At 36.8% G+C, this 138,595-nt stretch overlaps 18 protein-coding genes, 1 long non-coding RNA gene and 3 other non-coding genes across 31 annotated transcripts; 10 read left to right on the top strand and 12 right to left on the bottom strand.

The window, feature by feature from the left end:
* Positions 1 to 6,340: 6,340 nt before the first annotated feature.
* Positions 6,341 to 10,847, bottom strand: LOC113736660 (prefoldin subunit 3-like). Its single transcript, XM_027263728.2, has 6 exons — positions 10,485 to 10,847; positions 8,970 to 9,027; positions 8,066 to 8,137; positions 7,180 to 7,299; positions 6,970 to 7,071; positions 6,341 to 6,775 (listed from the first exon to the last, which is right to left on the bottom strand). Exons 1-6 carry the CDS (start codon positions 10,628 to 10,630, stop codon positions 6,698 to 6,700), a joined length of 576 nt encoding a protein of 191 aa, XP_027119529.1. The 5' UTR covers positions 10,631 to 10,847; the 3' UTR covers positions 6,341 to 6,697.
* A 5,204-nt stretch (positions 10,848 to 16,051) lies between these two features.
* LOC113738036 (transcription factor bHLH148-like) lies at positions 16,052 to 16,865 on the bottom strand. The gene has a single exon (XM_027265190.2). The coding sequence runs from the start codon at positions 16,863 to 16,865 to the stop codon at positions 16,167 to 16,169; it is 699 nt and encodes a 232-aa protein (XP_027120991.1). The 3' UTR covers positions 16,052 to 16,166.
* Positions 16,866 to 21,302: 4,437 nt separating this feature from the next.
* On the bottom strand, positions 21,303 to 24,425 carry LOC113736381 (uncharacterized). 2 transcript variants are annotated; one of them, XR_003459689.2, is made up of 4 exons: positions 24,172 to 24,425; positions 23,933 to 24,040; positions 21,816 to 21,886; positions 21,303 to 21,727 (listed from the first exon to the last, which is right to left on the bottom strand). It is a non-coding gene; the product is annotated as an uncharacterized lncRNA (long non-coding RNA). The 2 variants fall into 2 exon arrangements; XR_003459690.2 differs by having other exon boundaries at positions 23,933 to 24,052.
* Positions 24,426 to 28,204: 3,779 nt separating this feature from the next.
* LOC113737038 (calcium-binding protein CP1-like) lies at positions 28,205 to 29,336 on the bottom strand. The gene has a single exon (XM_027264290.2). It carries the CDS (start codon positions 29,190 to 29,192, stop codon positions 28,671 to 28,673), a length of 522 nt encoding a protein of 173 aa, XP_027120091.1. The 5' UTR covers positions 29,193 to 29,336; the 3' UTR covers positions 28,205 to 28,670.
* Positions 29,337 to 34,329: 4,993 nt separating this feature from the next.
* On the top strand, positions 34,330 to 34,404 carry LOC113738283 (small nucleolar RNA R66). Its single transcript, XR_003460070.1, has one exon. It is a non-coding gene; the product is annotated as a small nucleolar RNA R66 (small nucleolar RNA).
* Positions 34,405 to 34,524: 120 nt separating this feature from the next.
* LOC113738293 (small nucleolar RNA snoR118) lies at positions 34,525 to 34,610 on the top strand. Its single transcript, XR_003460079.1, has one exon. It is a non-coding gene; the product is annotated as a small nucleolar RNA snoR118 (small nucleolar RNA).
* A 788-nt stretch (positions 34,611 to 35,398) lies between these two features.
* LOC113738037 (uncharacterized) lies at positions 35,399 to 43,144 on the bottom strand. Its single transcript, XM_027265192.2, has 16 exons — positions 42,757 to 43,144; positions 41,905 to 42,099; positions 40,930 to 41,004; positions 40,671 to 40,838; positions 40,301 to 40,464; positions 39,817 to 40,035; positions 39,537 to 39,663; positions 38,465 to 38,653; positions 38,051 to 38,137; positions 37,667 to 37,824; positions 37,113 to 37,232; positions 36,569 to 36,794; positions 36,290 to 36,349; positions 36,034 to 36,207; positions 35,836 to 35,945; positions 35,399 to 35,732 (listed from the first exon to the last, which is right to left on the bottom strand). The coding sequence occupies exons 1-16, from the start codon at positions 43,012 to 43,014 to the stop codon at positions 35,567 to 35,569; spliced, it is 2,496 nt and encodes an 831-aa protein (XP_027120993.1). The 5' UTR covers positions 43,015 to 43,144; the 3' UTR covers positions 35,399 to 35,566.
* Positions 43,145 to 44,744: 1,600 nt separating this feature from the next.
* Positions 44,745 to 47,449, bottom strand: LOC113736668 (putative ubiquitin-conjugating enzyme E2 38). 2 transcript variants are annotated; one of them, XM_027263735.2, is made up of 2 exons: positions 47,172 to 47,449; positions 44,745 to 46,122 (listed from the first exon to the last, which is right to left on the bottom strand). In XM_027263735.2, exons 1-2 carry the CDS (start codon positions 47,392 to 47,394, stop codon positions 45,104 to 45,106), a joined length of 1,242 nt encoding a protein of 413 aa, XP_027119536.1. In that variant the 5' UTR covers positions 47,395 to 47,449; the 3' UTR covers positions 44,745 to 45,103. The 2 variants fall into 2 exon arrangements, with proteins under 2 accessions (XP_027119536.1, XP_027119537.1); XM_027263736.2 differs by having other exon boundaries at positions 47,119 to 47,302.
* Positions 47,450 to 48,149: 700 nt separating this feature from the next.
* LOC113738038 (probable enoyl-CoA hydratase 1, peroxisomal) lies at positions 48,150 to 51,270 on the bottom strand. 2 transcript variants are annotated; one of them, XM_027265193.2, is made up of 3 exons: positions 50,789 to 51,270; positions 49,675 to 49,957; positions 48,150 to 48,653 (listed from the first exon to the last, which is right to left on the bottom strand). In XM_027265193.2, the coding sequence occupies exons 1-3, from the start codon at positions 51,196 to 51,198 to the stop codon at positions 48,429 to 48,431; spliced, it is 918 nt and encodes a 305-aa protein (XP_027120994.1). In that variant the 5' UTR covers positions 51,199 to 51,270; the 3' UTR covers positions 48,150 to 48,428. The 2 variants fall into 2 exon arrangements, with proteins under 2 accessions (XP_027120994.1, XP_027120995.1); XM_027265194.2 differs by having other exon boundaries at positions 48,150 to 48,533; positions 50,789 to 51,265.
* Positions 51,271 to 52,706: 1,436 nt separating this feature from the next.
* LOC113736271 (GDSL esterase/lipase At4g16230-like) lies at positions 52,707 to 54,440 on the bottom strand. The gene is made up of 5 exons (XM_027263164.2): positions 54,188 to 54,440; positions 53,870 to 54,000; positions 53,463 to 53,708; positions 53,109 to 53,364; positions 52,707 to 52,989 (listed from the first exon to the last, which is right to left on the bottom strand). Exons 1-5 carry the CDS (start codon positions 54,438 to 54,440, stop codon positions 52,763 to 52,765), a joined length of 1,113 nt encoding a protein of 370 aa, XP_027118965.1. The 3' UTR covers positions 52,707 to 52,762.
* A 2,063-nt stretch (positions 54,441 to 56,503) lies between these two features.
* LOC113737028 (probable pectinesterase 67) lies at positions 56,504 to 59,075 on the top strand. The gene is made up of 5 exons (XM_027264274.2): positions 56,504 to 56,838; positions 57,461 to 57,623; positions 57,785 to 57,991; positions 58,108 to 58,355; positions 58,744 to 59,075. The coding sequence occupies exons 1-5, from the start codon at positions 56,564 to 56,566 to the stop codon at positions 58,895 to 58,897; spliced, it is 1,047 nt and encodes a 348-aa protein (XP_027120075.2). The 5' UTR covers positions 56,504 to 56,563; the 3' UTR covers positions 58,898 to 59,075.
* A 1,410-nt stretch (positions 59,076 to 60,485) lies between these two features.
* On the top strand, positions 60,486 to 62,566 carry LOC113738040 (uncharacterized). The gene is made up of 4 exons (XM_027265196.2): positions 60,486 to 60,736; positions 60,837 to 60,892; positions 61,798 to 61,864; positions 61,958 to 62,566. Exons 1-4 carry the CDS (start codon positions 60,602 to 60,604, stop codon positions 62,036 to 62,038), a joined length of 339 nt encoding a protein of 112 aa, XP_027120997.1. The 5' UTR covers positions 60,486 to 60,601; the 3' UTR covers positions 62,039 to 62,566.
* A 138-nt stretch (positions 62,567 to 62,704) lies between these two features.
* Positions 62,705 to 69,067, bottom strand: LOC113738039 (uncharacterized). The gene is made up of 13 exons (XM_027265195.2): positions 67,839 to 69,067; positions 67,090 to 67,504; positions 66,342 to 67,017; positions 65,897 to 65,937; positions 65,497 to 65,565; positions 65,002 to 65,102; positions 64,756 to 64,834; positions 64,437 to 64,535; positions 64,268 to 64,336; positions 64,119 to 64,168; positions 63,942 to 64,023; positions 63,747 to 63,841; positions 62,705 to 63,321 (listed from the first exon to the last, which is right to left on the bottom strand). The coding sequence occupies exons 1-13, from the start codon at positions 68,306 to 68,308 to the stop codon at positions 63,195 to 63,197; spliced, it is 2,373 nt and encodes a 790-aa protein (XP_027120996.1). The 5' UTR covers positions 68,309 to 69,067; the 3' UTR covers positions 62,705 to 63,194.
* A 3,288-nt stretch (positions 69,068 to 72,355) lies between these two features.
* On the bottom strand, positions 72,356 to 78,504 carry LOC113738041 (phytochrome B-like). Its single transcript, XM_027265197.2, has 4 exons — positions 75,914 to 78,504; positions 74,827 to 75,634; positions 73,650 to 73,943; positions 72,356 to 73,176 (listed from the first exon to the last, which is right to left on the bottom strand). The coding sequence occupies exons 1-4, from the start codon at positions 78,000 to 78,002 to the stop codon at positions 72,957 to 72,959; spliced, it is 3,411 nt and encodes a 1,136-aa protein (XP_027120998.1). The 5' UTR covers positions 78,003 to 78,504; the 3' UTR covers positions 72,356 to 72,956.
* An 11,994-nt stretch (positions 78,505 to 90,498) lies between these two features.
* LOC113738042 (ATP-citrate synthase beta chain protein 2) lies at positions 90,499 to 97,557 on the bottom strand. Its single transcript, XM_027265199.2, has 17 exons — positions 97,416 to 97,557; positions 96,181 to 96,301; positions 95,953 to 96,055; positions 95,325 to 95,390; positions 95,119 to 95,242; positions 94,902 to 95,036; positions 94,633 to 94,693; positions 93,140 to 93,216; positions 92,796 to 92,951; positions 92,477 to 92,605; positions 92,250 to 92,382; positions 92,032 to 92,159; positions 91,817 to 91,922; positions 91,598 to 91,674; positions 91,443 to 91,513; positions 90,956 to 91,240; positions 90,499 to 90,848 (listed from the first exon to the last, which is right to left on the bottom strand). Exons 2-17 carry the CDS (start codon positions 96,278 to 96,280, stop codon positions 90,773 to 90,775), a joined length of 1,827 nt encoding a protein of 608 aa, XP_027121000.1. The 5' UTR covers positions 96,281 to 96,301; positions 97,416 to 97,557; the 3' UTR covers positions 90,499 to 90,772.
* A 5,759-nt stretch (positions 97,558 to 103,316) lies between these two features.
* Positions 103,317 to 108,120, bottom strand: LOC113738043 (uncharacterized). 5 transcript variants are annotated; one of them, XM_027265201.2, is made up of 13 exons: positions 107,983 to 108,120; positions 107,254 to 107,379; positions 106,942 to 107,139; positions 106,644 to 106,790; positions 106,175 to 106,275; positions 105,990 to 106,059; positions 105,714 to 105,804; positions 105,304 to 105,373; positions 105,102 to 105,197; positions 104,884 to 104,983; positions 104,703 to 104,789; positions 104,518 to 104,609; positions 103,317 to 104,402 (listed from the first exon to the last, which is right to left on the bottom strand). In XM_027265201.2, exons 1-13 carry the CDS (start codon positions 108,008 to 108,010, stop codon positions 104,265 to 104,267), a joined length of 1,344 nt encoding a protein of 447 aa, XP_027121002.1. In that variant the 5' UTR covers positions 108,011 to 108,120; the 3' UTR covers positions 103,317 to 104,264. The 5 variants fall into 5 exon arrangements, with proteins under 5 accessions (XP_027121002.1, XP_071940243.1, XP_027121001.1 ...); XM_072084142.1 differs by having other exon boundaries at positions 104,703 to 104,774; positions 107,242 to 107,379; XM_027265200.2 differs by having other exon boundaries at positions 107,242 to 107,379.
* On the top strand, positions 103,731 to 103,925 carry LOC113738303 (U2 spliceosomal RNA). The gene has a single exon (XR_003460089.1). It is a non-coding gene; the product is annotated as a U2 spliceosomal RNA (small nuclear RNA).
* Positions 108,016 to 108,840, top strand: LOC113738046 (dirigent protein 1-like). Its single transcript, XM_027265207.2, has 2 exons — positions 108,016 to 108,051; positions 108,113 to 108,840. Exons 1-2 carry the CDS (start codon positions 108,016 to 108,018, stop codon positions 108,662 to 108,664), a joined length of 588 nt encoding a protein of 195 aa, XP_027121008.2. The 3' UTR covers positions 108,665 to 108,840.
* Positions 108,841 to 109,027: 187 nt separating this feature from the next.
* LOC113737869 (receptor-like protein kinase ANXUR1) lies at positions 109,028 to 113,125 on the top strand. Its single transcript, XM_027265013.2, has one exon. The coding sequence runs from the start codon at positions 110,154 to 110,156 to the stop codon at positions 112,731 to 112,733; it is 2,580 nt and encodes an 859-aa protein (XP_027120814.1). The 5' UTR covers positions 109,028 to 110,153; the 3' UTR covers positions 112,734 to 113,125.
* A 7,373-nt stretch (positions 113,126 to 120,498) lies between these two features.
* LOC113733879 (uncharacterized) lies at positions 120,499 to 128,575 on the top strand. 2 transcript variants are annotated; one of them, XM_027260095.2, is made up of 9 exons: positions 120,499 to 121,300; positions 122,164 to 122,345; positions 122,547 to 122,673; positions 122,870 to 122,932; positions 123,078 to 123,125; positions 123,254 to 123,355; positions 123,428 to 123,639; positions 123,858 to 125,637; positions 127,898 to 128,575. In XM_027260095.2, exons 1-9 carry the CDS (start codon positions 120,761 to 120,763, stop codon positions 128,405 to 128,407), a joined length of 3,564 nt encoding a protein of 1,187 aa, XP_027115896.2. In that variant the 5' UTR covers positions 120,499 to 120,760; the 3' UTR covers positions 128,408 to 128,575. The 2 variants fall into 2 exon arrangements, with proteins under 2 accessions (XP_027115896.2, XP_027115897.2); XM_027260096.2 differs by lacking the exon at positions 123,078 to 123,125 and having other exon boundaries at positions 120,500 to 121,300.
* Positions 128,576 to 129,609: 1,034 nt separating this feature from the next.
* On the top strand, positions 129,610 to 134,439 carry LOC140038802 (protein high chlorophyll fluorescent 107-like). Its single transcript, XM_072084144.1, has 8 exons — positions 129,610 to 130,937; positions 131,048 to 131,191; positions 131,946 to 132,251; positions 132,385 to 132,444; positions 132,612 to 132,857; positions 132,951 to 133,061; positions 133,539 to 133,715; positions 133,800 to 134,439. The coding sequence occupies exons 1-8, from the start codon at positions 130,332 to 130,334 to the stop codon at positions 134,181 to 134,183; spliced, it is 2,034 nt and encodes a 677-aa protein (XP_071940245.1). The 5' UTR covers positions 129,610 to 130,331; the 3' UTR covers positions 134,184 to 134,439.
* Positions 134,440 to 134,587: 148 nt separating this feature from the next.
* LOC140038803 (uncharacterized) lies at positions 134,588 to 135,944 on the top strand. Of its 2 annotated transcripts, none has more exons than XM_072084145.1 (3): positions 134,588 to 135,002; positions 135,337 to 135,484; positions 135,697 to 135,944. In XM_072084145.1, the coding sequence occupies exons 1-3, from the start codon at positions 134,944 to 134,946 to the stop codon at positions 135,808 to 135,810; spliced, it is 321 nt and encodes a 106-aa protein (XP_071940246.1). In that variant the 5' UTR covers positions 134,588 to 134,943; the 3' UTR covers positions 135,811 to 135,944. The 2 variants fall into 2 exon arrangements, with proteins under 2 accessions (XP_071940246.1, XP_071940247.1); XM_072084146.1 differs by having other exon boundaries at positions 135,337 to 135,439.
* The last annotated feature ends 2,651 nt before the right edge of the window (positions 135,945 to 138,595 follow it).

Here is a 138,595-nt window from a genome sequence, read left to right on the forward strand (position 1 = left end):
AGTTCGGCATCTGACCTAATCTTAATTAAGTGCTCAATTGATCTAGCTCGGATCCAAATCTTGGCTCCTTCAAACCCCATGATGCCTTTTGCCATCCATGAATATTGTAAAATCGACGACTAAAAAAAATTCTAAGACTACTGCATGATGGATGAAAGTTTTGCACAGACTTCACCCCCCTGTAATGACTGTTGCCATCCATGAATATTTGCAAGTCTGCAAAATCTGAATGTAGGTGAGAACGAAGAGAAAATTTTTATAGTCACCAAAAAAATGTAGGTGAGAACCGAAACAACTCTAGATGCTAATTAATTAAGATAGTCACCAAAAAAATGTTCTTTCTTAATATTAATTCTTAGTGGGAAACAATTGTTGGAAGAAAGAGACTGAAGGGAAGCAACAATCAAACGATTGGACGGCCAACATCTATACATAGAAGCAGTTAATTATGTCAAATAGTCCACCAATTTCAATTTGCTGCACCCTTTGTGCTGCTGGTGACTACACTACACGGTTGGGAAAGCAAGAGCCTGATCAACTCAACTAAGACAGACATGTACACAACAGCAGTCAACTACTTGTGTGGCATAAGATACGTATACTATACGCCTGTCAATTTTTTTTTTCCGACTCAAAGCAATTGACTTTTGTCGAATGAAATAAACCTAATCCCAGAGTTAATACCAAAAGCCGGCCTATACGCCTGTCAATTGGATATATCATATGATGGTTTCTTGATCTTCATGCTTTTTAGTTATCTAGTCTAGTTACATCCATATTCAACAAATGAAAAATATTCCAACTTAGCCATTAGTATTATATGATGGGACAAGAAGTTCTTTGACATCAGAATTGTTCCCTACACATTTCTTGTCATACCTACACATTCATACATTGAATCAATTTCGACCGTATATATATATATGGCTCGATCTTCATAAGTCGGATTTTCTCTACAGAAGCCCGCCCTTGTTGGAAGATCATAATACTTGATCCAAATCAGAATTTTCAACAACCGACGTCTAATTTCATGAAAAGTTTGATTAATTTTTCCAATCAACTGGTCAATGCGCAGTTTTTCTTTTCTAAATATTTTATGTTCTTTCCGCGTAAACACAACACCGCGTCATGTAGAGTCGGTAGCATTCTATCCTCTCTTTTAATTTGATGTCGCCGATCTATAGTCTTTTTCTCTTGTAAGCTACAAACAAGTACAAGATGCAAGATTCTCATCATCTCTACAGAATATTTCTTATATAAACCTTCACCTAAATTTTGAACCAATAATGTAAGAATCGTCAATCATTCCAGCATAAGATATGGAGAGGGCTATAGCTTTGGTTAAAAAGTTGCTTTCTACAGGCAAAAGGCCATGCACCCTTGTGCTATAAAGAACCCTTTACCCTAGCTACCTATCATGGTAGTATATATAATCCAATCAACAGAACCGGCCTTTTTTATTTTACTCATCCATGGTGGTTAGTGTGCGGAGTTTAATTATGAAGGTACGTATATATCTAACCCATTATGCCTATGATCGATGTTTAATTAAAAGAACGTACACACGCAAGTTTTCTTTTCAAGCTCATCAGGATAGAGATCAAGACTGCAGACCTCCTTGGTTCGTTGAATATAAACAGATTGAAATTCCATGATTACCTGCTTCAATAGTATTGCTACGAAATTGCAGTTAGGATTCCTTTTCTAGATGACTGTTAATTGGAATCATCCGTCCATGGCGGTTACTAAACAATTTGCTGCGAGAAAAAAAAAAAAAAAAAAAAAACTTTTCTTATCAGTGGAATTCATGAATAAGGGATACTTGGATTCTAGACACTAACTACTTATTCCTTCCCATCATTAACAAACTAATGGAGGATCTCTTGCAAGATTTTACACGTAAGTCCTCTTGGTTCAACTTTTTATGGCTGCTTTGAACTTATCAGTTCACAAGAGTGATTGACTACAAGGACTACGCTTGCTTTCTTTCTTTCCAGGAGAAGACAACTGCAGTCAACATGGGGTAACTAGTGAGAATAATCGGGCATTATTTAAGTTGGGAGTGGATTTCAGAGTTCATGATTCTCTTCTATTGCTACCAAAAGAAAATCGGTGCTTCTCAAAAAATAATATAATAAAAAGCTTTTTGTCCGCATAATATTTTTCTGAGTTCTTTGGAATTGTCACAACGAAAAATGCATATATATATATATATATATATATATTTCTGTGCTAATGCAGCTCTTATTAACAGTAGTTACCACCAGGACTTTAAAAAAAAAAAAAAAAAAGAAGCTAGTTTCTTAGAGAGAAGAATATGGGACTAAAAAGTCTCTTCCCTTGAATTGGAGAGAAATTCTCTCTATTACACCACAATAAAATTAATTTTTGAAAATTAGCAACGGCCATGATATATTTCATCATTTTCGTTAGCTATACACAAAATGTAGTAAGAAATTGACTAAATTTTACCATCTGATTGATCATTACAAATTTTCTTACAGTTCAAACCTTTTTTTTTTTAGTATGTATGTTGATCTAGAAATTTTTTTCTCAAAAAAAAAAAAGAAAAAGTAAATAGCCGAAGGGGTTTAATCAGAAAAGGTGAGATGAACCATCTAAATCCGTGCTAGTAAAAAATATTCGAAACTGATACTACTACCATCTTCCCCTAACACCTACCAAGATAGTAATAATAAGTACCTGCCAACCGGAAAGATTTGGAAGCATCCCTTAGCCGTAGCCTTAATCAACGGTCCATTAATAATAGTGTAGTAATTGGCACGGGTCCGGGACGCACGAAACATGAAACAAATGACTAGCGCCTAGTACTACTTAGTATATTTAGAGAACCACAATCAAAAGGTATAATCATCATCATATTCATGAATGACCCATGATTGGTTAAGAGTACCGGGGCTGTGGATCCGAATCGAACCCGTTGACTCTGTCTGTCTCCTCTCTTCTCTTGCTACGAGTTGCACATGACCGATGATTGCGGGCCATTTGTTTATCCCTCAAAATTTTCAGGTTATTATTATATTAAACAAAAATTTTAAAAGCTCAGTGATGTCATCCCATCGTCACTTTAGTTATAAATAATATGAGTAGTATATATATATATATATTTTTTGAATGTGGGACTGGCGACTCATCTTTGGATTTCGGAATCAAAACGCTGCCTGCTACTAGTGGACAAAGTATTATATAGTAGTAGCAGTAGCAGAGTGAGTACTGTTGCATATACTGTATAAAAGCAGCGAGCGTAGCAAGATCAAGAAAACCAAAGCAGCATCCTCCGCATTGAGGTAGAAGAAGATCTGGGGTGGGCACATGATGATGAAGGTCAAGGTCAACAGCTTTAATGTTTGTGGTTGCCTTGACTGGAATCGATGGGGGGTGGGGGGCACCGTTTGATTTGAGAGCTTACCGCGTCAAACACCAGAAGCTGACAAATGCAGGTCTGGACAATATCGGCTTCGTTTTTCGTGCACGTCTCTATAAACAACACATTTCGACTCAGAGTTCTCTTCTTGGCTCTTTTACTCATTCTTTTGCCAGAATAAAACTCTTCTTTATCCGCCCATCTTGTCACCCACATCCCAAAATTTTTTTTTTTTTTAAAAAAAAAATATATATATATATTAAAAAGAAAAAGAAACTGAAGGAGCGTAATTCTTCAATTTGACGTAGCTGTTTCAAGTAGTTCTTTGTTCAAGTTCCCCGGGTGCATGAATTGCATTTGTGATCATCGTGTTACAACAATCAATACTAGAAGATGACCAGAGAAAATAGGTCTATTTGTTTGCGCGTTGCATGTGGAAATTTCATTTATTTTCTTTTCGCTAGTCCGATAGCTCATTATTAATGTTGTTTTGGAGCAAGTTTGGTCTGAAAGGGCGATTGAAAGCAAGAGGAATAGCTGCTTCTTTTCTCACAGACCAAGTGTACCACTAAAATATGGTGGTCACTGATAAATAGCGGGTATCTGGTAATTTATCCAATTGCCCTCCAGAAAATACAATTCTGGGAGAGCATGATTGAGAAAACTCTGGGTAAAACATACAACTACGGGAGAGAGAGAGCTAGATTTTTTAAGTGACTTTGAAACCCCAAAAGGTCTCTCAGATCATGGGCGCGCCGGTGGACCTTTCTTGTTTGAGCAAATTATTCGGATGGTAACTAAACGTTTAGAATCGTTGAATTTTGATCACTGCAACTATTAAAAGCCTGATTTTGACCCTTGAATTATCTAAAGTTTAGATTTCGTACCATTCCGTCAAATTTGATCGTTAACTATGTCAGATCTAAGTATTTGCACAATTCACGAAACAAGAGAAAGAGGGACAGTTAAATCTGACCCGAAATCTAAACTTTATATAGTTTAGTGATCAAAATCAAATTTTTAATAATTTAATAACCAAAATTTTGATGACATCAAAAGTTTAGTGATCATCCGGATAATTTTGGCTGAACTTGTTTAGTGTAGTATTTTTAAGAGGAATTATTATTTCATGGAGAATCACGTAGTCCAGAGAATGGCCCATAACTTTCGAGAGGCATTATTGACGTTAACAGTTGGTTTCCTCTGGGTTCAATTTCAACTGTCAACACGGAGTTTGAAGTCCCACAAAGATTCCCAGGCATAAGACACGTCCCCCGAGGTCAAACATATCATCACATCTCATCTCAGACTATAGATATATATACACACACACATATGGGCTACAGGCGCCCTAGGCCCCTCCCCTTTTGTATGATTCTGAGTGCTTAAAAGAGTTGAGCCAAGCCAACCCTGAACTTTTGTTTCCGCTTCCCCACCAGGTGTGAATGCTCAGCTCATTCTGCTTTGGATACTCGGGCCAATTTCAACTAAAACTCGTCTGCAAGAATACAATAATGAAGCAAGAACTTGGTCCCAGCCCTTGTTAGCATGCAAATACGACACAACTAGAAGCATTGGCTTGGTCAGAAGCACGTCATATTAGGTCAAAATCCTTTTAGACAACAAAAAAACTAGGCTTTTTTTTTTTTTGGGTGGAACAAGTTAAAAGGAAGCAAATAAATATATGCAAGGATTAAAAGGAACACACATGAACGATCTGTCTGACCGCTTTCGAGGCAAAGAAAACTTGAAGGAAAAAAAAAATGCTATGTTGACTTTTAATGCTGAACAGGTCCTGCCCGGATCGCAGAAGCGGATGTGACCCAAAGGAATCTTCAGAAATGTTTCAAAAGGTCAATCATTAAATATAGCAACTTATGGTACACTGCCACGCCTTGAAGAAACCGAAATTGAAAGGAAGGGCTTTTTCTGAACTTTAACAGTCTTGTATCGGTGAATCTTTCATTGACAAACAGGACGAATCAATGCTGAAAACTATACTATATGCTCAGATTGTAGATGGCATTGAGAGCCGTGAGTTTCTCCATGAGAAAATGGAGCGACAGCCAAGTTTAATGAAGCATGCATGCACCAAGGTCCGCACTTTGGTATCACGATCATGTTCTCTGGGCTACTTTATGGATAGGTAAAAGGGCAAATACAAAATGGACCGATAAAACTAAACCAATTTTGACAACACTACAGTACCATCCACGATGATGTAAACAGCGCCTAAGACTCGAGACTGGCATCATCTGAGTCCTCAAAAATCTTACCCCAAAAAAAAAAAAAAAGGCTGCTTCTAACTACTCCTTCCTAGGACCTAGTCGGAATTAGCTTAAGATCAAAGATTCAATTCCAAACCGGATGTCTCCTGAGCCAAATGTGTTTAAAATTAGAGATGGATCCTCTTAAGGTAAAATCCAGTGCCAGCTGGGGCAGGGGTACTTTTCAGAGACCGTCAAACAAGATGGATTTCTGCTTTGGCTAAAAGCTGGGACATCCTACCAACGTCCTTGCCGAATTATGGAGGATACAAGATGGATTGACACCGTCCAAATCTCTCAACATACAATATGTAGAAGTACAAATAGATGCTACTGCTGCAATTGTATTTGATTAAATAAGCAGACTCTTCCGCTCGTGAATTTGTATCAATCGTCTCTGATTTTAGGTACCTGATCTGTCACTGCAGAAAGCAAGACTTGCACATGTTTATTGACAAGCCAATAGGTGTGCAGATTGGCTTGCCAAGTTTGGAGCAGATCAGACTGAACCTTTCTCTTATTTGAGGCAATGTCTCCTGCGATGTCTAGTTTAATTTTGGATGACATCAAATGGATATGTTTCCCTCATTTTGTAACTAACTCTTAATCAATATCTGCATCTTTTTTACCCCAAAAAAAAAAAAAAAGCTAATGGACTGCTCTTAATCGAAAACTTCAAGCCAGGGGAGAAGGGCATCCCATGTAGGGCCAAAGTCATTTAATCCAACAACAAAAACAAGCACTGCTAACTTTATCGAGCCATCAAGCAGTTCAAGAAAACAAAAAGCATCAAAGAAGCAGATATTTCTACCCAATATTACAGCTCTAAACTCACACTTCAAAGCTGATGCAGTCTAATTTTCTCACAACACGTCTCTTGATCGCAAACAAGATTCAGAATCAGGAATTTAAAGGATGACCAAAGCATCCTCGCTGATGATATCAGGCAACGAAATCGTGACTGCTAACCTTAATGACAAATTCGTTAACCTGACTTGAAATATGGATTGCCACCAACTGTAAATTGGAAGGTACAATATGTTCCTTATGATTCTGTGGTCACGATAGCTTGTCGTGTTCTTCGTTGATGTACGTCCCAGTTATATACACGAGCAATTGTTACCTGAACAAATCACATAATGCACTACCTTAAGCAATGACAATTAGATAAAAAGGCTAGGTCTAGTTGTTCTAGTACATCAGAGGTGTCCAATCATTTTCGTGATCAAACTCAAGGAGACTGGACAGCTTGTTGATCTATTTGTAAAGAAGAAGACTTAGACTTTAACAAATGAGGAAATTTAATGGTCATAGTACCTGCGTAATGGTAACTTGATCCCTTAGAAACTGTAGATCGGCCACAAGAACTTCTAAACTTGCTTTAGCATTCTCTAAATTTTTTTGAAGAAGAGCAGTAGCCTGCATTACAAAGTTATTTAGAACTCTTAAATGTATACTCTACATATGTCAAATGTGAAAGAGCAAATATAAGGAGATCCAAATATATGTAGATCCTAATATATGTACCTCTTCACATGAATAGTCAAGCATGACATTGGCTCCAAGCCATAGGCAAACAGAATCAGCATCTTCAATGCGAGCACGGGAATAAATGCCCTCTGACACTTCAAAATCAGCTAGTAGAGCCTGCATTCAACATGTAATATATATACACATATAAGAACCATAACTTGATTTGTCCACATGGTTGTAGTTCAGAAAATGAAACTGAAAAACTTGGCAAATGCGAATGCAAACAGTGTAGTTCATGGGGAAATACTTATTCTCTCTTGAAGAAGCACCAGGAGACAATCTTAACACACATACAAATTAAATACTCCGCACACCACCAGGCCAATGATCTTGCTGGGTAATCAGTCAAAGTTTATCCAGAGACATGACAATCAAAGTTGGGTAAGCATAATGTGGAAAAAAGTAAAAGGAAGAAGAATTACCATCATACTTGCATGTTTGGCTAGCATTATCACACTATGGCATTCATAAATTTTACACTCAAAAAATGTTGGATCCCTATCTTCATCTATATTTATGGAGATACATATACTGGAAACAATAATTACGATCCCTTGTTAATTTATTGTCTCAGTATCTATCAAGATAATAATTCTAAATCAATTGCTGATCCCCCAATTTGGAAACTGAAGGCAGTGACACCACACAGGCTATCTAATTCAAAAATTTTCTGAATAATTGCAACTTAAAATTCTGAATGACCAATCAAATTGGCACAAGCATCAGGACCAACTTCTTTGCCATGATAACAAAAAGCTATCAACAAAAGAACATGAAAGCTACAACCTGACTGACATAATTACATCATAGGCGAAAAGCACCAGCTAATGTTTCAGATGCATAAGAGGACAAAACAATAATACACACTACCAAAACGAACCTCACCAGTACCCTTCTTAGCTTGCAGGGCCGCAACTACATCTAAGCACTTCTCAATGTCGGGAATTTTTGCCTGGTATATGAAAGGCAACAGGAAGTGTAAGTAAACCCTACGCATAAGAGGAAAAGATTGATATGCAGCAAGAAAGTAAAATATTTGTTCTGAATAATGGCTTAATATAGTTAGGAAGAAAAGGTCAAAAGGAGCCATGCAAGTCTTAATTTCTATCATAGAAACTTTCAGCGCCAAAAGATTCGAATAACTGATTTCACAAAACTTTAGTTACTAAGGATTTTGTAAAATTATATGAATAAGATTCAAAACATGCAAAAGAATTTCAATTTTGTTTGCCTGAGGGCTTAAAAACACAAAATATAGTATTATTGATTACTCAGGTACCTATGTCACATGCAACTCAATTTCTTTTGGAAGCTTTGCACTTGAGCAAAAGATAACGTACTTTACAAGTTCTAGCCTACTGTTGGGGTTTATGTAGCAATGCTTGGGCCAACTGTACTTCTTTGTACAAGCCACCTATAAGATGCATCCCAGAGAACAACATGCAATCTATCTATCTCCAAAGCTACATAGTTTAGCAAAAACAATCACATTTTAACCATTGTTAGCTTCAAAATTGTGAGTTTATGTATCACTACCTACATAAGATGCGTATGAGGCACTTAGAGGGTGCATCACTAAGAAGAAAAGTGCATCGTGATCTGCCTATATAGTTAAGTGCCTTGGAAAAAAATTGCTTTTACAAATTCATAGCATAAAATTTGTGCTCATGGAGAACTATTTCAAGTTTCCAACCCTCAATATTCACTCCCTTCAGTGTGAAAACCATACATCTATAAGTATGTATTATCTGCATATACGCGCGCGCACACAGACACACAAGTACCTGAAGGTCTCTCTGCTGAGCCAGAAGTTTCATCTCAACTACCCTGTACTGCTGAAGTCTGCAAAAATAAAAAGCAAGTTCAAAGCTTATAAACAAGAAGATACTATACAAGCAGCAAAAATGTCTATCAAGGATATGCAAAGCTCAAGATGAAGCTAGAAAAGGTGTGGAAATGAAGCATAGATGATTAAATATAGTTGATAAGCAACATTAGGACAAGTAAAGAAAAATATGTTACCAGGCATGTATTTATCCCAGAAGTTACATGACAAGGCAGCCAACTAAGGCTAGAAGTTATTACAGCAATGGCAAAGTAAAAGCGAAGAAACTGATAGATGTAATAGAAACACCAGATGAAGGAGAGAACTCAGAGCATCATCTAACAGCAAATGTGACCAGAATTTGTAAATGCACAAGCTTATGAAAACATAAGATTAGATGGTTCAGAAAGATATTATAAATACTTGATGACCTTGGAGTGATTGCAAGACTAGTAAAGCAGCACACATAAAATCTACCATACAGCTAAGTTACGGCTACAAAGCTATGTGATCATGATCTAACAAATTACACCACCATTACCAGCCGAGGTAAAAATCATCCAGTTTCTTGAATTCAAACACAGATTCAAGCTTCTCATTCATCCTTGTATCTCATACTTGTTACACAGAACAGAACCTCAATCCAGAGGTTATAGATCTTGGATCTGTCAGTTATGTTATGGCCGGATTCCTATATGTGATTAAAATTCAGTAGCGTGCCCAGTCGGTGGACATACTATTCATTTTACAGTAACAGTAAAATACAATAAGCAGAGGAAGACAGAATGATAATCCAGACAAAAACCAGAGACACATTAACAAGAAACAAAGAAAGTTTCAATCTTTCACAAAAACAGTCTCCAAGTCATTCAAAACCAAATATATTACCCAAACTTCTAAGCCCAGCTTTAGCTCAAACATTGCCCTATCACCAGTTTAGGTAGATACTACTACAGAACTTCTGTTACAAAGAAACAAAGTTAAACTTGGAACCTTGCTTTATCCTGCCAACTACAATTTAAGTAACAGACAACCACAAGGACTCAAACTTGAGTCCAACAATTACTCGCACTAACATCTCATAAATAAGCTTTTCAACATGGTCAAGTCTACAAACTAGCTTACTACAAAGACTCAAAACTTTAGTCCAACAATGGCTCACAATAACGCCTCATAAATAAGCTTTTCAACATTGTCAAGTCTACAAACTAGCTTACTATGATCATGGGTTCTACCCAAAAATCAAAGTTAAAAACCATTAAGTCCAACACCAGGCTCTACCAATCGGACAGCAAAGAATAATAATGTATTAAATACTAATAAATATGAACATTAAACACTAAAACCACAAATAAACCCACCAAAATATACATTGATCTGAACTAATAAAAAACCAAGCGTAACATAAATTATACATAAAGAAACAGATAGCAAGAAGAGTAGATATGTGAAAAGAAGGGGCAAAAGGGATGACCTTTCTTGGAAGAAGGCGAGAGCGGAATTGGCATCCAGGCCCGATTGGGATAAATATGTTTGGACATCCTCTACGAAGGCGGCCGCTGGTATTCCTCTTCTCTCCGTCACAGTTCCTTCGATTGCTGATGCTGATGTTGACGCCATTTGCTTCTTCTTTCCGGAAGTGGGAAAGTAAAAAAGAGAATAGAAAGACCGAGGAACAGAGAAAGACCGATTCGCTCAGTTGAACTTGGAGCTGGATGGACTCAGCACAGAGACTGTCGTTTCATCAGGGAAAACGTAAAAATTTTCTTTAGAAAATTCTTTGATCAAAACATTTGATGGTCTTTTTCCTGATTTCCTTTTAATTGTTATGTGATTCGCTACCAAACTTTTGTTGGGTCGATGCTTGCTAACTTTTCTTCATGTCTTCAGCATATGGTTAACTCGAATTGCTCCGGTCCGCTGAAGCAATGTGGGCTTTTGTATAACAATTCATGTCTCGAGCAGGAGGGGCCTAGGAGACGGGCAACGGTGTGAAAGTCAGGGATACAAAAGTCCACTTGGCTCAAGCAATTGAGCAAAACAGATAGCGTCTGATCAAGAGGACAGACAACAGCCTGCTCCCGTCTGAGTATATGCTATCTGGGCTGGGTTTTGGTGTTGTTGGCCCATAAAATTCCAGAGAGTCAAAAGTCCATTTATCTATAGTTGCTACAAGGATGACTTGCAAAAAGCCAAAAAAAAAAAAAAAGAAGGTAGCGAGAGAAGAGAAAAAGAAACTGAAAAAAGAAAATAAATAAAGAATATGGAAGGAACCTTTTCACTTTTCACTATGATGATTGGCTCGGAATCAGATACATATTGTGTTAAGTATACAATTAGCGTCTTTGATTAATGTGAGCGCTGCAGCGCGAGGCGCAAAGCTCCATGTCATGTCGGAGCCAATTCTTCAAAAAAAAAAAAGGAAAAAAAAAAGAGCCTACTTCCTACTAGTACTTAACTAGTCCCTAAGAGAGCCATTTAAGGACAAGAAACAGCTTGGATTTGTCAAATCAAACAGCTTTGGTTGCCGTCGGTCTAATGATAATCTCCAATAATCCATAATTGCAGTTAAGTTGGTCGTGTAGGGACTCGCTCACGTCCCTTTGATTGAAACTTGTTCATGCCTGCATCTCTCTATTATAGCTCAGATTCTCCATTACAGATTATATGCTAGCACACCGTACATGTCATTTTTTACTGTCACATCTGACATATTATATAACTTCCTCTCTGGCGATGAAGTTTTTGGAGAAAAGATTGGGCGTGAATTGGAATGGTGTTATGACTATGGGGTAGAAATACTACACCTGATCCATAGCTTCTTCTAATGTGATCATATTCTTTTGAGAAGTCCTGTAACAATGGACCCCGTTAATTTTATAGATGTCGATGTAGATATATGTTTTTGGTCAGTATATAATATATATATACTACTACTATGATTCTATGAACTATGAAGTGAAGTGACGAGTAGATTAACCAACTCCCAATTTAATTAGCAGGAATACAAATTAGTAGATTGTAATTAATGAAGTTTAAAGCTTCAAAAACATATTAATTCCCAACATTTTGGTGGTGACCTGCACCATTCATCATCTGCGTGAAATCCCAGATCATACGTATCTTATCTATAAAAGCTAGCGCATTGTAGTACTTATATATGATGGAGCCTAATCACACATGACATGGTAATACCAGTACTTATTAGGAGTTAATGGCCGGCCGGCCGGATATCAAATAGAGTAGTAGATGCAACAGGCGTGCAGTGTGGATCACCAGTTTTTCATAGGCCACATCTGTATATTGATCCACATGCTTGCCACTAATGATTTTGATGCTAAGTGGAACCCACCATTAATTCCCTTTTCTTTCTTTCTTTTTTTTGGGTCAATTTTGGGTGGTAGTTTCTTTCTGCACATCCCGGATTAAGCAGTACTTTATTGAAACCCTCAACCTTTTTTCCAAATCGTTGTTTATTAGTAGTAATTTCTGGGACCTCCTAACCTCTTAGGTGAGGTTGAGTCCATGACCGCCCCCATGTGCCTGGGCTTATATTATACTATATGTTACTTTTTGATTCATCAACCTGTATAGACATCTATTGTGCTTTCCACTTAGGTGTGCGATGGGATCAATTAGAATGAGACCTGATGATGTGATGATTAAACTAATGCTGTGTTAAGATGTCAAGTGGATGCTTACTAATGACTTGCCTGCTTATTTTTATCTCTTCCATCTAACTTCTGTGTTAAGCAAGTCGCTTGCCAATTTTGGATGCCATTTTCCTGTCCCTCCCACTCCCCCCACCACATCACAGGATCATCTGCAAGATGCATTACTATTATGTTTATATGGAGGAGTCATCAGCATTCGGATATATAATTAAGACATAAAACAAGCCATGAGTTTGGTGGATTTTAATACTCCATCCGTCCCACTTTGATAGTCTTGTTTTCCTTTTTCGTCTGTACCAAATTGTAGTCCACTTTCCAATTGAAAAATGTAGTTGTATTTTAATTTTCCTAAAATACCCTTATTCAATGTAAGTTGTTGTTACTATAAACCTACCTCATTTAACGAGAGTTAATTCTTTTTTTACCATCAATTCAAGTTCCCATAAAGTTGTACTCTAATTAATGCGAGGGCATTTTAGGAAAATAGCTACCTAAATTGATTATTCCAATAAAGTTAACTACTTTTTCTTAAACAGTGCGGAAAAAAAAAACCAGAACTATTAAAGTGGGACGGAGGGAGTAATAGTTGATATTTTGTGTCCCTCCAACAACATATATATTTTTTATTTTTGTATTCAAGCAAATTTCCCAAATAAGTAGATATGATGAAGAAAGGGCTTAGGACAACCGCCTTTATGTGTTGTTCTTTCTTCCGCAGTTGAGTTAAGCCTAGTAGGATGTACTTGTTGTGGAAGAGAGAACAGTACGTACAGAAATGGTGGCTGTCTGTGATTGTAAAAATGATGAAGACGTGGCCCCTAAAACAACCTTGTTTCCTCATCATGATACCTAAATTCAGGCAAATATATGAGAATGATTACCGTCTACATCTCCAGCAAAACATACAGGATGCATATATACATATATATATATTATATATAGACATCGATCTTGATATTTTTAGTAGAGTTGCAAACATAACAAAAAAAAAAAAAAGGTATACAGCAAGAAGTTGCTGGCACCTACGATGACCACTGAAAACCGAAATCTTACACTTACATAGGCACGCCATGTATCCAAGCCAATTAGAATGTGGGTTGACAAACTCTTGTCACGACACACAACGTTTCTAATCTCCCATGGTGCTGGTGTCAAACAACAATGGCAAGTGTCCAAAACGTAATCCAATCCCTGACGGTCTCACCGGGGCAACTTGTGCGCTACAATGCGGTGATGACACGAATGAGTGCCGTCATGACTTGTCATTTGCAAAGATAAAAAGGAGTAAAAAGGGCGGCCATGTTCATTTTTTTTCTTTTCTTTTTTTTTTTTGGTTGAAAATGCCATCTTCATTATCTTGATCATTACTAGTGTTTGGATACCAAAATTATTCCAAATAATATTTCACTTGCATCACAAACACATTTCTCAACCTACCTTTTTATATTTCCAATCACCTTTTTATATCACATACATCATATCATAAAAAGTGCTACAATAATTATTTCAAATAATATTTCAAATAATACACTATCCAAACAAACCAGTTTGGTAGATGGTAGATGGTAGATGGTAGTAATTGATGGAAGAAGAACATGGTGTACATTTTATTTTATGATATATTGTATGAATATGAAAATTTTATTATTTAAAAAATGAGAAATTGAAACGAGCCTTTGATTTTGAAATCCAATTAGAAACATGCATCTGATCTGATCTGATGTAGGTTATCAGGCCCCACATTAGGATAATGATTGTGCATACATCTACCAAAAAAAATTTTTTTTTTGGGGGTGAACATGTTTCACAAGACAAAATAAAAGGACTGGATGTCTCACTTTTCTTCTTCTTTTGAAATTTTTAGTGGGCTAGCTGTGGACGAGGATCGATGAAGAACGATCTAGTTTTATAGGATGCATATGATACTACTATTACGCTGTAGTTGATTCTTCAAGAATAATACGCGCACAAAACACATTTTTCTTGTTAAAAGCTAGTACAGTACTATTTTATGCACCAAAAAAGGAAAGAAAAAAAGAAAAAGAAAAGGAAAGAAGGTGCATTTAGTTATTGGCATCGAAAAAACAAATAATGTATGGTGGTTCATCCACGCGCAGTGTAATAATATCGACAAGTCCAACCACTTGCTGCGGCGTAACCAACCCACCCTGATGTATGCTAATTCTGCCTCTGCCAGATGATCGAAGACGTGTGTTTCATCAGAAACTTAACGCCAAACCTTAAGACAGATTCACCTCATTCCGTTCTGTTGGAGAAGTAGAAACTATCATCACGTGCAACCGCAACAGCCACTGCGTCTTGTGGGCCGTACCATAAAACAATTCCAACTATTCCTATGCATTGCAAGCGGTGCTTTGTCATTAATTTGCTGCCTACCTGCAAATTGCAATATGGCTTGTGCCTCCTCCATACTTCATTCAATCATCTTCACGATTTGATTTAAGGCTCTTCGCCGACCAAAAATTTCTCTATCTGCAGCATGCCCAAAACCTAATAAAACACTAAAAGTTTAGATCATATAAGTTTTAGCCTAGGTGTTAAAAAGCATATAAGTTTAGATCACGTTTTTTATTCCCTTAGTCATGTCCAAATGTTTGGACAACTATATAGAGTTAAAAACCATTTAAGCAAATAGTAGCAGACGTTTCGATTAAGTGGCTTCTTAAATTCACACGGGTGCGTAGTGTACTCGTTTGATTCGATGATGGTTCAGTCCCTACCTACCGATCTTCCTAAATCCAGTTGAGTTAGCTTCTTATATCAGAATAGTATAAAATTCTATAGATAAAGTCACGGTTGACAAAAAAAAATAAAATAGCAGTAGACGTTTCATCCCACCAGTTTAGACACACCTTATTTGCAGTTTGAATGGTTAAATCCATATACCATCTGGCATACATCTCGATTCCACAAATGAAAAGCCTGTGTGCCGATTCCTTTTCTTTCTTTTTCTGGGCCAATCTATCCATCCTTCGCAAATTACATACTACGACTTCAGATTCAGGAGGAGATGGCTTGAGTTCGAAGGCATTATTTATTATTATTCCCTTCATTAATGCACTCCCAAATCAAAACATAATTGGTAATATTTGGGATGACTGCAAAAATAGGAATATATTTTAAATAAATAAATAAATAAAATACAACTACTCCCTCTCCAATAAAGAAGATAACGATAACGACTATTATTCCTTTGCACCCAAACGCCCACTCATTCTTCAGTTATTATCTCTCCGTTTCTTTTTGTTTGATTTTTTCTGATGAACCGATAGCAACGTTACAATTGAGAGAACTAACCGGAAAAAGAAAAAAAAAGAGAAGAATGTACTGAATATTAGACAATTAGTTGTTGGAGCAGTACTAGTATTTGACAGGCGAATATTCATAAGCGATGGAGACAGGGAGAAGAGAAACTGAAAAGGAAAAATTAAAATAAAAAAGAACGAGAATTAATAATGCTATCAGCTAGCCGGAGGATGCCGGCTTGAGCCGAGCTGATTAAGAGCATTAACAGAGCTGGAAGAGGAAGAAGAAGCAGAAGAAGAGGAGGAGGAGGAGGAGGCTCCAGAAAGCAATTGAGTCAAGGCAGTCATGGCCCGAACTTGCATCTCCAGAGCTGCTATATAATCGGTCGCCTCTTCCAAAATTACCGGCAGAGGCTGCTTCCTGCAACCGGGAACTAACCGGCCGAGAACACTCGCCTTCCTCTGAAACGCCGGTAAGTTCTTCGTCTTCAACCTCAATATCGACACTCTCGGCTTCTTCTGCCTCCGGCTGTTCCCGGTGGTCACCGTCACTCTCTGCCTCTTGTGACTGGCGCTATTCTTCATAAATTTCAGCTTTATCCTGTTGGTCAGAATCGCTCTGCTCCATCGCGTCCGACCTTTCGCCGCCACCGCCAGCACTCTATCCGCAGCTTCCCGCACTGCTCTGCCGCCCTTCGGAGCAGCGCCGCCGGTGATTCGGACTCGGCGGAGAGCTTGGAGAAGCTTGGAAGAGTAAGCTTGCTGTTGAGTATCTGATTTCCATTCAGTTTGAGCGGCTTGAGCTTGATTTCTGAGGTTTTGGTTCTGATTCGGAATTTTCTTCTTCTTTTTTCTCCTCAGAAGTGATCTGTCGGAGTTATTTACTGCCGGATTGGACACCGCCGTTGACGCCATCGAGGTAGGTAGACGTGTATTTCCAACGCCGATAGAAATAGGAATGATCGGTTGAGTTTTGATTCACCTATGCAAACACAACGCACGCAACATATTCCATGGACCTGCTGTAGATTCAACGAATCGGATTAGAGTAAATTCACATATCGAATGGAGTCAGAATTGGAGGTAAAGAATGAGAGTAAATTCACAGAGCCAAATTCAGGAGATTAATTAGTGATTAATAAAAGTAAAATTAATCTAAGAATTAGCGATTAACTAACCAGATAATGATCGTGATTAATAAGACATTAACAGGTGAGATTATGAATAGAATAGTTATAAAGGAAGTGATCCTTTTTTTAAGTTTTTAACCTGGCAAGAAGAGATATGAGTTTCTTCAAAATATCAGCTTCGGAAACACTTTTATGATTGATTGATTGATCGGAAAATTGAAGAGCCGCTGGAGAGAGAGAGAGAGGGATAAGAGTTTTTTGTTTTTTTGGGCTGTGTGGTGGTGGAGAGGGAATCACGGGAAAGGAAAGCAGCACAGAGAGCATGCGTCTGCTATTTGTGAATTGAGTCGAGTTGTGGTTTGGGAAGGTTTCTTTTAAATGTGCAGTGCAGTGCAGAGTCCATGTGTGTGGGTTGTGCTGCCCATCAGCATATGCAGATATTGGCAGGGCGAGCTGGGGAGTCTTATTCTTAATTTCTGGCCCCCACCCAACAATTTAAAAATAGAAGTGCAGCATCTGTTGTTTTAGTTACGAATTAATCCTCCGTATGGTAGGTAGGAGTGTATGCATTATTACTGTGTTTGGACGCCTAACAATTAATTCGAATCTGAATTTAAAATTCAAATATTGCGAACGCTGATAGGATTAAAATCCATCTTGAGTCGGTCTGTTTGAATTGTTATTTTCTAGAGTTCCTATCTATATAAATGTGTTTATGAATAGTGTATATTTTTTTAAAAAAAAAATATACAATGTAAACTAAACGGGGATATTTGGGAAAAAGCGTAAAAATTCTTTTTTTTTTTTTTTGGGTAGAAATGTGTTTCTGCTGGTGTGTCTGCCTTTTCGTACGGACCATGTGGCAGTGTGGGCCCTCTGAGGTCCACGTTCTTGTGACTTCCTTTCTCTGTCTCCGTTAACCCTTACACCGTTGTACATAAGTGTTTTTCGGTTCTTCAATTTTTATCTGTGTTTCGTTTCTCCCGTTATCGTTATCTTAGTAAGAGCGGGAGGCCCGACCTCGACCTGGGAAAAGATGTTAGAGATTGTAGTAGTGATACTTAGTTACCTCTCCTTTGTAATGATGATATGTTTACTCAACCATAATTTCTCTAAGAATCATCCCTTGCCCAACCAAAAAAGGAGGAGTATATGGATATGGTTAGTTTTTCATACAAAAGTAGGATTTCCATGACCATATTTACCTAATTTATCACAAAAATGGAAGTAACATTTGGACAGTTAAGCTCTTATCCAGCATTGGATGTGAAGCTGTTCTTATGGTTGTTGTCAAGATGAACGAGTCACTTTTGGATGCCATTAAAACACCTTTCTTAGCTAGCACAGAACCTTTCGTCCTAAAAAGTAAAGCTCAAACGTCCAATGCACCATGTTGATGTTCCTTGGGGGGCTTCAAACGTGTTAGGTAACATGATGGTTTCATCCAATTCCCATGTGTTACCCTGACTAGATTATGTTTGTTGCTTCCTTCTCCAAAGATAAACAAGAAATGGAAATTTTGATTGGCTGAAATGCTTCTTAACTTGTAAAAGAATGAACTGGCGAACTTACGGATAACCATTAGAAGTTGAGACGGATATTGCACCAACCCCTGACTACTTTTAATATGTTTCTCGTCTTTTGGTACTATGAGAAGGACTACCTGAAGTTATGCATCTAACTGAAATTGATTGACAAGGAAATGATTGTGTTCATCAGAATTCATGGCTGCTGTTTCTCATAAAAGTGACTGCTGCAGCGTAAGAAACTGTATTAGGAATGAAAATCGATGGTGCTCTAGCTTATTATACTTTATGCCTGAATTTGAATTATGTGTTTATATGGCAAATGGAAACCTCCAGCAAATCCGAGCCCTATTCACTTAGGTTTGTTTGTTCGTATGTATGTGTGTATGTATGTTTTTTTTTTTTTTTCCTGTTTAAGGTCCACCATTAGGCGAGGAATATCTTTATGCTCCTTGCTAACCAAGTTTAGCACAAGTGCTTATTTTCAACCAAATAATTATGCTTTTAGCTCTTTGCACGTCATGCAGTTGCATCTTATGTAACTCAAAAGCTTCTAATATTGAAGCACGTCTTTTTGTCTTTCTTCTACATAAAAGCGATTTCCATGTGTGCCTTTACTATGCCGCTAAATGTACTTTTGTTCTACTCGTCTAGAAGGCTCGTTATTGGTATTTAATTTAGGGAAATGTTATTTGCACTCTCATTTTTGTTAATCACACTTCCATTATCATTTTAATCATTTACTAAATTATGTGATAAAACAAATAATATTTTCCTTCAATTATGACATTAAAGATAGTGGCTCCACTGTTGATTCTCTTTAAAAAAGATTAATTGCGAAATCTGATTAAGGCTGTGAGCTTCGGATTTTTGTAGTTGGTCAATCGCTTTCCATCTGGATTACCCTATTTATATTCGTTTTAGATGCTTCTGGGAAAGTGATATACATCCTAACTACACATTATTGCATAAGCCGTTGCGAAAATGATCTTATTGCTCGAATAGTTTTCTTGAGATACCTGTTTCTTAAATGAAAGGCTGTGCTGTTAGGACCCCCAAAGTAACACTTGGTACCAGTTGATATATGCCAAATTTGGCATCAAAAAATTGTACTCCTCTTTCTTAGTACAACTGTACAATTGCAAAATAAGTTTGAGAGTGTTTCGGGTAAAATGACAAACATCTGTATAACATGTCAAATTGAATAAATTATTGAGTGTCAAATTGAGTATCTTTGAAGATGCTGTATTCAAGTAATTTTTGACTGAGAAGAAGGTTGGGTTGGAAGGTAAGGTAGAAAAAATTGTAAGTAGATAATCCTCTGAATTCAAGATCTTTCACTTATAAAAAAAAAAAAAAAGTAATCTTTGACTTCCGTCTTAAGTATGAGCCCTACATTAGTTGAAGACCCAAGAAGCGCATAATTCATGATCAGAGCAATGCTGGAAGCGCATCTGATTGAGCATGACCAAAGTAAGAGTGCTAGTGTGGATGTATTAGTGCAGAAGGATTCGTATTTTCATAGTTACAAATAAATGTAAACTATGTTTCTTTACAATTGGATACCGCACACAATTGTTCTGCATGTGAAAAGTAAAAGACATATTCCCTACATAAAGCCATAAAGTTGAAAACCAATTATGTGCTGCAAAACTCAGTAGTCAGCAACATTTTCGATAAACTATATATGATTACATCAAATCATGCTTTCAAGCGAAAAGAGGCAAAAATATACTGCAGATTTTGGGAAAAAAAATGTGAAAAGAGGCAAAACACGGTCATCCCTGCCCCTGCGGCCCAGGCCTAGCCTTTTCCTTGCCATTTTTTTTCTTCTCTGTAGAGTGTATTAGTGGGCGCCTAGAACTCAAGCAACTCCCTTTGGTGATCAGAGGATCCATTTAACTACTATTAATTAAAATATTCTAAGGGAAGATTTGTAGGTGGAATTTTGAACTGAGTTCCTACCTGCTCCTATGCGCAACGGGCTGCTAAACGAAACTTAGAAAGGTTTGTGTAGTCAAATTATCAAAACAGACTCTTACTCATCTAGCCTTGCGGGGCAATTAAGAACTCTTGAAGAGAATATCGAACATTTTTTACAACGATTATCTTACAGGAGGATAAATTAGTTAATCACTAAAGTTGCAACCAAATGAGAAGACAGTCAACGATGCTCTCTCAGGCTATTGATTGCTGATCGAAACGAGAAGCCTTTTCAATTGTCTTGCTGCATTATATCTTAACATGTGTCCCGATTCAACAAGCCAATCCTTCCTTGCAATTTTTTATTGCAAGACTGCTACAAAGTCTATTTTAATCCCCTTATCACCACTAATCAACACTCACCTAATTTCTTTATGGGAATTTTGTACTTTTATCTTAGTAATCTCGGGCTAATGAAATATGCTTTTGATAGAACTTATTCTTTCATTTACACTTGGGGTCGAAAGAACAGAGATAATTGGTTTAATTAGCAGCCACTCAAAGAAGTTTTTCCTTTTCCTCAGCTACCCACTTCCCTATCCTACAGATGCAACAAAGTCAATCTCGTCGGTTCAGACGGTTGGCGATTATGCCTAAAATTTTTCCTAGCCATTTCGTTAGGTCCTACTGCTTGTTTTTAGGCTGCATACCAAGTGAGGAAGAACTTGAATTCACGAGGCCTATTCTACCAGACGGGATGTCCACGCAGAACACACTGCATAATCGATTTGGATAAGTACTAGTAATTGATTAGAGATGGTCTAATAGGACCTCAACATGAAAACCACCTAAAACATGGGCTTACAGACAATTCATCGATCCCATTGAACAGGAAACAGCAAGTTGAACCTCCATATCTTTGCGCTTTATTGTGTCCATCCAAGTTTAGATATAGTAATCTTCAGGATGAAATGATGCAAGTCTATATAGGACGAAGGACCGGGTGGAACACCTCCGAAGTACAAACCAGCCCATTTGCAATGACTACGAAATTCAGAAGCTTAGAACTTCAATTCTGACCCGAATGCCAGAAGTTACATACCTTTCATGACAGGATCTTTATTTACACGAACTTGAGAATACTTGGCCAATTGAAGCGTGATCGCTTGGCCGTAGCTTTTGATGGGGTTGCCAGTTCCTGCAAAATACATAATGAAAGAGTGAGAGCGAAATTCAGTCTCCAAAGAAGTGCTTTTCCAAGTTCAAGACGAATCCATGGGAAATACCTCAGTGGGAGAAATGAAGTTGTCGTAAAGGATGAGTTGGTGAACCTCTCAATCAACTTGCTGCGTATTATCTGATTGGAAGAGTGAACAGTAATTAGCTTAAAAAATACCACAAGGACACAAATTTCCGCCAAGTGAAATCATAACAAGACAGTATTTCCTTTCGTCACAATAGGCTGGATAACAGGACAGTATTTCCTTTGGCACAAGCACAATACTGTGTGATAATCTCCTCTTATTAGTTAACACAGGAATCCAGTATCAAGTGATAACAGCAAAGATAAACAATAGGAAAAGGATACCAAATTATTTAGCTACAGATTGTTGTTGGAAGTGCTCATGCGGACAACAAGGGTGAATTCAACCAAAGTAACATTAGTTCATGGTGTACTATCTTCTTCTGCATAAGACCTATATTTACGGCTTTTCTGCAAGGAAGCATATATAGATTCAAGAATAACCACGTCAAATTCTTAAGCCTGAAACAAGTCCCATTCGCTGCACAAGAGAAATGTGTTTCATCTAGTGTAATTCAACCAACAACACAATAACCAACTTAAATCCAGGAATATGCTTGACCTGATCATTCCACAGCTATTAAATCCCTCAATTATCATGGTTGTTGAGCACAAACTAAAGCCTATAGCATGTCCAGGCCAAAGAACATTCAGTTGTCAGCAGCATCCACTCAGAGAAATAAGGACAGAAGAAATAGGAGGAGCTAAAGTTCATCTGTTAATCAACTAGAAGGCAATATTCAGATTGGTATAGCTCCACTGAATGAGCGTTGGCTGCCAGAGAAGAAGAAGAAAGATGCACCGACAACACGGATCCATAGCAAGAAGCTCAGAACTGCAAAATTATCTTTTGTGGTCATAAATTCATTGAACCGGTCCTCCTTAGGCAATCGAATCAACAATGAGATTCAACAAAGCATCCAAAACACTCTTAGATGGAAAATCCTATCCTCTTGCATTTACGATCTGAAGTTGAGATCCCCTCAGATGTTTCGCTACTTGCTCTGCCTCAACAAAACTCAACTTCATAGTTTCTGATTCCATAATTCTAGAATGATTAGTTGATGCTATGGGATCTTTGCGCTCTTCAGAAACAGTCATTGATGACAGAGGGGAGAGGTCAGATGAAGCAACAATATCCAATGCAAGTGAGGTTGCCGGACTCTGTTGAATCACTTCTATTCGGTACCAGTCAAATATCTAAAATCAGCTAGCTGAGTCTAAACAAGTAAAATAGTTCAATCAACAATCGTGCAAGCTCTCTAAAATAAGAATGATTCTTTCACAGGTCTGCTATCGCAAGTTATACCAAGAAATCCCTATGCAAGAGAACCTAATAGACAAGACAGAATCAAGGGGAGAAAAAACTTACTAACTAAAGAAAGCACTAGTCAACGAATGCAATGTTTGGAGAAGTTCTGCACAACGTACTAATTATTTAACTATACGAATTCCAAAACCCATCAAGTCATAAGAGCAAATTACTAGAACTTTATTACCATAACTTTCCTCTGAAAATAGCAGAAATAACTTTACTTTTCAACAGCAAGATCATCAGCACAAATTCAAAAAACAAATATAGAATTAAGGCATACAAATTGTGAATCAAACGAATGCACAAATATTTTTTACGTGCTGTATTACTGTCGTCAAGGCGCTTCTCGGAAAAAAATAATCTAGAGGCTCTACTGGTAGACCTTTCCAGATCACAAATAAAAAGAAAGTGTTTTTACCACTGAAATTAATATTATTGAACGGTACATAATTTCAGAAACAATCCACAAAATTAGTGCCAGAACTTTTCTCCAAAAGTGCATAAACATATTACTTCCAATCACCAAGAAGTAAAAAATAAAAATAAAAAAGAGCGAGAGCGTATTGCAAAGCAGAATCAAACAATCTTCTTTTCTGTTCAATTTTTATCTCTCTGTTTTTTTTTCCCGTTTTCATTTAATAGAGAGAATTAGTCTCGATGTCAAAGTATAGCACTTGAAAGGTCAAAACAAAATGTTCAAAAACTGCAATTGAACCAAAGCTATAACATATTGGAGAGACAATTGGAAAAAATTCATAGCTCGAACAGTGAGAGTTTCAAATCACCTCAGCTGATTCAGCGAGAAGATCCTCGTCGGAAGCGACATCGTTCGTGTCTCTCATCAATTCAAAAAGGAAGGCCGGAAATTCAGAAATCAAGCTCTACTTCCCATTCTGCGAGAAAATCTAATAATAATTTAAAAGAATTCGGTAAATGAATCAATCATTCCACCTCTGTGAACGGAGACAACGTTTAGCTCGAGAGAGATTATAGTTTTTTATTAGCAATTGGAAACATTCGGTACCTTGTTTTGATCGCAGACATTTTGGATCGGCGAGTTGAGTGATCCTTCTGAGGCGTTAGAAGTTGATACTGATAGCCTTTCGTCTTCGCGCGTTTGATCAGGAGCTGTTTCGGCGGTAAAGAGTTGAATTTTCAAATGTGGGGATGGGAATTTATAGGCGCCGAAGGTGCGGGCTATAATGGGCCAACCTCCACAAAGGCCGCCGATCTAGTAATTTAAGTAGGCCAGATTAGCATTTGTTCAAGTGCGCTCAGTTTCATCCCCATCGGCCTTCGTGTGTAATACCTGAACAATTGTTAATGAAGTTTCTAGGTAAATATTAAAAAAGAGTAAAAAAACACAAGAGAAATTCAAAAATGCCAGATGGCCTAAATCTTTTAAAATTATAATTCTATGTGATTGTATACCAAATAATGCAACAAGTAAAATAACTATAGTAACTCTTCAAGTGAAGCCTGTAATGATCCCTGGTGAGAATAAGGGTCCTCGCAACAACTTATAGAAAGCCGTCTCACATGTGGTGTGGCAGGCAAAGATATTGGCGCAGAATTAAATTGGAATAGTGCATCAACAAACAGCGGTGCTATAACAGCACAGAAAGAAGGTTGTTTTGCTTCACATTGCAGGAAAAAAGTATGGTGCAGACTTAATTAGTAAAATGTTCGAGATGTTTTCCAAGTTAAGAGCCATAATATCTCGTACTTCATGGTTAATTAATTAAAAAAACATGTATAACCCAGATAAGCTCTAAAGTTTACTTTATCACCAGAATATCTTTCAAATGCTAAAGTTAATTAACCCCAATGATCAATGATTAATTAGAGTGGTCAGCGGTTTAACTGTTAGGCAAAAAGGGACATTTCTTTGTTGAGCAAGCACTAAAGTTTTAACCCTGATGAGGGAGCACATGTGAGATTAGTCATCATATTAAAGGAAAATCAGCTTCAAAAGTTCTTGAAATAGGAATTGTAATCATGATTACTTCTTCGGTGGCTGCAGCCTCCTCCAATCGAGTTAAAGCATTGTGAATCCTCCAATGAATCCTTTTTCACTAGTGCTTGCACTTTAATTTTACGCTCCAACCAGTTAACCCTAAGCACAGTGAATTATACCACTATATAATCCAACCTTTCAAGTTTGAAGAATAAAAGTAGCTAGGTCTCCTTAATTACTTTAAGCACCAAAATTTCGCCAAATCTTACAATTTTGCTGGGATTGTTAGTATTACTAAAACCTTTTTTGTGTCTTTCTTCCTCAGGTTGATCAATCATGAAGATCTCAATCAGTCTCTTTGTTGCCTCAGTATTGATCTTGGGATCTTTTCAAGGCAGTGCCAAAAGGGTTTTTCCCCTGCTATTGAATGATGCAACTCTTCTTGGCAGAAAGGTCACGAGTATTGGTCCTAATGACAAGGTTGCTACAGCTGCTTATAGTGAATTAAATGAAAATGACGATGGAGAAGATTCAGGCACATCCTCCCACCGCTATTTCCCAGATGATAAACACCAACCCTCCACCTCGAACAACAACGTTAACACACCTCACCGCAACCTCTAAGACGCTATAGATGCATATATGGTGATACTATATATGGTCGTCAACAGCCGTGAAGACCAAAAAAAAAAAAATATATATATATATATATATATATATATATATATATATATATATAATGGTGCTCGGCCTTATAATTATAAACGTGAGATATAATGCATGCATGTTTGGCAGTTATACCATGCGTCGTAGCTCAGTAAGTTGTGGCCTGTACATGGACATGATCTTTTGATCATGTTAAGATCGAGTTTTAGATTTGTGTTTCATCTGTGATTGATTGTCTTGTGTTTTCATGATCTTGGCTTTTATACATGATGCATGCGTGTCATATATATGTAATCTACCCAAGTTGATTTGAGTAGTATTTGTGGCATGTTTATATAGACTGCTTATATATTGTATGTTGTATTTCCTAATTAATTATTCACTCGAGTTTTGTGGAGATCATCAATTTAACTTTCTGTTGATAGTCGCCTCACTCCTTGTATTTTTCAGTTGCAGATTTACGTCTTTACAAACCTTGTGAATTCAAGAATTATGTATCTTAATAACATGCTAGGTTTTAAGTAAGTTCAGCAATTCCAACATATTTTAACCACTAGTATTTTTTTTTTTTTTACGATCTGGAGGGGTATCCCGGAATCACCCGGACTAATCCCTCCAAGCTAGGCAGAGCTCGCCCCAAAGATGTCCAGCAACGGTAGCAAGTGAGTGTCGACCCTGGGACCTTACTGTAAAGACAGGCGACCGGAACCAGTCGAGCTACCTACTAGTACTTGCTATTGGGTATACATAACTGTTCTTTGGCGTGGCTTCAAGAAACATTAACCTTTCATTGAATCTGCTAAACACAGGTAGAGCGAAAGAAGCTGCCACATACGTAGTGCTTAATTAAGAAGGCATGCATGCATTTTAACCCCTTATTGTTGTGCCCAAACACGGCATTGAAATGTTGTACCAATCTCTGAGCAAATAATTAAGAACAATTACAGGCATTTACTTTAGATGGATTTCCTTCTACTATGCATTCATCTGATGGATTATCTTGCCATGTAAAAACAAGTTAATCTTTTCACACATGGCACCGGCGGGAGACATGCCCCATCAGTTTCCGAACAGCAAGATCATCGCAGGCAGACAATATTCTGAAGTACAACACTATTATATTTTCTCCCAGCAGTTTTAATTTCATTTTAGCTGTATAATTGCACTTTCAAGTAGGGGCGAGGAACAATTCGGTTAACCGAATTTCCCCGAATTTAATTAAAATTGGTGAATCGATTTTGGTGAAATTGATTTCAAAGCGGTTAATTAGTCAGATGTGATTCTGAGTTGTCGATTTTGATTTTGACCGAAAATTAAATTCAATTTTTCCTTCTTTTTTTTTTAAAAAAAAAAAAACTATCTTATATATATACATATATTCTATATGACATAGTGGAAAGCTCTTACTTTTTTTTGTGTTGTGCCGAACCATCATCATATTCATATGCTATCTTTTTCCTTTTTCATTTCTTGAATTTCATTCAATGAATTGTATTCTTATTTCTTTTCAATTAATTAAAGAGGATGGTGATGGAAATTGTTGCCTTGTTGGAAACTGGTGGCTTGTAAATTTGTAAAGCTGACTTCTTATGTAAAACAGGAGGGTTTATTGGTTTTTGAAGTTCGTGGTGAAAATTGATATTTTTAATCAAATTTTGAAATTGACTAAATCGATTAACCGATTTCAAAACTGATTTCTGATTTCAATTCAGCGAATATTGTTGATTCCGGTGGGAAGTACAAAATGGCAATAACCATTTTTAACCAATTTAGTTTTAACTGAATTACCGATTAACCGATCAATGTTCACTCCTACTTTCAAGTCATTACTTAAATAGTGACTGGCTGTAAACTCCTACTTAATACTGTATTCCCATAATTTCACTCTGAATGGCACGAATTATATCGCTTTTCCACGAAGGAAAGGGGGGGGGGGGGGGGGGGGGGGGGGGGGGGAAAATACAGAGCAATGAGGAGCAGAATTACTTCGATCAAAGCGCTTGTCAATTGTATAGTAGCAATAGTCAATGTCGATAGATATGCTATTTATAAGGGCTTTGCATCCGAAAATTAAAAGAAAGCATTCAAAACGCTGCAATTAAGCCAAATCGTACCTAATTAAAGCCAGAAGAGGAAATATGAAAATGATTTTAAGTTAGTTTCATCTCGGAAATCTAAACATGAGCATCTTCGGAAACAGTAGTATATTAACATTTTCCTTTTCCTTTAGATCTTCCTGACATTTTACTCTTCAGTGTGTGGCAATAACTGTTGTTATCCTATTGAGACAGCGACTGAGCGATCCCCTCCACGATTAAAACATTTGTTGGCATATTCTAATTTGTATGCATGGTCAAAAGGTTTGATGCTTCATGTCTCAAGGATATGGAAGACTGGAATTTGCGTTCAAGCAAAACAGAAATGGACATAATAATTCATGAACCACCACATAAAAATACTCAGTTGTTAAAAGATAAGAAGTACGAGCAGCAGCCAGAAGCCAGAATCAATTGCAGCTTCAGCAAATGTAAAGCCAAAACAAAATATGGGAAGAGAGGTGATACTCTTCCAACACAGCTGTAATCACTAATCAGCAGCAGCATTCAACTGGAATGGAACAACGGGATTCTTGAATTCTTGAAAAAGAGCGTCCCAACCGATCCAATTGAGATTAACACCTGCTAGAACTTGAATAAGCAGCAAACGATTTTTCCTTTAATATTTTTATAAGTACAGGACCCAAGAAATTTTTTTTTTTTTTTTTTTTTTTAAAGGAAATCAAGAGACATTGGCTTGGCTAATAGCTAGTTGTCCTGGACTCCTAATTTTATCTAACGTTGTCGTCATCGTCAAAACTCTTCTTTCTTGCACATTTGAACTTTTTCTTTCTTGCATATGATTCAGATGGCCAAAATCTTGAGAAGACCTTCATAAGAAACGCCGCCGCCGCCATTTTCATGGCCTCCGCCCAATCTGATCATGGCCTTTACATCGTCATCATTAACGCCAAAGCCAGCCCAAGTTAGATAATCCTTCAAATCTTGATGCCCCACCTTCCCATCTCCATCTCTGTCCATCGCCCTGAACACATCCGCCATCAAACTCCACTCTCTTCCATTCTCCTCCTCCTGCCTCTTGCTGCTGCTGCTGCTGTTGTTGTTGTTTCTGGACCCCAAAACCTTCTCGAATTCATCGTACTCCACGAAACCGTCCTTGTTTGCGTCGGCCACGGAGATCATGGATCCTATGACATCATCTTCAATATCCGACGTCCCGGCAGCCAAATACCCACCGTAGAAAGCCTGGAGATCATCGCGGCTGATCTTTCCGTCGTGGTCCACGTCTAAAACATCGAATGCTGAACGTAAATTTGATCTTCTTCCCCTCTCCTGAGCAGCCAAAACACTTCCTGTTGGACACATTTTGGTGGAATGGAATTCTTTAGCCCCACGAAACAAGGAGAGAACTAACTAATTGGATTCGATTCGTATGCTTGCTGGGAGGATCGCAACGTTGTGTCAATCGATTCTTGGTAGGCTGGGTGGACTTGGTTCCCTTCCCCACCCCCACCCCACCCTCCTATTTATAGCGGGACTTCCGGTGCTTTGGGGGCCCATATCCAGCCCCATGGGCCGTGTCAAACAAGCTAGGACGCCCGCTGCTACTACTTACAAAATGATTGGATCAGATGCGTATGTGATGACGTCATGAATCTTTTGGCCTTGAAAGCTTGTGGTTATTGATTGACTCATTGTTCTAGGTTCTTCCAAGGTAGCGCGTTTTGTGTTGCAAAATTGGCAAGTACTTTTCGAAGGGGGCAAGGGGCCTTCAGCCTCTCCTTCGTGAGTTGTAAGCCAGAGAGAGAGCTTTCTAAATACCTATATGATTGTGATTTTTCAATACCTATGGTAGTGATTCTCGATAATTTCAAATAGGGTCACTAGTTAAGATTAGTTCGATCTCAAATTTTTGAAAAGAAGTAAGGTTAATCGGAATAAGTATATAACAATTATGAGCGTGTACATTTATATGATACGCTAAATATGATGTATGTATATTAAAAGTACACTCATTCGAGAAACCCTTTCATATAAATGTTATAAACTAATGTGACACTCCTTAAGAAAATGAAAAACTAAATGTGACACGCCCTTTTTCAAATTAACAGATAATTCTTTTTTCTCCAATTGGTAACGTCTATTCTATCACAGAGGCGATGCAATCCTATTGAGACTAAATGAGTGCTCTGATATTTACTTTCAAATCTTTTTAATAGTAGGGGGTGAGGTTTGAAACAGATTTTTAATTCTCCTTGAGTAGCCAATTTGCCAAAGACAAGTCAATTAACAACCGAGAGGACTTGATAGGCCCAAAAAATCTCCGATTGTTTCTGATAGAGGTCTAGAATCACAACTTTTTGCTTTTGGAATTATTACTAGATGGTAGCTGTAGAACACAAGCCAGCAATTGGCTGGTCGGATTTGTACTTTTGTTCTAGGAACCTAATTGGAGGAACTTCCGTTTCTACTCTATCCTATTTAGAGGGTGAGTGGCAAAATGATAGAAGGCAATATTTGAACTTTGACCTCCCACTCTACAAAATTTAAATTATTTGAGGTGACCAATGCCCCAAGTGGCCATAGTTTTGAAATTTTACAGTTTTTTTTTTTGTTTTGTCTGTAATGACAACTATCTAACTCATTCATATCTATATCTATATAAATTTGAAAAGGGGTTTTTAGCAACAAGTTTCCACGTACCTTCCCTCTCTCAATTCCATTTTTTTAGCATTTTATATTTTATTTATTTCATAAAATACATCATGTCTATGTTTTCATCAAATAAGAATACCTCTCCAATTAATACTCCTCCCGTCACATAACTTCTCACTCCAATTAATACCTCTCCAATTACCAATTTCATTCCAATTAAAACTCCTCTAACCCAATAATAATAGATAACAACATAATTTCACAAAAAAAAACTGCAATTTATCATCTCTTTCAACTTCCTTTTAGAGTGAATAAGGAATAGATACTGAATTGTGGAGATATGGAGAAGGAACGAGTCCAATGTGAGACTGCCCATTTGGGCTTGTATTCCATTTCTTGGGCTCTGATTTAAATAAATAATTAAGATAACAACATTACAAGGAAAATAAGGAATAGGGAATGCAATTTTGTCTAACCTGAGAAATAGGGTAAAACACATAATACTACAAAAATCTATATCTACAGGTATTGTATGGAGGGTTTTTTTATGATTAAATCAGAATGCTTATAACTCCTCGTTATTTATTTTTTTATAGAATTTTAAACTTTTTTTAATTGTTATATATATTTTTCATGTCTTTTGAATTCAAAAGTAAGGAGTGGCTTACTTATATAAGAATTTGATTTGAAATCTATTAATGTGAGACTAAATAAAGAGGAAAACCACCAACCTTAATAAAAGTAAAAAAGTAAATAACAATATTTTACTCTCAAACTCAGTAATCCTAAGTAAAAGAACAAATTATATAGAAAAAAAAGAAAATAATATTCACTGGTCATGGATTTAAAATATCAATAATAGTACTATTTGTGAATCCTAAATTATGAAATTACTAAATAGAAGGCAGCGGTAGGAAAATAGTGGTGGGAAAAGTCAAAATATAAAGGTAAATTACTACAAGATTGGACGGAGAGAGAAGAGAAGAAAAAAATGGGATTATAGGAATATGATAGGAAAAATGGCACCGTGGTAAGAGGTCTGAAAGTCATAGAAGGTAGCGGATAGATAATTAGCAGGTAAGAGAGGATAGAAAAGTGATAGTTTTTAATAATTTTGAAAATTTTGAAACACATCTTACAAAGATTATTTTAAATATATATTAAAATTTATAAAGAGCATTATTCTATAGGCACTCAACAATTTTAGGATTACAAAATGAGAGAAATTTTGTTTTAAATTGAGGAAAATGAATTAGTTATACTTTATATTTTTAATGTTAAAAATTTTGGTATATGAGTATAACATGATATATTGATAAATAAGTTTACAATTGCTCTATCATATAAATCGTTATAAATTAAATTGTTTTATTAAAATTGTTATCATATATTGACAAACAATAGGTTAACAAAATTTGGTTTCAACTTATTTAAGATATTAAAATTAAGAAAGTCCATTCTATACTTATGAAATAAATTTTTTTAACATATTAAGCATACACTTCTTTAAATTTTTTTATCTTTTTTTCATATACTTTGTCTTATACTATAATATATAAGTATTGTTTTAAATTAAAATATAAATCCGTGCATAGCACGGGTCAGAATGCTAGTTTTTAAAAAGGAGAGGAGTCTAAAAAGACTTTGAATGGGAGTTAGGAGATGAACCATTAGACCGGATAAAGTGTACTACTGCACTTTCTACATTTTTTAAGATTGAAAAGCAATGAGTATTTTAAAAACAAAAAAGCAATGCATTAGATGGGGTTTAAACTCCCTTATACACGGAAGCGTTTTAAAGGTACTCTTCTGACTACTAAATTAGGACCCAATGATTTTGAGATTTTTCACACATACGAGACTTTATGGGTTTGGAGCCCATAAAGGCAACTTATTGATGCACAAATCATGCCCTTCACTTTGTACTTGCTTTCCTTCTGGTCACCGGCAGCCAGCAAGGACTTTAGTCAAAACAAATACGCCGAAAGAAATCCAGTTTCTGTCCCCAAGTCGGTATGCCGTCAAACTATCACATGCCCCCAACATATCTGTACGCACGTTGTTGGCTTAATTAATGGAACGAGGTCAAAAATTTTTTTGATAAAACAAAAGAGAACTCCATAAGATTTTGAGGGGGAATGGAAGGGGAAGCAAACGTAGCCGTCAAATGTGAGAGGCGACTGCGTAGTTTGTCAGAATAAATTTGGGTTTGTTTGGATTGAGGATTATTTGTCAAAATTTATTTGTTTATATCATCATTATAATTTTTAACACATATTTTTTATCTTTTCAATTACCTTTTTATCTCACATACATCAAATCACAAAAAGTGTTACAGTAAAAATATTTCAAATAATTTACAATGCAAACAGAGCCTTTGTCAACTAGCTTAGCATGATGTGAACTCCAATCTTAGCAATATATTTCTTGAGATTGAGAATCTTTAACGACTTGGATTTTCTTGTCCACCAAGCATATCATTTTGGTAGATATCCTTCCACTTTGGATGCCCTTAACTCTTACACATATCATACTGGTTGAAGTTCAGTTCGAGTTTCGAGAAATTTGCCGTTGACTGATTTATGTGAATATTTCTCGTTCATACGAGGGAAAATCCTCGTAAAGATCATGCCATTCTACATCTATGAAAATCTTTTTTAGCTTTTCGATGGTTTGATCATTAAGGACTGCTGCAAATTCAGTTGATATTACTCTCCCGCTTGTCTGAGAAAAACATAATGCTTGGATTGAATATATATATTATTTTTTTATATTATCGTGTGTTATATGTAAAATCAATAGATTGTAAAATTAATACATAAATTCTGCATAATATATTTCTTTTTTCAATTCAAAGTATACACCCATTAACCAAACGAGGGTATACATAATTGAATGATTTAGAGCAGAGCTCATAATTTCAGTTGGACAAATTTCTCACGCATCCCTTTACGCTTTTTAAATGTACACCTCTCATGTTTTTAAAATGTATACTTATATCTTCTACACTTTAAATTTAAGTAAAAAAAAAAAACATATGAAAATGGACTTCACTAACAGAGATTTTACCATACATGCACCAATACATATGATTAGTTACTTGATTACAATAATGTGAAATATTGGGTCCTTTTTTATAGAGTGCAAACATTCATTTAGAGGCATTTTCGGAAGAAAAACGTTACCAAAATTTAACATCATTAGAAATAAGTAATCAGTAGCACTGTTAGATTATTGTATGGTTAAATTTTCACTAGTCTTGCAACCTTGTACTTTCTCGTCAACGCAAGTTGGGCCCTAAAAGATATGACTGGCGGTCCAGTCATTACGACAATGGGCCTAGTCTACATCCATTTCTGCACTTGACTGGCCCAAGGAGCTTTTGGTCATTCAACAAATCTAGTTAAAACCCTAACCCCATGACCCTTCACTATATATCTGTGTCCAATCGTATCGTTCTTCTTCCACAATCGCTTCGGAGGCAAACACGAATGACACACACACTGAAAATATTGGTGGGTTTTTTGTCTTTTAATATTTATTTTGTGGTGTTCCATGATATTGCCTCCTACTGGAAACCTTTGCTCAAGCCTAATCAATGGTAAGGGTTTCTCAGGTTGTGTGTATATGCACAAGATTTGGGGGGGCAGAGAGTGGGTGAGCAGGAGAGTTGAGTCACTTCGCCCGTTGCCGCTAGGTGCAGTGAATAACACCCTGCCAAATTATTCCTTTTTTTTTTCTTGTTACTAATACTCGTCTTTTTTGTGATTTTTTTTTTTAAATTTATGTTATTCCGGGGAAATTAGCCCCCAATTATCTTTTGAAAATTTTGAAATTTGGGGGGGATTCCTATGATGGCATGGAATCTTTGAGACCTGATTGTCTATTTTGATGACAATTATAAGCATCTTTTTCTGAGGGCTCCTATCCCAAATTCAGAAACTTTTTCTTTTCAATTTCGATGCAATTTCATTTATGACTAGTAGGTGTCGCCCTATTGTCATTCACCCATTTTTTTATTTTTATCTTTATTTTTTAAATTAGAGATGATGATTGCACTGGGCTCTGAGCAGCTAAGTTGCTGCAAATTTTGATGGACAATGCAGCCTAGAAAGCTATTTCTGATCTTTTGCCTGTTTTTAATATTGATTGGACTAGCAAATTCTTTGATTTTTTCCCCGTTATAAATATGACTAGCTTAAATAGAAAATCATTCGTTAAGCTTGATACATGCCGGGAAGAGGGATGCAGGAAGTTTCACATGTTACCCTTTCTGTAATAAAATGGGGAAACATGTAGAGTCCAATAATAATTCGAGAGTTTGCTTGGATAGGGTATTATTTGAAATATTATTTGGAATAATTACTGTAGCAGATAAAAAAGGTAAGTGAGAAGATAAAAAGCTGTATTGAAAATTGTAATGGTGATGTCAGTAGATATATTTGGTCAAATAATCTACTGTCCAAACAAACCCAAAATCAAAAGATGTGAGGAAGATAAATTAAGAAAAGGGGGAATTAAGGGGTGATATTAACAATTTACAACTAGTCATGAAGTTAATATCACCATGATGGAAAATGACAGCTTGTTTAAGCTCCAAAGAAAAAAAAAAGGTACGAGGCAGACGCTCAATTAAATGCTTCTTGACCATGGTCACTGACGAGTTTTAATTTGGCTAAATAATTTCAAGCTTATAAGGTTTAAGCCTTAAAGGTGAACTTTAATCGTGAAAGAGCGAGCGTAAGTTTTTGGTGGTTGTCGTGCGGTCGTGCCCCAATTTTTTATTTCTGGTGTCTAACTGATCTAATTATAACCTAATCAAAGTGCCTGAAGTGACACAGATTTTGTCGTAAAGGTGAACTTCAATTTCATAAGAGATGTACCAAAAAGCATATAAAAATTTCAAATCCTAAAACTTTTGCAGAAAAGGAGCATATTCTTTTTGATTGCCGCCACTTGACATCGCAAGCATGCACACATGTTCTCTATGGGGCAAGAAAGGGAACAGCTTCCTTCTCTTCCTCAAAATTGTGTTCGTTGTTTTACATAGCAGAAGTGCTTCTGCCATCGGTATAAAATTGTTTTTAACGAACTGGTGCTGAAAAGAAGATTACAACAAAGTATACAACAAAACCAGCTAAGAGAATTCCAGCATAAATGAAGTTTTGTGAAGACTGCACCGGAAGTCTGTACTCAACGCTGCAACATTTCATTTGCTCTCTCTCACGGGCCAAAATATGGTCCACATACCTACGCGTAAAGCATGCAAACAATCACACATAGGTTGTTTAAACAGGAAGATGTAACTGAAAAAAAACCACTCGATCAAGCTGAAACTCGCAGGGTAACTTACTGCTCGGTGAATATGGAGCTCTGGAAAATCTGGGTACTATTCAAGTGTGCATCTTGTAGCCGATGATCATAAAGTAGGGAAGACAGATCAACAAGCTGTTCTTCAAGGTTCTGTTATCCAAAGATGTGAAATTATTCTCGTAAAATTGCTTGTTACTTTCTAAGCTGAATGCAGTTAATTTCCTCGAGATAAACTTACATCCAGGTACTTTTCCAACCGCTCAACCAATTCATGCGGGAACGGTTCAGGCAAGGTGGTAGTTTTCTTATAAAACTTTTCCAGCCAGAGCTCAGTGCTTGACTTGTTCTTTTTACCCTTCACCGGTTCACCAAGAGGAGTTTTCAAGTACTCTGCAGCGAAAGCTTGGATAGCCTAGGAAAACACACGATTTGTGATAACAAGAACATTAAACCTTCTAACTTTGACCTTGCAAAGATCATATTAATCATGTTACCTCTGATGTATCCCTTATTCGGTGAAGGGCAGAATCAACACGTGCATAGATTGTGTTCCTCTGTGTACAATAAGTAATGAGGATAGATGGTCTTAAACAAATGTAAGCACGGTAGAGATGAAAAGGAACAAAATCACCAACTCCAAGAGGGACAAAAATACGAACAATATGCTGTTTCACTAATAATCTTAAAGAAATTCATCAATTTTCAAGGTAAATGGATGTTTTTCTTCATGCTAAACAAAGTATCAGCCAATGAAACAGTAAGATAGGACGTACCAGTGCAACATCCTGCAGCATTTGACTAATTCCTGAAGTATTAGAAAATGGTCCAAATGGATGACAACCAGCAGCCCAGAGCCAATTTACGATGGGCCTTTCATGCACATGAGACGCCTTTTCATATGGTGCACTCAATCCGCCTACAACAGAAGCCAGCCCCGCCAATATATGTCGCTGTGCTTGTGATGGAATAGCTTGCCTTCTTTCCAATTCCGAAACATAACTGCCAGAACATGCAAGGAGCCAAGCGAGATCTCATACAATTTTGTTGTAGGATTGGACAAGACAAATTCAAATAGACTCTCATCACAGTAACAAAATAGTTAGAGACATGTTTGCCAAATTATCTGGTTTTGGGTGAAGTTTCGAGAGGATTTCAATTGGCTATAAAACATTGACAATGCAAAACAGGAATCTTTTTCGCATAAAATGTGTTGCAGCAAGAATGAGCTGAATCTGAAGATGCTAGCAATTCAACAACAATAAATGTTTGCAACAATTAGCATGTCACTGACTAAATGAGGAATACATGATGACTAACCTCAACTGTATCTTTTCGCTTTGATGCTGAAGGACAATAATTACTTCATTACTTGTCCATACAAAACTTTCATCCTCCATCATAAGATTTTCATCAACATCGGCTAGTGATAGAACAAAGCTGCATAGAATAAATTAAAAGATTATAAAAATGCTTCAGTAGGGTAACCAGGAGTCTTTTAGTACATTAACCAAACAATACTCAAACAGTACTACCAAAAGACAATTGAAGGCAAAGCTCATTTATTTCCTGCTTTGAACAAAGAACATTAAAACCTGATCATTACCAATCATGAAGTGAATTTATTATGCAGCTTTATTCTGTTGGGATAGTATACATATGGCTAATTAAGGTGTACATGCATTCAAGAATGCCAAATCCAAAGCATACAAGTTATGCTTTAGTAGTTACTCCATGATTGAATTGAAAAACGGCCACTTTAACATTCATTCACAAAAAATACCAACCATGCCTTTAATAAAACTTGTATCGCATGAAACTACTTTGAGACGACATTGATCAAGACTATTTGAAGAGATGGATTTTGTGCTCACACTGGAATAACTCTAGTTCCATAGGTCCGGTACAAATCCCCTTGTTTCTTCATCTCTTTTCTCCGTTTCTTGTCCTTTCCCCATTGGCCATAAGTAGCCCAGATAGGTTTGTGTTTTAGTAGGGAATCACTTGAGCTATCACTTTGATCCACCCAGTTCTGGAGCAAAATATTTGACAATGAAACTTTAGCAAAAAAGGTTGGTTTTCTTTTGTTGGTTTTTTTTTGGGGAGTGGGGGGGGGGGGGGGAAGGGTGTACGACCCAACAAAACAGACATCATATATAAAAAACTGTCTAGAAGCTACTTTCCAACATAAAGATGAAGCTTCACAAAGATCATATTTTTCAACACAACTTGTATATGTTTGATTATTCGGTGCCAACCTGTCTGAGGAAAAATTTGCTTGAAAGGGATGGATCAGACACCTCGAGTAGGCCAGCAGCAAGGACATCAGCTGACCGCTCCATTTCCTACAGATAGGACTTTCAACATAGGTCATTGTGTGGAAACCAAGCAGGTAAATTTGGATGATCTGCTGATAAGCTCTAATAGACAAATATGAAGTGTGAATAATGTTTCGCATACGGTGCAGAAAGGACATAGGAGAAATTAGGATGTCATGGAATAAATCAGATGAAAAGCAGAAATGCATGTTTGTTAGTTCAAATTTGAAGTATGTCATGACAACAAACATATATGCGACATAAAACTTAGAATCCTATCCAAAGAAAACTTGCATGCATCATAAAATGGTGTTGCCATTCAATTAGGATAAATTTGAAGAGAACAAATTAAACCTCTTTCAGAATAGCACCATCCAGATATGTCTTTGTATGCACATGGAAGCGTCCATCCTTCTTGGTTTCTTGAAGGGAATGCCCTCTCATTGCTTTTGAAACAGCAATAGCCAACTTTTCATGGTGATGCAGCGGATGTACACCTCCTACTATTACTACTTCCTCACCCCGGTGAACCATTTTCTTAACCTGAAAAGAGCATCACACAATGCTCAATTAGGCTATACACTTATCAAGATTTCTCTAAACATAGAGCACAAAGAGGAATGAAGAAATTTCATATCTTAAAATCTTGTATCTACCAATTTAATATAGACATAAATCTCTAGTTATGGTCACAAACATTTCAAGGCATGCAGCTCTAAACTTTCTAACACAAAAACTAAGAGAACTCAACTCCTGGATAGACATCGACATCTCTCAATCACTTCTGCAAAGAGAATTAATGATTCTGTTCATCATGGTCAAAGTATTTCAACAAATAAATGGTAACCACCTTTTTCAACAAAAATCAGCACTAAATATTGGTTTTTGCATACTTGTAACAGGTGACAGTGTGCAGAATCCAAGCTGGGAACAAGCGGAGAGAAATGTTGAAACAGTTCTAGGATGCAAAGAATACCAATGAAAGAGGGTTTGCTATAATCAAAAGACATAGCAAAGACTGGCAGAGAATTTGGTCTGCAGGGCAAAAAGCACGAACTCTTAAATTAATGTTTACCCATGACAGTACCAGATGTATTTAACACCTAAAGAACAACTAGATCTACAGATGGATAAATATAACTTTCTGCCAAAGCAGCCTGATTCATGGGCAATTAAAGAGGGTAAGGAAGTTTTAGCCAATAGAAAATCTCAAAAATGGAGTATCAAAAGGCCTACATCTATGCATTCAATACTCTAAATAGCTAGCTCAAATGATATTGAAATTTGCACATTATCAAAACAGTCCCCCAGAGGACTTAAGTTCGAACCATCAATCTTCATGTTACAGCCTCAAAATCCATAAACACTATGAAAGAGAACTTCCAACAGATAAAAATCAAATACTCTCTCAAAGAAAATATCTCACCTCAGCCTCAATAGCTTCAATATTAATACTGTAATTGTGGCCTTTCTCCATGATATTGTAACGATTATGATTTTGGAGGACAATTATTGGTATAAGCAACCTCGTTGCCATATCAACAGTTTCAAACCTGGTCCAGGATCATAAGTGAGTGTTTTAAGTATAGAAATGTTGCAACTATTCCTTTATCTATCACACAAAGCTCATTAAAGTGAACAAAAAAACGTGAGATTATTGAGATGTTCTGAATATTAATGCCCATTCAAATATCAACAGATTATACCTAACATCCGGAGCAATAACATGCTCAACTGTGGTAGCAATCAGAGCACCAAGCTGCCCAACAAATATATCATGTGCAGAATGCTCACTCACTAAATTTGATCCTCTTGGAAATATGACGTTTTTCAATCGAGGTAGTGTTTTAGAGCTAACACTTCCTTCTTCAGTTTCAATTTTTCCATATGTGCAAGGGCCAGCTGAGAGGTCAATCACAACAAACCTGCAATTATGACAATGTTGTCAAGTTTGCACCAATGATGAATCAAGCAACTTGCTAATGCATGGCTTATGTCCAACACATCAAAGTTATTACAGAAGACACAGTCTTATTCTTGCAAAACAGCCCCTCAGATAAACAAGTCTAAAAACAACTCCCATGAATTGTCAATTGCAGATTGAAGCACACAGGACAATTTTTCTTGTGCACAAATAGATAGGTCTTTGACAGGTAAATACTTCCATTATGAAGCTTATATGAATTATACCTGCCAGAACTCAGCCAAACCTGAGTTGCTCCCCCTCCATTATAACGATATCGATAGATGTAATCACCCTCTTGCTTTTGCAGCTCTTCCTCATTTAGCTGTGCAATTCTTCCATACATCAAACTGTCAAGATCGATATCCTTGTTCCTTGGATCAACTCTTACCTATACAGAAGAAAACCAAGATTCAAAAGAAAGAAACAATTCTTAGAGCCCCATCAATTGCTATGATGAAGATTGAAATGTTATTTTATGAAACAATTCAAGGAAAGCATTACACAGTTCTGAGTTAACAGAAGCAATAATAAAAAAAAAACTAATTCCTTGGCAATGATATATTATCTCAACATTTTAGGGTGGATAAACAATACCTTATCAAAATTGACAACAAAAATTGCAGTTGGCCAAGGTCTGTCCATTTCTTCCACAGAATGTCCTCCATTTTCCATGTCAAACAGGAAGGAATACAGATTCTGAAACTCTGCCTCAACAACTGTTGCATCCACCTCAAACAAAGGAACTTCCCTTCCAAAATCAGCCTGCGCACCAAATAGCTAAGTTGGAATTATCGCCTAAAAAACTGCAAAAGTAGAAATTGATACTTAAGACTAGGTAAATAGATGTTGTGACCTCTCTGGCTGTGCCAGCAGGAAGCATTGCTTCTTTTAATGCTCTCTCAAGGGCGATAAGTTCTGGCTGCCCAACCTGTTGAAAAAGTGAGTGTTAAAGCTAAAAAGGAAAGAGCAAAAAAACATAAAGTGAAATAACTATTTGTCTTGTTAACATCTAACTTGACAGAGATTTCAACTACATGTCCTGTTGAAGTTCATTACATGTTTTAAGGTGTGAAGCAGTCATCAGCATTGGTAAAACATGGATAGAAATGGCAATTCGGGTGGGTGCCCATGGGGGGTTGATGGGGCGGGGGTCAAATTCTCCCCCCATTAAAAAACGGGGCGTGGGAGCATACCCCTGCCCCATCACCCACCTGAAAAAAATAAATGTATATTATAATTACATATATAATATATTTAATATTGTTAGTTATAATAATTATGTTATTAGTTATAAGTGTCAGATTATGTATATGTAATATAATTAATACTAATAATTATACATTTCTACTAATACAAATTACTGATCAGTTGTAGATTTATACTAAATTACTATTACATATACACTTATTCTATTAGCCCCTGTGGGAGGCAGAACAGGGGTGGGAGGGACGGGGAATGTTTGGGCAACGGGGTGAGGGGCGGGGGATCACCCCATTGCCATTCCTAAACATAGAAACTCAATTGGAGCTAAAGTTAAAGCCTTTGAACAGGAAACAGTTGAATTTTGTTGTGCTGCTTCCATTGTAGCTCTGATAATCGTTGCAGTCTTTGAAGAGCCAAGCAAGTTATTTTATGGCTAATGGGAGCTCTTTTTGCATCTGCTGTCTGTATAAAACTTATTCACCATACCTCACAACTACACATAGCTGGAGCAGTGGAAAGCAACAAGACCAAGATATATGTATAGCTAGTAATCTTGTCTGCGCTATTACAATTCTTCAAAAAAAAGCATATAAAATTTTGAAAATTTAAGTTAAATGATTCTTACAGGGAATACATTATACACGATGTGATGCTCTATATCAAGAGGCTGGCCTGTCTCAAGGCATGACAGCCTATGAGATGCGAAACTGACTCTCATAAAATCCTCTAACTTTTGAGAATCAATGGTATACCTATAGCCTCCGTCACCATTAAAACCAATGAGGACAATATTTACTTCAAGGGGTACTTGAAACGGAACCTGCATGATCCAGAGAATAAAGTTAAGTCCCGGATTCAAATAAAATTGTTCTCAACAAGAATAAAGCAGATGTTAGTTTTGGATACAAAGAAGAAAGTTAAAATTCAATGCCTTTTCACTTTGAGATGCAAAGGGAATGGAAAAAAAAAAGGAAAAATATAGAAATTTATTTCCTAAATTAAAGACAAAATGCTTGTAAAACAGAATTCATCCCTTGTGATTATGAAATGAAAAAGAGAAATAAGTGTGAAGCTTAATCACAACCACGAGGTTGAACAATGAAAAAGCAGCACAGAAAAAAGCTGCTTAACTGCAGACTGCACTTTCTTGAGAACATTAAGTACAAGTCAAAATTAATCACACTGCCGTTTAACAAAGCCTAAAACCATAGAATTGAAATGATCATAATTCTACTACCCTGAAAGAAATTATAGTTCAAAGCTAAGCGAATAAAAGTTGCAAACAATCAAATCACTCACATAAAAAATTCCAGCTAGCAAGCTGTATTATCTAGTAGAAAGGCCGAAGTTCCAAGCAATTAACCAAAGGAAGCTAAAAAGAAAAATATCTAAAAAGAAAGAATCACTGAAGAATGAATAGAAGACATCTCCAAGCAGAAAAAAACACGGAAACAAACATAGAACAAAAACAGTATACCTCGGCGCGAGAATGCAGCATTTGACGGACTTCAGATCGGACGGAATCTTTGACATCCTGAAAGGCTCCATGATGCCACTGCAGATGCCCTGCTTCTCTTCTCACATAAGCTTTGGGCGTTGCCGCTTCAACCCCGATACAACTAGTCTCCTCCTTCACTACCATCGCTATTAATATCAAAATCCCCAATATCAAACATTTGTTGCTCCACCTTGCTCCTCCTCCTCCTCCTCCTGCTGCTGCTCCTCCTATTAGCATCTTTGTCTTTTATTTTATTCCAAATACTGATAACAAAATTACAATCGCTCTTTTGATTTTTCTTCTTCTGTGTTTATACTAGACTGGTGTCTCTCTTCGCTCTGCGTTTCAATGGGGCTTCTGTCCAAGCCAAGGAAGTCAAAAACCCGTTTATTTATTTATTTTAATAAAATTTTAAACCGGGTCTAAGCCGTGGTTAACTCCGATCTGGTCTAACCGAAATATCCCCAATTATTGTTTTGTTATCGCATGTCGGATGAAAGATTCCAGGCTTTAGTGTAGCAGAGTTTTTAGATTATATTTTGAAGTATTTTCAAAAAATATTTTGGGATATTTAAGAGTAGAAGAGTTTCTAAAATATATTTTGAAATATTTTTTAAAATTTTAAACTAATTTTTAGATTATCTTTTAGAGTACTTTTTAAAAATTTATATTGTATTTGAAAAATTAATTTTTGAAAAACACTCCCATCCAAACAGAGCATCAGACTTTATGAAATTTGTCAATGAGAAATGAGTTACGGCTCATAAATTGTAAAGAACGAATATTGTCAATAAAAATAATGAAATTATCCTTATTTGCATATTCAAGAACTTATTATATGGGCATACATCATATATACACATTCTCAGGTTATGTATATTAATTTAGATATGCATATTTTGATATACACAAACATTTATTGAAATCCACATTTATAAAAGTCGTTGTTCAAAAATTTATTTTGTGTTTCTTTTTTGAGGTTGATATGTTCATAGTCATCATATTGAGTCGGTTTGGATAGTAAATTATTTATATAAATTTATCTGAGTGCATCGATACACATATGCATTTTTCAAACATGGTAAAAACTATGTAAAATGACAAGGAGAAAAAATGGTGAGACAAAATTTAAGTTAGAGGACCAATTTCTCTCCCTTCTCAAAAAAAAAAAAAAAAAAAACAGAGGCTGTCATTACAGTTTCAAGTACTACGCCACACCCCCACTAGAATAAAATTTTGATATTTAGCTCCATTACGTTTATTAATGCTTTCACTTGTAAGTGTACATTCCACATTCACTAAATATTCAAACCACGCATGAAGACCAAATTCGATTTCAATCTCGTATGCATAAACTCACAAAGCAGTTCAAGAATTCAATCAAAAGATACTGAGGAGTCCAATTGGCAATGATAGTGCACTTAGGTCAACAATGCGATTCAAGTGAAGAAACACAGGAGACACCGAGGAGTGTTCATTTTAAATGGACTAAACCGGCTTTTTGACTAAGACTATTCTGATCTTGGGTTGTGTTTGGATTGCATTTTCTAGGATTTTTTTAGAAAAATTACTGTAGCGATTTGATGTATGTGAGGAAAAAAGGTAATAGAAAAATATATTCACGGAAAACGACGTAATTTTTTCATGGAAAACGGCTGTCCAAACAAGGCTACTGTAGTATTCGGCTTTGGATAAAACTCATCTCCAAAAAGCCATCTCTTCATCAATTGGTCTACTGTAAAAAAATACTAGTATATGCTACGGATGAAGGCTCTTTGCCATGGAGAGTAAGGGTAACCAAACAGAGCCGAAGAGCTAGAACTGGCGGACTGCCGAGGAACATCAATCAAAGGAGGAATCTTCCCGGAGACAGCACTACTTGGAATATTTTCTGACTTGTTGAAGTTCTTGCAATACGGACAAATTTGAAACCTATTCAAAGCTGATTGGTAGAAATTAAAATTGGCTTAAAATGAGAAGCTGCCATGCATTATAGTTAAACTGACGACTGAAATCAAGAAAGGCTTTCACTCTACATCACGAGCAGGAACTACAATTCTACCGAATTAAGACCATCAAAAGCGATGCAATGTCAAGCAATTTGAATACCACCTGATCATTCGACCATATCTGCAAAAGAGCAATTAGATCTGACCGTTATATTCTGCCATGTAAGAATTGAGTTAAGACCATCATCAGTTTCTGGCCCCGTGATCTTGGAAACAAATCTATCTAGTCAAACAGAAGATTATAACTGTTCTACTCCCGTCTACTTCCTCCTCTACACCATTAAAACGAATTTTGATGTCAACAACGTTACCAGTCTTCATTCAAAAATCTTCTTCAGGACCTTCAAAATTGTGCTTGATATTCCTTGTTTGGATTCTTTCGCACTTGACCGAGACTTCACTGCATCTGACGTCGCTTCTTTTTCTTCTCTCCTGCCTTCCAATGGTAATTTCTTCATTTTTGGTGGAGAAGTGTCAATCCCATGGAAGGCCGACCTAAGATCCAAATGCATCTTCTCCAAATTTGCCTTAAATTTGCTTGACACTGGAACAGAGGACAATGAAGCTGATACGCACTCTTGATATTGGCCAACGGTAGCATCACCATTTATATAAGCCCTGATAGCCGCCAATATAAAATCTCCACGTGCTCGAAAATGTTCCACAACAAAACTCTCAAAACCCTTTGGTGCCTTTCGCATATTGTACAGCATTGTCTTACAAGACAAGATAAAAACCTCTTCATTATAAGCCGTTGATTTTTTGGTCCAACGTTCAGCCTTGCTGTACAGTCCAACTTCACGTCCAGGCTCATTGAAGTATGGCTTACTGTTAAGCACAAGTCCTTGAATGGAGACCAACAGCTGAAGAATGGTGGACTTAGCAGGAGTCCATAACTCCACACCTCGACCGGTCCAAGTATGGATCAAACTCAAGCAAACCGTCCCGTTTGAATATAGATTGGGATTTAAACGCAGGCCATGGGCATGATAATACACTTTAGGAGGTTGGTTTGGATAATCAGAAGGCAGAACAATGTCAAGGAAGAAAAGACCATCATGATAAGGAGTTCCAGCAGCACCAATGATCACAGCTCGAAGCAAGTCAATTCTCTGCTCATAAACGCGTACATAAATGGAGTCAGGAAGATCTTTCTCAAGGATTTTCCACTCTTTTGCAATTTTCTTCGACACGGCACTTGTTGAATCGTTGAAGCAGCCTTGAGCCTTTTTGGACTTGTTAGAATGAATGAAGTAGTGATCTGAATGAGCTGAATCACCTGATAAAATGTCGAACTGTGGAAATTCGATGGTGTTGGCAGCAACTTTGTTGTCACCTGATCAACAGAGAAATAAATAGCAAGTACTGATGAAGATTGTAATATGCAGAGAGAAGAAAATCAAAAAGAGTACTGATGAGTCCTGGTTCATCCCTCGATCCTTTTTAACAAGTTGATGTGCGTCATATGACTAACTGAAATAGCATTGAATGCATTAAACCATCAATATCTCCTAAGTTAAATAGTAAATATTTGCCCCCAAGAATTAGGCAAGGTATATAGAGAAACAAAACCAAGGTAAATCATCTACTAAACAGAGTTCCTGCAGTAACAGATCAAGCCATTAAAAATCCTCCTAGAAGATCTCTTATACAAAATGAATGAGAAACATAATTTGAACACCACCAAAGTAAGAGCTCCACTAAAACATGAGCATCTCAATCAATTAAACTGTACGTACGCCCACGGATAATTTAGCAATTTACTCACCGCCCTGCTTTTCTAATTACCCACACACAGCTCAAATTAAAATCCAACAGCGATATTCAGTTGTTTAAACACACAAAACAAAAGGAAAAAAAAAGAAAAAAACTTTTGTGCACTGTATCAAGCTTCCAAGACAAGCCCACGTCATATCATTCAATAAAGTCGAATAATTTACAGTAACAAATTTTCCACTAATGCTTTTCCTTTTCCAGTTTGTTTTTGGTAGCCCATGAAAATTTGCATGATTATTTGCACAGCGAAGAAAATTTTTTTAGTGTAGAACACCGGAAAGAACAAAATCAATGCAGTATCATCGAGCAAAGTGGAAAGGGTTTACCTTGGGCCACTTCTCCAAATTATCCACATATTGAACTTAAATGACAAACCAAGCATACTTGAAGTTTTATCAAGACACAAAAGGTTCTTGTCTTTAAAGCAAAAATAAAACAAAATTTAAACTTTAAGATCAGAAAGAGGAAAAAAGTTTCCTTTATTTTCTGTACCCCATTACAACTGGCATGATCATCTGCACGAAGAAAAAGGGAAGAAAAAAGTAAAAGGGTTCACCTGGGGCCATCTTTTCACAACCCTTATTGCTGCCAAAACTTAGAAAAGATTACCTAGTCGGCTTGCAACAGGGAACCCTCTCACATTGTGTGAAGACGAGCAGTCCAATAGATAAAAAATTGTTGAAGGTGGCAAAACTAGGGCCTGTTTGCTTACTAAGAATTGTGGGGATCCAAAGAAAACTAGGACCGCATAACTGAAAAGGCAAACGGGATGGTCAATTTCACGCAAGCATTCATGAAATTGGAAGTTGGTGTTTTCTTTCTTAACAAGCATTCTGCCTTCCCGTATTTGGTTATTTGCTAAATTTGCTGCCAAACAATTTTTTTTTCTTTTTTTTTTCGTCTTCTTTTATTCTCCATCCATTTGGGCCAAGCAGGACATTGAGGGTGGGGAATAGGATGGGCTCAAACACTACAACTCCATTCCCATCTCTTCCCAGTTTGAGTCCACGACAACTTAATTTTACACAAGTTTGGACATGAAAATAGATCCAGCTAAGGAACCCATCATGCTGGAAGCCTTTAAAAATAGAATGAAATAGGGAGCTGAACTAATTGAGTCCTGTGTAGAAATACTACCATTCTTTTTTGGGTATCTGATGATTTTAATTTAATAAATTTTTATCCCATTATTCAATAATTTGAGCTTCTAAAATCATCTAGTGGTTGATGTCTCTTTTTAATTGATCCAACAATGAATTGATACCCATAGAACTACCCACTATTTTGTTCATTTTTCCTTTTTTTTTTTTCGGTTCTTTAAACGAGCATTCAATTGTTTATGGCCTTGGCTTGACTATTCTTGGAGCAAGGCTCAAACGAGATTTTAAACAAACCCTGCACTCACTCCCTTAAGTCCCAACCTACCGAAATAATTGATGATTGAAACTAAAAGGTACTCTTAAGAGGTTGCCAATTCTGTGATGGCATCTTATAAAAGGCCGCAGCCCATAGGGGTGAGACATACGTTGCTGGTGGGGCTCTCTGTGCTTTAATTCCTTTATTGTCAGATGAAAAACCATTACAAAGTTCAAGTCGAATTCAATACCTATTATTACATTGGTGGAAAAAAAGTACAAAAAAAGGGAAGAAAGTTCGGACCATTTGGCCAAGTAAACATGCGCGGTTAAAAGCTAGATTCTCAGAACATCAAAGCCTCTATAAATGCATTCCCGTTTCCCTGTTTTACTTAATTGTAGAATCAAGATTTCATTTTCCAAGCCAACATCTATCTATCCTTTGAGGACGTATTAAGGGACTTAAAACAACTTATTTTACAACAGACAATCAAGTGACTTGTTAACATATCTACAACTTGGATGGAGATTTCTTTGCACTCCGACCTGCAATGAATTCTTGCATTTTCTTGAACTGCTCCTTAGTCATTCCATTGTAATAGTCATGCGCCCTCTCCTGAGCAAAGCATGTAACAGAGCAAAATATTAGATCATTTTCAGAATACAAAAGTTTGTCAACTGTGCCACCGATCAATTTGCCGCTGGAAATATGCCAATCAACTGCATACATGAAGTCCTGTTCCAAAAAAAAAAAAAATGCAGACTTCTCAAAGATAAGTGATTTGTTGCTAGAAGATCTGAATTCCACAAAGACTCTTCTCTATAATGTTACTCATTTTCATTATGAGCCTCTGCGGTTAGCCCATGATCTCCAAATAGCTGCAGCGTTACGAGTCAGCTGAGTAACTTAAATTTATGAATTCCTAACTTTCCCATCTAGATTCTTTTTAGTTAAATACTTAGGACCGTTTTCAAGGTTAAGCACACAATCAACTGTCTGGACCCTGCTAAGTACTAAAAACATAAAGAGGAGGCAATCAAATGATTAAGTTGGTTATGATTAAGCATTATTTGAAGGCTGCAGCATCCTATTAGCTAACTGCTTTGAAAGACCAGCCCAAACCATTTCAAACATAGAGGTATCCTCTTCTAGCTTGTGCAAAGCGGGGAAAGAGGTTTGGTATTCCAATTAATATTGTCTACCCCTACAAAGCATGATAATTTAAGAAATAGATTGATGAAGCGCAACACACAGAAATACCACAGTATGTTGACAGCAAATGATATGCCTATACAACTTAGTTTAACACTTGACTTTTTTATACAATAACAAACTCAACAGCCCTAAACAAGACCATTTTAGCCATGTTGTTTGGTGAGCTTTGACAACACTAGCACTCAGAATTAAGCCACTGGAATTGGCCATATAAAAGAATGAGCTAGTACGGTGACATAGTGGCCTAACCAAATAAATTCTAAGAAAAACAAAATGGGTAATGAACTCTTACGGGTGTATTGAATTAAACTACAAATAATTTCTGGGGTTATAAACTCCTTCAGTATCAGTGTGATTGATCAACAAACTTAAGCACTTAAAGTTTTGGGAATTTATTAGCCACTTCACAGTAAACCATTAAGCAATCCCCTTATCCTTCTTATGATACATTTCTGGGTTACATGCGAGTATCTCCAGGTAAGTGCATGTGCATAGGCAATCCAGAAGAAGATGAAGTAGAAAAAGTAGGACAGATAACCACCTTTTCTAGCACAAGGGCATGAGCCAAGTCTTGTTTGAATCCATCATTTATAACACTCTTGTACCTCAAGACAAGGTCTTGATTGTTCTTAATAATGGCTTCTGCTATTTGTCGAGCTTTCTTCAAGAGTTCACTTCCTTCAACTACATGATTTACCAAACCCCATTTCTCAGCTTCTTCTGCAGTTACAGGGGTTGCAGTCAGAGATACTTCACGGGCTCTATTGGGCCCTATGACACGGGCAAGCTTCTGAGATAGACCCCATGAAGGAAATATTCCAAATCTGTAAGAGAGTTGATCCAACAATATTAATCAGAATGCGCAGGATAGTCATGAACGTAAACACATCCAGCTTTAACTTAGAGAAGTTGAAGAGAATGAACGGGAAAACATCATATGTAAAAAGTTGCAACAAGAAACTTTGACCCCTAAGTCTTCATATTACACGTCCTATGTAGTCACATTGTTATCTCTCAGACAAAAACAGAAAACCAATTGTATGAACCAAGCAGAACAGACGATCCAAATTAGGTGGTGGGTCAAGATCAAGAGTGATTCAGCGGAGTCTCAATCTCGGCCAAACCAGTTAGTTCTACTCAGCATAAAACTGATTCATGACACTGTCAAGCTTCCTTTTTACTTTCTTCCTTCTTCGGGTAGAGTGTTAGAAAGTTTAAATCTTTCTACTTGTGTCCCTTCAACATTTACCAACTTGCTTAAGCTGGCCTTACAACATCTCCATCAATTGGTGATGCTTTGATCTCTCAAGTCAAGTCAGACTTTCAACACATTAATCACTCTCCATTGATCCTCCAATTTACAGAAGTACTAATATAACTTAACCAGGTTTTAGCTGTGAATATCACTCAGCTACATTCGGTTCCGATTGTCCCCATAATTCTCCCCGAATTTTCCCTCCCAGCGTACCCTTTAAGGAGGGGGGAAAAAAGGAAAAAGGAAACCGATATTTTAGCACAGATATGTGCGTTCTACAATAAAATACTGAAAAATTACACTGAATCGGGATTATTAATCGAAGCAATTGACAGCAGCATCGAAAGAAAATGCACATAAAAGAATAAGAATTGGGGAAAAAAATTAAAAGGAAACGAACCTGGCATGGGTATCCATAAATTTAGCATCTGTAGAAGCAACCAAAATATCACAAGCCAAAGCAATCTCAAACCCAGCTGTGACAGCAAACCCTTTAATGGCTCCTATAATGGGCTTCTTGCAACGCTCCATTTGAGCAACTGGATCGGATTCCATATCCTTGACGTCCCCCTTAAAGACATCTTCCGCAGCAGTCAAGTCCACCCCAGAACAGAATGATCGACCTGACCCGCAAAGAATAATAACCCGAACTGACTCTTCCGCGTCTAGCGACTTGAATGCTTTGGCAAGATCCTTCATCATCTGTCTGGTGAGCGAGTTCAGACTCTTGGGACGGTTAATTGTGACGACAGCGACGCCCCCTTGTCCTCGGTTCACGACTATCAGGTTTTCCGAAGATGTGCCCGCCATTATTTTCACTTTTCCGAAGGGCGCAGGTGAAAACTAATGGACTACTAATATGTATAGTCGTATAATAATTAGATTAGATTGTTGGAGGGTCGAAATGCGTGCCCTATCGGCTGTTGAATTGAATTAGCTGACGTTACACTTCAAAAAATAATAATAATAATAAAATTAGTTGACAGCGTGGAGTACCTAGGAATCGGTGTTGTAGTTATCCTAAAACAAAACAGCTAACAAACGTCATACCTGGCCGTAGAGCTGTTAATCGAGCCGAGTATTTGGCTGCCGAGCTCGACTCGAGCTCGTTAGGAAAACGAGTTTTAAAATGTGTTCGAACTCGACTCATTAAATGTACATGTGGCTCGAACTTGACTCGTTTATCACAAACGAGTCGAGCTTCACGAGCTCGAGCTCGAGTTCGTGCAAATTAACTTTAATAAAAACCTATAAATTTTAATTTTTATAATTTTGATTTCTAAAATGACAAATATGTCCTTCATTAACGAGTTCTAACGAGCTACTCGAGTATCAAACGAGCCGAGCTTACTCGACTCGTTAACTAAACGAGTATGTTTCGAGCTCGAGCTCGACTCGTTAACCAAAATTAACGAGCCGAGCTCGAGCCTTAACGAGTCGAGCTCTAACGAGCTTTCGAACTACTCGATTGACTTAACAGCTCTACCTGGCCGTTCAATTCTTATGCATCTGAACTAAAAGGTGACAATTAATGAGTTTATTTGGATGGGAGATTATTTGAAATAATTATTGCAATATTTTTGTGATGTGATGTATATGATATAAAAATGTGAATGAAAATTACGTGTATAATGTAAGCAAAATACAGAATTTGAATGTTTTTTTTTTAAAGTCTTGTAATCCAAACACGTCCATTGTTGATGATAGAAATGAGAATATATTAAGCGAATATAAGATCATCTCGGGTTCTTCTGGATTGTAAATTATTTGAGATATTTTTACTGTAACACTTTTTGTGATGTGATGTATGTGAGATAAAAAGGTAACTGAAAAGATAAAAAGATATATTGAAAATTGTAACGATGATGTAAGCAAATATATTTGGGCAAATAATCTCTTGTCCAAACACATTCATTAATATTAAGCGCAAGACAAAACACGTTTCTTGACAAATTAGTTACTACAAGTATTGTAGACTGTAGTACACGAACTACAGTGAATGCCGTGGTCCTCTGAATTGAGATATAGCCATCATCTTCCTTTGATTCGTTTAGGCACAAGAATATAATTACAAATTTCTGCTTCAAAAACGAATTAGAATCTTGTGATTTCTTCTGGCTAAATATTCATACTAACTAGTAAGCTGATGCTTTTGAGCGGTAAAAGTAACAGATAATTAGTCTTTCATTTCAATGCATAAGAATTTTGATTATCGTTTGAATGCACAAAGAACTCCATAACTCTTTGATAATGAGCGAATTGATTCACCCAACAAAAAAGGAAAAAAAAAAAAAAAGAAGTACGAAAGAACGAAAAAGAAAAGGAAAAAAAATGCATCATCCTTCGAATGCAATTCAACATTCTGAAGATGTAGTCAATTTGATGAAATTAATTGTCTAATGTTCATCGGCCAAACGTCCCCAGAGCCACCGTCAAGCAGACGCTTAGCTATAAAGTTGTTAGCAGCATCTGTTGGATGATATGGATCCCAGAACACATACTTCGATCTGTCTGCACAAATTTTAGATGTTGGACCGCATGGAATTAGGCCCCCAAATCTCCCAGCAACGTAGCAGCAAGCTGAATCTGCATTCCCGAACCCTGTTTATGGAAAGCAAAGAAAGGATACACTGCTGATCAGTTCAATGTTAAGCACAATTAAGGTGGTGTTCCATGACAGCATTTGCTGCTGTAATTCTGAATGATAAGATGTTGCTTACCATAGGAGATGTAGTTCTGGATCAAATCATCTACAATGCGATAGGCATCTGCATAAATGAATTTTGATCCCTTCAGATTAGAACGAAGCTCTGTTACTAGATCCCTCAACTGGCTATTGAACAACTGAGCTAGCTGATTAGGGAAGGCAACACAGCCTTTTCCAGAAGATGGATTTATTGCCCTCTGATATGGGATGCATCCAATAGGTCCTACATTAACTACAACGATCTTTCTAGCACCCATGTTGTAGAGCCTCTGGGAATGTTTTAATCACATCAGAAAAATGTATTGTATGCCTAGCATCTACAGTACGATAAACAAATGGAATTGCTATTTGCAAATGGGAGTCCTACCGTAAGTTGAGTTCTATATCTTGTAATCAAATCTGCTACGAAGGATTCTGGAGAGACCAAATTTTGCTGAACTTTTGAGACAACGGGCACCAAATAGTTGTTAATGAAGTCATTTGATCCCATTGTTACTGAGAAGAGTGCATTTTGAAGCAATTTCATTGTCATGGGAGCACCTATTGTTGAAATTATGTACTCATTGGTATTGGCAAAGTTGTCTAGTTGAGCATCAAAGTTGATTCTACCGACCTGTCGTAGCAATGCAGGTTGGTAATCAATTAAAATAGGTGGATTGGAATGCTCAAGTTTCAGGCTATGTTCTGTCAAGAAATTCATGTGTGTTTTCGCTACATGTTTGTTTCATCCAAATGTGCATTAGAACATGTGCAGGTGGATAGTAAGAATCTCACAAAAATCTTTCCAGTGTGATTCAGAATCCCCCCTCCACCAGAAGCATAATTAACACCCTGCAGAACCACCGGACCAGCTGTTGTCGGCGCCAAGAATGGAGGAGTAAAGCCTTTGATTCCTACTTCCTCTCCTGGTAATACCAAAAGTATGCACATGAAATGGTCAGCTGGTAGTACTTTTGGCCATTGAAAAGAAAAGAAGATGACACCTAAATCAGCTTCCAATGCCATCATCAAGTATTAACCAGACAATTTGAATGTGGCTACCAATTAAGTTGGCAGACAGCAAGCTGAAATAGTTCAGGACGGACACCTCACCTAAAATATCAACTATTGTTCTTCCATTTGTGTATCTTCCTGTTGGCTTACCAAAGTCGATGCCATTTGGTACAAAATTAGCTTTTGAGAGAGACACGATGTAGTTGTTGTTGCCAACATCAACCAAGGAATCTCCAAAAACAAAATTAGCAGGAGGAGCAACTTCACAGAAGCAGGTCTTCAACCGAACAAAAAGGGCTAAGAGTTGAAACAAAATCCCTGCTGCAAGTTTCCTGTTCGATAGATAATCCATTAGCAGGAAAACCACTGAAGTTTATTCTGCTGTAGTTGTATGAAGATTTGATCTAAAATTTCCTCTTTTCTGCTGCACTAACTTCCAACTGCTAAGCTGCTGCTTAAACTTAAATAAACACCTCAACTGGGATTCGAGAAACAAGAAAACAGATACATGTATAAGGCAGAAAGAATTGCAATGGCTAAGTTTTCTAACCAAATATTGTATCTTGAACACACAATGTATCAAAGAGAAATCCAACGACCCAAGATAATTTGTGCAATTGGTTGATCAAATTTTCCTTTCCCAAGACAATGATTTTTGCAAGTAGTTTATCCACTATCCAAAGTGTGAAACGAAAATGAGTATCAAGATGAAGCTACCAGATTAGCAGATTTTGTTCAAGAACATACTTTTCCTTATAAAACCGAGTGCTCAAGCGAGCAACCGAGTAGGTAGAGAAACGAAGTCATTGAATGTCCAGCAACGGCAGCACTACCAACCATGGGAGCTACCATATGATTGTTGAAGCCTATTGTCATTTAAAGCTTCACCAATAACTGGGCACCACGGCGACGAATAGCCGAATTCATGGAAATCTTTTGCTGCCAAATCCTAATCTGTATTTCTCAGAAACACAATAATGATAAATTAAACTTTTGTTTCCAACTCCCAACAAGCCTAACGGCCCTCCAAACATTCAAACCAACGGGATGGCACAACTACGTGGAATTCAATGCAGTCATTTGAGATGGTAACACCCCATTTACTAGCCCACATCTTTGTTTCCTTCATGATCAATCCAGGAAGGATATCAAAGGATTTAATATTTAATACTATCGCACAATTCACAGCAATGCAATGGGGGAGTACCGCTTTTCTGGCTTGGTGTGGTGTGGTGCTGGACAAGCAGAGAGAAAACTTCAGGCATGGGCGTGAATAGTTACTGGTAAAAGAATGCAACAACATCTGTTGAAGATTAGTAATGCTTCATATATGCTTCATATGCTATTTTCCTTTCTTCTGTTTTTCTTTATGATAAGGCCGAAACTGATTCTCTATTTTTTTTATTTCCTAGTGCACAAAAGGAACTGTGATGCTTTTCTGCACCATTTCTACATTTCCCATTTCTATTGCGATTTTACTAGCTACACCTCGTTGAAGTTTGAGATAAAAAATTAACTTATGTTGGCAAGCTAATAAGTTACGCATCAAATTTGGAGGGGTGCATTAAATACCCCTCTCAGAAATTGTTAAACTTGAAGGAATTGATCAAATTACACAGCTATGTATTTCTGAGAGAGCCATTTAAGAATTGATCAAAAGATGCCATGGAGGCATAAAGTGATCCCCTCCCGAGCGTGTGCTGTGACCTCAAAATCCACTCAACTTCTCCGTGCATCATTTTTATTAAAGCGTTACTCCAGCTTGGCCCAAACATAAGGAATTCTGGGGCTAGTGGCCTATTTATGGCCGAGACCAGTGAGGAACGGTCCGTTTGGCGGAGTGAGCATCAATCAAAATGTGTGTCAGCCTGAATAGAATAGAAACTATATATGGAGCACACGATGTGTTCATCACTCTTTAAATAAATATGGAGTACGTGATGGATTCATAACTCATTTCGATCAAAAATAGCTTGTAAAGATGTTGGTTGGATGACAAAAAAATGAGCATATTTTATATGATAGAGATTAAAATCGCTCAATTTATAGGTCAGATACGACTGATGCAATTTTTCCTAATTGACATGCTTTAAATTAGTAAATGGAAACCGCATTAGTCTATCTGAAGCGGAAGAGAAGATCAATATACCACACACACTAGGTACAAAGGTGAAATTGCATTCTTTCTCACTTGAGCCTCAGCCAAAATTAATTACCAGAAATATAAATGTGTTGTTGTGAGTCCTACCCATTACCTACCAACAGAAATCAAGGACGGATTGCATAACAGCCACATAGCTATTGTTGGACGCCCTCCAATCTAGAGGAAGCTCCTTCCTCATACCAACTTCGATGCGCCAAATCAGTACGTGCATGCAAAATATCTTTAGGAGCAACTCCTATAGTGAATGTCAATTCAATCAAAGCCAACTTTAAGATTCAAGAGAACTGGGGTAGTTAGTTCCACTTCTAAAAATGCCTTCATCTTCTTCAACACTTCCCTGGGCAAAAAATGTTGCCTATGTACATTTTCTAGTCATGTCTGTCCTCATTGCAGATGCTGTACATTGCTCCTTGGACAGAAACGTGATCGATTCCAATCTCCTGACCCAGAAGATTGGTACCAGCCGAACAACAATAGTTGATATTAGTGGACAAGGAGACTTCAGGACCATTCAAGCAGCAATTGATGCTGTTCCAGAAGGCAATTCCAATTGGACCATTATTCATGTGAGGAAAGGTGTTTACAGGTGATCTTATACCAAAAATTGCCAGGAAAAGTCAAAATACGATATTTAAGTATGTATCTGCTTTTCATTTTTTTTTTGGCAAAAAGCAAGAACGACGGGATGACGATCAAATTCACTTTTTAATCGAGATGAAATGAGTTTGGCGATTATAATCATTTGATTTAGCGGTTGCAACAAAAGTTGATGCCATTCTTAATTTAACAAAACTGTAGATGACTATTAGATAGTAAGTAGTGTACTTTTGTACAACCAATTAGCTAGGCATAATACTGGGATCTAAAGTATCAATTATTATTATTATCAATTTTTCTTTGGGTTTGTCCTGGTAATACATTTGGTACATGATCACTTAATGGTGTGAAGAATTGCTTTGTACTGTAAAATCGAAGGACCGTGTGCTATCCATCGGTGGAATGATGGCTCAAAGTCATATTCATACTTGCTTTCAATTTGAAGTTTGCCATTTTGCCAAAGCTTTGTTTTCTGTCAATTGCCCCATGTACGTGTTCAAATATAGAGCAGCTAAAGAATCATATGAAAGTACAACCCAACCCAGAAACTTGGCAAGCTTTCAAGATATTGATGTGATAATATTTTCTGAACTTGTAACAATTAATTGCAGAGAGAAGGTGCACATACCTCGTAATAAACCCTATATATTCTTGAGAGGCAATGGAAAGGGTAAGACATCCATCGTTTGGTCTCAGAGCTCTGTCGACAACTACCAGTCCGCTGCTTTCCTTGTTGAATCACACAACTTCGTTGCCTTCGGTATTAGCTTCAAGGTTCAATTTCTGTATCGTAATGTTGGACTTAAATTCATTTCATTTCTAGAAACTATGTAACGGCAAAGAGATCTTCGGTTAAAATTGCTTAAATTTAGAGCATCTCCCTTAATTTGTCTTTGTCTTTGATTAAATGTGTAGTAATTGATTTGTTTTGGTAGAATGAAGCTCCAACTGGGATTGCTTATACCTCACGTAACCAGTCAGTTGCAGCATTTGCTGGGGCAGATAAAGTTGCATTCTACCACTGTGCATTCTTTAGCTCACACAACACTCTCTTTGATTACAAAGGCAGGCATTACTACGACAATTGCTATATTCAGGGTTCCATCGATTTCATATTTGGACGCGGTCAGTCTATGTTCCATGTAAGTAGATATCATAAATGCCAGCTTCATACATGATTCTTTACATATGTGCAATATTGCGAGAAATTAAACGAAATGGGTAAAGACCTGTGATGTGATGTAACGTTGTAACGCAGAACTGCGAGATATTCGTGATTGGAGACAAGAGGGCTGAGATCCATGGATCCATCACAGCTCATAGCAGGCGAAGTGCTGGTGAAAACAGTGGTTTTGTGTTCGTTGGAGGGAAGATCTATGGGGTTGGTAGTTTGTACTTGGGTAGAGCTAATGCACCCTTTTCTCGAGTTGTTTTTGCAAACACCTACTTCTCCAGGACCATTGTGCCTCAAGGATGGACGAATTGGAGCTATGCTGGCAGTCCAGAGTAAGGACTAGTTCCCTCCTATATATATTCATTACTAATTAAGCTTAAGCAGTAATGAGAAAATATTATGACTTAAGAATGCCACGATGAGTGTGACGTGATTGACGAATGATGCAACTGCATGAAATGTTCAGAAAACCAAAACATAATTGGCTTCAAGTCATGTTATGGAACTGCTACTCTAAAGGTTCTTCAGTTAATACCCTATTCGATAACGCTGTGGAAAAAAAAAAAAAAAAAACATAGTTAAGTAGAGTTTTTAGGATACATTTACCAGAATGGCTTGCAATCATCATACTTGGATCACTGGATACTAGGTATTCTTGAGCAATTTCATTGTTATTGTGCTCCTAGCTGATCCAAGGAATGTTGCAAACAACTGCAACAGCCGTGTATATCTTGCAGAATATAAATGTCATGGTCCAGGGTCTGCTTCAAAAGATCGAGCTAAGTGGTCAAAACAGCTCGATGACAAAGAAGTAGCTCCTTTCCTCTCTATTGATTACATCAATGGCAAGCAATGGCTCCCAGCATGGCTATGAACTGCCAATGTGAATACTGTACAGGATGAGACCTGCTCCAAGTAAGAGTACCTCACAATTGTAAATCTTTTGGTGGTAGTTAGTTAGGACTTGCTCCTAGTACTAGCCCTTTGGAGGCTTAAGAGTCAGTAAAATAGAGGGGCATACTTTGTCCAATTTTTTTTTTTTTTTTTAATAAACTTGCACAAATAAATGTAATGTAGCCAAGTACCATTTACTAAGGATTGATGCTGGTCGATGTTAAGATCCTTTCCAAAGTTGGTCTTGGTTGGATATTAGATTATTTTGATGAAGCAATTGAAAGAAATCTGGGGAGAACAGATCTTGATCATTGTGTTTGACACATTCTGATGATTTAACTCATTGTACTTGAAAACTAACTCCAACTACGTACCCTAATGCAAGTAAAACTCCACTCAGAAATCGAGTTACTGCTGCACATAATAACTATAAACACCATAAAATAAAACTGGATTATGAATCAGGTTTAATTTATCTCTCATAATAATGCCAAAATTGTTACTATTACCAATCAGTACAAAATTTATCCCCGAGTATATTGCAACAATTACTTAAAAAGAGTAGTGTGTGGTGGGCAAATGCAATGCTCTATCCGGTTCCATGTGCAGATGAAACAATTAGTTTGATATTCCATCACAGCACATTTCTAGATCCACAAAACACAGAAAGATGACGAAACAAGTATTCATCTATATATCAAGTCGTGAAGGAATATATACAGGTATGAAGGGTTGCTTGGGGCCTATCCTCTGCTCAAATGTGCTTACAACTCCAAGGACTTGGACCTAAGATCATGTTTGACAACACCTACTTTCTTACCTATTTGATAAAGGATTAACTTTTTATACACTATTTAAAAAAAAAAAAAAAATTATACACTGACAGTGTAGTAATTTTTTTTATACTAGCAGTTATGATTATATGTCACATGTGCATATTTTGAATTTTAAATGTAAATTTATGTTATATAACATGATTTAAACCTATTAGTGTAAAGAAAATTATAAAACAACTTACTTTGCTCCAGCTTTGATTGGAGTAGCATGTAGTAATTCATCCATTCTTTCATACTGAAGTTGTATAGTAGTAGAAATTTTAGTAGTAGTCTTTGATAGATCTGTTTGTAATGTAAAAAAGTTTGGGTTCTTTCATCCGTGTATACAATGTCAAATTTTTTGAACGGTGAAAGAAAAATAAAAATTGTAATATAAAATAGTCATACACGAACCCTTTTATTTTTTTAAAAAAACTATAGTTTATAACTCGTAGATTGTAAATCCCTAACCAGTTTGCATAATTCAGAATACTCAGCTCAATTATTATTACTATCACAATATGAATTCCAACGAGGTTTTATCCAGTCAAGTTCAATTCAGGATCAGTCTAGATGTTCGTAATAAAAATAACAACTAACAACAATCATAACAATAATAAAATAGAAAATAAAAGTTAAAAAAAAAAAAAAAAAAAAACGTCAAAAGGCCCAAAATTATGTGAGTGAGAAGGCCCAGCAGTTGGCCCAACAATTCCAACATCTTACCGTGCAAAATCCCCAACAAAACAGGGCATTCAAAAGACATGTAGGCCTTGCTTGATTAACGAATTCTCCATCCGCGAGAGAGCTTTGGAAATTATCGTGAAAGAAATTGGAGAAGAGGGAAAGGGATTAGGGCAGAGGAGAAAATGGAAGCGGAGGGAGGAGATGAAGGAATAGAGATGGTGGTGGACTCCAAGGACCTGCAGCAGCAGAGCAAAGCCCTCGACAAGCTCACTGACCGAGTCGAGGATCGTCAACTCGACTCAACCCGGGTTCAGGAGGTGCCAACCCACAATACCCGCATTCTATTCATTTGTCTTCATTCTCCAATTTCTGTTGTTTTAGTTAGCTTAACCTCTGGTTTACTTTGAATTAGTTCAGGCTATGGCGTCAATTGCTGCATCCAAAGAAGCTGATCTTCAAGCCATGAGATTGAGGTTGGAGCTATTTCTTTTTCCTTTTTGATTTTTGTACGTTATTTCGTTAGTGGAGCTGGAAATAGAATACAAATGCTTCTCTGTTATTATTATTATTTTAATAATTTTTTTCTTTCGATGGAATGGAAGATGTAATTTGTAAACGTGGCTCTGTGGTTGTAAAACATGTATAGACATAATTAATTGGTATTTCATGCTGGATTGAGATTCATACTATTCTACTGCATCATATAAAGTAAATAAACAAAGAAATAGTTTTTGGGGAAGCTTGAATTGCCTGTGGGGTGTAGAGAAAATGAAGTAATGTGGCTCCTTGGCTTTTTCTTGGCCTCGTGATGAATTCTTACGTAGTTATTATAGTGACTTACAACATGAATCCGCAGCATGTTTGATTTTATATTCATGTGATATGGCCATGGATTCTGTCTAATTATCAAATTTGACAAGCTATTTTGTGTCTATTTAGATATCTTATAAGGTAAGCTTAATAATTTTGTTGGTTTTTCTATTCTCAACCTACCCTGCTGTGTTGTTCTCAGAACGTTTGTCTGCAATTAGCTACAGGACTACAGATTTGGTTTTTCATGCCATTGGAGGGCATAGTATCATGCTTCATTTTACCATAGCTCAAGTATTCAAAACTTGAATTATCTTTTGCGGCCTTCTTCAACATTTTTCCTTTTTGTTTAGATTTTTTTTGGCCAACTTTTTTTTTCCACGTGATCACGTGGTTCAGCTTAAAGATCTGCTTTACAAAATTTCTCATCACAGATGCAAATGCTGTTCTTTTAATGATTATTTTCTAGTGGTCAGCAGTAATTGAAGTTAAGCCAGTTAACAGTGTTTAAAATGCGTTTGTACTGTGGGGTTATATGTAGCTTCTCAACGTTTTGTTCCTTCTGCAGGGAAAAGGAATTAGCTGCAGTCAAGATTAATCCAGAACATGTTGATATAATTGCCAATGAACTAGAGGTCCATATCATTTTTTGTTTTCGTTTGTGAATTTGCAGCCTTTGCTTTGTGCTCCTTTTTTTTTAACAATATATCTTTAAAACTTGCCGACAGCTGGACAAGAAGGTGGCTGAAAGGACTTTGCGTGAGCACAAAGGCGATCCTGTTGCTGCCATTCGAGCTCTACTTAACTAAATGCTGCCATTCGAGCTTCAAAGACGAGTTTACTGGATCCTGCTGGCTTTTCTTACTTGTGTTTGGGGCCATTACGAGACTTGAGCATGCTTTCAATCTCTCAAGTGTCCATGCTTAGCTGTGCATTTCCTGCTTGTAAAATTGTGCCGCAACATCGGTGAAATTTATGCTCGGAGATTTTTGTTTTTTGTCAATTAGTACTTGTTTATTTTTGTTGATTTCTCTTTTTCATGTAATGAGAAACCCGGTGAAAGGCATTCCAATCACGTGGGTCATCAACCTGCACTTTGGGTCATCATTCAACTGGCATTTCTCCTCTAACTGCAGATGAACAGAAGTTGTCCGTCTATGTGCCAAACAGCTTCCCTTGCATGACGAAAGTGAGAGTGAACTAGAGTAATTTGTGTTCTAAAATTCCCTTGCTTCATCTCCATCCCCAAACCCGGGCAGATATTGATTGTTTGTGGTTCTGTAAAATTCGTAATCTGTGATATATGCAGTATGAGTATGCTCCTCCTTGATGCGCCATGGTCTTCTTATTCTAGTTTCTTTAAGCTACATCTCAACTGAACCTCATTTATAGCTACTCTCCCAGATAAGGTCTCAAATTTATTAGGCAATTATGCTCATCTAGCTCGGAATATTGTCAGAGACATATTTATCGACTTTGTTGAAATAATACTAATTGCATCAAAAATCACGAAGCTACAGACAGATCTCTTCAACGGCAAAATCAGAGTATCAGTTGGACTTGTAGAGTTCCTAGAGTTTCTTGTTTTCTATACAGAGATTTTGATTGCTTTGAAACTGTTAAGATCCCATCCATCTCTGAATGAAATCTGTTCTGCTCGTACAACAAATTTGCCAGTGCACACGATGGACATGCTTGAGAGGTCATCGATAGCACCAGCAATTGGATACAATCTACCAGTGTATGACATGCATGATTTGACAGGCTTCACAAATGACAACTTTCTGCATCAAACTTTCTTGTATTAGCAAACATCATATCGACCAGCCCTTGGGTTGAGCTTTTTCAACATTGCAAGCAAGCATTCATGGCAATGCCATAATCATCAACCTGCCACCAGCGTTTGTTACCATGGAGAGAGAAGTGGGTGAATGTTCCAAGCAAAGAGCAAGTTATACGACGTGTCTACAACTCTTTCTGACTGCCATCTCCTGTGCCAGCTCGTGAGGCCTGAAATTGAATGGCAGACTGTCTTTGCATATCTCTAAACCTTTCAACTAGTTCTTGGAAGGTTGGACGGTTCGGCGGTTCACTGTGTTTGGGAAAAATCATTTACTTTCATATCAGTTTAATGCACACAACATCAAATAGAACTAAATAATATTCCCTGAAACATTAAAACTCAAGATAATAGCAGAAGACTGGGTACTCAATCTCGACAGTATGACAATTTCGTTGATAAATTCAAAATGTCATGCAGACATCGATGGATCAACCTACAGTATAAGCGGAGCTTTGAACTAGGAAACTACGAGATCGCCCCATCCTTAACATATGAAATTTAGCAACATGTCCATTTTAGTCCTATTAACTAAAACGTAATGCGCACACATAACAGATGCGATAAAGATTTCATCCTTTCTTCATTCAGCCGCAGATTGCTAAGAAATACTTGTCGCATCTTATCAAACAAAAAGAAATAAAGAAAAAGAAGATTCTCAGTGCCAAGGTACAAACCTATGCCAGCAGCTCTCAACTATTGCTGCCCACTGCGGATCAACGTCCTTAGGAATGTCAAGTCGTTGATTCATGAATCCTACAGCTCCAATTACCTGGAGAAGTACCGAAAAGGTGATTAAACCTACACGACCAAATGCTCTTTCTATCCCCACTTTTTAGGTAAGCTATTTCATAGAAAGATAAAACAAGTACCTGCATAGAGTTGAGGTTATCCCAAGGGATCTTTTCAGTGGCAAGTTCCCACAATATCACCCCAAAGCTGTATATATCCGCCCTAGATATTTTAAAGTAAAAAAAAAAAAAAGTTAATCAGCAATATTTTATGTATATGGCTGCATATGCATTAAATATTTTCTGGTAGAGACATACTTCTCATCCGAGGGTTCATTTCGAAGAACTTCTGGAGCCATCCATTGAGGCTGAAAGAAAATGAAGTATTTAGAGCCTCAGTCAACCCGGAAACTACAACTGATCATGTCAGTATAGCAAAAAGGTTAATGCATGTTTTAATTCAATACCGTTCCTTTCCCTGTCTTGGTGGTCAGGTATGTTTCTCTTTTAAGACGTGACAGACCAAAGTCGCCAACCTGTGTAACAGCAAATTCAGGTTTTCACGAAACTCAATTCAATAAACAGTTTTTAACATCCAAGCAGGAAATTAAGCAGCTAGGGGACCTAAATCCACACCTTTACAGTCCAGTTCTTATCAACAAGAAGATTCGAAGATTTCAAATCTCGATGGATAATAGGTGGGTTGCAATGATGAAGATAATTCATGCCTCGTGCCTGAAAAAATAAAAATTACAAATCAAACAGTATAACGAAAACACTTCTCCCACCAAAAATAAAAGGTCAAAAACCTACAAGCAAAAAGAAAAAATTTGGCTTTAAGCCTCATAAATCATAATAATTGCAGTTTGGCACATGTCCTGCTTCTCCATATCAAGCTAGAACATGGGTCTGTTAACCAACAACATTCACAGTATACGGACTTTGAATTACTCACTACGTCCAAAGCCATGTGAATACGACGTCTCCAATCTAATTTGCCCATATTCCTTTGTAGTAACCTAAATAAACTTCCACTGCATCAAAAGAGGAAGAAGAAATTCATAAGTCATTCAGCCAATAAAATTTTCTAATACATTAACATGCAGAAGTTCATGCAAGAAACATGGCTCGTTAGCCATTTCTTCTCAGAATAGATAAAATAAAGTGTAGAATGTATTATAGAAGGAATTGGAGAACGAACCGAGGCAGGAACTCTGTTACAATGCAGAGACGTTCAGGTGAGGTTACTGCACCCATGAAAAGCAGAATATTTGGATGCCGCAATCTTTTCATGAGAGACACCTAAACAACACGACATCCATGCATCAGGTAGATGCCCACGTAGCAGATAACTTTTCAGGAAAATAAGAAAGGAAGGAAAGGGAGCACTACAAGTGAACAAGATCAGCATCCAACAAGTATATACACACAGGATTCTAAAGCTATCCCATCTATAGATACATGCCTGTGTGCACATAGACTAACATATCACACAAACAGATATCCAATTGTTAACTCGAACTAGCAGCAATACTCAAAGGCAAATTAAGCTAACAATAAAAACTGGAATGATATTCTTTTACCATAAAGATCATTTCTAGCATCTTTTGAAGAGTATTTGCAATTTAAACACATAGAAAACTTTTCAAGTGTATGGACACAAGAAGCCACGAATTAATGAGAACACATTACTCACCTCCTGTCGGAAGGAAAATATCGCATCTTCAGAATATTCTTGCCTAGAGAACACCTTCACAGCGACGTCCTGCATAACAAAGGCACTACAAAATTATAGCCATTTTCCAGCATCCTACTGGTCTAGAAAGGATATCATATAGAAAAAGAAAGAACACCAATCATGCAAAAGTTTTGATGGCACTAGCTTCCAGACTTAGCTTATAACCTAATTTAGGAGTAAAGCCCTGACTTCTGGAGCCAGGGATTTACATGCTGTCAATTTAAAACAGACACACTTTTACTTAAATTATGCTATTGGAAAGCCACATCTTATTTGAACTGTTTAATTTGGATAGTGACAATTGTTCTTGCATTCTCCTAGTAACAAATGACTAAAAGAGAAGAGCTAAAGAACATACTGATCCATACCACAGAGCATGGTATACAGTTCCACATGAACCTGCACAGGCATAATGCAGACGATGTTAAACAAAGAGAGATAAAAACTCAGACAATATTAAACACTAATAAAGCGGAGGGGCTAATCAAAATGTTCCTAAAAAAAAAAGAACCTATTCTGAATTTGTAATAATCGGTGATAATGCATATAGTCTTGATGTCTTGTCTCCTTAAAACTGAAGGACAAAAGTACAAGCTTATTAAATAGATCCTGTTCAAGGAAGGATACAAGGAAAAGAAACAAACAGTCACGACCAAAAAGGTTAGACTAATGATTTCAAAAAGGTAAGACCAAAAATGCCATTTCCTGAAATTACAGCCTTCTAGGTACTTAAAGGGGGTCGTGCATGCATGAAGATTGAGAAAACTGATATAATAGAACCCGTAAAATGGGAAATTGTTTACCTTGCCCAATCTGTTCCCCAATTGTCAAGTCTTCCCACAAGATCTCATAGTCCAAGCAGTCATTATCCATGTCAATCTTATTTACAGCACTGCTGCTTGTACTTCCACAGCTACTAGCGCTACTGGTGCTGTTAATGTTAAATGATGAGGACCAGGAGCCCGAAGCCTCATTATTAACCATCCTGTTAGTTTCCTGATTGTCTGGCTTTGCTGGAACTGCAGATGTTTTCTGTTGATCCAAGTCATTCTCTAGGTCATTGTGTAACCATGGCCAGACAAAACGAGTAGCCTTTGACTCAGAGTTCTCTCGATCATTTCCTTTCCACGGCCAAGTTAAACCAGTTTTACTGATCAATGCCTCTGCCTTTGATGTAATGATCTTAGAGATCCCCGGTTTTCCTTCACCCTCATCCCCTGAACCTCTGGAGTTGTTTCCAGGGGAGAGCTCCTCATAAGTAGCTTGAGAAGATTTTCCAAATGGTGAAGGGTGCAAATCTGCTCGTGGTGTACTAGCTCCACTAGAAGCCGCATCCTCTCTATGGTCAGAGAGGGCAGCATCTGAGATACCATGATCAGAGAGATGATCAATGCTATTGTCTTCACTACCACCCTCATGATCAGTGCTAGTGTCTCCTGTCCTTATTTTTGACTTCACCTTGCTGCTCACTTTGGAAGCCTATATTCAGATTGTAACATCAGCATGTCACTAACTTAATAATAGATAATGTTTAAAACACTACAAACTAACCAAATTTGATATTTTCGAGGCAATTGCAACTTGAAGAGGCTGTTGAGGATCAAGCCCAAGTTTAGCAGAAGCAAGCATTTTAGGCCTACTAAAGCTTGAATTGGCTTCTGGCTGCCTTGCCCCTGACAATGCTGCCTTTGTTTCTTGGAAGGGTCTTGAATCAGTAGATACACAAATAATCCCAACCAGAGTGCCATCATCATCATAGAAAGGGGTATCAGTGGCAACAATTACAAATCTGTCTCCTTTCTTGTTCTTGACAGGGAACTGACCAGTCCAACTTTGCCCCATTGCCACGAGATCGATTATATTGCTGGCAATAGCATAGTCCTGGGCATCTGCCAAAAGCTCAACGGGATCCTGTCCTAAAGCTTCAGCTGCTGAATAACCATAAAGATTCTCAGCACTCCGATTCCTGCACTACAAGTTGCGTCAGTATTGCCCCATACAAGTTACCAAGTTTCAAATATCCTTCCTAGGTCCAAGATTTACAACACAAAAAAGAGGACCAAAGAAATAGTCCATCATTGCAGTTTCACCATCCAAGCCACATTACTTCTGAACATTTTTCACTATGCAGTTCAGATTTTCAACCGACATATGAGCATGGTAAAGAGCCAAATAGTAACTACTGAAATTGGTACGATAAGGAAGATAAAAGGAAACCTTATGACATAATAAATACAGCAATATTAACAGCAATAGCAACTACTAATGCTATGAATTCCATTTCGAATCGAATTACTCACCAGTAAATAATACGACGATTAAGATCAAATATATGCACAGACTGCTCCATTGACTGCAATATATTCAAATACTGCTTATCAGTAAATTTTACAGCAGTCGGCCCACCACCGCCACCAACAGCAGCATACGCATCCCTACTCCTACTTTCCCTTCTCAAAGGTGAGGAATGCCGAAAAGAAGCAGAACCCTTTTTCCACGCGGCCACTATGCCACCGTCAAAGCCAACAGCACCACCACTACCCAGCCGCCGCGGCCCACGAGAACGCTGAGGAGATATAGAATGAGACCTTTGTTGCTGCCTCTCAGATTTCTCATCAGTGGTTGAAATCATCAGCTTAGACATCTCTTGCTTCAAATGGGCATGCCCTTCTTCCAATTCTTGAATCTTCTTCAGCAGCTCCTCAGCTGGGGGTGTTGCAGCTGCTGCTCCTGCTCCAGCTGCAGCCGATTTTGTCCCAATATTTTCCATTTTCCGGCTAATTTAATCGCAACCCACCTCAGAAAATCCAATCTTCTACCATAATATACACAAAAATACACCCAACTTGACTCTTGCTAAAATCGTTAGCCTTTCGTGCTCAAAAACACAAAAAGAAGAACATATATCACTCTATTTTTTGGAAGGATTGCTTTCCCAACTAATAAATGGATCTGAAAACAATTCAAAAAAGAGATTCAACCTCTGTAAGCATGTTTATCCATACTTTCATGAATTGGAGCTGAAAAAAAGAGTTGATTGATGGGTCCTCAAAGGTCAAGAAAAACTATTTAGTACTGTACCATTTTGGGTTCTTTTTTCTCTCTCCTCTGAGGACTTTTTTTAAAATGTAAAACAAGAATTATTAAAAAGATTTAATCAATGGATTGTTGCGAAAATGTCTACTATATCTGGTTTATTGTTCACCCTCTTCTTTTGTCTTGGACGCGGGTGGGCGGTTCTGGATTTTGGTGGCTTCTTCTTCTTTATCAAATTCATCCTCTGCCAAGCTGACCACTTCGACCGGTTTTTTGTTTATAGTGATGACCGCCAAATTCAATCCCATTCTCCGTGGTGGCGCGTGATGTGCACGCAACAACTGTCTCCCGACTGCTTCGCGATGTATCTGGCTCAGACAGAGAAGGGTAGGCTATGGCGCGTGAGGTGTTATTGGCCCACATTTCAAATTAAAAGGTTCAAGCAACTAAATCCAGTCTGGTTTTTTAATGCCTCCCATCTCTTTCTTTCCACATTAATTTTTCCTGGGGAATTTGTTTATAAATGGCCATATGTTCGTTGGACTGACTTTGAGTACACCTAAGAGTCAAATTACCAATTTGCCCACCGTTGAATCCATCTAAATAAATATTGTATTTAATGGCAATTCCAAATGCCAAGATTTGATGCTTAATTCAACTAAAATAAAACTAGAATAAACTGAAGGATAAATAAGTGGTTGAAAGTTATCTGTAAGGACAACACGCAGAATTACGAAAGATGTCTAAGTATTTATTTGAGTTCAGTCTGTTTGAATTGTTATTTTTTAGAGTTTCTGTTGAAAAATTTACGTGTGATGCATGTGAAATTATATATTTTTTAAAAAAAAAAAAGTGATTGAAAAATATATTAAGAAAATAGTAGCAGTACTTCAAAAGCTTTTCCACGAAAACTTGTCTAATCCGGGAGCTCAAAAGATCCACTAACGTCATTGTAAAAAAAGTAGTGGATGCAAGTTGTTTGTTCTTTCTTGTAAAGAGAGTCAAGTGGAGGTTCCAAATCCAGCCTGAATATAAGGGTAGGATTTGCGTCCCACATAATTTTGGTCGTGAAATTTTAATAAGTTTAATTTTAGGGTGTTTGACTATTTGCAAATTCCTTCCTCGTGGCTGTCCTGTAAGGTGTAAAGAAGAAAAAGAAAGAAGATGCCGTGTGGGAAAATTGGTTAAGAGAAGAGATTGGGGATTGGGACTGGGATAAATCAGCAAGAAGGTTGTCTAAATCAGTACAAAGCGGAGTTTACCTTTCTGGGTGTTGGATATGTGCAAGTAATATTATACCACATATGGACAAGCATTTCTGTTCCCCAACCTTCATCACCAAGGAACCAAATTATTGCTCGAGCAAGAGAAAGCAATGCAGGTTTTGCACTGCCTTCTTTACTTTCTTTTCTTTTTGCCCTCAGATGACCATCACGTCTCCAAAATCCAAGACCCTCCTGCATCATCATCATACAATTATCCATGTTACTTCGATGCAAAGAATCCCTCTTTTTTCCCTTTCACAGAAAAAGAAAAACCAAAACAAAAAAAAAAAATATATATATATATATATATATAAAACTAAAAGTGCAAACCAAGGCTAGGTGGCACCGTGCTTGATTTGATTAGAGGATGATTGTTACTTTGTGCTATACGTTTTATTCATCTTTTCTTCAATTCTTATCCCCAAATTTATTCTGGGTCACTTTCATTTCTTGAAGCAAGACACAAGACAGATTGATTTATTCTGGGTCTCTCTCTCTTTTTCTGAATTTTTTTTTGTTATTATCCATTTTCCGTGCACAACAAGATTGTGGTTGGATGCACATAAGTAATGATAGGCATCACGGGAATGAAATGAGAGTAATTGATTGATTATGATATACTACTACTACTACTTCCCAAACAATTTTACTACTTAAAAAAAATGAGGAAGGAAGGAAGATGATCATTCAATTTCAATGCATGATACCCATTTTTCCTTTTGGTTCAATAACAATACCAATAACATCCTTCTCTAGCTAACAAGAAGACGTCCTCATCTCCAGGAGTCGAGATGGCCAGACTAGGAGGTCAAAAGTGGCTCTTAAGAGTTCGTAATCAATGCAACATATAGCTAAAGATGAAGCCCTCTCCAAGGGCTTCAGCAATTATCTTTTTTGTTATATAATAATAATAATTGTATAATTTAATTTATCTTATTTTACATGAATTTCACCGACGAATGCATGATAGAGGAGGGATTTCACTTTCTCGTAGACTATTCCGCAGCTGCTATATGACCCCCGCCCCGCCCAAGTGCCCAAGTGATAAAAATTGACGGCTGAAGAAAGATGCTAATGCATAAAGCATCAGTCAATTCCTCGAACGGGAATATACCGTAGAGGGGCCCAGAATAGAAAAACCAAAAGCTATAAGCATCTACTACTATCTTGGAGACACTACTATGGACTGACTTTTCTGCCCTCAATGAAAGGCAAGTGGGTCGGTAGTGCTGTTCCTACGACTCCTCACTTTTTAACTTCAATTATATGTTAATCATTCCATTAGAGCACTATTCTGATCTGCATCATCATGTCATGGTGACGGTACAGTACTACTAAACAGGAATTCGTGCTCTTTTTGTCCTTTACTAACCAGGGAAAATTGCTCTCCTTGAATCCAAATGGAATTGGCTTGGCCACCACATGTACCATTAGGTAAACGATCAAGGGTTCAAACCTTATTTTCTATCAATGTGTCATTATATGTGACTTTTTTTAAATCTATACGAGAGTGCATGATGCATTCGTATGGTTCGATGGTAGTTCAAGAGTTCTCTCACGAGAATTGAGTAACACGAGGTAGTCAAGAGGTCTGCGTCAAACTGTTTTTTTTTTTAAAAAAAAAAAAATTTGAATATTTCCTCAAACACATTTCTCAATTTTTTATTTTTTACTTCACATACATTAGTATGTTTTTCAAACAAAAAAAATCATAAAATTCCAATCCAAACGGACTAAAGGTGCATTTGATAAAACTGAAATCTGAAATCTAAATTCAAAATCCATTAAATTATTTAATTGTTAAATATTAAATCTAATACATTTGAGTGTATATCACACTCAGTTATAAACGAATAGTTTATCACTTAATTTTGGGAGCAAATTTTACTTAAAAAATTCGATACCACTTAATTAATTCATATGTCCAATTTTTTATTATCAAACGCGTCTGAATATATTAAAATCTAAATCCATTAAGTTTAAGTGCTAAATTAGATTATCAAACAGGAGCCAACTTTCAAAACCTCATCAATGGTTCTCTTCTTCATAGACAATACTACTAGTTCCATATCCATTTTCTATCTGCAATCTACTTCAACTCGTGCAGAATCCACACTTGCTATCTTGACCAAGAATCTGCTAGAAGAGTCATAATCCGCATACTTAATAGACTCTGAAAAGTTATCTTCCACCATATTAAGGGCATGTCACCAAGTGTTAATTACGACTAAAGGAAGTCTATTAATTTCATGAACCTAAAATTTTGTAAAAGTAACATTAAGTTCATGACCACTCCGCCCAGATCCATCACTTGCATTTGCTTATCTCCTGGAAGATGGATCGAATACATAAATTAATCTAGGTTATGCAAATTTACCAAAAAGTCCTCTCAAAGAGGATCTTGTTTATTTTAATCATCAGTCTAATCTATCTAATGTAGATTATTACAATTATGAAATCAGGAAACAGACCAATGATGCTATCATACAGCCTGAAAGAAAGTAGCAAGACAAGAAGACGATCAAAACTTTCAAGCACCCCATAAAGTAAAAGTGTAAAACTGCTGCACATGTGGATACCCTAAGACCTGAGACGATCTATACTCAGTTTTAACAATACCAGCTATATATACTTCTCAATACAAGCTTACTGTTAGAACCGTATCTATACAGGCTATATATACTTCTCAATACAAGCTTATTGTTAGAACCGTATCACCAGGGTTATCTTTAAGCCAAGAACTACAAACACCTGCTTTGACCTTTTGGCCCCATGTATACTTGCATGCAGTACACAGTCGGGAAGGGAACTTGACGAGTCATTAGTAAACGTATCCCTGTCACATTTCAAGAAATCTTCCAGCTCCATGTGAATACTGGGGTCACAATTCTTGATCAAGGTTGGCAAACAGCAACAGTCAAGCATGGGCACCAATGGCACGATAACAGGCCAAATAGCTGAAATGCCGCAGATCCTGACATTGGATTTCAGTACCCACAAAATAAAGCTTCTTTTGATTGCCAAGGAAAGCATTAACTTCCAAGTAAACACTGGAGATTTAGCACTAGCTTTGCTTCTAGAACCAGAGAGTTGGTTTGTATCCAATCCGTTAATAGACTAAGCCACACTTTTTGAACCTCTCCGCTGCATGGGCAGTTCAAGTGTAATCAAGAAATAACTTCTTTCAGACTCTCTAATATATTGAACTTCTCCATCCATAAGCTTCAAAATTTTCCTGCACATGCTCAGGCCCAGCCCCTCTTGGGTCACCCATCGACTGCTATGGAACATGTCTTGAACAAGTTCAGGAGGAAGACCTTCGCCGGGGCAGACAATCCTTCACAAGAACCAATGCATAAAAATTGTTTCACCAAGATAGCACATGGCATAAAAATTCTCAGATTACTTGGTAAATATGCCAGCTTTTAAATTTTTAACAGCAATTCTCTACATAATGCCGTGAGTCAGAGTAGCCACACAATTTTATGGCAAAATCAACGTCCATGAACGATATGGAACAACTTGAGCCTGAAGACAAGCATCTGCAATAATTGTTATTTGTTCTGGCGGCACTTAATTGGTGGTTGGTTTAGGAGCTTTTCCTGCTTTAATTACCATCCTTGCAACTAGCACCATTTACATCTTTCAACATAGACCCTAATTTTGTTCACATTGATGAAATCAGGCATGTGACTTCAAATGCAGAAGAAACAGTGAAGTGAATAAACATGACTTGTTAAAGCATATGCTAAAACTAAAATGTATATGTGTCCTACTGAACACATTATGAGCCAAATATGGAGAACATACCTAAATTCGATGTGCAAAATGTTTATCCCAATAGAAATTTGCTTCAAACTTGGTTTTAGTTGAATTTCCACCCAACCGCCAGAAGAGGGTGCATAACGCACCATATTTAACAAAAAATCTGCTAAGACCTGCTGAACTCTTGCTTGATCACCATAAACAGCCAGGGTTTTTATTTCCTCTGGAATGTCCCGGATCAGTTGTAGACCTCTTTCCCTCAGCAACAACATTACTTGGCTAACAACAGCATCTATTACACTCCCGAGTAAGAATTCTGACTTCTCAAGTTCCAATGACCTGCCCAAAAACAAACTAGGAATCAGTCATATGACTTGTCCATAAGCAAATCACAAAACACTATCGGAGTAAGATTTTATTTCAAACGGATATCAGAAATGCAAAAACTTTCTAAAAGACTAAAAGAATCTCACAAAAATATTCAAGAGAAAAGCCAGATCATGACTAGAGATGAGATACACTGAAAAGAAAGTCATTGATTTGCTCCCCAAATGACTATCCTCAGACTGGTAAAATAGGGAAAGTAAACAATGACTCTACATGCAAGGGCTGCCTACTGGAGAACAGACGGAAACGGAATGAACGTATGGTCACTAAATTCTACTAAGTTGGTCAATTTGATGCTTTATTTCTACAAGAGTCGCCACGAGAATTTTCATGTCTAAAATCCAAAAAACTTCGCCAAGTTAGCTTGACGGAAAGCACAAAGAAGGATCTAGCATTGAAGCATAAGTGCACATTTCATAAGCTGTTAATAGAGAAATATGCAATTTCAGCAAGAAAGAAAATCATAGAAATGCAAATAATGGCAGCTATTGAGCATTAGTCATATGAAGTTTTCCGAAAATCACAATTCAAAGTTTTCTCAGCAGGATATGAAACTAAACAACCTTTAAGATTGCATGGAGATATTAAACCTTTAAACAAATTACAAATAACTTCCTAAGAGCATCAACCACAACCTCAAGAAAAATCAAATAATTTCCTAAGAGTTGCTAAAAAACTTAATGCCTCATATTACTAGCCAATTTCTCCTTGTTGGTCAGAACTCAGAATATGTGTTTTGACTATGAAAACAACATTAGCAACAATCATGCCATGTAAGCACTTTCCAGTTGTGAATGCACTGATAAAAAGGTTGAACTAAATATAATAAACTCACCCATCCTCAAGGTTATCCAAATTAACGTCCCTTACTATCATTGACATCTGCTTCTCACAAGCAGAACTTGTCTCAATAAATTGCTTTTGGTCGTCCGTTAAATCTGTAGCTTCCAAGAGTGAATTAGTAAAGCGTATACCACTTAATGGATTCTTTATTTCTTGACATATGTAAGCTAACTCTTTCATCCTTGAAAAGCACTTCTTTTCCTGTTGCCTTTGGAGTTTCAAGGCCTGCTGCAATTCAGGACTTGCAATCTGAACAAAACAAAAGGCTCCAATAATCTGGCAATCCATATTGACCCTCTTATTAGCAGTCAGGAGAGCTTGCACATATTTCCCACTTCGGTCAAAAAAAGAGAATGGGAACTTGTCAGTATCCTGGCCTCCAATTGCATTATGCAAAGCAATCATGAACTTAGTCATAGCATCTGCACCTTTCAGCCGACAACAACTCCCAAAAATCTCCCCTACTAACATCTTCCCCATGACTTCCCCTCTGCTCCATCCAGTGAGCTTTTCCATAGCAGTGTTCCATTCAGAACAGCAGGTGTTCTCATCGGAAGCAAATATAGGTGGGATTAGTGGGTTTAGACTGTGTACAATGGCCTTGTAATCACCTTGGATGTGAATAAATTTGTCCATGACCACCTTCTGGCCAGTAACATCCTGACCAACAAAACAAACCCCAACTATGTTATTTGTGTAATCCTTGCTAGTGCAAGCATTGACCACCACAAATACAGTTTTCTTATTTTCTTCAGCTCCAAATGTCCTCAGCTTTATCTCAACATTCTTATCTTCTTCACCTGCATCAACTTAATTCAATATTAGAATACCCATGTAAAATAAACTACATAAGTACCGGTAATCCACATCAGCAGCCTAATATCATAATAAAATACGCAAAGAATTGATTAAACCCATCTATATCCCTTATTGACAGGAGTATTTAAGTACTAGAAATAGCAAAAACAACTTCTAGTTGTAACCCAAGACTTCAAGACAAACCTTTTTCACACATACAGAATCCAAAAAAAAAATGCAGAAGGAGACAGGAAAATAAATACTAAATGGAAGAAGACTACCTCTCAAAGCATGAAGCAAAAGCTTTTCAGTAGTTTCTGCTGATTCTTTTTTAACAATATCACGAACTAAGGACTTCCCCATAGATTCTTCAACAGGCAAGCCTGTCAATTCAGCAACCTTTGCATTCCACCCATTTATACGGCCTTCAACATCTACAGCAAATATTGGTGCTGTTGCAGTCTCTATCAATCTAACCATTTCCCTGGCAACAGAACTGAGTTCATCCATCCCTTGAAACTCATTATCCACAATCTGATTCTGAACAACAGCCTTTGTATTGCTTCCATCAGCATCCCTGAATGAATCTCGTAGTATAAGCTGCAAGGAATGAATTGCATCCATTTCAGCAGTCTCCCATGGCAAACTACGGCTTTTGACTACTTCCAGAAATGCTTTGAAAGAAGAACGTGGATGCATCCTCTGCCCATCATCTTTGTCATCTGGATGATGCTTTGCACCACCCCACTTTATCTCTTTGGCAGTGTGGGAGCGAAACCAGAACAAGAAATCTCTTGAAGTAATATAAGCAACAGCCATCCCACAAACAGCGTCGCCAAGAGAGGCTGCCCCAGGGTACCCTGCATCAGCCAAACTATCAGTACTCAATCCTGTTGAGTCCCCATGGTAAGCCAACAACCATTCAACAATATCCTTTATCTGGGCTTGAGTAGGTGTCACACCCAGTGGGTAGTACTTTCCCTGGTAGTACAGAGCAGCACCATCACATTTCACGAGGTCCATAATGCTGGGGCTCTGTGTAACAATCCCAGTTGGAGAATCTCGAAGAATCATATCACACAAAAGTGTTTGTGTCCTCAAAACATGTTTCTCAGACAACTGTGAAGCCAATTGTAACTCCATGTTCAATTGGAGCCCAAAGGCTTGCATTAGGAACTCACAGGCATAACGCAGAGGGAAAGGAATACAACGAGCAGAAGTGTGGTGACCAACAACCAAGCCCCAAAGTCTCATGGAATTCCGGCCCCCAACACTATCCTCCTCATTTCCATTAATGATGACTGCAAGAGTTAATGAGGCAATTGACCCCATATTAGCCATGTACTGGGCATGGCAATCATGAGGAGCTCGAAGTGTTGAACCAACTAAACATAGAGGCTGCATGAGTGATTCATCCTGCAGCACCTGAACGGAAGTAGCATGACAATCCACGATCATCCTAACCCTATTCTGCTTAAACAAAAACCTTGATGCCTGAGGAATGTCGGTGGCTGGATAATGCAACCCGATATAAGGATCCAAATCCGACCTTTTGCTCTCAGCCACAACCTCACCATGCTCATCCTCATGAAATTTATACACCATTACCCTGTCATAGCCCGTAAGCTCCCTCACACTTTCAACCACAGTATCACACAAAAGCTTAATATCTCCACCGGGGAGTGATTGCAAATGTGAAATCGCCCTCACAGCTAGTTTCTGAGACTGAACAGCCCCAGCAATTGATAAAGCAGGATCCTCAGTCCTAGCAGGCTCCAAGTCAATTACAATCCCAACATCAATCCTATGCAGAATTCCATAAAAGGGCTTCCCAGAATTCTTTGAATGAATCCAAATCGGATTTAACAAAGTGATTTCTCGCGCCCCGAATGCCCTTTCGAGCAAAACAGAGCTGGAAGGGGTGAAAAAGGTCCTTACATCAGTCCCAATTGTGAGGATCTCAGGCCTTTCGAGGCTAGGGACTGATTGAGGAGTTAAACCAAGCATTTCACGCGCATTTTCGCTATAAGCAATGACACTGAACGAAGCCTCGTCTACGGCTATCATACAACCAAAGGGTTGAATATGACCACCCCTCTGGATTTTAGACAAATATGCAGTGATTTGTTGCTCGGGAACAGAGTGTGTGGTGGTTCTAACGGACTGAGAGTAATCAAAGGACTTGCCAGACTCACCAGACTGCTCAAATACAGCATGTAGCTTAGCATCCACGGTGTACTGAGCCACAGCCTTGCTGACTGACTCCCTGTAGTTTACATTTTGGCTTGTCCCTGAAGATTGAGCTTGACCTCTACCTTTAGTATGGTGATGATGAAGACTGCTTGATGCTCTGCTTCCCCCTGAGGCCATCTGTGTTGAAGAAGAAGAAGAAGAAGGAAAGGACAAGCTCACCTTGAGTGTGTGTTACAAGTTTGGATTTTTAAGCTGAATTAGGACAGACATGGAGTTAATAAGAGAACCCGATTGGGTAAAATTTCTGGGAGTGCCAAGAAATTCCCAGCAGATGTATAGGGTTTCTTCTTGTCTTGAATTTTAAAAAAGAAAGAACCTTTTTCCTTCACTCTGTTTTTTCCTCGTCCCTGTTAATTCTGGGGCGGATTCTAATTTCTTGAATCCCCTTCTTTTCTTTTTTCCAATCGGGGAGGGAGAAGCTAGAAAGTTAGCTTGGACTGATTTTTCATTTCATTCATTGAACGAGGTAAAAGAAGAGAGCTGAAGTTGGGAGCTGGGAACTGAGTCAGTCCTACTTTTTCCCCATTTTCTTTCGATTTTTAGAGTTTTTTTGTTATATATATAATTTAATGATTCCCTTGCACAACATATAAATATCATTCGTATGTATTTTGGCTGTGCGAAAGTTGAGATGACATGATGCCGTACAAAGTATTCTGTTCATAATTTGCCATTATTTCAGATTTCACTCAAGTGTAATGCATTACATATTCACACGCACCAACACCGTCTGTTATATGATATATATATTCATGTTAAGAACAGCATCAACATACAAATGCATTTTTTACAAACTTGACATTAAACACCTATTCATGTTGTTAATTAAACTGGGTTGCAGCCTAAATGAAATGACAAATTGTGCATTTTGAAATCTCGTGTATTTTATAAGGACGTGGTTTGCATGCTTTAACGTTTCAAATTTCAATAATATCATTGACATAACCTACTATATTGTGATAGGTTTGATTAATAGATGCCTTGTACTGGTTGGAAAAAAAAACCTTTTTTTTTATCTCGTTGAATAAAACCCTCATGTTTTATTATTGTTATTTTGCAAGCATATGTTATTAATTTTAAAAATATATTTAAATACAAAAAGTGCAACGAATGTGATTATTGTATTTTTTTTTATATAATAAGTTTAATACAGCATAATTGAAAAAACCCTCTTGTTATGATTACTTCATGTGTTACTAAAATCTAGGTTAATTAATGAAAATTTAACTTCTTTGAAAGCTATGCTAAGTTCTACGCGCATAATCTTATCAATTGTTGAATAATGATTCGATGTATTCCTTTTAATCTCTTGTAGGAAAAATACTTTACCTTTTCACATGGAATTTTGAATAAGATTCCGCTTTTTGTTTTATTCCTAGGGCTGCAACGTGAATTAAGTTACTCAATACTTATATCAAATTTGATTGATAATAACTCATTTAAATTGATTCGTCAATTAATCAAATCAAATTTAAACAATATATTATGTTTAATAACTTTTAAACTTAATAAAAAAGATTCCATTGGACAAATAAACAAATTTTAATTAAATAAAAATTTAAACTCGTAAAAATAATTAAATAAGATTAAACAATTGAGTACTTGGCTTAATTAGACTGTTTGATCCCTTATTTATCCATACATTTGTAGTTAATTCTTTTTTTCGGAAACGATAAACCTAATCTATCCTACACTAAGGGGAAGGGGGCGGACATAAGGAGGCCCAAGAATAATCCGGAGGGGACTGAACCAACACCAGATCAGACGAATGCACAGCACATTACCTAGATTTTTTGGAAATAAACCACTTAAATGTGGCATTTTTGGTGGTGGCCACTGAGCCAATGGGCCAGGGGTTGTACATTTGTAGTTAATTCGTTGAGCTGAAAAGTTGAGCGAGGGAACGAACGAAGAAGAGGAGGACTCGTGCAACGTAAGCGACAACTTGCTGAGAGAGTAAAATGTCTGGTTCATTGATTGGTCAAGTGTCACTTAGGCCACGTGAGATTCACAAGCCAATGTTCTTTCTTTTTTTTTTTTTTTTTGGGGTCGTGGCGGTCATTCAATCCGATGTTCTGTCACTAGCTGAGGGCCATTCAAACCTTTTTTCTTTGAACAAATTATCGGGTAGTTACTAAACTTTTAGAATCATTGAATTCTAACCACTACATTATTAAAGGTTTGATTTTAATCATTAAAATATTTAAAATTTAGATTTCGAGCTATTCCATCAAATTTAACTGTTAATTATGTCCATTTCTTTTGTCTCGTGAATCATGCGAGCACTCGAATTTAGCATAATTAACGATCAAATCTAACGGCTCCAAATTTAAACGTTAAATAGTTTAGTGTAATTAAAACTAGACTTTTAATAGTTTAATAGTCAAAACTCAGTGATTTTAAAAATTTAGTGACCATCCAAATAATTTGCTCTTTTTTCTTTGAGGGTCATTCAACCTCGTGTTCTTTGGACGAGCGCCAATTATAACATATAATGTACAGCACAATGAAGGTAATAATACTAACACAATAAATTTATAAGACTAAAAAATGAGTGTCATACAAAAATAATTTCTCTGATCTCGAGAGTGAGTCTACCACAGTGCCTAATTTTGGTAATGTCGAAAACTAAGTAATTACCATTCATAATGTGAGTAATTCATCATTAGAAAAATATTGATTTTATCCTTTAGAAGTATTGATTTTGCATTTCTGAATACTCATTCATGGACTATTTTTTATACTACTTAGCAAAGTATTAAAAATACTCTTTTCGAAACTTAAAATTTGCCTTTACAAATTTTGTACCAAAAATTATTGTAGTTGTACACTTGTTATTCTAATAAATACATGGCTTTCTTCTTTTTTTTTTTTTTTTTTTGCGCAATACTTGACTTGAAGTTAGTATGCACATCTCTTCGATTAGTGCACGCATTGTACTAACAATTGTTGTTGAGGCCCTTAATCCATGTCCCCAAATGCCTTTGACTTTATGCTATCCGCCTATTCGCTCAGCAATCCATTCCCAGTACCCCACAAAAGTAGAATATCTTCTAGTGTGGAAAGTACATTCTACTTTCCACCGTAGGCAGAAGAAGCATTAACAAGACAACTCAGCATGAACATCTCTCCCATGACAATTGGGCCCCAATTGATATAAGGCAACCGGCTGTAGGGTTGGCTTAACAAACCAGGCCTTGATGATGGATGGAACCCGAAAATCCTGAGCGAATTAACGGGTTTTTGCGTCAAAACTTGTGAGTTTTGTTATTACTAATTGGATGCTTAGCATACTAATAGTGTTTTCAGAACAACGATCTCGAGCTTAACATCTCATGTTGGTACCAAGTGGGTTATGGTTATGAAATCGGTTTCTTGTTAATTATTATTACAAGAAATATTTACAATTGGAAAAGATTCAATTCTTGCATACTAAATAGTAATAAATATTTTCAAGAAAAATCGATCAAAATGTCATTTACATTTTTGTTAAATGAATTTTTTCGTCATTTATTTTAAAAATATTAACTTTATATTCATTACAAATTCAAGTTCGCAAATTTTGGTTTCAACTACTTTTTAGCCTAAAATCACCACATGACTCATATGCAATGGTGTTTATGTACAAAAATGTCAGATTTCACTTTTTTAATGGCAAAAATAAATATGAATTGACAAAAATTAATATGGTTCAAGTTAGATCTTGTTTTTTGATGTGCAACAATGAATATAAATTTGATTATTTGTTTAACTATAAATGGAATCTAACCTTTTTGTCCATAAAAAAAATGATCATATATTAAAAGATTCCTAAATGAATTCCAATTCTCGCTCCTAGTAATAATGCAATTGTTTCGAATAGTGAATGTTTCCCCTACCAAATAATTAAACTGTACTAAACTATATCCTAACTTGTCGCTAGTTGTAAAAAATCTGTTAAAAGATTCCTAAATCGAATTCCAAATCTCACGCCTAGTGATAATGCAATTGTTTCAAATAGTGAATATTTCCCCAACTAAATAATTAGATTGTACTAAACTAGGTCCTAACTTTGCCATTAGTTGTATTGAACACGACTGACTACAAATCACAAAATTGACAAGTGCAATGTCAAATTTTGTGTCTTTTTAACTATTAATGTTTTCCACTAGTTATGATGAATATGTTGGATTATAAATCACAAACTTGATGTATACACTAAATTTAAGGTATTTTAACTATTAACTATGTAGCAACGATGTTTAGATGTCAAGTTATGCTCCCATGTTCAATTTAAATTATTCAAGCAAGAGTTTAAATAATATACGAGGATTATTTTGATTTGGGATTTTTCAAGCACCCAATGACTTATTGTCACTTAAGTTTCTTTAAGTGCTCCAATTTAATAATAATGTACCTATATTTACACAATCTTCAGATTTGCTATTTCTTTTTTTTTCCCTGTTTAAAGTAATTTACCAACTTTTATCATTTAACATTTTTCCCTTTCTTTATTTGTTCAAAAGCAATTTTTTGTTCATTGCACTTACCTTCTTTTAATTCTTTTTTCTTTTGTTTAATGTAATGTAGCCAACCCTTTTTCTTTTTTTCGTTTTAACCAAAAAAAACACCATTATTGTCTTAGAACCATACAGAAAATCAAGAAACAAGATGAAGTAGTGGTTAAGCTACACCCAAAAAAAAATGCACGCGATTAACATCTCAAAATTGAGAGATTTGAATGACGGGTATCACAGTAAAATTATAAAATCACGCGCTTCCATACTGTGAATTTCATCTATGCATTTGGGATTTGCAAGAAGTGTACATACCTTTGAATTGTCAAGATTTCTTGGTTATTTGTGATTATTTATGTGGTAGAATAATTCACTAATGTAATTACTCAATTGAAAATTTTCATGTACATACCTTTGCGTAATCATCGATAGTTGGGATAGCCATCACATTTACAAATTATAAGAATAGTATTTTTTTCTTAAAGAAAAAGGAAAAAGGTGGTTAAATTATATTAAAAAAGAATTAAAAAGGATAAATGCAATAAAGAAAAAATGCTTTTGAACCAATAAATAGAATTAAAAAATTAAATGACAAAAATTGGATAAATTACTTTAAACAAAATGGAAAAAACGCCACCTTAAAATGTCTTCCGAATTTCCAAAGGGATAAAGACACCAATTTAAAATAATTGGGGATGTTACATTGGGTCAAAAGGATCTCACGCAAGCTTGAACTGAAGACAGGAAAGTAGAGGCTGCGTTTGGATTGAGTGTTTTTGCACCTGTTTTTGAAAAACTGTTTTTCACATTCCAAATGCTACAGTAATATGTATTTCAAAAACAACTTCAAAAACACCATATCCAAACAATATATCAAAAACAACTCCAAATATATTTCGATTATGTATATTTAATTTGTATATTTTAATAAGTATATTTCAATTTGTATATTTTAATTATGTATTTTAATATGTATATTTCAATTATATTTTAATATATTTTAATATGTATATTTCAATTATGTATTTTAATATGTATATTTCAATTATGTATATTATATATATATTATTAATATAAATATATTTATTTCAATTATGTATAATATTATATATATTATATCAATTGAAATAAATATTATATATTTATATAAATACATTTTTTATATATAAATTTATAAATATATTTATTCAATTTTGTTTTATAATATATATTAATATATATTAATATGTATATTTCAATTATGTATATTATACATAAATTATATTAATAATAATGTATATTATATATATTATACATTTCTAATATTATATATTTATACATACATATTATAAATATTTTATTTTATTTATAATATATTTACATAAATATTATATGTTATATAAATTATATATAATATAATGTATAATATATTATACATTTATATAAATGTACATTTATACATAATATATAAATATTTATGTATATTTATAATATACATTTATATTATGTATAATATATAATATAATACATTTATACATTTATATTAATATACATAATATTAATTTTACATTTATACATAATATTAATACATGCATACATTTATATTAATTATATTAATACATTTCTACATAATATTAATATATATTTATAATTTATTAATTTATACATTTATATAATATTCATTTATAATTTATACATTTTTAATAATATACACTTATACATTTAAATATACATTTATATTATGTATTATATATATATTAATACATTTATACATTTATATTAATATACATAATATTAATTTTACATTTATACATAATATCAATACATATATACATTTATATTAATTATATAAATACATTTCTACATAATATTAATATATATTTATAATATATTAATTTATACATTTATAATATTCATTTAAAATTTATACATTTATAATAATATACACTTATACATTTATAAATATATTTATATTATGTATTATATATAATATAATACATTTATATATTTTTATATGAATATATAAATATATTTATTTATAAATATCTATAAATGTATTGTAAATGCATAAATGCATATTTATATAAAAATATAAAATTTATAATTTATACATTTATACATTTATACATTTATATAATATTCATTTATAATTTATTCATTTATAATAATATACATCTATACATTTGTAAATATAAATGGATTATAAATGCATAAATGTATATTTATATTAAAATATAAAAATTATAATATTCTAAAAATACTCAAAAATATGTTTCAAAAATACCTCTAAAAATAATCCAAAAAAATCTACAGTAAAAGTTTTTCATATAGTTTTTGAAAAACAACCCCAAAAACAACTAATCCAAATGGACTTGTTTTTCAGATTCAAAATGCTACAGTGGTGTTTTTGAAAAACAAACCCAAAAACAGCTAATCCAAACGGAGCCAGAATCTTTACTCCTTCATGAAAACAGGTTTCATTTTAAGGATGCGCCAAAATTAAACTGTAGGCCCCGTGTTCATTACCGGTTCTAACCTGTCCTCGGTTGCAATTTTCACTCTTGTCTATTACCTGGCCCACCTAGCTGTGTTGTCCTATTCCTATTACTTTTTCCCACCATGCAAAGATGACTCAGCTTTCCACAATAGAAGCAACCGTATCTTGTCCATCTCTGCAATCAACTAAAGTAACACAGGTGAAGAACTCAGCTAAAATAGTAATAACTAGTTGTACCACGTTTCCAATTCACATTCGCGTCAGATGGACGGCCTTAATTTGGCCACATTTCTGGCATATTAATGAAGATTACCATTCATGAAAAAGCAAAAGAGATTCAGAGCATGAAAATGGCTCTAACTTTGATTGTGTTTCTTAAAATATTGTGGCTTGGTGAGATGCTCATCTACAAATTTCTTCAGATAATCCCAAAAAAAAATGTGTCTCAAAAGCAGGGGGGGGGGGGGGGGGGGGGGGGGAATCCGACCCGATTCGAAACCCGTCTAACCCGATTCGATCCGATCCGAAAAATAAGATATCCAATCATATTTTTCTTAGTAGGGCAGATACGGGTCGAGTACCCGCAAAAACGGATACGGATCAACAAAATAAAAATTCGCGGGTACCCGACCCGCAGGGTATATTATAAAAATATTAAAAAAATAAGGGTTCATTATATAATTTTATAATTTTTAATCCTAAGTGTAAGTAGAGTGGTTCACAATCTCATATTTTAATCTCATATGATCCGCCTCTCCTTATCTTGTCTAAAAAAAGTCAATATTCTTGGTGAAACTTGAACCAAATGAATAAAACAAAGAAAAATTTGTGAAACTCTATCATAAAAATTGTTCATCCCTTTCATTCTTTTTCATTTTTATTATAATTCCATCGATCTTTCCTTCAAATTTTTCATCAATTCAATCAAAAATTTGTGTTTGGAGCTCCAATTTTCTGTTAAGTAGATAATTAAAACATTTGTGTCTTTCATTTATTTATTTATTTTATTGCAATTGTATCTCTTAAATTTGTCTCCTTTATTTTAGTGCAAGAAATTTATTTTTCTTTTCATCACCTTTAATGCAACCAGGTCTATTCCAAAGATGTAAGAAAGTTGGGGAAAATTTTTCAAAATTATTTTGGTTATACTTTCTTCAAAAATTATTAGCTCTGTTCAATTCTTTTCCGAACTTGATTCCACAATCGACTCATTTTGGATGCAATCTTATACCATAATATCCTCAAGGAAGTTGGAAAAGTTATCATATACTTATTATTCTTGTGTTTGTTATGTTGTAAAATGATGAAATGCGTGAGAATGGTGATGTACTCAAAATTATCATAAAATTTCGTTTTATCTATTAGATATTATAATTCTAATATGTACTAAATTTATGAATTCGGTTTGATTATTGGATGAAATGTGTGAGAATGGTGATGTATGGATTTTGATTATAATATCTCTACCAATGTTAATTGGAAAGTATACTTTTTTTTATTGGAAAACATGTTGATATTAAGTAAAAAATATTTTTTATTGAAAAATAGTTTTTTTTTTTTAGGAACGGGTACCCTATGACCCGCCCTTTTTTTCGAGTACCCGAATAGCAGGTACCCGAAAATATTAGGAACGGGTTAGGATCACAAAATGGCTGATCAAATATTTTAGGGTCGGGTCAGTCAAATCTTGTTAGGGGGTACCCGATCTGTGCCTACCCATACTCAAAAGTAAAGATATTTGGAAGGAGATTTTAATATATTAATATTGTTGAAATTGATTTTTTTTTTTTTGTTGACATGATAGCTTTTCTATTCATACTCTATATTAAGAGGGAGGAAGTGGATCTAAATAGGTCAAACAAGAATATGGACGGAACTAAACTATCATCGGATCAAACGATTAAATGAATGCCTTATCACCCGCTGATAAAACTTCTAGAAAATCTTAAAAATGAATGTAAGTTATCCTTTAATCTGCGTTCAAGGAGAGTCGTAAAGTTCTTCCTGATAGTCACCTACTGTAAGGATAGTTGGTCGCTGAAATTGGTGTATGCTCCGACTGTATTTTTTCTAATGACAAGCCTGACACAAATAAGAATTTTTTCACTGAAATGTCCTAGTCGCCTCACATGAGTATGCGGCGACCGACCGATGATTTTTTTTTTTTTTTTTAAATCGTGTCATGCATATGGCAATTGAAACCGTGGACCTTATCGCTTATAAGCCATATACAACCAAAAAATGAGGAGGATTGCAAAATACTGGACTAGCTCCTCTTTTTTTTTTTTTACAACTTTTTTGTTAGGGATAATTTAAAAAACCTTTTCTGAGGTTTTTTAATAATTTCTCTTAACACTCCCAAATTTTAAAAATTTCACTTGACTCCTTTACTTCAAACTTCTTGTAACATTTGAAACTCATTTCATCAAAATATAATATTAAAAACTCATAGACTTGTGCGGTAACAAAAAAGATAATGAAAAAAAATTAATCTATCTCTGTCACTGCATACTCATGTTAATATTAAAAACCCCTACCAAAATACTCTAACTTTTGAGACACATTTATTCTTAGGGATTATTTTAAGAAATTCACCATGTCCATTGCCTTTTTCTACCATATAAACTTTTAACCTTTCTTTAGGCAATATTTGTTTGTAAAGAAAAGTATGGAAAAGTGAGAGAAATTAAATTTGTTTAGTAGGAAAAGTGTGGAGCTTGGAGTTTAAATCAAAATCTCTGATTCTTGAAGTCTTAGCTTTAACTACAAAATGAGGCCCTGTTTAATAACATAATCCAATACTTAAATTTAATGGATTCAAATTTAACATGTTCAAACGTATTTGATAACAAAAAATTGAACATCTAAATTAATTGACACTAAATTTTCAAGGCAAAACTTACTCTAAAAAATAAGTGATGAACTATTCACTTATTATTTAATGTGATATACACTTAAATGTATCAGGTTTAGTACTTAATAATTTAACAAATCAACGAACTCAAATTTCAAATTTCAATTTTATCAAACGTATCATAAAATTTAGACAAAAACAAATGTTTGGACCATGAGCAATTATAGTCACTAAAGCCTAGACAAAAATAAATGCAGTTCCAAATGTTTCAATTTCTAAATACATTGAGTCCAAATAAACGATTTTTGTTAATTGCTACCAGAATCCGTTCATGTGTTGTCAGGTGCTACTAGCAACTAATTTTGTAAAAAATTTAGAAAATACGAAATAAATATTGTTTGACATAATTTATAATAAATGAGGACTAATTACTTGCATGCCAATGATGTGAGTAACTAGTTTTTAGCTTAGTATACAAAAATTTGACAAAAAAATTATTCCTACAAGACTAATTCTTCACGTGATTCATATGTGGGTAATTAATTATTTTTTATTACAAATTATGGCTAATAATATTTTATCAGTTCCTTAAACTTTTTTTTTAAATAATTGTTGGCCCCTGACAGCAAGTGACCTGATTCTGGAAGCAATTGATAAAAATCAATCAATTGGATAAAATGTGTTTATAAATTGAAATATTTAGAACTGCATTTGCTTTCGTTTAAACTTTAGAGGCTAGAACTGCCTAAGCTCCAAATATTGGAATCAAAACTGCAATTCTCTCTTACTCCCTTTGTATGTGCTTTTTCGATTTAGGGGAAAGTAATTTTGAAGAAAAAATTGACGAGTACTCACAATATTTTTAATAAATACCGCTAACTATCCATTTTTTGTCACAGTATTTCACTTTCTCACGTAACTTTCCCTCAAATTGAAATGACTGTCATGTTTGGATTGCTATTTTTAGGATTTTTTGTAGGAAAATATATTGTAGTGATTTGACGTATATGAGATTAAAAAATGATTAGAAAACGTGTTTACGAAAAGCGTAAAATTTTTTTGGTAGAAAATCACGATCCAAACATAGATATAGCTTGTTGACAAAGTTAAATACTAAAATGAGTAAACTAGTGGAATCCATACATCTACAATTCCTCAAATCTGACAGGATTATCGACTTGATTCTTGAGTCCTTTAGGCCCACTCCGCATCAAATCGTAAGAAATGACATAAGTCCATTAAGGTAATGCAAATCCAGCTTAGAAATCGTTTACTGATATACATGGACATAGAAATCGTTTCCTGATAGTATTTCCGAAAACATGAAACATAGACGGGTATACACATGGACACCAATTATCGGGACAATTGTGATTTCCCTTTCAGATCGCATTCCCTCCACGTGAACTCTGTACCATATAATTGACCCACAATATCGCAAAAGCTTATCTCCTTCCTTCTAGTGTCTGCAATCAGTCTCACTCCACATGGTTTGGTCCTCTGATGGATTCAAGCAGCAGGTGTATTCAGTACTACTAGCGTTGTACTTAGTAGTTGTTACGCCACTTAGCCCATGTTCAGTTCAGCACGTATAAGGCATTAGAGGGCATCGGGAATAACTTAATGGATTAATTTCTTATATTCCGAATGTATGCACTAGCGAGCATCGAGAACAACTTAATGGATTAATTCCTTGAGTGTATATATTAGCGTGTCCAAATCTATAATACATTCGAAGCCCGTTAGTGTATATACAAATCATTTTAGTAAAGATGGATCCTGATTTAATTTGCTTGGGCAGATTGTGTTTAGGCTGCTTGTATGGTACCTTACCTGTCGGCAACAAACTACTTGTCTCTGGCAATATTTTTAAACTCGGATCGGATCGGATCGAAGGATGAACTGAAAAGCCTTACAATTCACGATTCGACTGGTTCAATCAATTCGACCTCAATTCAAAGATTTTTTATTCATTTTTAAATTAAAAATTTTGAATAAAATTAAAATATTTATTTTAGAAACTAAAAACTTAACAAAAATCGATTGAACCTTTCGATTTGATTGGTTCAACGATCTCTTAACCAGTTCAATTAATTCTTTGATTTTTTAATCGAATCGGACCGAAAATATAACCGACTCATGGTTCAACCGATCAAACCGACCAGTCTGATTTTCAAAACATTGGTCTCAGGCGTATCAACAGGTTGCTTGTGTACAACGGCCCAGTTTAATTAATATGGCATGCCATACAGTTGTTTATATCAATATGGTAGGCTCCCAGTTACTTCATCAGATCAGATTGCTTGCATCCGAAGCAGAGATACTCATAAACTCTTAAACAAGTTCCTTGACTATCAATTTCAAGATGCAAAACAGCGGGGCACCCTGTGGAGTTTCTATCCCACATCGCTTGGGGGGGGTTTGGGTGTTGGGTTTATAAGTCTCCTCAGTACCCTCACTAGTTACCATGGCTTTTGAGGTGTACTGTGGACTTAGGTTTGTAAAGTCAATAGTCAGGTTTCTTGAAGTTGACAAAAAAAAAAAAAAAAAAAAAATTTCAAGATGCAAAAGACCTTCCAACCATTCAAATCTCAATGTAATGATGTGACACAATCTTATCCATGAAATTGCCAGGAATTCTTGAGGGCCCCCTTTTGTGACTTTCAGGGGATTCACAAAAAACAAATCAAGCCTATTTCCTTTTTTTTATTTTTTATTTTTTAATCAAGCAAAACAAGGTAAACATGCCTGTAGAGACTTTGAATTATAACACGCTAACAAAACAAGGACGAAAATTGCTCTAACGATACATTGATCGATACCACAATTGTTATTACTTCCTCAAGTCAAAAGACAGATTCTCCAGATTGACTACTACTCATTTATATTCATGTAAACTCGGGTTAAATGACTTAAAATGAAGTACTCTAACTGCTTTTAGCAGTTCAAAACACTAGCCTAAAACTGAATAATGGTGATAGCAAGTGGTAAATTGACAACTTTTAACCGAATGCTAGTTGAGGAGAATGCTGCAACGCCCCTCTTTCCATCTGCCAGCTCTTCACTTGGTGTAGAGAACATCTTCCCAAGGATGGCGGTACAGTGGCTGTTTCAATCTCTTCTGGTCAAATGTATGCCTGAGATTTTTTTAAAAGGATATATCAGTCGTTTGTTAGTGAGGGAGATGTAAACAACCATTGTTTAAAAAGATTGCCTTTTACTGTTTTAGCATAATCCAACTCACCCAATTAGACCAATAGAACGGGCAAGCACAAACAGCCCATTCAGGTAACCAATCTCAACGATCTCGTCAATTTCTTGTTTGGTGAACATTCCGCTTCCAGCAAGCAGATCCAGGAATAAAGACCCAATGGCACCATCCACATTAAGGACAAGGTTGTTTGCCTTTGAGAGTGTGTAGGTTTCAACCTGGACTGCGTATTCCATGTATTTCACTGAAGGGAAGTTTTCACGTGCATACCGTTGTAGCAGTTCAACTCTCTTATCTCTGTTGTCTCCTCTCTTGATCCTTTTTTCATAGAGAGAATATAAAGCTCCATATTAAAAATTGACGTGGCAAGATTCAAAAGTATACCCACGGAAAATGTACAAGAACGTCAGTTTGTGATATAGCAATCTAGTACCATTCAGGAGAGAATATCTACCAAGTTATAATGCCATATGAGAAAGAAGGCCTTATTTTACACTGACAAGCAAACAGAGCTTCTTACCTATGTCCAATTCCTGGCACCCGAATGCCTTTCTTTTTCATGCCCTCCACAAATTCATAAGGTGTCAGATTCTGAGACAAAACAACATTAAGACAACGATTTAGCATCCCATGAATGATTGGATATGCTAAGATAGCCAAATCATGTGAACTTACCCTGTCATAAGCATCCTTAAAGTACCGAGCAGCATCATCAATAGCCCCACCAAATCGGGGACCAATAGTCAGTAAACCTGTTTCAGAAACCAAATTACATCTCCCATCGATAACAAAATCAACAGTATAGATTCCATTCATCTACCTTAAAAAAAACTCAAGATTACTACTACCATCTTTGTGACTTTTGAGGAGGATATCAGAAGGATACCAACTTACCAGAAACAAGGCTGGACACAAGATCTTTTCCTGCTCTGGCGGTTACAATGGTGTTGTGAGCACCAGAGACACAGGGGCCATGGTCCGCACACAACATGATGCAAATCTGGTTTTGTCAGCAACAAAAAAAGGTAAACTTGTGCAAGTAAAACAGACTGACAACAGGGAATGCCACGAAATCAAAGGAAGTTTTTAACAATTCAGAAGAGACTCACCTCAATAAAACGAGAGCAATAACGGGGAAGACTTCGTTTGAACCACAACAGAGAAATGACATCACCAACACCAAATCCCTGTTCAACAATGGAGGACATTGGAACACCAGCATAGCATGGCTCTTCACCTGTTTACCAGAATAGGCAATCAACCTAATAATTAAGATCCCGTCAATTAGTGATGAATTCATCTAACGTACAAAATAAATATCCCAGACCTCTGTCATCAGAGATGGTGGAAATGACATGAGTAGGAGCCCGAACTTTGCCACTCTTGATTGCTGTGTTAAGATCCTCTGGAATTTGTGGAGGCGTCACTTCCTTTACAGGAGCAATCTTGCCATCTTGAGCCTATTGGGAATAACCAGGCATTTTAGTAAATCTAAAATGAGGCAGAGCAAATGCCTGAGAAATAACAACTAAGGCAAGAATATGGAAAATCTACCAATTTATCAAAAGTTTCTTTAATAGAACTCTCAAATGCTTCATATGAGGAGGGAACGACAGCACCAGCATCCTTGAGTGCTTGGTTCTTTGCCTGTGCAGATTCCATCTCACCACCACTCTTTGCGCCCTGACAAATACCATCAGACAAAGTTAGAGACCTTACTTGCACAAGAAGCTATTGTTGAGGAGGGAAATGAGTACAAAAGAACCCTTTGACCCTGTGCCAACCCAAAGATATTGAACACTGAGAAATTAAAGGGCTAAGCAGAGTAACATGGACAGCCATATGAAAAATGGAAGCAAGAGGCAAAGCTCACCGCATGACCAAATTGTACTTCAGACTTAAAAAGCCTTGCACAAGTGCCGCTGACCCAAGCAACTACAGGCTTGTTAATTTTACCCTGTTTGAGGGCCTCAACTAAAGAATATTCATCTCTCCCGCCAAGTTCCCCAAGAACAACCATCATTTTAACCTGTTCAAAGAGACTCAGAATTTAAGAACCTATATTATAATCTGAGACAAGAAAAACCAGAAAGACTAAAGCTCAGTGCATGTCCTAGCTCCCCACCCAAGATCAAGCACCAAAAAAAAAAAAAAAACACAAGAAACCTCCCATTTTTAGATTGTTCCAAGGACAAGATTACCACAGTGAGTATGTACCTGGGGAATGTTGTTAAACCGCAGAACGTGATCAGAAAGTGTTGACCCAGGAAATACATCTCCTCCGATTGCAATACCTGTATAAAACATGATTTGCTATCCAATTAAATTCCAATTCTAAACATTTATTAAACGGGATAATTTCAGAAACCTCCCCTGAGGTTTCTGACAGTTTCACTGCCCTTCCCTGAGGTTTCTAAAATATCAGAAACCTCCCCTATTAGGTCATTGGGTCCAATTGTCACATCAATCATGGAGAAATGACTTAATTACCCACACAACTTAAGAGATATTTCCCAATTACGTTCACATGATTAGTTAAATTGTTATTAACTAGATTTAACAGAAATGATGACAATTTATAAGTTTTTTAAAAAAATTTCTAATATGCCATTACAAAATGGGGGGGCAATTATAGGCGCCTTTCTATGATTGATAATTGATGTGCGTGAGTAGAAGCAATGATTTAGACTTTAGTGGTTTTTGTGGAATAAGAGAAATAGAGCTTCTTTAGGCATATCTAAGGATTTAGGAGACTTGACAAGGAAATTTGCTCTCAAATTTTTCTCAAAATTCTGGTAATTGTGAAAATCTCAAGGTCAAACTCTAAGATTTTTCTGCTCTTAAATTTTGGAAATTTTTATTATTTGATTGCAGATGTTAAGGTAATTCTTGATGGTCATGCTTAATGCAAGTGAAAAAAAATAGCTTGAATCAAACAAAAAATGGAAAATATGACATTATGTAATTTGTATTATGTTCTGTATGATCTGCTCCATTTGACGATTGGTATTCAATTATAGTGTTTTTTCTTTTTTTTTTTATCTTAATTGTTACTTTTATTATCATCGAAAATAGGTGTTGATGTTGTATAAAATATAGGCAAAGATCGTTGGTTGTATGCTACTAAATTGAAAAACATTTAAATTATGACAATTTTTTTTCTTGTTTGTGATTATTCAACAAATGGTCTTTTTTAAAACGAAATGTTGGCTGTAGTAGGGTTTACATGTTTTGTTTCTCTTGTAGTAGATTATGCAACTGATGTGTTATAATAGATGTAACAGTATCATATTACACGTGCAATAAGTAGATGAGACTTTGAGCTGCTAAACTTATTGTAGAGTTATAAGCTGATATTTTGTTTACGATCTATGAATGCAGTAACGGTTACACCACCTCACATTTAATAAAGTTAAAATAGATATATATTGTTCGTAGTAAATTAACTATCTAATGCAAAACTTGAGGGTAGTTATGGAATTAAATTGTTTTCTCTCTCCTAATACCAAGTTTATAATGTTTTTGTATTTGAATTGGGCTGATTTGTTACTAGCTAATTAGTTTTAGGGGAGGTTTTTGATATTTTGAAAACCTTAGGGGAGGGCAGTGAGAGTGTTAGAAACCTCAGGGGAGGTTTCTGAAATTATCCCTTTATTACTGCTCAAACAAAACAAACAACTGATATTAGCCTGAAAAGTTAAGAAAATAACCTTCATAAATGCCGTCCGTGACACGGGCAATTGTATTGTACAATTCATTGGACATGCCCCCCTGTATGTCAAAGAATTATGTTAAAACCCATACAGATTTTCACTGCTACTATATCATATCCCAGAAGAAAGAGAGATCCAATCACATTGGTAATTGAAAAATTTTAACAAAAAATTTAAACACAATATTTGCGAAGATGTACCAAAAAAATTTGAGCTTTTTTTGCAACAGTATAGATGTATTAATGAGAACTTCAAAGATTACGTACAGATTTTGAGACAAAGCCAACAGATCCAGGCCTGTAGAGCTTGCACTGAATAATATTATCGATTGTTCCAGCAGTGTCACCAATTTTAAAAGCTCCAGCTTGGATACCTCCAACTGTAGCTGGGCCAATAACAACCTGAAACAGATATGTTACAACGATCAGATACCATGTTGCAAAAGACAGACTAATGCATCTGAACATACAACCTGCATGTTACCTTATTGTTTGACCGTGCATAAGCAATCAACTGCTTGCTATCTGCCTCAGGGACACCTTCAGCTATGATAGCAACAACTTTAATAGTTGGCTGCTTAAGCGCAGACATTGATGAAGAAGCAGCACTGCAGTAACAACAGTTATATTCCAATATGTGGATTAGCTTTAGCTTTCGGGTCATTACACAATTACAATTATAAGACACACCTTCTAAATGACGCAAAGTTTATGAAAACATCAGCAGTGGGATGCGCAGCACAAGCGGCTTCAATGCTGGAGAAACAGAAAATGGCAGAAAATATGAGAAATGTTCAATCTTAAGAAAATTATCAGGGAAAAGAGAAAGCATGTACAGTACTAAGTGTAACAAGGTGCAGTTATATGCACCTGAAACTATATCAAAAAGAAAGAAGTGACAAAGCAATTTCCACTTGATTTATCCTAGGAAACAATGCAGATCACAGAAGAAAAATTTATGATTGAACCTTCAAAACTTTACCCCCCCCCCCCTCTTAAAAAAAGCAAAATTTTTTACAACATGCTGCTTTCAAGAACTATTGACAGATAGACTAAAACATCTCATGCCAAACAAGTGAATGTTCAGCGGTTGTCAACGTGCACAGATAGACAAAAATAAGAACATAAGATTTTGACCAGTTATGAAACACATTATTTACTTGTCAACCTAGACAACAAGCAATAGTACACTATATTGAAACCCTATCCAAAACCATTAGAAAGATTTCCACTTTATGACCAAGATAACCCAAACTTTACTGAGAAAGACAAAAAATGCAAGCATATGCAACACAATAATCATGGGTCAGATACCCACGTGGAGTGTACTGGGATTGCAATTTCCTCCTGACCGAAAAAAAGCTTCTGGAAACCTTCTGCACCAGGATTTATAATACCAGCGACAGAAGGTGTTTCTCTCCCTTCAAACAGATAGGAAGAAGAAATAACATTAACCAAATGCTAGTGAAAAAGACTAGGTGAAAAACAAATTTCAAGCTCCACATTGTGAAATGGATTCAATCACAATAAGAAATTCCATACGCACCAGAAAGGAAGTCAAAGTCCAGCATCCGCTGGATTGGAAGCTGCTTGTAATTGTAGAATAATGCTTGTGTAGTCTTGGAGAAAAGCTGCCCAGTAGCCATGGCCTTGCCTCAGAGCGACTTCTGCTTAAACATCATAGTCATCTTCTCAGTATGGAAAGTATTAGACATCATTGTAAAGAAGAGATCCACCAAACTCAAACAACAAATAGTGCACTCAAACATTTCCTCAGAGGCACAGCACGCACTGGTCCTTTTTTCTAGTAAAGGAACATCTCAGCAGACTAAACATTTATCTTCGTACTCTGCATAACTGAGTGTAACAGACATAACGGTTTAAAAAGTAATCTCATAGCACTATTAACTACACCTTTGACTCTTTCCGCAACTCTATATGAATTAATCCAGCAACTGAAAATTCAATAAGATCCCATTTTGAGGTTTGAGCAGATCTCAATAAAGTGGTTAGATAAGCAAAATAAGCAGGGAGATTAAGTGTAATACAGTAGTGACAAACAATAACGAATATTGTTCCTATCATACAGCCCCATCAAATTGTAAATCAAGCTTCATGCATCAGTACCCGAAAAAACAGGCGATCACACCACTACTGAATCCAGATCATGAATGGAAAAACTTACAGTCCAATTTATATTTGCCCCTAACATATGATGACATTGTTGATGCAACCGAAATTTAGGGGCACGACGACAATATAAATATCAGTTTGATTGCAGTTAATCAAATGGACCCATTATAAGTGGAAATGCAATCATGTTCAAGAAGTAGAAATTCAAAATCAACCTTAACAAAAATTCAGATCCTAGCAATGAGCAATTCAGGTGTGCGAAATTCACTTGACAAAATGGTAACTTTATTGGAGAGAGGGATCTGTCTCTCAGCCGGAAATTTAAAAGCTTCATTAACCTTAACTAAACAGCAAAAGGAAGCATAAAGATGCCCCATCCCATCCATATTCCAATTTCCTCGGAAACATCGAAAAACACGACAGGGAAACAGCGAACCACCCACGCCATGGAAACATATTATTCTTACGCACAAAAGGACCCAATCCCAGATCATAAAAAACAGGGAAGAGAAAAGAAAAACAGACCAACACGAGGAAAAACAGATCCGAATGATAGGAAAAAGAAAATTCGTCTTCAACAAAAAGGGTGGATGATTGGAGGAATATAATGGGAGTTAATGGGAAATGTGTGATAAAATGGAGCTGTACCTGCTTGTTTGTTCTGTGTCTGTATAACAAAAACTGTGAGCCTGGGTGAAGTCAGGCGAGGAGGAATCGTATTTGGGAGCTGAGAATCGAGAGGAGGGAGAAGATTTATATAGGAGAGAAGTTGTGGGAGGTTGGTCTGCGGAAAACTATTTTTTTTTTTTAATAAATAATCTTGGAACGAATCAGATCAGAGTATGATATTTGGGTCTAAAAGAAAGAAAAAATGGAAGAATTTTGGGGAAGGAATTTGGTTGAATTTTGAGTAGTTTCAACTTTCACATAGTTGTGTTGTGTGAGAGAGGGAAGACAGAGCAGCTAACAGCCTGTCACGTGGCGGCACTCATGGTAGTTAGCTCACGACTACCGATTTGGAACCAAATTTTTTCCCCTTTACATTTTCTTTCATCAAACTTCTAGTACCACTAAAATTTATTACTAGCACTGCTTTTAAGTCAATACTTCAATTTGCTGTCGCTGTCTGGGACTCCTGACCCAATTCTCAACAACCTTCTTGTTAGTTTCAATTGGCATTTGGTACCAGACCCATCGCTCAGCCGGTTGAGATCTGATCACACTCAAAATGGAGTAGTAGCACATTTAAAGTTGCATTTTTCTAAATTCTCCAATCCGTTGGTACCGATACACATCAAGTTGCTCGTTGCTTGCTTACGGCAGTTTGCAGGGAGACAGGCAATATATGGGTCGATGAAATTCCTGTCTTGGTGTTGGATTTTCTAGATTGAACTAATGGGAATTAGAATTATTATTATTATTATATGTCTTTCTTTACGAAGAAAAAAGTATTTTAATTTTTACAAACGTGTTGGGATAAAAGTATCAGAGCAAGTTACACAATTATTTCAAATACTATTTAACTTATATTATAAATATATTTTTCAACCTCTCTCTTTCTATTTTCAATTATCTTTTTTATTATACATACATTTATATCACAAAAAGTGCTCCAAAAATTATTTTAAATAATACCCTATCCAAATTCATTCTTTTGGTTTTTACATCTCAATGATGATGTCTTATAGCTTGTCATGTGGAATAACATTTGGATACTCATTTTTTTTTTAAATACTATTTTTTTTTAGTGTAATTGGGAGGTTTCAAATTCAAGACTTTTCGCTTATATGTCATCTCTCGAAACATCCAACCATCCATCCATTCTTTTTAAAAATTTTTTTTTGTTAACATACATCATAACTCATAAGCGCACGCGGAGTGTGTTTGGATTTGGATAGTATTATTTGAAAAAAATTTATTATTATTATTTACAAAATATATTTCTCAATCATATTTTTTTGCATATACATCATATAAAAAAAATGTTACTCCTATGTAGTTAATACCATTTTTTTCTTCAAATAACCTTTAATCCAAACAAACCACATTGAGTTTGTTTGGATAGAGAGAATTTGGAAAAAAAAATTTTGCCTCACAAATCCCAATCACCTTGTTATCTCACACACATCACATCACAAAAAGTACTACAGTAAATATCTCAAATAAATCATCTAAATAAACTCTTATCCAAACAAACTCATTGTTACTTGAAACATCTTATTTAGAATAATTATCATGACACTTGTTATAATGTAATGTATGTAAATTAAAAAGATGGTTGAAAATATAAAATTAATTTTAAAAAAAAAAAAGAAAAAACACATTCATCCGGAAGTCCATTGGTGGACTTGGTGTGTGAGAGTGGCTGTTGAAGTTTTACTCCCAAGGAAGCATCAGAAAGAGAGGGGATAGTAGGACGGACAGGAAAGGTTAGGTGTATCGGTGGTTAGGCTTGACTTCAAGAACGAGAAGGCTCCTTTTTTATTTTGATGGAGTATAGCATAAGACAACAAGTACCACATTATTTTTATACTTGTAAAATAATAGTATGTAGATTGACTCAGCAACAAGAATTCATGGGTCGACCAATCGTATCTAGTGGATTTCACTGAGAACCCAAAATTAAATAATGGAAAAGAAAAATTAATTTGTCCAAGTCCCTGACCAATTCATTAAATTGATTGAGATCGCAAACTATCAAACTACAATCCAAAGACAAGCGTTCTTTCCCTAATAATAATAATTAAAAAAAAAATTTGTAGCTTTTAACTCTTGGGTCATCATCATATTATGTGCGCTAATTCGTCATCTTGGTTTATTGACCTGACGTTGAAGCAGAAATTTTGTTGAGATGAAACTGAACAGCGGAGATTTGAAAGCATTATTTTGTGCTATTTTTTACTGATCGAGCCAACGCGCTAAGGATTACTTTTTCTTGATGGGAAGTTCTGCTGACACTGACCAGATTTTGTGGTATTATTATTCCCCCCCCCCCCCCCCCCCCCCCCCCCCCCCCCCCGGTTCAATCACAAGTTGGAAAGTCTTCAAGTTTCTAACAAGTTTAATGATCTTTAATAAATGTGGCTAAAGTGGAAGGTTAGCTAACAACCCCTATGTGGCTGCATTAAAAGAGGAGGAGAATTAATGGATTGTTTCATCATCTACCTTTATTGGTTTTGGATTGTCCTAATTGTTCTTCAATCAGAAGAACTCGAGAATTGCTACCAAAGTCTAACAAACAGTTAGCATATACTTTATGTGTCTTGAATGCTAACCAGTTCCATCGTTTCTTAGTATTATTTACCTTGTAACACACTTTTTTTTTTCATTTTAAGGATAATAATTAGGGGTCCGATATGAAAAAATTATAATTATTTTGTGGCTGCTTGTAGAGAGGATTCTAGCGTGCTTTGAACCACCCCACCCCATAAAAATAAAATAAAATGAAAAGTAAATGAGTAGCCGAGCTTGAGTAAATGTCTTGGTCAAACTTGGAAAATGGAAAATAAGACAATAATATCAAAGTCCTTTTTTTTGGTTGGGTGACTCGTGTGTCGATTATCAAATAATAAGCAGGAGACGCCATTTGCATTCAGGCCATCCAACTATATATACAAATTTTTATAATGTAGCTTAATCTGAACTCCTCCTAATCCTAAATTATTTTGATTTCAGATTATTTAGTGCGCGGATATTAGGGTGACACGGCATTAACAGGAGTGTGTTTTCCTGATCTCTGCATGCGTGTTTTGAAGTAATTAGCCAGGGAGCCCCGGTGATCGATTACCCCCCATTCCTAACATCCACCAAACCCGCCCAAAGGTCATAAATTGATTCTTGTGTTAGACTTGTTAGTTGTACAGTCACCGAAACCGGCAAGTCAAGGTTGACCTCCTCTGTGCTTCGAGTCTGAAGTTGGAAAAGCTTCATCCATCGGGATGAACGAGGAATTTTAAGCAATCATTGGCATGTAAATGTGTTTAGATTGTGAGTTTTTGTATAAAAATATATATATATAATTTCTCTTGGAATATCTGACGTATATTGCATCATTGTAGTGTATATATATATATATATATATAAACTTACAACCCATATAAAGCAATCAAATCGACCATGTTGTTGAGGGCGTAGCAATTTGCAAAGGCTCAATATCATACTTTAGCAAAGACAGAGATGAATGAATGAGATTACTACGAAACAGTAAAAGTTAAAATGGACCCCACTCAGAAAAGTTAAAATAAATCAAGCAAATTTATAAATATACAAACAAAAATAATCCAAAAAAATCTTATACAAAAGTTTTTTCATATGTAATACTACAATAAAGTTTTATAAAAACACACATAAAAACTGTTAATTCAAACGGAGCAATAAACAAGCATTACAGTACTGGTTTTTTCAGTTCATTGTTTAATCTTTTTTTAAACCTTTCTTTCTGCCAATTCTACCAATACTGGTTTGGTCAGATGAGTAGACTCGCTAAAAAAAAAAAAAATCCTTTGGGTTGGAGAAAGTTTAATGGATGATCCATAGTCCATACAGAAGTCAGACATGCTGTTTTTCAACGTACATCCCGGAACACGGTCATACTTAACGTCTTGACCATTTCAGGTTTCAAGCGCCCCCCAAAAAAAAAACCTTGAAAAGTAAAGTTAAAATGTAGACAATCTAGTTGATCCAAAGTTGCAGTATATGCTGACTTGGCAAGTTAAAGTCAAACCAAGAGCAGGCTCGCAATGGCAGTTGCAGTCGCTCCTATCTAATTGGGGCGTTTCAGCTGCTAGTTGACCAGAATTAGAACATACTATTATTAGGGCTTGAGCAAAGTCTTGGCTAACCAAGGAGATCAGTTTTGAGATGCCACTCACATAAAAGTTCTTGTTACTCGATCTATAGCCGATTCAAAACCTCCCATTTATTACAAAAAAAAAATAAAAATCTATAGACTATTGTGATTATATTTTCGTATTTTAAATACCGTAAGTCACTTTTTAAGTACCACTTTTGCGACAGGAAAAAGAAAAGGTCTTTTATAAGACTTACTCAACCAAGCAATCCGTGGTTGACTTGGAAAGGTGGAGCGTGACAAAGCTTTAGGTTTTGTTGTCTTCTCCACCGGCGCATTTGCCAAAGTAATTGGAACCAACCACTACTATTATTTAAATCTTTGGCAATTCTGATCAGCATCTTTAACCGTATTGTTAAAACCATGGTCTTAGTCATCAAAGAAACGCAAACAATTAGGAAGAAAATTGCATCCCGAAAAAGTAAGCGGGCGATAGCGAACTCCTTTGACAGGTCCACAAATATTACCTTAATCCTAACTCATCCTCCTGCTAATGAAATTTAAGATTCTTAAGCATCCCATCCTGGAAGCATTTTGTATTCCGTTAACAAGTCATATTAAACGGAATTGCATAATTAGGACCCTATAAACGATGGAAAAAATATATGTAATTCTCCAACAATTCAGTAGCCTTACCTAATCAAGCAAGTAGGAGTCATCGTCCCGAGAAGAGAGAGAGACCCATGCATATACCTCCTTAAAAACAATCTAGGCACCAGACTGACACAAAAATTCAACCCAGTTCAGTTGTTGTGTTATTTTTATCCTTCCTAAAAAGTAGTACTATTTGGAATACTGCTTAGTAAGATCTTGGCATCAGGTCACAAAGACTGAAGTAGGTCCAATGCAATTTTTTCAGTCCACTTCAGGCAGCCAGTGCCAGAGTGGGTTGGTTTCGCTAACGTGTGGCTGGCAGGGGCCGGACAAGTTTTAATGTCAACATTCATTATCCTAATGCGCTGATACTTCATACTTGGTCAGAAGTTGGATGGAAAAAGATCAATATGTCTGAAGCAGTAAACAAATTGCCGCTGTATTTTATCATACATATGTGCAGCTTACAATACACTGATTCAACGTTCCCCCGGGTCAGCAGACCATAGTTGACATGCGTAATCTCGCGTTTAAAAAGAAGAAAGAAATAAAGGGACAAAAATATTTGGAAACTCGGAATGGTCTTTTTTGTTTGCCACTTTCAATATAATATATTGGTACTGAACTACTGATCTTAGGGAGTGTTAGCAAGTACTATCAAATATTACAAGTATCCTCAATAATAATAATACAGATCTTCCAATCAGAACCAATTCCTTGACTTGTGAGCCCAAGCAAACTACTTACTACATGCTTTGTTAGATGCTCTTTCTTACATCTTATGGAATGTGGTCTTTTGTCAGCTCTTAAACTCTCCATTTATTGCACCCCTTTTTTTTTCTGAAAAGGAAAAAAAAAAAAAAAGAGGGGTGAAGGGATACTTTTTGGGATCAGAATGTTGAGGGAGGACCATTATTAGGTGGAATATATTTGAAGTTACGAATATATTTGCAATCCCATTTTTGTTAATCACATCTTCAGTATCATTCCAATCATATAGTTTTCATTTACTATATTATATAATAAAATAAACGGTGAGAGTGCAAATAACGTTTCCACACATTTATCATCCATTTGGTGGACAATAGAAAAATAACAATTCGACATTCCAAGTATCTAGTTCAATTGTTTCATTGAAAACCAAAATTCTTTGTGACATAATGTCCAATTGTCTGTTTGTTTGACACAGAGCAAAATCTTTCAGGGATGCCTAGAATTTATACACTTTTGGCAGTATGATAAGCACCCAATATGTGCAAACAGATCCAGCTACTATTCAATACAAAATCAAATTGAAAGGACCATTTTTACCCATCAAGATGATCTTCACGTAGTATTAGTCTGATAGAGGGGTAAAAGTTAGGCGGAGCTAAAAAGAATCTGCCTGTGCCCATGGTTTTGGTTGTAAACAGTAAAGAAGAAGAAAAGGCGGTTATTGAAGAGATCCCACATCGGAGCAGCAAAGGGCGCCGCGAGAGCTTGGAGAAGTATAAAAGCAGCGAGCCAACCATGTAACAAGCATACCTTTCTCGGCCTTTTGGCTAAGATCAAGTGTAGTATCTGTTCTTATCAGTTTAATATCTGATAGTGGGCCATCGGCCCACACGATATTGACTCAATTTTTCTAGGGGGAGAGCCCACTGCGGTAGCTTGCTGCCGGGGCCCTCGAGCGTCGCCTGGGCTTTGCACTGCAGCCTCGGCCTGGCGCACCCCTCCAATTGCCAGTCATAAAATCTTCAAATCGAATTTGTCTGCACTGCACTTCCTTTTGGGCGAGACAAGGCCCAAGCACAATTAAAAAAAAAATCGTATGGTGTTTTTGTGATATTATGCGACACTTTAAAAATCCAGAGTTCATAAAAACGAACAACGAACGACTTCTTGGTTGCTCGCAACTGTAAAAAGCTTTTTAATCAATACTAATTGCCTAACGTTTACCGCGGGTGCGGGGGAATCTGCATTGCGAGATTTGTCTAGGGCCTGCTTGCTACCTAGTATTCTTTCTGCGATTGATACAGGAGAGTGGAGACCTTGACATTCTAGCTTATCCAGGATCAACTGGTGCCATAGGCTTTAACAGTTCCAACCAAGGCAAGTGATTCCTCAAGAGCCTTCAACAGATGTTCAGGACAATCCTCAATATAAGCATGTGTATGATTAGACTGCATAGATGTCAAAACCCTTCCAACCACCTGGACATAAGAAAAAATTACCCCCCAGAGATTACGTTGGAAGCAGAGGGTTCTGAATTTGCTAATGATAAGACAATAACTAAGGACAGTTTCCTACAGCAGTATGCGAGACTACCTTTCTTGCGTAGCCTCCAAAAGCTACCCCTCCAATCAAAGCATTTTGTGAACTAGATGGTACTGAAGGCATCTTTTTACCTTCAGATATCTCTGCAAAAGAATTTCTATCTTTTTAGTTGGAAAAACAGTATGAATTAGGAAACATCAAACAAGAAACTTGCTACAGAGGGGATAGTTTAGTACCAGGTATGGTTGTTGTTTGGAACAATCTCTCTCTTTTCAGCCCATCTACAGTGTGAGCATTGGTACCACCAGCTAGTTGAAGAAAACCTGGGATGAGTAGACAGAACTGGAATTGGAATTTTGAGCTTTTACAAATCCTAGCACCTAAAAATAAAGATAAGAAGATACTCCAGACATGCACCTTTGGGCCTGCCACTAGCAGAGACTAAACGGAGGGCAAAAGCAATTGCTTCCCTCGTGGCTCCTCTTCCGATGTCTCCACTCATGGGACGACCATCCAACTTTAGTCAGCATAACATACACAAACCATCAAAAAGCTCACAATACAACTTGATGAAACTCAAGACCTCATTTACAAGTAGTAAAAAATTCAGATTCCTGGTTTTCGAGGGCCTGTACCTGCCATAAGTTGATGCAATGCAGGTTGGGTTCCATTATAGAATACAAAGTGCTCATTGCAGCAATAGTTAGATCCTTGACATCGGGCATACTAACCTGCACTTAGTAGAGAGTGAAAAATGCTCGTAAGGATCAATGTACATAGTTAGATGACAATAATCAGCGTTTGATCATAAACGCAATAAAACTGTTCTGCACTTACTGCCACTAGTCTCAAATGATTAATTGAATCTCCCAATCCATTCCAAAGTTCTTCAAATGCACTTGCCTGCCTACAGATATAAAAAGCGAATCTAAGTGAAAACAGCTTAGCATTAGTAACTATGTATCGATAATTGGGTGACGTCGCACTAAGCCCTCACATATACTGAAACATTACTCTCTGGTGAATGTAGAAAAATGTACCGGAAAGACTTGGGCAATTTCTCATCCCGTGACTGCAAAACATGCCTTTTCAAACTACTATGAGTCACTTTATTTTGATTACCATTTACTACATAAATATTGAAAGGTTAACTTGGCCAGCATGCAGTTAGACATATATTTGCTGTACTTGATCCATAATACAAAGATAATACTAGTAGTCTACACAGTGATATGGCGATAAGCTACCTTCCATTTGTATGAATCTCTATGGCATCAACGTCATCTCTTTTGAGAAGTTCAACTGTTGTGGTAACGTCTCGTATGTATGTAATTGCTCCTAATCAATCGAGTGTTCTGTTATAATCATTAAATGAGCTAGTTCAAGGTTTTTCAAAAGAGAACGTCATGAGAACGTTCAATCAGACGAAACTTCCGCTGGGAAAAGAAATTATGATAATAAGGTTCTCAAAACTCAATATCAGATGCAAGCATGCAATAAATGAATTATGAAGTTTAACTCACTTATTCTATCAAAGGGACAAACAGGAATGCAGCGGCCACAGCCATAGCAGCGATCAGCCAGGACTCCACCCTGCATTCTCAAATCTAGTTATTGAACATAAGCAAATGATGGTGACCAAGATCTTTACGCCAGAAGTTTAGCTAAGCTTAATCAACTGAATTACATAAATGAAACAGAAAAGAACCTTGAGTCCACTAGGTGTACTTTCTCCAAGTATTGCATTAGCTGGACATACAATCTCACACGGTCTTGAGCAATCAAGGGGACAATCATCCGGATCAAATTCTGTTATATAATAAAGAGCCGTTACTGGCTTTTTGTTTAAGAGTGTGCTTCCTAAAGGATCAAGGGTCATCATTCCTGAGAACATTCAGTTCCTGTAGCCATACTATGACCACATGAACTAGTACAAGAATGCTCCACGATTCAGGGAAGCAGTGCTTCTACCTAAATTCCACACCAAGCCATCTCCTTAAGTTGTTTATTACTAGTAATATCAACTGAAGACATCAGCCAAAAACAAAAGGATTTCTACCTCGAGTTATGGTGGCATTATTATGCCAATTACAGACGCACAAAAAGAAAAGGGGAATTTGTAGCATTTAACACATCTTCATGTAACCCTTATGGAGTCCAAGAATTGAAATAGTTACCGGCTTTACGGAAATGAAGATCTTCATTGTCATTAACACTGACCATAATCCAAGGCCTGCGAATGGGGAAAATAGCACGAGCAGCTTCAATTCCTTCATTCACAGCACTCACTACAGATGCTTCAGCAGCACAGTCAATGCAATCAACTGAATTTTCATTCACACAAAAAGACTCATACATAAGGCTTCACTTCATTCAATAATACAAAACCAACTATAAAAGAAGGCTTTTTTCTTCTTTTCAACAAGCGGCAAAGGAATAAGAGGAACAAATGCTGATCGAAACGTTCTGTCTTACCACCAGCAAGAGTGTACACCAACGAAAGATTCCTGATATCAGCAACATCCTCAAAACTAGCACCACAAATAAGCTTGACCCAGTTGCCTTTTTGTAGAGATTCATGCGGAGAGGTGGTTATTGAAGGAATCCCAGTTCTCGCTATGAGGCTTTTCACCTGTCCTAGGCCTTCTCTTTTGCTGCTTATATTCAGTTGAGCTGTGACAGCACAGCAGAGCAATGTTACACATAAACTGATTAACAAATTCAACTTTCTTCTAGGACTTGGAACTTGGAAGAAGGCAAGAAAGAGAGAGAAACCAGATTGAATACTTGACTGGAGCGAAGCACAGCAAGATAAGCTGAGGGCCATCCCAAATCTCAGTGGAGCCGAACCATGCCTCAAGAAGCTGCTGAGTGTTTCCTTCAGATATTTTTGGTCTCGAAAGTTGCAAATGACTGGAGGAACTATGCAAATTAAATTCGAACTTGCTCGAACTTTAATACATGTGCGTGTGTGTTATATATGTAAACACACACGTGTGTGTATATATGTATGTATTTTTGTACGTATCCTTCTCTTTCGGACTTAGAGGTGGCAAAAGCGTGACAACAGCTATTTAGGTGAAAATAAAGAATGGTGCTAAATGCCAACGCCAATTATACACACAGACCACTGACGCAGAAGCTCTTCTCCGTCATGGTTCACCTACTTTACATGTAGCCAATCCCATTGCCTGCCTAAAGTTGTGTGGTTGCGCCATAGTGGTCAGAGATAGAACCAACATTGAGGTCAGAAGAAGTGGTTCCCTCAATTTGTTAACCGTTACTTTTTCTGAAGAAATGAATTGCTGATAGGTCTATCTATACTTCAGATTCATATTTGTAATCGTAATGAACAGTTTTCAAATTGCAATTTTTGTCTTACTCTTTGCTAATCACCTTAAAGTTCAATCAAGAAAAAGTGCCAAAAACATAAAACCCCTTTGTCATTTTCCGAGCCGCGTGGTTAATCAGATACTTATTAACAAAGCTAAACTAAACCCCTTAAAATATGATTACCCGTAGCTGCCCCTTTGTCATTTTCCATTGAAAATGTTCTCCAAGTCCTCTGCTAAGCATCATTTGGCAGTCATAAAATGCAGCAGCATCCCCCTATTTCCAGAAAAAAACTAGCGCATCATCCATTTAGGTCATAGCCATGCCCAGTCTTCTCAGCTATGCTTCTACCCCTTTCCTACCTCTTCTGGCTCTGCCCATTCTCTGCTGGGCCACAACCCTCAGGAAGCACAAACCCAAGGAAACCAACCTTGTTTTCTATATCCACGACAACTTTGCTGGAGATGACACCTCTGCTATGACCGTGGCGGGGAAGGATGGCCCAACGACGAGTATCTTAGAATTTGGAACTCTGGCGGCAGTGGATGATCCAGTAACTGAAGGTCCAGATCCAAAATCCAAAAAAATTGGAAGGGCCCAAGGTTTGTACATCAATTCTCAGCTGGATGGCAAAGGATTGTACTTGGTATTTTCTGTGATATTCACTGATGGAGAATACAAGGGGAGTACTTTGGAAATTCAAGGAGCTGATCCCTTCTCCATCAAGGAAAGAGAGTTTTCAATTGTATCAGGGACTGGTTTTTTTCGGTTTGTTAAAGGGTATGGAATTATGACAACTGAATTCATTGACATACCAAACTTGAGGGCTATTCTTAAACTCGATGTCACCGTCAGGCATTATTGAACAAGTTTAGTTGTACAACTTGGTTTACTTTGCAGCTCTGTTCCCATAAACTTGATTATGGTACCTTTTTTTCTTTTTTCTTTTGCTTACTTTCTTTCTCATGAAAGGAAGGAAGAAAATAAAATTAATGTGATAATTTTCTCGATATAAAGAGATTAAAAAAAAAATTCATTTGATCGTGTTTGCCTGGCATTTTAGTACTTTAATGGAATTATTGTGTTCACTAATTCAATTTGAATGGAACTTTGAACTTTTTGGCATTGAAGAGTTAGAATGAAAAGACAAATTAGCAGAATTCGTACATTATGTGGTAAGCCAGATAATCAGTAAGATATTCATGATGGAATAGATGATATGGAAATTTCGGGGAGGGATGGACTGGTTAATACTAGAGGAGGAGGGATTGAAATTAAAAAAAAATGATATGGAAATTCTAATAAGACTTTTTTTTTTTTTTTTTTTTTTGTCGTAACGGTATATGTTTAGCCTACTCCTACTCTTATCGGGGGGAGGGGGGAATCTACTCTATGGGAAGGTCCAACTGAGTCGGGGAAATCTGATAGAGATTGAACCACCATTAGATCAGACAGGTGCACCACACACCCGTATGTATTTAGAACAAATCTCATACATTATTGTAAGTGCCAGGAAATTAAAAGGCTTACAAATGCAAACCATTTATTGCTATTAAACCGTCCCTTTAAGATCCTTGTAGACGAAACAAAGATAAGATCATAAGATGTATTATCCTAGCCTAGGTGATAAAAAAAGCATTGAAGTCAGCTTCATCACTGTGACATAATTCATAATTGAAATACTTCAATTACATATGTTACATATTGCAAGAATAAGAGTAACTTTACAATTATCCAAACCCCCCAAACACCCAACCAAAAAAAAAGAAAAAAGGTAATCGTCCAACTCTCAATTGTTCTTACTATCGACTGTATTTATTGAGCAAATAAATGCATATGTTTTACTCCATGTTTTATTTGCCCTCAAGGCAGGCCAAAGTGACCAGTAAGACTCGACAATTGATGGCGCCAAATTTGGAGGAGTAATTAAACGCATCAATATAGCTATAAGCAACATCACTCACTCGAGCCGTTACTTTCTTCCTTCACCATTCCTCTCTAACAACCTCTCCGCCCTCTGAAACTCTCATCAATCAAGAAACATTGCTGAAAATAATAGAGCTGCTTGAGCAAGCTGAATTAGAAGATTGGCTTCATGGTTTTTCTTTTTCCTTTTTCTTGGTTCAATAAATGCAAATTCAAAGGTGAGCATGCCAATATTTTCTTGTTCTTGCTGGTCAATTTCGATTAGGTTGTTTACAAATCCTCCTTGATGGGCATCAAGTGGAAAATTCTTGCCTTCAGTTTCTCGTAATCTGTTTCCTTACCCCACTCTCTTGCATGTCCGTACTTCCTTGAACTCTTTTCAAGTTTCTTTCTTTCAATTACCCTTCAAAGGGAATCTATATTCAGGCATGAATTTTGATATCCATGTTTTATTTCTTGGAATCACCTGTTCTTTCATTGTGAATAAGGTCCATTCAGCTAGTAACAGCAATATATCAAACTCTGATTCTCTTGTGTTGGCTTGTGGTGCTCCTACCAATGCCACAGATAATAACGGCAGGAGTTGGATTCCAGATTCTAAATTCCTTGCATCTTCAGATAATTCAATAGTTGCCATGGCTCTTTCTCAAGATCCTTCATTGCCTTCCACTGTCCCTTACATGACTGCCAGAGTATTCCAATCACAATTCACTTACACGTTCAGAATTTCTCCCAAAGCCCGCCACTGGATTCGCCTTCATTTTTACCCTTCTTCTTATAATAATCTCAGCTCTTCAAATGGATTCTTTTCTGTAACAGCTCATGGTTTCACACTTCTTAACAATTTTAGTGCTTTGATCACCGCCCAAGCGCTTACACAAGCTTATATTGTCAGAGAATATAATATTGTACCAATTCAGACTGGTATTCTCAACCTCACATTCACTCCATCACCAGCATATAATGGATCTTTTGCTTTTGTCAATGGCATTGAGATTATCTCAACGCCAGAACTTTTTCAAGCTGCGCCTTTGGTTGGGTTTTCAGAGCAGTCAGTGGAAGTAGAACAGAATACGGTGCAGACACTGATTAGGCTAAATGTTGGTGGACAGTATATTCCAGCTAGTGATGATTCTGGTCTGAGCAGAACATGGTACGATGACTCGCCTTATCTATTTGGTGCAGCTTTTGGTGTCACCTCTCAGGCTGATGAAAATGTGAGAATCAATTATCCAACTGGTTTACCCGAGTACATTGCTCCTGTTAACGTTTATGACACAGCAAGGTCAATGGGGCCTGATCCAAAGGTTAATCAGAATTTCAACCTTACATGGGTGTTTCAAGTTGATCCCAATTATACTTATCTCGTGAGGTTCCATTTCTGCGATTATCAGATGTCCAAAGTTAATCAGAGGGTGTTTGCTATCTTCATTAACAACCAAACAGCTTTTCCAGATGCAGATGTGATTGGATGGGCTAGCGCAAAAGGGGTACCAGTTTACAAGGATTTTACGATACATGTCAGTGATAGGAGTGGCGATGAACAATTGTGGGTGGCTCTGCAACCTAATCAAACATCCGTGCCAGAATTTTACGATGTAATTCTAAACGGTCTGGAGATCTTTAAGATTAATGATACAAAAGGGAGCTTAGCAGGCCCAAATCCTGTGCCATCACCGCTTGCCACTCCCATGGAGTCCGAGCCAAAGCAATTTGCACCATCGAAGTCCAGAAAAACTGGCCTTATTCTCGGTGCGGTTGGGGGAGCAGCGGTTGGCTTTGCTCTGGTTATTGGTTTTGTTGCATTTCTCAGGCGTAGGAAGAGGATGGCTCTCGGAGAAAGTTCTAGCATAGCAGGTTGGCTGCCAATTTATGATAGCTCGCGCTCTTCAGAAACTGGAACAACAATCTCAGGCAAAAGTTGTGGCAGCAGTCGCATTTCAAATATTGGTGGAAGCCTCTGTAGACGTTTCTCCTTGGCCGAGATAAAAAATGGTTCCATGAATTTTTCTGAATCCCAAGTTATTGGAGTTGGAGGATTTGGTAAGGTGTACAGATGCTTTGTTGATGGAGGGACTGAAGTTGCCATAAAAAGAGCAAACCCATCATCAGAACAAGGCGTTCATGAGTTTAGAACTGAAATTGATCTGCTTTCAAAGCTAAGACACCGGCATTTGGTCTCTCTAATTGGGGCTTGTGAAGAACATAATGAAATGATATTGGTGTATGACTATATGGCTAATGGAACTTTGAGGGAGCATCTTTACAAGACCAAGAAGCCACGACTTTCATGGAGACAGAGGCTGGATATCTGCATTGGCGCTGCAAGAGGCCTTCACTATCTTCATACAGGAGCAAAGTACACTATCATCCACAGGGATGTGAAAACTACTAACATTCTGTTGGATGAAAAGTGGGTTGCAAAGGTTTCTGATTTTGGACTCTCAAAAACAGGTCCTACTCTTCATCAAACACATGTTAGTACAATGGTGAAAGGAAGTTTTGGGTACTTGGATCCAGAATACTTCCGCAGGCAACAATTGACAGAGAAATCAGATGTATATTCCTTTGGGGTGGTCCTTTTTGAAGTTTTGTGCGGAAGGCCAGCTCTTGATCCTAATCTTCCAAAAGAGCAAGTTAGTCTAGCAGATTGGGCATTGAGGTGTCATTCCCGGGGTGTTCTTGACGACATTATTGATCCATGTATCAAGGGGGAAATGGCACCTGAATGCTTGAAGCACTTCGCAGAAACAGCAGCTAAATGCTTGTCCGATCAAGGAATTGATCGCCCTTCAATGGGGGCTGTTCTCTGGAATCTGGAGTATTGCTTACAATTACAAAACAATCCAGATGGACCAGAATTCGTTGTGCAACAGAAAGCCAATGATGCTTATGCGATGCATGAAACGTTGCTGACCATTGAGGAGAATGATAAAATAAGCCAGGAGACAGAGGACAGCAGCTCCAACGAAATATTCTCACAAATAATAAATCCTCAAGGGAGATAGGTTGAGTACATGTTTCAATTTTTGCAGTGCACTTTACTTGCTGCTTCTTTGCACATTGTTGGTAGTGATGTTCAAGCATTAATTCTGCTGCTTGTCTGTAATTGCAGCCAATTTGATCGCATTTTGGTCTTAAACATTAGCTATCCCTTGTGAATAAATTAGTGGAAGGGCTCTAGGCCAAGCTTGATGGTAGATTTGTATTCTTCATTTCTCTTTTTTAGTTTGAAAACAGTAGGATTCTTGACCTTTCTGATGATTCTGCAACCTAGTTCATGCAGATCAAGTAATAATTTTAATCTTGCAACCCATTCTGTAAATTAACTGTGTTCATTAGTGCTGGCAAATCATGACCCTTCGGATGTACTTAAAATGCATATTTTGGATTCTCTCGAGTTGTTTTAAGTCTTAGGTGTTACTTCCATCTATCCATGTTTCCTGAATATCTGAATCATATTTGAAGTTTGAGAATCGGTTACTATTTTCAAATACAAAAATGACAATTGGAACAATGAATACAGGCAGGGCATTGTGGAAAACATACAGAAAGAATATGTGCTCAGGACGTAAGAGCACTCAGTAAGCTCTAACCAAAACCAAATAAAAAGTCTGGATAATATTCAGAGGAAAGAAATAACCATCTGGGAACTCGTAGGCTACCGTAACCTTGCAAATTCCTGAAAAGGGCTCAAGATTGCAGGTACAAATTTGACTTCACTAGCAACCCCAATCACCATAGCGTGGATAAATGCTTCGGTTTTTGAAGAAATTCGTACTTCAACCACTTAGCTAGTCTTGTCCGTGGAGGAAAAATGAAATTAGAACTGAAGTTCCTCGATGTCAAATCAAAGTTCAGAAGTCGAGAAATTGAAGCAAATTGAGAAAGAGACCCTTTCACAGCTTTGCTTCTTTCTTTTTCTCTAGTATTGCTTCTTGTGCCATACCATGCATTTTGGCCAGGCTCTGGTCCAGCCTAGGGCTGGAACTTAACCAAGTAGCTCGGCTAGAGCTCGCAAACTACTTGGTCAACAGCTCGAGCGGCTCGTTAGAGCTATCGAGTCGAGCTCGAGCTTGGAAATATAATACTCGAGAGCTCGACGAGCTCTATCGAGTTTTTTATAATATATATTTTAATTTTTATTATTGTGAAATGTCAATAATATCCTTTATTTAAAATTATATATAAAATATTAATTTTTATTACTTGAGCTTGATTAGACTTGATTGAGCTATTAATTACATTTAATTAAACTCGAGCTCGAACTCAAGCTCGAGTTTCATAAATCGATGTCGAGCTCGAGCTCGAGCTCGAATTTTAAAAGCTTGACGAGCTCGAGCTCGAACTCGAGCTTAGTTATTTTGCCTCGAGTCGAGCTCGACTCGACAGCACCCCTAGTCCAGCCTATATTGATAAAATTTCTAACATTACATCAAAGATAAGTCTTCACGGGGGACTGGACCAAATGAAAATAGTGGAGATAACATGCAGGCCGCAGGATCCTAACTCTGTATGCTTTCTGTTTCCTGGGCTGCAAACGAGTCGAGTTGAGTCGAGTTTTGGCCTAATCGAGCTGAGTCTCGACATAATTTCATTGAACTCGAACTCGAGCTCGAGTTCGATGAGCTGACAATTTCAAGCTCGACCTCGACCTCGAAAAAAATAAAAAATAATTATTTTATTTTTTAAAAAATAAATAAAATAATATTTTTTAAATAAATAATAAAAATATTAAGGATATATATATAATTTTACTATTAAAATTTAAAAAATATAAAATATATATATACTTAAAATAAAAAAATAAAAACAAATATATATATACTTAAAATAAAAAAATAAAAAAAAATTTATATATACTCGAACTCGCGAGCCTAACGAGCTTAATATTTTGAGCTCGAGTTTGAGCTCGATTTCAACTCGAGCGGCTCGCGAGCGACTCGATTCGTTTGTAGCCCTAGTTTCCCCGGTAGTATGTCTCATTTTTGGAGGGAGTGAAAGGCACAGTGCACTGAGAAATGAGAGCACTTGTACTGATAAAGAAACAGCATTTGTAGTCCTCAGGCAGGGCAAGGCCTTGCATTCAAGACAATGCCTTTTTGACTCTGAATGTCCCATTTGAATTCAAAGAAATCAAAATTGACCAAATGTGTATGGCAAAAAAGGTTGAGAATGAAGCACCGAATTCTTAAGGTATAATTGTTGAACCTTTGGATGTATTGAGCTCAGCAAAACTTGGCAGACTTGAAAGAAAGGGGATACATAAATGAGTTTGAGTAAGTGAATCTGATAATTTGACCGGTTCTTAAAGGCTTCCCTCCATTGACCAAGCAATCATCATAAGAGAGTCTCCTGAAAGTTCTTGGATTGACTAGCTTCGCAAAGGCAAACCATCCACAATGCAGGTGAATTTTGGAAGGTGCACAGCCAGAAATGCAAGTATTCACAATCTGCACAATGTACTGTGGGATCCCTGATGTTGAGTACATGCTTTGAGAAATACTTATATCCCTATTCGAACAAAAATCTGGTGTGACAAAAATCAGAATATCATATGACAAACTTCGGGAACTTAGAAATTAAAAGCAGAGAAGATTATAGAACTGATATAGAAATATTACCATGGATCAAAAATTTCCTATGCTTTAGATATGCTTTCCCAGGTTCAATCACTGTTGTCCTGTTGCCATCTTCATGAAATATCTCACCTGTCAAAATGAAAGCCGAAAGGTCAAGACGAAAACAAACTACAAAATGTTATAGTTCTTCCGGAACATCTAGTTTCAGTACATGACTTGCCTGATTGAAATTGGATGCTGCAGACTATAATGATTACTATAAAGAGGGAGAACAGAACAAATGCCACAGGCCTCATGATGGCCTTTTCAGTTTACAACTACTACAGGTGGAAAACTTTTTGTTTGTACTCAAGACAAACAAATTTCTTAGATTCACTTCCAGACAATCTTCTAGTTCGGAGTCAGAACGGAGCCATGAGAAAGTGCAGGCTTATGAAGTAAGAGAGTCGAGGAGAGAGTTGTGTATTGCTCATTTATTTGACGAGAAATAAGAGAGTCGAGGAGAGAGTTGTGTATTGCTCATTTATTTGACGAGAAATACGCAGTACTCAGTGCATATGAAGTGTTGGAAAAATGGCTATATCCATTATAGAGTGAATGAGAAAATTGTTCTCATAATGGCACTCTTGAAAGATTTGCTCATTTATTTGACGAGAAATACACAGTACTTGTGCATATGAAGTGTTGGAAAAATGGCTATATCCATTGTAGAGTGAATGAGAAAATTGTTCTCATAATAGCACTCTTGAAAGAATCCAAGGATAATTATCTATCATTCATTCATGTACATAGGATTCATGTGTATTAATTATTGATACGTGATTTTGGATAGGATTCATGTATATTAATTATTGATACATGATTTTGGATAGGATACATGCACTTAATACATGATTTTGAAGTTATCTTATTGAGATACATGTATGTACATGAATATGGTACTTTGATAAACGTGAAGATAATTATCTGGAATTTAACACTTGTTGTCAATTTCTAACAGTCACCCTTGGCCAGCATCTATAAATATCTCCTTTTGTTTCAAAAGAATGCGCGCTCTCTCTCTCTTTTTCCTTCTTGCATCTTCATCTTTTATAGTGTTCCATATTGCTCTCGTTCGAGTTCGCTGTGGTGAAGAAAGTTTGGTGCTGAAATATTCACCTTTAATCTGTTGTATCCTGGGAGACAGACGGCTACTTAACCTCGAGCACTCTACCTGGAGGGGGCGAATCTGTTTTAAGGAAATTGTACTCACAAGCCTCGGATTGTTATTATTGTTATTTTCGATCATTTCTTTCTTTCTAGGTTGTATTTATTCTTCTCTTTATTGTATCAGCCTATTTTATTATTTCACTAACATGAAGTACACATGGGATTAATGTGCTAGCAAATGACACGCGAGGGTAGTGTAGGACAAGAAGTAAAGCCAAGTGCACAAGGGAAGAACGGATATAGAGATTGGAGAGTATAGAACAGGACCACTACTGTTGCTCATCCTTTTATCACATAGGGTGAAGTCATTCCTCAGCAAATTTCTTTAAACTTCAGGCTAGTCAAATGCCAAAGCAAAGATGATAAGAAAGACAACCATTAATTGCAACAATAGCCGGATGGCTCTCTAGTCTTTACAACTATGACCGTACCATATATCAACCTCTTCTTCTTTACAGTGATGCCCGCAAGCTCTACCGACTTACTGGTGCCACTTAACACATCCACAATCATACGGTACAAGTTCTCTTTGTTCAAGATACTCTTGGAAGAAGAGGCGTAGGCGATATATACATGTTAATTAGTGAGAGACTTTTTTAACTTGTACTTAAGTGCTGCTAGTCTGCACGAATATATTGATTATTTTTTTAAGCCTTGCAGCCGAAGTAATTTTTGGTAAACAGCTTCTGGAGGAAGAGGAAATAGTCAAATGACAAGCGACAATCTTTTCCAAATCAAATTAAGGATGCAAAACTTTTTACTGCATAAACAAATGATGCCTACCTAACGAATTTCATGTAGTACTTCCTTTCCTTGTAATTCAAGGTTAGGAACTTGGGAATTTGAATGTGGTCTACAAAGTGGCTTTGTTCTTGCCCCTTTCTCGCATGCCTGCAAGAACCTGAGTTTCTTTCACCCTTTCTTGTTTTGGTCCAAAAATTTTACAACCTTTTTGTTAGCATTGTACTTTTTTTCTTTTAAAAAAATTTACCCTAATAAATCTCCTTTTCTTTGACATAAGCGCAAAAAACTTTTTCCCTATAACAAGAAACTCGCGCTTGAAAAACTTATCGCACATTTGCAACCTAAAGGCAGCATTAGATGCCTGCTGAAAGGAGACTAGTTTCCATTTATGCCAAACCCTACTTTTGTAGGCCTATCTTCAAGGACTCGTAATGCCAAATCACATGCTAATTCCATAATTTGACATACTACAAAGTCTATATGATCGCCATTTGTCACCTCACATTAACAATAATATTAACAGATCATAAGATGTAGTTCTCAAACGCAAAATTTAAAAAAAAGGTATTTAGAATGCAGAAACCATAGTTATTAAATTCGGTCCGACCTGATGGTTGAACTGGTCAAACTGGTGAATCTGCCATGAAATCGGATCGGTTTAGCAATTGGATCGGAGTTGCAGATGATTCGCTTTGAACTGTTTGATTCGGACGATCGAACTGGTGACTCGCTAAACCCAGTTGTTTTTAATGAATCTGACGGATTTTGAAAATTTTTCTGAAATTACCTTTTTATCCAAATTTTTAATTTGACCAACCACACCAATATGGACATTGTCGTCTTTTTGATAATTTAATGAGAAAAATTGAAAAGGGACTTGGGAATTATGGTTTCTTTCTTTATTTGACACCTAGATTTATCATTTATGTTTACGTATAATATCAATATGAATTCATGAACTAAGGAACACATATGTGTATGACTTATGTGTTTGAACTATGAAATATGAATATGTGATGATTTGTTAACATTTAAGAATTTCTATACTTATCTTATAATTTATATGTTTATTTAATTATATTATATATTTTTTATTGTATAATGTAACCCAACGATTCGACCCATAACCCACCGATTGAATTACTAATCCTCCAATCCGATCCTCCGGTCGGGTTGGTTTTAATAACTATGGCAGCAACCACAACTTATATGGACTTGAGCGAACTTGTGGAAAGATTTGGGTTGCACAATTTGTTTGTGGCAACTTGCAGAAGATATGGGTCAATGGGATACACCTTCTGTGTTATAAGCTTAGCCTTGCTTGGATTGCTTGTTTCCGTCCGAAAATATTGTCGTTTTTCGTGATCACATTTCCCTATCATATTTTTCCCTCACATATATCAAATCACTACAGTAATTTTTTCATGAAAAATGACGGAAAATGCAATCCAAACACAACCAATGCTAAGAGTGGTGCTAGAATACGAGGAGCTTCTAGTGTCACTGCCAACTATTAAGTAGGTGCTTATCTAATATTCTACATCTTCGATTGACTTCCCCAATAATTAAGCACCAAAAAAATGGCATCTGAAACCCGTCACTTCCCATCGTTATTGCCCTTTTCTATCGTCCTCCTTCTCTACAAGTGCATCAACAGCAATTCTGCAAAACCATTGACTTCTTCTTCTATATCTTGTCTTTCTTTTGACTGTAATGGCCTCACAATAGGCTACCCATTTTGGCTAAAAAGCCAACAATCTCACAAGTACCGTGGCTACCAAGGTTTTAGCCTCTCATGCAACGGCAATGCCCCGACCCTCAGCCTCTCCAACCACCTCTACGACGTTAAAAAAATTTCAATGATTCAGAAAAGACTTTGACCATCACCTATACTGACCTAAATGATCCAATATGTCCCCTTGTACCGGATGATGTTGTCCTTGACACTGCTTCTTGTTCGATGAATCATACTTGTGATGATCAGATAATTCACTTCTTCTACTATTGCTCTTTCTATCCGCCTTCACTGCAGGATACAGGGCACGGTGGAGTTAAGCGGTCGTTTGTTTTTGCGGACAGCGCGATTCCGAGTTTGTTTGGATAGCCAATTATCCCAAATAATATTTCGCATGCATTATAAATATATTTTTCAATCCATTTTTTTATATTTTCAACCATCTTTTTATCTCACATAAATCACATCACAAAAAATATTATAATAATTATTTCAAATAATACTCTTTCCAACAAACCCTTATGTGAAGCCGTGGTGAAAGGTACTGTGATTGAGAGTGGTGTTCATGAAGTTTATGGTGGTCTTGTGGTTAGGGGTTTCGGTGATCTATTCATTCAATACTAAACACCACTCCTCCGGTCCTCCTTGCTTGGAGTTTTTGGTATACTCTTACTCTTTCTTGGAGGTTAATTTCTTGAAACAATAAGGGGGATCCAACTGCGTGGGAAATGTGCTTTTTATATGTCCTCTTGTTTTTTTGGTCAACAGAAAATACGCAGCAAAATTCATATGGTGGAGCCAATTCAAGAAATGAATAGATTCCAATCTACATTTTTCCTTCCCAGCCATGGCTTTTTTTTTTTAATCACCAGTAACCTTGTGGCAGGTTAAAAGAAATTACGAGGCTTCAATTCACCCTAAAAAAATAACCTCGTGGTAATTTAAAAGAAATTACTAGACTTCAATTCACAAAACAAAAAAAAGTTATAAAGAGCATCCAGTTAACATTCAAGGAGCATAAAAATTCTTTTTTTTTTTAGGAATAAATTTGTTTTTGATAGGATTCAATATTGATTAGAGTTATAGAAGAATCAAGCATGATAAATAGAGTCAGAACATGTGGATATTTATCGTCGAAGGTATAATTTGCTAATGCTGTCTAAGGACATAAATAACTCTTCCTTCAAGATCCATAATTAGTGGGACAAAAAGAGAATTATACAAATTCTGGATGTATTTTTTGAATCCCCGAAATACAGGAATTAGATACTCCTCCTGGTAGTTCAGTTGGTCATGTCCCCTTCTCAGGATACATTGTCCATTACCCTCACAAGGGTTCGAGTCCCAGGATTGCCGTGTTCGGGGGATGGGCCCTCTCTTCTCGGATTGTTGGGGATTAATCGGGTTGAAGGCCCGAATACCTCCTAAGTCAGGGAAAAAAAAAAAGGAATACAGGAATTAGACCAAACTTAGCCCAAAATATCAGAAGTGCGTATGTAGGATGATGTGATTCATTTATGTGACAATTTTGCCCTCCATAATGTTCCAAATTTCTCCCAAAGGCACTCTGTATAAAGGTAAAGCCGTAAAGGTACGGACCCACCTCGATGCCTGTGGCGCCACCGAGCCGTTACTAGTAGAGTGAGTAGGGTTTAAGCCAATTTATCGTTTCAAAAAAAAAAAAAAAGAGTAGGGTTTAAGCATTTTCCCAGGGTTTTCTCCATTATTTAACCAAGAAACAGTATCAAGATTTTGGGAGAAGAAAATGGAAGAGTTCGACGAAGATGATTTCGGGGATCTTTATACCGACGTCAAGGTTCAAGCCGGCCCGGCACTCAATTCTGTCCCACCATTGGCTCAATTTTCCCTGGACACAGAAATTTCGGATTCCTCGGAGGCAAATGAGAGATTCACCGCCGGCGGCAGTGGCGCAGACAATGCTGAAGAAGAGGAGGAGGAGGAGACCGCGGCTGTGGCTTTGGATGAAGGTCAAGAGTGGAGTGGGAATGGATCTGAGAGTGAGAGTGAGAGTGAGGATGATTTGAATATCGTGTTGAATGATGATGAGGAAGTTGAAAACGGTAATGAGGTTATTAATGGAGGTCAATTAGGGTTTCGAGTTGGGGGGATTGGGGGAGGGCTTGATCATGAGGATGAAGCTGGAATTAAAGGGGAAGATGAAGGGAGTAAAGGAAGGGGAAACCATGATAGCTGCTGCACTGGTGGTGTTGGTGATGTTGGCTTTGAACTAGGCAATAGAGGGAAGGTTGGGTTTAATGGTGGTGATTGCAGTGTAAAATACGAGGTATACTCTTAACACAAAATTTTATAGTTTTTGGGCTTATATGTTTACTTTGAAGTGCAAATAAAATGGAGCGTTTGCGCTGAAATTTTTTGCTCCCGACAGAATCTGAGTGAATTTTGAGTTTGAATGGTCTGGCTTGGGAGTTCCGTGCCCAAAACCAGTGAAGCCAGAAGGTTCAAGCTTGTATCAGGAATAGTATAGGTCATGGTAGGATGTGGTTTCTTTACTCGTATTCCTATACTTTAAATCCCTTGCATTAACTTAGCAACATAACTTGTCTTGGGTAACGGCAGTATTATTTGCTTGCCGAGAATCTGATGCTGGATACATTGGGCACTTTGGGTGCAAAAGATGTATTCAGCGTGTAGCAAGATGTATTTTATGTTTTTAGCCATTTGTTATAAATTTTTTGGTTTGACATTTAGATTTTTCTCTGTTGCAGATGATAGAGTTGTGGACATTTAGGAAATGGATGACATTATGTAATTGAAATACTTGTTCTGTTAATGTGATTGTGTATGTGTTTGTTTTGGCAATACGTCCTACTCAACTGGCCATGTTGTTTATTCCAAAAGGAGCAAGATGAGAGCCTTTAAATGTGTAAAATTTTTGAATGTTGTGTATTTAGGTCTACTTTGTGCCATATACCTCTGGAATTACTTTTCAAAATCAGGAGATGTTCCACGTAAAGTACTTTGGTGTGTCTCTTTGTTCCAACAAAAACATTCCCTTTCCAATGTGATACAATCTGTGTCACTTGATCGTGATTCTATGATTGTATTGACTGCATTCACCTTCTTTTATAAATAAACTCAGAGATCATCTTATTTCATATGGACAATTATATCGTCTCTTTTGTGTAGTGCATGAAATCGAAGGCAGCAGCGGTTCTAAGTAATTTGAAATGCAATGGATCTGCCAGAGTAGCTTCTTACTCTTCCCAATTTGTTAGAGGATACTGGGAGCATAATTGTTGGACCCCTCGTTTTGGCAAAAACTCGCTAGTGCCACAAAGGGGACATAACTTCTCACTTCCTCGTTCTAGGTCAGCAATTTTAGGAAACCTTGGTTTTTTAAGAGTTTTTTCTTGATAAGATCTTAGATAGTGCTTCTTAATGTACCAACATGTTCTTGGTAGATTTTCTGGTTCTGTTATCTTTTTGTGTTGCTTATAGTATCTTCAGAGATACTTCTTCTACATGCTTTTGGAGTGTTACATTTCATTTTATTTGTATGTTGTACACAGGACCATTATAGATGTAAATATAGATGCATTCGAGTGGAAGCCTTGGAGGCATCCGGGGGCTGACATAACAGATTTTTTCAATTTTGGTCTTGATGAAGATAGTTGGAAATGCTATTGCAGTTGCCTGGTAAATGAAATACTGTCTACGAATTGTATATATTTAAGAGCTGTCCAGTTCATCAATGTACTTCCTTTGGGCTTATACACAGATTTAACATTGCTTTAATGTTTTGAATTTCAGCATTGTGTTAGAAGATAATTGCAAAATTATGTTCAGTACTTGGCCTTTTCTGGATAAACTCTCATTCTGAGTTGCATTACAGGATGGGTACCGCGAGCAACCAAATGAGGGTAACCCAGCTTACAATCCTTGGAGACATAGTATGGTAAATTGTTGATTTCACAAAATATTCTCCAATTTGAAGTCAAATGCCCAAAATTGTCTTGTAATGTTTTCCATCTGTCAAAATTTTACACCAACATAACGTGTCTTCAGAGGCTGTAACTGAAAATAGAACTCTCTTCAAACAGATGAGATCAGTTTCACAAATCTCTTGTAGACATGAGCAGTTAGAGATGGTATGCATAGTTCATTTGATAGGCAGATCTCATGTATCTAAGCTTTTATTCTTCTGGAGAATCATAGTTTTGAAAAATCTCTTCTGAGTTAAGCAGCATTGTCACATAAAGATTGTTTGCTTATCCAGCCAAAGGGGGAAGCTATTCTGGTAGAAGACAGCATTTGTGAACGCCAAGCATCTGTAGATGTCAGGCATTCTGTTGATCGAGACTCTGATGTTATCATACAGGTAGCTTGTTATTACTCTACTTCTGCAAACTATACTGTCTTATTCTGCTGCTCACTGTATTTGGTGCTACAGATTCATGTGCAGGATATGGAAGATCTCTCAAGCTTTGGGAACATGGCACTTGATCAAGGGAGTAGCCATGTAGCTGAAGCTTCCCATGAAGGAGAATCTGGAGATATTGGTATAAAGAATGAAGATATGGTTTGTTTTAATAGTGCCAGTAAAGATGACCTACCCATTTTGAAGGGACCCACAGAAGAAAAATGGATATCAATTCCTGAAAGGTTTGCAAAGTGCATATAATTGCAAGAAAGCATTCTAGCTGAATACTTTCCATCTTTTGTACGCTACAATAGCATACTTTTTTGTCATAAAGGATATGGATGGGGAATATCTCTGCTCTTGCATGTTGCTGGTTTCTGGACAGATTATTAGTTTTGTAATCTTCTTACTTTAGTTTCTTAACTAAGTTACAAGCTAATCAAGTGTTCCTATCGATCAGGTGCTCCAATGATACATCTACATGTGCTGGTAATCCTGTATATAGGGATTCAGACAATTGTGGGAGTCTTCAGGTTTCTGATACACACGAACACGACCATGAAGAGTTGGCAGACAGTGATTCAGATGGAAGTGCCGAAGATAGATCTTCTGATGACTCGAAGAAATGTATTGGTAGTGTCACATCCAATACCACATCAACCGTAAGGGAATCAGAATCATCCTATGGGCTTGAGACTCGTGGCACTAATTTCTCTCCTTCTTCCAGTCATGACATAAAATCCAGATGTGGTGCTTATCCTGAGCCAGATAAAATTTATGACCATGTTAAAAGGGTATCACCAAACTCAGAGTCTGAGGCTGTCACATTTGATTGTAATTCCTCAAAGGACTTCAGAAGCCATAGCATCAAGATGAAGTCTGGTGCTTATGAATATTTTTCAAGAGGCAGAAATCCCATCAACAGAAAGCTCAAATTTCCTGAGAGGAAATCAACTAGGATATCTAAATTCAAGTCTCACCTCGAGTATGAGGATGCTTTCTATTTGTCTAATCCAAAGAAGTTGCATGACGTATGTCGTTCAACATCTGCATGTGGCAATCAGAGAAATAGGTGTCATAGTTTTGATTTTTCTGAAAGGCAAGATTTCTCATGTTATGAGGGCTTAGAATATCTTATCAGCCATAGAGGAAAAAGATTATATGATTATCAGTCCAGTGGTGCTTATTCTCAAAATTCTCATCAAAGAGGTTGCCGAGTTTCTAGATATGAGAGAGAGCAGTGTTACAATCAGACTGTAAGTGGAAAACACCATTTTACTGAACAAAGAATACCGAGGTTTAGTGGTGACACAAGGGAGAAGGATTTGGATCACTATGATGGGGAAGACTCTGTCTCAGGACTGGAATCCCTTGATTTCCATGGGCCAGGAGAGCTCATTTTTGAAAAATCACAATTGTTAGACTGTGGAAACCATGCTCGGTGGAAATGGAAATCAGGAGAGCTGAAATTTAGAAGGAAATTGAAAAATTGTAACTTTATTTGTGAACATAAATATAGCAATAACATGACTCGAGAAAATTTTAGATCTATTCAGTGTAGGGAAGGAGATATTGTGCAACGTAAATATGATAGACAGTTGCAATATGGTAGAGGAAAAGTTAGAGGCCCTTTAAGAGGCAAAAGGAGATTTGACAGTCCCCTTAGTGGCTGTGAAACTATTCGGTGTAGAAATAGCGAGGACGAGAAACCACAAACTGTTGGCAGGGTAAGGGCGCCAGGTGCGCCTTATTCAAGAATTTATGTATCTGAAAGATGCAGTAAACAAGGGAAACATAATTGTGTAGGGAGGTACAGTGGTGGTACCAAATTTGGTTTTTCTGATGGTATGTTTGACAGTGATGAGAATATAAAACATGCTGATGATCAAGATGATTTTGCTGGAAGAAGACATTATGGACAATCTGAAGTATTGGAGTGGAGGGAAGAGGAATGCAATTCTTGGTATCCTGAGCATGGTGTTTTGGCTGAGGGAACATTATATCCTTTTAACAAGACTTCAGGGGGTAAAGGATCTGTTGCCAAACATGGGTCTGTATATGGAGGGAAGCTTATAGATCTTAGTGAACCTGAGCAAAATAGATACAAATTATCAAGAGAAGGCGGTGTCGGTAGTAAATTTCTGGAAAGTCCTAATGTTAGCCGTAGAGATAATGTTCAGCGAACACGCCCAAGGTGCTGGGATTCAACTGACAAAGACATGGTTGTTTGGGACAGCAAGGTAAAATTGGGGGAATTGAGGTCAAATCTTTGTATCATTGTATATGTATATACACAAGTATTTCTCATATTTTGGAAAGTGATTTTTGCATATGTTTATTGCTTTATTTGTGTCTTTTAGAACTGTCTTGATTTTTCTTTTACTCTGGTGTGGCCTATATTCAAGCTTTGCTATAATATTGCAAGTTTTTGGATTGATCTACCTATTCCCTGGAAACAGAAAGTTGGCCTCAGTCCTCGAAGCATGCAATTTTTAATTCAAAAATTCCCAAAATTTATCTTGTTTATTCTGTGAAAAAATATGCATTAGTCACAAGCCGACCCAACAGGCCACTAATATTAGAGGGTTTTCTTTCAATCGTTTGGTTGACAATATTTGTGTTTTCAAAGCTGATTCTGTTGCATTCTACTGATGCATATTAAACCTAAGGCACATATGAGATCCAAAACATGTTTTGTAGTATAAGGAACAGTAACTTTCCATGGAAATCATCAATGGGCAAGTTTCTTTTCTTTAGGAAATTTAGAACTATCTTTATAGGTTATATTAACATGTCCAATTTTTTTATTTTGGATAATGATCTGTATCTTGGAGCTTGCACATCTTGAAAATTTTAAAAAGCTACCCTTTGTCTTGTAGATACTTAGGCAGTCAATGTCAATGTGAAAAGGCTGATGCCCTTGTTTAGCCAGAGTGCCAGACTTAGAGCCACCTTAGCTGAGTTCTGCTTGGCCAACTTGTGCCTTGTCGAATAAAGTTTCCAGTTAGGATACTTAGTACATATGATCAATTGCTTTTCTGGTTTAAAGAGCCTATGGACCAAGCTATGCCGATAAGTTTGTTGAGGTGTGGCTTATTATGAGGTTTAGCATAAGATTAGTGAGAATTGGTTGGATGAACAGAAAGAAACTCGTCTATGTTAATGGTACATGACTTGAATTTTGCTGCTACATTGAACTGTTTGTTTATTTTCACTGGATTGTTGAGTTGGGACTTTACATGGTTGGAAGGTAGTATTAAAAACAATACTCTTGCTTGACTGTGCATCAAGATTGTAAACTACTTTTTTCTGTCTCCACAGGAGCAATACATTTGGTTTAATTCTTGGTGACCATTTTTTAGCATATAGAATATAGGATACAGACTAATTTGTTTATATTATTTGCAATGGTCGTTACTTCACCACCATCTGAATGCATGGTGACAAGAGGAGCATCATTTTTCTTCTCTAAGCCCTTTGGCTTTGTTTTCTGATCGATTCAGTCTACCTATGCCACAGTAAGAACTTGTGGTAGAAAGTAGTTGTCAATGGAGCCAATATGATTGTTTCCCCCATTAGCTGCTAAATGACCTACGACATATTGTTTTCCCCCTGTTATGGTACCTGTAAACATTTTGATTTGTTTATTATTTGAGTTGATGGACATCTAAACTTTTTGTTTAAATTTTCGTTCTGGAAGATTTTTCAGGATGATGCCCTTTCCTCCCAACTCCACCCAACCATCCCCCACCCAACCCACAAAAAAAAATTTATTGTACTTCCATCAAATTTCTCTCCCTGAAGCTTTACTTGGTGGGTGTTGTGGTTGCTTACATGCATGTTATCATATATACACAAGCATGACATTGTGGCACTGCATTTTGTTTGGTAAAATCACTGTTGAATGCTTGGTGTATTTGTAACTTTTACTATTACCTGGATCTGATTGTGGTGCGTATGTTGTTTTGGAGATTGCACATGAATTGTACAGGATCAGGTCACAAATTCTGGTTGTGGCTTTTGCTGCATCGCAGAGGGAATGCACAATCTTCCTGTGTTCCGGGTTGTCTTCCTTGCATGTGCTATGTGCTTGGTAACTGAAAAGTAGTTGTCCTGGAACTTACACGATGAATTTGCATGTATAATTTGCGTTACCTGAGTTCTAATATTCATTAGGGCAATTTTACATGCCTAGTAAGTTAATGGACGCTGGACATGGTCTCTTTCCTCCGAGCTTTATGGTTGGAGCCCTATTCTGATCAGTATTGGTGTTTACTTTTCCAGCTTGTCTTGCATCTTCCGAAACCACCTTTTGCTTCTTTTACAGGAGGTCCTTTGTACTTATGCGGTGGCTCCGCTTATTTCTCTTTTTTCTTTCTTTTCCCTTTTGTGTCGTATATGCTTATTCATGCGCTGCTCTGACAATTTTGTTGGTCTGTCTACACTAAGAATGTGGGACATCCTTATATTGACATTTCCTGATGGCAATGCACTCTGCAGTCCTCTAGGTGCTCCGAGGCTGGAAGTTCAATGTGCTTTGATAGATACGAGTACTTCAAGCGCAATGAAGATTCAGAGCAGCGAACTTTCAAGGGCTTAAATGATTCCCGTCTAGAGAAGGTTGCTCGAGCTGACAATACAAAAGCCGGTACCTTCCTGGTGGATGCAAATTGGCGCAACAAGTTTCCTAATGGCAAGCGGAACGATTCTCCAGATATTGAAGAAGGTCAGATAGTTACTGAAGATTTGAATGCGAAACCTAAGGAAAGGATTAGTGCATCCAGAGATAAAACAAACATCACAGGCACAAAGGCCATTTCCAGGGAAAATCCTAGGATATTGGAGATAATTGCCAAAATGGAAAAACGACGAGAGCGGTTCAAGGAACCGATTTCTTTGAAAACAGTCTCAGAGAAAAATGGCAAGCCATTTACCGCTGATGGTGATGAAGCTGTTGAAACAAAGCAGCTACCTAGACCAGCACGGAAAAGGAAATGGGCTGGGAGTTAGGGAAGTCTTAACAAGCTTCCCAACAAAGAATATATTATTCGATCTTCAGGTTTTCTTGATTAGTTTAAAAAGTTATTATACAAACAAAGCCATGTTTGCTGGTGAATAATTATTGCGATTACTGAAATATAAAGCACGTTGAAGAAAGTTTATAATTGTTTTCTAGCATTCGGAGTAAGAGTTGATAAATTTTATCATATAATAGGGTAGCAATAGCCATGGTGGGTTGCGGATGGCGCAGGTTTCTCGTATTGGGCGGCGGGCAGTGGGAGGGGGAAAGTAGGTATTATGGAAAAATGGCTTGGTTGGAACAAACACATTTTTTCAAAATATAAATTGTGGTAAGTTATAGTAAAATTTTAAATTTTAGACATTTATTCAAAGCAATAAATAAGGTTGATTATTTGAAATGCTTATTGTAACATTTTTACGATATGATAAATGTGGAATACAAGGGTGATTTTTTATGTATGAGATAAAAAGGTGATTGGAAAGATAAAAAATGTGTTTGTAATGCAAGTAAATAAAATATTTTGTAAATAATTTCTATCCAAACACATAAATTGTAATCTTTACTCTGGTTGTTTCTGGGAGCTTGTTTTTAAGTATTAATTTATGAAACTCAGCCAGATGTGGTATGGACTACAATTTCTTCGTTAGTTAGTGGTGTTTTTTCTTGCTCTAAAATTTTGAAGGATTCCACGTAATGTACTAGCGGTCAAGCAGGCTAAATAATAGTTTTCCTGAATTAATTTTGTCTTGAATATTGTCCCCTTATTTTTAGAATTATTCCCACCTCGAATCAGGTTCATTATTATCACGGTAATTGTTGCGAAAAGTTTAAAGGTGAATGTCATATTCTTTCAGACCCAAAGGAAGGGATGTTCATGCAATAGCTATTCTTGCGTCGTCGTGCTATGGACCAAACGAACTTATGACTATGCAAGTCAAGTTTTGTAATGTATAATTCCAAAAAAAAAGACGACAATTTTGTGAGTCCGGATAAAACTACTATTGGTAGGAAAGAGATTATATAAATGTAATATGATCAGCTTTCTGCGGTGAAACTGGCGAGAAAGGTACCTAAGAATGATTTACATGAAATTTCCTACTCAAGCATTCTCCAAAAAAAATATATATATATATATATATCTTGAGAAGTGTAGAAAAGAATCGGACATACTGGGATGGCTCGACATCTTCTGCTCTATCCCCTTTAGACCACCAATAAACGGCTTCCACGTGTCTAAAAAATCTACAATTGCCGATGAAGTCTAAGCCACTCAAGAAGCTCCGTGACGTGCCGCCACTCTGCAAACCAGTAGCCTCTTTTCCCAGCGTTTGCTACTCTGATGGTGTGTGCTGTGCAGGAAAACCACCACTTTGAACTCTAGAGTCTGGACAGGAGGGGCTCTATTTAGTAGTATTTGCTCATATTACTCCTCCTATATTTCCATATTTCTTTGCATGGCTTAGCCGAAAGGATGTGATCGCAGTAATTCAAAAGCTAATTACATTATAATTTTTTTACGGAGCAGATTTCCATGCTCCCTGGTTGTTTTTAAAGTTACAAAAATTTACTTGTTATATCATCGGACCAAAACATGTTGTCAAATGATCGCTCCTCCCTCTTGTCAAAGTATGGTGTTCAAGAGTTTCTTTTTGAAGGCTAAGAAATTTTTGGTTAATATCCTCGTTTACCAAAATTTCGAGTTGGATTATAATGAATCTGAATGCTGTAGTTAGAGAATCATACCATGTAGTAACATTTTAACGCAGATGAACAAATTTTTCGACTTTCATTTCTCTCCTGAGAGCCTCCCTTCCACTTCCACTTCGACTGCCACTCACCTGCTCCCAGGTAAAGTATAGATTCATGCAGTTATTATCCGTTGAAGAGTTGCGAGGAGAGAAGTAAAAAGAAATGCACTTATTTTCTTCTTCTCCTCCTCCTTCAACCTGCTCCAGCTCCAAGTACACTCTTCTTTCTCCTCAAAATTCCAATCCCTTAAAATTCCATTTGGTCGTTCCCTTCAAGGCCCTCCATCCCTCTTCTTCGCATCCTCAGTTAAGTCCCATTTGTTCCCATGAATCATCATCACCACCACCACTTATTCAAGAAAGCCCACAAAGATTTCAACCTCAGGCCGATGATATTATTGTTCGAGAAGATGATTTTGAAGTCGCTGAAAAGATCAGGACTGCCAAGAAGTCCTTGGAGGAGTTGCTTGTTGTTCGCCGGCCACTGAAGGAGATTACTGCGGAGGAGGAGGAGGAGGAAGAGGAAGAAGAAGAAATAATTGAGTCCGAGGATGAAGAAGTTGAGGAAGAGAAATCGTCCGTTTCATCAATGCCATTTGATGCTAAACTTTCTAAATTCGCAAAGAAGATGCCTATTTTTGAGCCTGAAAGGGTAGAACAGATCCCCGGTGGTAAACCGCTGACAATTAATTTGGACTTAGCTCTGTATCGAGCTAAAATATTGGCACGTAATTTTCAGTATCAAGCATCAGAAAAGATACTTCAGAAGGTACTCATCTTGTTCCATACCAATCTCTTTTCAAATTCTATCAGCAGTTAGATATCTTGAATTCTTCATTTTTGATAATGACTTTGCGGTTACTCTTGTGGACTATGAAGTGCATATACTATTGGCCGGAAGATGGGAGATCATATGTAGCTTTAGGCAAGATTCTGAGTAAGCAATCTAAAATGGGTGAAGCCAGGGCTGTTTATGAAAAGGGATGCCAGGCTACACAGGGAGAAAACCCGTACATTTGGCAGGTTAGTATACCTGTTATTCTAGCCTTTCTCAATCCAATTTCATCATTAGTATCCGCTTTCTGTTATAACCCAAGCTTATTTCGTTGACTAATGCTGTCCAATAAGTTAAAAGAATTTAGCAAGCTTTCAGAGCCTAACTATATTTATTACTTCGTGTATGAGGCAAAAAAGCAGTTCAACCGGGTAAAAACTAACAAGACAAGATTAGTTTGCTAGTGTTATCCTAATATCCTACCCAAAGTAGATTTAGTGATACTTCAAGTGATCAATTTGGCATTTCGTTTTCTAAGCATATTGTCTTTATTTGAATTATCAATCCCTTAGTCCAATGTGCCATGAGCTATGGGGTGAAAAATAACAAGGACTCATTAATTTCTCTTCATTGGTCACTCGCTTTAAGTTTTACATCTGCACAATTTGGAAGACATAATTAGTGGAGTTCCAGCATCAGGTTCTCTTCTTCTTTTCCATTTCTAGGGTCGGAACTTCTTTAGGTGGGGGAAAGATTGGAGAGGTGGAGGAGGGTGGTTGAGACCTGCTCTGGCCTTGTCACTTCCCTTACAGTATTTGAATTGAAGGTTTAGGTAAATGAAAATCCTCATATATATTTAGCTGGATGGACAACAGCGATTTCCAGATATCTACTGCATGTAAATTATTTTTGTGCAAAGGAGAATGGTTAACCAACAGCATGCTTTGCCATTTTTTATTGTATAGATCAGAAAATTAACTCAGACCTGTTTCCTTGCACTAGTGCTGGGCTGTTCTGGAAAATAAGATGGGTAATATAAGGAGGGCTAGAGAATTGTTTGACGCTGCTACAGTTGCTGATAAGAGGCATATTGCTGCCTGGCATGGGTGGGCAGTCTTGGAGCTGAAACAGGGCAACATTAAGAAGGCAAGGAATCTTCTTGGCAAAGGTCTGAAGTTTTGTGGTGGAAATGAGTACATATACCAAACGCTTGCATTGCTCGAAGCTAAAGCGAAGAGATATGAACAGGCCCGCTATCTATTCAGGCAGGCAACTAAGTGTAATCCAAAAAGCTGTGCCAGTTGGCTCGTAAGTATTTATCTTCAAAAGAGATTATCTGCTACACAGCTTACTTGCGACGGCATTTACTGATTCTTTTCTTTTTCCTTGCGATTGGTTACAAGGGGAAAACTTTTAATTGTACTGATGTCTCTTTGGATAGGCATGGGCTCAACTGGAGGCACAGCAGGAAAACAACCCTGCAGCAAGGCAGCTTTTTGAGGTAGAGTGTTTTGCAACTTCGATTTCTGATTACTAATTCAATTATTGTCCATATTTTGGAAACAAAGATAATAAACATAAAATTTCGTCTCGGTTTCTTCAGTTAGTTAGATGTTTAGTTTTCTTGTTGATTTGCATTCATGGTGACCTTTTCTTTTCCTCATGCAGGCAGCGGTGCAGGCTAGTCCTAAGAATAGGTTTGCTTGGCATGTCTGGGGAGTCTTTGAATCAAATTTGGGAAATATAGACAAAGGAAGGAAACTTCTGAAGATAGGACACACTGTAAATCCAAGAGATCCAGTTCTTCTTCAATCCCTTGCTTTGTTGGAATACAGATACTCCAATGCAAATCTTGCTAGGATGTTGTTCAGGAAGGCATCTAAACTGGATCCGAGGCACCAACCAGTTTGGATTGTAAGACTTTATTCTCACTGTTGTATGTAGATTTATGCTCATTTATTCAAGTACATCCACTAAGATTGACATGCCAACTTTTTTTCCATTAAGGCTTGGGGATGGATGGAGTGGAAAGAAGGAAACATCTCTACAGCTAGGGACTTGTACCAGAGAGCCCTCTCAATTGATTCTACTACTGAAAGTGCTGGCCGTTGCCTTCAGGTAAGGAGGATGGTATTAAATCTAGTTCCCATTTAGTTGTCCAAGACCCCCTCCTTTAGATAAAAAGTACATCTAGATGAAGGCAGGCAACACAAATTGAGTGCCTCCTCGATCCTAAGGAATCATATAATTGAATATGGTGATAATATGATCTTCCTTATGCCTCAGTAAGTTTTCTTAAGCTGTTGAAAATTGGAAACAATCACCAAGCAAAATGACCTTTCTTTGGACCATGATCTAATTGCTGTGCCATTCTTAAATGCCGGTCTGCTAGAGAACACTTTTATCTCCCTGAAACAACCAAAAAATCCACCGGATACCAACAGTATAGCTGGAAAATAATAAGATCTTGCAATGTAGCAGCCCACCTCTTACAAAGTGGGACTCCAGTTTGTCTTGGCTCAAGTTTCTATTGTATCCGTCTGGACTAAAAGTACTAATGAAATCTCGACCATTGAATTATGGTTTATATAATAGGCTTGGGGTGTTTTGGAGCAAAGAATTGGCAATTTGTCAGCAGCTCGAAGACTATTTAGATCTTCATTGAACATAAATTCTCAGAGCTATGTAACCTGGATGACTTGGGCATCCCTGGAAGAAAACCAAGGGAATTCTGTACGTGCAGAGGAAATCCGTAATTTATACTTTCAGCAGGTAAACAGAATAAAACTTGGTGGACCTCTAAGCATTGAGTACTCAAATGAATTAATGTATTATAAAACATTCAATTTGGTGCAGCGTACTGAAGTTGTTGATGATGCTGCATGGGCTATGGGTTTCTTAGATATCATCGACCCTGCAATTGACAGCATAAAGAAACTTCTAAATTTGGGTCAGAATCCATACAAGAAAGTAGTCAATTCATTCACAGGGTCACCAGGAGCTGAAAATGGAGATAGTGGAGAAGAATCAGCAGGGCGATCCTCTGATTATGTCAAAGGTACCAGAAGTGAAGAAGAGTTTGATCTAGATAAGTTTGTTCGCGAAAAATTATCTTTGGATCCCTCAGAGCTGGAAGTTCAGTTAGGAACACTCGAAAAAGTTACTGCCGTTAGTATAAAATCTCCAAGGAAGGTATCACTGCTGCAGAGAACGGCTGCTAGACCATCACCAAAGCCGTGATTCATGTCGATACATATATGTTTATTGGCCTGCCCTTATTATTATTATTTTACTAATGTAGTTCAACTGAGAAATCATACACAAAATTGGATCATCACTGGTTATCAACAGTGATTTCTGATTTATAGAATTTAGTAGTTCAGATATTTTACACAGACTATAGCGAGATTGGATAATCACTGTCCTCTCTTTCACAGACACGGGTTGGAGGTGGATATGCATATGTGCTATATGCAAGATTAAGGCCTTTTGTTTATATGGTTGTCTAACTGAGCTTGTTTGTGAAACATTGATCCTCTTGTCGTTGGGAAAGCTCTATGAGATATAATTAGAGTATAAGATATAGCACTTTATCCTAGTGTCACGGGTCGCTTGTTTTCCTACAAGCCAGCACACCGTGCGGCACTAGCAAACGTTCAAGTCTTAAGCTATGATCGATTAGCTAGTTCAGTCTAAACACAAAATGCGCGGAAGTTATGCGGAAGCGTAAGAGTAGTAAGCAAAAATAGAAGCATGTGTGGTTAAGGAAAACTTATATTACACTCAATTAAAGGCGTAAGAGCAGTAGGCTAAATAAAGGTGTTAAATTACTTGAGAAAATTTTGTCTATAATGAGGCAACTCATATTTAGCGTTACTGCTTAGTTCTTTTCCAACAGTTTCCAAGCTATGGGTTTCCTGCCCCTGCTTGTAGTAGTAAGTGTTAATGCTGTGGTAGTCATGTTTAATTTGTTAAGTTTCTCTCAGGAGCCAACATAGACATGATCACATTGGGCGACTTTTGGAGCTCTAACACCATTGATCTGTATCTTCACTGTAGGTAAATGAACTGCACAGCATATTAAATGAGTGTACCATACATTATATGGCAATTTGTTAACGTGGTGAATTAGCTCAACTTTTTGCTTGTGAAGCCTTTTTCTTCTCTTTTTTCATGTGCTGCTAATTGTTACCATACCTCTTCACAAGCAACTAGCGGACTGTTATTAGTAGACTAATTCCATAACTAAATTAAAGCTGGGACATTTTCTTTGCAAAGGTGAACTTTCAGCGACTAAGCACATTAGTCATCATTTAAATCAATGTTATCATTGCTGTACAGCATCTTGTTCTTTGTTGATCTACTAAGATGTCTAGCAAGGATTTTGTAGCAGGTTTTACAAATTAGCTGATCCTAACAATGGAATTCTGAAGAAGGGCCGAGAAGCTTTTCTAACTGGATGCCATCTTCGAACTGCCAGCAAAAGTTGTGGCCAGGCACGACTTCTGCCAACTGAATATTTTGTGGTGCTGTTAGATGAGGTATTGGAGGATTTTTTTGCTTATCCACTTGTGATTGACCTTTTTATGTATGTTGATCTTTGCTAGCACAAACTAGTGTAGTTTTGCATGCTTTATCTTTGCATTTCCATGCTTATTAATTTCAGGAGTCCTGTGACATATATGCACTTGGTCTGATTTTAAGATTTCATATTCTGTTTCTGGTGTTGACTTTAAATTTATCCTTGATGCAGGACCAAGACGATGATGCGATGCTAATTGGAGCACAGTTTTGTTCAGATTCCTTCTCTTCCATTTCTCTTGAGGCTGTTAAAGAAGGGGTCTCTTATTCATTGTATGCTAGGTAAGATGTGGCAGCATAATATGTAGTCTGTCTTGTGTGCTTCAGTTTTAAACGAAGTTGATGCTACTTTCTCTGAAGTTGGTATATATAAAATCAGTCATCTCGCCAACTGGTCCACTTCTTTAAGTGCATCAGACAGTTTCATCTCGCCAACTGGGCATACTGGATTTTCTGAATCACGCCGATGGTGATAAAAAATACAGAAGAAAGCCCAAAAGAAGAAAAGTAATAAGATTGGACAAGCAAGTCTCGATATTGAACTAATCACCCAAAAAAACTTGAAAAATCAGTCGGTACTTAATTTAATTCATTGCAAACAACTATTGTAATAAACCGCAATTTTTTATCCTACTTACCAATAGTTTGTTCCATAATCTATTGTTTTTATGCTACGTACCAATAGTTTTATCCTACGTACCCAGTTCTTGATTAATTTACCACTTAAAATTCGTAGCATGAGATTGACAACCGAATAACTAGGGGTCTGTTTGGAAGTTGAGTTTTTACTCAAGTTTGTATTATACTAGTTTTTTACCAACTTTCGCTACAGTAACCTAAAAAAATTTCTCAAAATTTTTTACCTACACACTTCAAAATACCCAAAACACAAAAAAAAAAAAAAAAAAAAAAATTTCCCTTCCCTTTTTCTTTTTCTTCTTCTTCCTCCCCCACCCCAACCCACCACCACCTCCGTCGGTTTCGGCACCGATCACCTCTTCCGGTGCTGGTCTTTTTCTTTTTTTTTCCTTTCTCCCTCTCCCCCTCTTCCTCCCCTGCCATCCTCCCACTATGTCCGATTTTGATCCTTCCTTTTTTTTTATCCCTCTCCCTCTCCCCCACTTCTCCCCTACCACCCTTCCCTTTCTGTTCTGGACGATCTGGTTGCAAGACCAAATCGCACCGAGGGAGGGTGAGGGTGGCGGGGAAAGGGGAAGAGAGGGGGAGAAGGAAAATTGGAAAAAAAAAATTGGCAATTGCTGCTTCATCTGCCAGCAAGAAAAGGAGAGGAGAGGAGAGGGGAAGAGAGGGAGAGGGAAAATTGAAAAAAAAAAGTTTCTGTTGCTGCAGTAATTAGGTGTCGGCAGGTTTTGAAGCGGTGGCGAGGGAAGGGGGAGGGGGAAGGGGAGAGGGGTGACGGGGAAAGGAAGGGGAAGGGGAGAGGGAGGGGTGGCGGGCAAGAGAGAGAGAGAGAAAAAAAGCAAAATAAAAAATAAAGAAAGAAAGTTGCTGCTTCATTGGCTTCGGGAAAGGGAACAGGGGAAGGGAGAAGAAGCGGGAAGAGAGGAAGGAAAAGAAAAAAGAAAGAAAGGAAAAAATGAAAAGGAAAAAAAAGTTTTTTCATCTCACAAAAGTTTTTCTACAACTTTTACAGTGATCTACAGTAAAGTTTTATACAAACAATCAAAAAACTCACCTTCCAAACGGGGCCGATTTTGAAAATAAAAGATGGATAATGACTGAAGCCTCCAAGTTCCGAGCTAATCCCTAGACAATAGAATAACAATAGAATATTTCCACGACAAGTAAAACAAGCATTGGACTTTCACTTTATTTTTTTTGGGTGAGGGGGTAGGGGTTTAAAATCTCTGGGAAAATTCCCTGAACTTTTCTGGTGGGAAAAAACGCAAGTCTCAGTTCATCCGCAGAAAGTCTGGTCAAATAAATTTCAAATGTTTTCTTTTTCTTTTTTTGATATAATTGTCTCTACAATGTATCCACTCCAGTAGGGCCATGTACTAACATAACTCAGAATTGGATTTTCACTTTATTTTTTTTGGGTGGGGGGGTAGGGGTTTAAAATCTCTGGGAAAATCCCCTGAACTTTTTTGGTGGGAAAAAACGCAAGTCTTAGTTCATCCGCAGAAAATCTAGTCAAATAAATTTCAAATGTTTTCTTTTTCTTTTTTTGATATAATTGTCTCTACAATGTATCCACCTCAGTAGGGTCAGTACTAACATAACTCTTTTTCCTTGTGTTAGTTTTATGAACACGACTTTTTTCTCTCTCAAACATTAACCTATCGTCTGCAAAATCTAAAACTCCAGAAAAGAACTCCAAAATCTATCAGTACTTTTTAGCCTCGGTAACAAGACTGGAGTAGTCTTTAGCAAGAAGAGATTGAGTTTTGATCATTGGCACGGGACTCGCTTATTTTTTTTATAAAAAAACGGAAATAGATTTTAATGAATACGAAAACAGGCTTCTGGAGAGCAAATCTGAGGACAAAGCAGATATTGATTCTCACATAAATATGTTGTTCGAGAAGAAATCTGAGCCTAATATCCATCCCACGAAGGAGGTGGTTAAGACCCGAGGTTTAAGAGTAAGAGTCTCCTTCTTCTTGCATTTTTTTTAACTCAAAAAACAAGCAAAAAAGAAAAACGAAGCTCTTAAACCCTAATGGCTTTGAATATGTTTGCAAGATCTTTTTCAAGAACTTGTGACTAATGCGGAAATATGTGAGGATGGACTTTCTAAGGTAAATAATGTTGTAAAATATAAGTGTATTTCAAAAGTTTTGTCCCACGTCGAAAATGAATAGGACAAAAGTTTTGTCCCACATTGGAAAATGACTAAAACCTCTCAAGATTTATAATGTATAAATAGGTGCTATTTCCCCTTGAAAAAACACAGCAATTCTTTTCCCCCTGACAGTTGATACCTTCATGTCAGCTTTCTTTCCAATTCTCCCCCTGACAGTAGATATCTTCCTGTCAGCTTCCCTTCTACTTTTTCCTCTCCTTACTCTGCTAGATTTACATTTCATTTGCTAGTTCTGATTCTTCCT

The sequence above is a fragment of the Coffea arabica genome, chromosome 3e (assembly GCF_036785885.1).
Source record: "Coffea arabica cultivar ET-39 chromosome 3e, Coffea Arabica ET-39 HiFi, whole genome shotgun sequence".
Lineage (NCBI taxonomy): Eukaryota > Viridiplantae > Streptophyta > Magnoliopsida > Gentianales > Rubiaceae > Coffea > Coffea arabica.

Bases quoted from the DNA above. Each gene is read 5' to 3' on its own strand.
- LOC113736660 (XM_027263728.2), bottom strand. From the start codon at position 10,630: ATGGCGTCAACATCAGCATCAGCAATCGAAGGAACTGTGACGGAGAGA. The intron at 8,138-8,969 runs GTACTTGTGTGT...TTCATATACCAG, and splicing joins CTCAGCAGAGAGACCTTCAG to GCAAAAATTCCCGACATTGA. The intron at 7,072-7,179 runs GTACATATATTA...TTTGTAATGCAG, and splicing joins TTGACTATTCATGTGAAGAG to GCTACTGCTCTTCTTCAAAA.
- LOC113738036 (XM_027265190.2), bottom strand. From the start codon at position 16,865: ATGGCGTCAACGGCGGTGTCCAATCCGGCAGTAAATAACTCCGACAGA.
- LOC113737038 (XM_027264290.2), bottom strand. From the start codon at position 29,192: ATGTGTCCAACAGGAAGTGTTTTGGCTGCTCAGGAGAGGGGAAGAAGA.
- LOC113738037 (XM_027265192.2), bottom strand. From the start codon at position 43,014: ATGCTAATAGGAGGAGCAGCAGCAGGAGGAGGAGGAGGAGGAGCAAGG. The intron at 40,465-40,670 runs GTATTGTTTATC...TCTTCTGTATAG, and splicing joins TTGTTGTCAATTTTGATAAG to GTAAGAGTTGATCCAAGGAA. The intron at 35,733-35,835 runs GTAAGTTACCCT...CTTTACGCGTAG, and splicing joins AGCTCCATATTCACCGAGCA to GTATGTGGACCATATTTTGG.
- LOC113736668 (XM_027263735.2), bottom strand. From the start codon at position 47,394: ATGCTTGTTAAGAAAGAAAACACCAACTTCCAATTTCATGAATGCTTG. The intron at 46,123-47,171 runs GTAATCTTTTCT...TCTGTTGATCAG, and splicing joins CCCTGTTGCAAGCCGACTAG to GTGACAACAAAGTTGCTGCC.
- LOC113738038 (XM_027265193.2), bottom strand. From the start codon at position 51,198: ATGGCGGGCACATCTTCGGAAAACCTGATAGTCGTGAACCGAGGACAA. The intron at 49,958-50,788 runs GTTCGTTTCCTT...ACTCTCTTACAG, and splicing joins TTTATGGATACCCATGCCAG to ATTTGGAATATTTCCTTCAT. The intron at 48,654-49,674 runs GTGGTTATCTGT...TTTTTGGAACAG, and splicing joins ATGCCCTTGTGCTAGAAAAG to GACTTCATGTATGCAGTTGA.
- LOC113736271 (XM_027263164.2), bottom strand. From the start codon at position 54,440: ATGGATTATCTATCGAACAGGAAACTTGCAGCAGGGATTTTGTTTCAA. The intron at 53,365-53,462 runs GTAGGACTCCCA...AAACATTCCCAG, and splicing joins GATATAGAACTCAACTTACG to AGGCTCTACAACATGGGTGC. The intron at 52,990-53,108 runs GTAAGCAACATC...TTCCATAAACAG, and splicing joins CCAGAACTACATCTCCTATG to GGTTCGGGAATGCAGATTCA.
- LOC113737028 (XM_027264274.2), top strand. From the start codon at position 56,564: ATGCCTTCATCTTCTTCAACACTTCCCTGGGCAAAAAATGTTGCCTAT. The intron at 57,624-57,784 runs GTTCAATTTCTG...TTGTTTTGGTAG, and splicing joins CCTTCGGTATTAGCTTCAAG to AATGAAGCTCCAACTGGGAT. The intron at 57,992-58,107 runs GTAAGTAGATAT...GTTGTAACGCAG, and splicing joins GCGGTCAGTCTATGTTCCAT to AACTGCGAGATATTCGTGAT.
- LOC113738040 (XM_027265196.2), top strand. From the start codon at position 60,602: ATGGAAGCGGAGGGAGGAGATGAAGGAATAGAGATGGTGGTGGACTCC. The intron at 60,737-60,836 runs GTGCCAACCCAC...GAATTAGTTCAG, and splicing joins ACTCAACCCGGGTTCAGGAG to GCTATGGCGTCAATTGCTGC. The intron at 60,893-61,797 runs GTTGGAGCTATT...TTCCTTCTGCAG, and splicing joins CTTCAAGCCATGAGATTGAG to GGAAAAGGAATTAGCTGCAG.
- LOC113738039 (XM_027265195.2), bottom strand. From the start codon at position 68,308: ATGGAAAATATTGGGACAAAATCGGCTGCAGCTGGAGCAGGAGCAGCA. The intron at 64,835-65,001 runs GTTCGTTCTCCA...CTTTTGATGCAG, and splicing joins GTAACAGAGTTCCTGCCTCG to TGGAAGTTTATTTAGGTTAC. The intron at 63,842-63,941 runs GTACTTGTTTTA...GTACTTCTCCAG, and splicing joins ATAACCTCAACTCTATGCAG to GTAATTGGAGCTGTAGGATT.
- LOC113738041 (XM_027265197.2), bottom strand. From the start codon at position 78,002: ATGGCCTCAGGGGGAAGCAGAGCATCAAGCAGTCTTCATCATCACCAT. The intron at 75,635-75,913 runs GTAGTCTTCTTC...AAGTTGATGCAG, and splicing joins TTTGCTTCATGCTTTGAGAG to GTGAAGAAGATAAGAATGTT. The intron at 73,177-73,649 runs GTATGTTCTCCA...GTTCTTGTGAAG, and splicing joins ATTTTGCACATCGAATTTAG to GATTGTCTGCCCCGGCGAAG.
- LOC113738042 (XM_027265199.2), bottom strand. From the start codon at position 96,280: ATGGCTACTGGGCAGCTTTTCTCCAAGACTACACAAGCATTATTCTAC. The intron at 95,037-95,118 runs GTAACATGCAGG...TATCTGTTTCAG, and splicing joins ATGCACGGTCAAACAATAAG to GTTGTTATTGGCCCAGCTAC. The intron at 93,217-94,632 runs GTTATTTTCTTA...TGTTTTATACAG, and splicing joins CACGGACGGCATTTATGAAG to GTATTGCAATCGGAGGAGAT.
- LOC113738043 (XM_027265200.2), bottom strand. From the start codon at position 108,010: ATGGAAAATGACAAAGGGGCAGCTACGG. The intron at 105,198-105,303 runs GTAAGTGCAGAA...TACTAAGTGCAG, and splicing joins ATCATTTGAGACTAGTGGCA to GTTAGTATGCCCGATGTCAA. The intron at 104,790-104,883 runs GTGCATGTCTGG...TACTCATCCCAG, and splicing joins TGCTAGTGGCAGGCCCAAAG to GTTTTCTTCAACTAGCTGGT.
- LOC113738046 (XM_027265207.2), top strand. From the start codon at position 108,016: ATGTTCTCCAAGTCCTCTGCTAAGCATCATTTGGCA. The intron at 108,052-108,112 runs GTCATAAAATGC...TCATCCATTTAG, and splicing joins CTGCTAAGCATCATTTGGCA to GTCATAGCCATGCCCAGTCT.
- LOC113737869 (XM_027265013.2), top strand. From the start codon at position 110,154: ATGAATTTTGATATCCATGTTTTATTTCTTGGAATCACCTGTTCTTTC.
- LOC113733879 (XM_027260095.2), top strand. From the start codon at position 120,761: ATGGAAGAGTTCGACGAAGATGATTTCGGGGATCTTTATACCGACGTC. The intron at 121,301-122,163 runs GTATACTCTTAA...TCTTTTGTGTAG, and splicing joins ATTGCAGTGTAAAATACGAG to TGCATGAAATCGAAGGCAGC. The intron at 122,674-122,869 runs GTAAATGAAATA...GTTGCATTACAG, and splicing joins AATGCTATTGCAGTTGCCTG to GATGGGTACCGCGAGCAACC.
- LOC140038802 (XM_072084144.1), top strand. From the start codon at position 130,332: ATGCACTTATTTTCTTCTTCTCCTCCTCCTTCAACCTGCTCCAGCTCC. The intron at 130,938-131,047 runs GTACTCATCTTG...TGGACTATGAAG, and splicing joins CAGAAAAGATACTTCAGAAG to TGCATATACTATTGGCCGGA. The intron at 132,858-132,950 runs GTAAGACTTTAT...TTTTCCATTAAG, and splicing joins GGCACCAACCAGTTTGGATT to GCTTGGGGATGGATGGAGTG.
- LOC140038803 (XM_072084145.1), top strand. From the start codon at position 134,944: ATGATCACATTGGGCGACTTTTGGAGCTCTAACACCATTGATCTGTAT. The intron at 135,003-135,336 runs GTAAATGAACTG...ATTTTGTAGCAG, and splicing joins GATCTGTATCTTCACTGTAG to GTTTTACAAATTAGCTGATC. The intron at 135,485-135,696 runs GTATTGGAGGAT...TCCTTGATGCAG, and splicing joins TTGTGGTGCTGTTAGATGAG to GACCAAGACGATGATGCGAT.